General features: G+C 50.0%; 4 protein-coding genes across 7 annotated transcripts; all 4 read right to left on the bottom strand.

The window, feature by feature from the left end:
* Positions 1–1,568: 1,568 nt before the first annotated feature.
* On the bottom strand, positions 1,569–14,034 carry CCDC42 (coiled-coil domain containing 42). Of its 2 annotated transcripts, XM_061176239.1 has the most exons (7): positions 13,952–14,034; positions 13,541–13,646; positions 13,128–13,232; positions 10,527–10,724; positions 6,103–6,324; positions 5,831–5,989; positions 1,569–1,744 (listed from the first exon to the last, which is right to left on the bottom strand). In XM_061176239.1, exons 1-7 carry the CDS (start codon positions 14,032–14,034, stop codon positions 1,667–1,669), a joined length of 951 nt encoding a protein of 316 aa, XP_061032222.1. In that variant the 3' UTR covers positions 1,569–1,666. The 2 variants fall into 2 exon arrangements, with proteins under 2 accessions (XP_061032222.1, XP_061032223.1); XM_061176240.1 differs by lacking the exon at positions 6,103–6,324.
* A 24,831-nt stretch (positions 14,035–38,865) lies between these two features.
* On the bottom strand, positions 38,866–41,006 carry MFSD6L (major facilitator superfamily domain containing 6 like). Its single transcript, XM_061175974.1, has one exon. The coding sequence runs from the start codon at positions 40,856–40,858 to the stop codon at positions 39,086–39,088; it is 1,773 nt and encodes a 590-aa protein (XP_061031957.1). The 5' UTR covers positions 40,859–41,006; the 3' UTR covers positions 38,866–39,085.
* A 2,272-nt stretch (positions 41,007–43,278) lies between these two features.
* PIK3R6 (phosphoinositide-3-kinase regulatory subunit 6) lies at positions 43,279–89,629 on the bottom strand. Of its 2 annotated transcripts, none has more exons than XM_061175447.1 (20): positions 89,524–89,629; positions 77,690–77,791; positions 68,362–68,445; positions 67,669–67,760; positions 66,909–66,977; positions 66,308–66,440; positions 66,094–66,163; positions 64,914–65,097; positions 60,157–60,322; positions 57,933–58,019; positions 56,377–56,800; positions 55,989–56,067; positions 55,215–55,337; positions 52,442–52,552; positions 51,094–51,184; positions 50,719–50,789; positions 50,136–50,226; positions 48,819–48,934; positions 44,526–44,638; positions 43,279–43,952 (listed from the first exon to the last, which is right to left on the bottom strand). In XM_061175447.1, exons 2-20 carry the CDS (start codon positions 77,700–77,702, stop codon positions 43,799–43,801), a joined length of 2,271 nt encoding a protein of 756 aa, XP_061031430.1. In that variant the 5' UTR covers positions 77,703–77,791; positions 89,524–89,629; the 3' UTR covers positions 43,279–43,798. The 2 variants fall into 2 exon arrangements, with proteins under 2 accessions (XP_061031430.1, XP_061031431.1); XM_061175448.1 differs by having other exon boundaries at positions 48,819–48,928.
* A 13,214-nt stretch (positions 89,630–102,843) lies between these two features.
* On the bottom strand, positions 102,844–127,986 carry PIK3R5 (phosphoinositide-3-kinase regulatory subunit 5). 2 transcript variants are annotated; one of them, XM_061175752.1, is made up of 18 exons: positions 127,884–127,986; positions 126,043–126,143; positions 123,542–123,610; positions 122,599–122,737; positions 113,573–113,642; positions 110,798–110,972; positions 110,055–110,208; positions 109,323–109,406; positions 108,316–109,045; positions 108,025–108,187; positions 107,574–107,699; positions 106,925–107,053; positions 106,674–106,767; positions 106,346–106,422; positions 103,896–103,989; positions 103,684–103,766; positions 103,095–103,207; positions 102,844–102,991 (listed from the first exon to the last, which is right to left on the bottom strand). In XM_061175752.1, the coding sequence occupies exons 1-18, from the start codon at positions 127,984–127,986 to the stop codon at positions 102,844–102,846; spliced, it is 2,652 nt and encodes an 883-aa protein (XP_061031735.1). The 2 variants fall into 2 exon arrangements, with proteins under 2 accessions (XP_061031735.1, XP_061031736.1); XM_061175753.1 differs by having other exon boundaries at positions 106,925–107,050.
* Between the last annotated feature and the right edge of the window lie 13,467 nt (positions 127,987–141,453).

Genomic DNA, 141,453 nt, shown 5'->3' with positions numbered 1-141,453 from the left:
TGACCGCGGTGCAGAGCAGGATCCGGGCAGGGGTGCTGCAGCAGACTCCCCTGGAAGTGACGGTCTCCCCGCAGGGCCTCTGGGATCACAGGGCCAAGGAGGAAACAAGGAGCCCTGTTCAGGCCACCCCCTCGGCCTGCCCCTGGAGGGGAAAGCAGCCTGGTGGAGGGAGCAGAGGCTGGGGGCAGGCAGACCCAATGCGACTCCCGACCCTGTCGCTGGAGCCAGTGTCCTTGGGCAAGTGTCCTGTTTGGTAATTCAGGTGTTAATGGTGCCACACGGTTCTCAGTGGGATGATGTATGTGAAACATATGCTCAATAAACGCTGCTCTTGGGCTTCCCTGGTGGCACAGTGGTTGAGAATCTGCCTGCCAATGCAGGGGACACGGGTTCGAGCCCTGGTCTGGGAGGATCCCACGTGCCGCAGAGCAACGAGGCCCGTGAGCCACAGCTGCTGAGCCTGCGCGTCTGGAGCCTGTGCCCCGCAACAAGAGGGGCCGCGACAGTGAGAGGCCCGCGCACCGCGATGAAGAGTGGCCCCCGCTCGCCGCAACTGGAGAAAGCCCTCGCACAGAAACGAAGACCCAACACAGCCAAAAAAATTAAATAAATAAATAAATAAATAAGTCAGGAGCTCTTAAAAAAAATGTAAAATAAAAATACAGATATTAAAAAAAAAATACAGATAAATATGAGAAGATCTTGGCAACTTCTCCGACACAATCACCTGTCCCAAACACAATCGCTGGAACAAGTACCATTCAGAAACCTGCAGGCCCTTTGGGTGTTCATTTAAATAAGATGAAAACTTAATTATCAGTACAAATTCAATCACTGCTGTGTGGGATTGCGTATATGATTGGTCAGCAAAAAAAAATAAATAAGTAAATGCTGCTCTCTCAGTCCAGTCCCTGACCTGCCTTTTGCCGTTGACGACTGATAACAGTGCCGTTGAGCTTTTGACTGTTAAGTGCGAGACTTCACATTTACCTCCACTCAGTTTAGTTTTGCCGGTTTGAGGCCATCATTCCAGCCTGCTAAGATGCTGTCGCCTGGCAGCCTGCCTGCTATTCCTACATCAGCGTTGCTGATACCATATCGCATGTCTTAGGGTCCAGCGGGGGCAGGACAGCAGGGCTTCCTCCCGAGGTCAGGGAAGAAAGAGTTCCTAACTTACCACTTCCGGTGCTCTGACCCAGGAAGCTGCCTTCATGGTTTCTAGTGAGTCTTTGCACCCCAGCTGGAAACACCAACTTAAAAAAAAAAAAATGGAAGTGGTAGAGGAAAGAAGGGTCCTATGTACTCACCCCGCTGTGTGTTGCCACGTGGATACTTCCTGTGTAAACTGCAAAGCCTAAGAGATACCAGACCTGGGCAGCCTAAGTGACCAGCTTCAAGAGGGGGTGCTTTGGGGGATTCTCCCCTCAGTGGACCCTCTTCCCCGTGAATAAACCACCAAAAACAGAGAGAGAACTTAGGAACAAACTTCTAATAGAATTTAATGTTTCCAGGGATGGGACGGGCTGCGGCCTGAGGGGAAAAACAGGGATTTCCGAAAGGCACAGCGGTCCCAGAGGGCTGGACTGGGCTGACTGGACGGCAAGGTCACCGGGAACTTTCTCTCTCCCTTCTCTGTCTCAGAACATTCTGGAACCATGGCTGCTCCTTAAACCCGGACTTGCTGCTGCTCCTTCTTCTTCACCTCTGCCCAGATGTCTGACAGGTCCTGGATAAACTGCTGGATCTAGCAAGGCCAGGGGACCGCAGTTAATCCCAGCAGGCGACAAGCCACCCATCCAAAAATGTCCTGGTATAACCTGCTTGCAAGGAGTCACCATTTCCTGTGACCGACTTTCCCTCATTTGACAATTATTCTAGTTGACATGGAGAATGAGGCTTAGCAGACTAGAAGCAATGAACATGGATGGAGTTGGGAACCCCTAGAGGAAGACGCAGTGAAAGGATGAAGTACAGGCTGACAGTCTAACAAAGGGAGACAAAGCGAGGATCCTGAGAGGACTCAGAGGCTACGCGCACTTAGCAGGAAGCGGTCAGCCAGGGTCAGGGCAGACAGCTCTCCACTATTTAAAAGCCTTCAAGGAGGTCATTTGCTTGAAACCCAGAACTGATGCTCGTTGTGATAATCTTGAGTCATCAAGGGAAGTTTAAATTCTGTTCACTAACTTTTGTTGTAAAGAACATGCAATCAGTATGACACAGTGGAAAAAGCACAGCCTCACAAGTCAGAAGACCTGGGGTCCTGCAACCTAAGCACCCATCAGCAGATGAATGGATAAAGAAGACGTGGTATACACACACACACACACACACACACACACACAATGGAATATTACTTGCCATAAAAAAGAATGAAATAATGCCATTTGCAGAAACATGGATGGACCTAGAGATTATCATACTAAGTGAAGTAAGTCAGACAGACAAATATTATATGGTATCACTTATATGTGGAATCTAAAAAATAGTACAAATGAACTTATTTACAACACAGAAACAGACTCACAGACAGAAAACAAACTTATGGTTAACGAAGGGGAAAGTGGGGGGAGGGATAAATTGGGCATATGGGATTAACAGATGCACACTATCATATATAAAACAGTGAAACAATAAGGATTTACTGTAGAGCACAGGAAACCACATTCAATATCTTATAAAAAACTATAATGGAAAAGAATTGGAAAAAAGAATATGGATATATACATATATACGTATAAATGAATCACTTTGCTGTACATCTGAAACTACCACAATATTGTAAATCAACTATACTTCACTTTAAAAAAGGATGACGACCTGGGGTCCTGATGCAGCTCTGGGGAAATCACTTCATCTTTCTGGGACTCAGTTTCTTTATCTTTAAAAAGGGAAGAGGGAGAAAAGGCTGGCCTAGATGGCCTTTAAGATCTCAGTCCTAAAATTTCTCCTTTTCAAGAATGTTCCTAAAGATGGGGCTACACAGACTGTCCAACACTCTCAAAAACCCAGTTAGTTGCTAATACTGTTACTATTACCAACATAATTCCTATTTTGCAAGAGAGGAAAGAAACAAACAGTGACTGATTTAGAGCAACTTTCCCAAGGTTACAGAGATGACAAGTCCAGTATCTCCCAAACTATGTTCTTGTAGTAAGTAATCACCTACCCCAAAAAGGGTCTGTGGTCAAGTAAGTTTTAGAAACTTTATCTGCTTGGAGAGTCTCAGGGCAGAACCATAGCAAAGGCACTGTGAAGTCCTGTATTTTAAAACCAGCCAACTTTGTTTAACTTGAGTTTTCTGAATTTTTTAGACCGTAGAGTCCGTTTATTTCCCTGGAGGAAACTTACTACCATCTTGGGATTCTAGGATTTGCCAAGCACGGTTTGGAAAATGCTGCTCCAGACAGTTTGGGCTTTATTCAGAAATAATAATGCTCGACCTTCTGCACACAGTATACTGGACGCAAATCGTCTTGGCCTTTTGCAAAATCACTTTCCCTGAGTGGTACCTTGTTCCTGATTCTAAATAAGTGGCTGCTTTCTGAAGCCCATGCGTGGATCTGTTGGAGGGACGCTGATGAGAACATCATTCACTGAGTGTCTCTGAAGCCTCCTTGAAAATTTTCAGCTAGAGGTTAAGTGCTGGGAAAGTTTTGCTCTTTCTGAAGAAACCATGTGTTTTCTTATTTTGGTACAAGAACTACGTGTTGCTTTTCCTTCTGGTTACCAGGAAGCTCAGAGCCAACTACTGTCCCTGTTGAACTACTGTCCTCTGTAATCCAAGAATCCAGAGTCCATACGTCTCTCTCTTGCCTTGACCTCAGATTTTAACTTATATTTTCCCAGGTCTTTATTTTTCTTTTTTCAGGCTACTTAATCATGTGTGTGTAGGCTCATATCCTACAGGAATGAAGTGGAATATTTAAAAATAACATTTGGGCAATATGAGGAATTCCTATCGAAGCAAATCAAGGTTGAGAACAGGAATTCCCTGGTAGTCCAGTGGTTAGGACTCGGCACTTTCACTGCTCGATGCTGGGGGCCTGGGTTCGATCCTTGGTGGGGGAACTAAGATCCCACAAGCCGTGCAGCCAAAAAAAAAAAGAGGTTGAGAGGGAGTCCGAAAGCTCAGAATTTGGAGTGGATGTACTGTAAGCTATGGTCTGAGCAGGCGATGCTCGGTCAGGGCCCATGGGCTGGAGATCACCTCCTCCTGCCCCATCTTTCTTTACAACAGCTAAAGGAGAGGGATCTGAGGACGGCTGGGCGTCCTGAGACCCTACTGCCGGGGAGAGGGGTCTGCAAGGCCAAAACTCTTTTTATAATAATACTAAGATGTTACTTGTCTTTTTGCTCTTATTTTCTCAAGAGTCTACAAGGTCTTTTACCAGAGTGGGATGTTCCCGTGAGTAGGCTATCACGACAGGCTGAATGCAGAAGCAGGTGTGAGAATCCACCTGTCCTCCAGGAAGCCAGGCATTCAAGGGATTTGCAAGTGTCAAATAATGCCACTCATCCCATAAAATACTTTTTGAAAACGTGTTTTTCATTAAAAATGCTATTTGTGTTAATGTGCTTCTTACTGTCATTTTTAAATGAATTATTTTTAATTTTTCTGCTTGAGTTTCTAATAAGGTAAACATCAGTTGATAGAGCCCATATAAACAAAAGCTCTTTGAGGGTCTTCAATAAATTTTATGAGTGTAAAGGTATCCTGCTACCAAAAAACTTTGAAGATCGCTATTTCAGAACAACTTTGCTTACAAATTCCCTTTACAGTCTTTGGACTGTTAATAATTCTGCTCTAATATGCCTTACAATGCAGGCTGATTCTTTGGTTTAAGGAAATCCTACTTCCTGGCTGGTCAGTGGGTGAAATTCTTTACATTTCATGAGTTTCACCATTTTTTTTTTTTTTAAACAGAGGAAGCACCTCTCAGTCAATTGCTTTGATCGGCTTGTGTTTCATATTCATTCACCAAATACTTATTGAGTGCCTGCTATCTGCCTGGCATTGTTCTAGATGCTGGGGATACAGCAGGGAACAAAGCAAACAGAAATCCCAGCCTTTAGCAGCCTACTTTCTACTATTTCATGGCAGAGCTAAAGGCTTTTGCCAAAAAGGATAAATAATTAGTCATGGTTCTCTGCATGTTACAAGAAGCACGGCTAATGCATCTGCTAGTGCAGTTTCCCAAATCGCGGGATGCGGGTACCTTTGGTCAGAAATGAGACAATTTCAGGTGGCACACGGATATGGCATCCAATAGCTTTGAATCATACAGTGAAAAAGTCATTTCCTTTCAATTACTTCAAAGAGAAAACCTCAGAATGGTACTAATATGACTCTGACACTTCCCTGCCCTTGCTGATTTCCCTGCCCTTGCTGATTTCCCTCCCCGCACCACCCGCCATTTTCTCTTTTCCCCAAGCGTGGGGGTCAGTCACAAGCCTTCAGCATCTCACTAGAACTTAATAAGACTGTTTCGTGTAACTAATGAATGCAGTAGTGGGTCCCTGCTACTGCCCGTGTTGATTGGGGCCAACAGAGCCTTAGCGCTAATGCAGTGGTTCTCAAAGTGTGGAACCCAGACCAGCACCATCACCTGGAAACTTGCTGAAAATGGAAATTCATGGCTTTTCATCTCAGACCCACCGAGTCTGAGACGCCGGGGGTGGGATCCAGCAATACGCCCCAGCCCCCAGGTGATTCTGATGCTGTGAAAGTTTGAGAACCACTACTCTGTAGGAATCATGCCTCTGCTCAACCCATGGAGAACCGTCGTGGCTCAGTCGAGCCAGCTGGCCGGGCACTTGGGCCTCCTCTTACCGTGTCCAGCTGTTTGTGTGTGTCCTCCAGGGACACGAGGCTCGCCTCCTTCAGCTGCTTGCTCACGATCTGGAAGAGGTTCAGCGTTGCCATCTTAATGGTGCCAAGCAAGAGGGTCTTCTTGGCGGCGGTGTTCTGGATGTGTGCCCAGCGAGATTCCTGGGGAGGAGAATGAGGGCGGGGCGTGAGCGCTAGGAGAGAGAGAGTGTGTGTGTGTGTGTGTGTGTGTGTGTGTGTGTGTGTCTCTTACCCACCCGCCCCGGGGCGCTCACCCAGATGATGACGTCGCTGCGGGCGCGGTCGAAGCGCATCTGCAGGCGCGCCAGCTCGTTGTTATGCTGCAGGATCTCGTCGTCCTTCTCCTCCTTGTAGCGCGCCAGCCGGGCCTTGGCGCGCTCGACCTTCTCCTGGCCCTCCTGCGCCGACTGCATGAGGTCCTCGTGCATGCTCACCAGCGTCTTGTAGCGCGCGATCACCTCGTGGATCTCTTCGAACTGCGGCGGGGATGGGCGGGGGGGAGGCGTGGGGGGGCGTGGGGGGGAAGGGACGGACTCGGACCCGTGCACCGCCGCCCCGGGGGCCCGACCCCACTCTGCGCCCTCCACTCCCAGCCTTGATGCCTCTGCCCGGCAGGGAGGCCCTGGGCCACGGGGCAGAGGCTGTGAGGCCCTTGGAGTCCCCCTGCGCTCCTCCTGAGTTGGTATGGGCCGTGGGCCACGTGTTGGGAGCACGTGCATCTAGACCCAGGGCACTCAGTCTTGCCTGCAGGTTATTAGAATCACCTGGGAGCGTTAACAAAGACACGTGCCAGGCTCCACCCTCAGAGACCCGGATTAATAAACCGCTCTGAAGGTTCCCCAGCTGAACAGGAGATAAGAAAGCCAGACCCTGCTTTTAGGAAGCCTTACAACTTGGGGTGGCGGGGTAGGACAGACAGACAAGTAAATAGTCAGTTACAACACAGAGTGATGAGCCCTCTCGGTGACTGGGGGATGGGCTGCAGGCGACTGCTGGGTAGCATCTTCAGCCTGGTGCTCATTTGTTCAACAGGGGCTGAGGCCTCCCTCCGGCGGGGGCTGGAGAGGGTGGGTGCCAGTGGGGCAGGTGGCTGGCCAGGCTCAGCTGCCCCGTCAGCCACAGTGCAGAGCCACGCTGCTCTGGCCCTAACTCAGCAGAACAGAAGCCCTGTAACCCTCCCTCTCTAGAAGGCGCTGTGAGCACCAGCTCCAGCATGCCAACTCACGTCCCGGGGGCGTTATCAACACGTGACTTCCAGCCACCCAGGGGACACTCCCTGAGTTGTCTCTCCATCTCATGACATTTCCAGTGATGGATTGGTGTTCCGGGAACTGGCCTTTCCCCAAATACATCCTCTGTGGGCAAGGCCCACTTAACCCAGCATTAGAGGAGATGGGGACAGCCAGAAAAGGCTTCCTCAGGAAAAGGATGGTTAAAATGAGACCAGAGGTATGAAGAGAAGATGGGCAGGCCAAGGCAGGTGGGGGAAAGTGAGGAAGTAGTACAGGTAGACGGAACAGCCTGGGTAAAGATGATGGGGTATGTGTGGCATATCCAGGATGAGCAAGAGAGTTTAATATGAATGGCCTGAGTTCAAGATGGGGAGGGAGAGATCACCCTGGAGAAGTTAAAAAAGTGCCCAGTAAACCCTGAGGAGTGTGAACTTCATCCACTGAAGGAGAGAGCAGAGAGAGAACTTCCTGTCTGCATTTCTGAGAGATGCAATGGTATACAACAGCTAAAACGAATGGGATACATCAGAGCAACCAGGAGCACCTCTCCAAAACTGAACGCTGATGTCAGAAGGTCTCAGGTGCCAACTTGAAGAGGCTCCCACTGTCCAAAGATGGGACCCTTTGAACATCAGTAAGAATAAGTGCAAAGGATTGAACCATATCAAATGTGTTGTTCGCAGTGATACTAACAACATTACAGGGCACTTTTCAGAGGATGCTGGAGAACCAACTCATTATTCTGAAGACTGTAAATAAAGAGTCAAGCATTTAACAAGATTTTTCTTTAAGGCCCACCTAGTCATCAAATAGTTGATGACGGGAAGATTCTCTTTATGAAGTCCTTTTCCTGATGGTAGTATTCCAGCTAATATGTGAAGAGGGGGACTTAGAACATTTCCAGCACCCTAGAAGGATCTTTGGCCCCCTTTCAGTCAGCACCTGCCCCGAGGAAACCAGAATTGTGACTTCTATCCCCAACGATTCATTTTACCTGTTTTTAAACATATCAGTGGAATCATACAGTATGTCCTCTTTCATGTCTGGCTTCTTTTGATCAGCATAGTAATAATGTCTGGGACACTGGAGAAACACATCAACCAAATGCAGTTTGGGGACCTTATTTGGACCCCGACTGGAACAAACCAGCTGTACAAAAAGCATTTGTGCAATAACTGGGGAAATTTTGACGTCGGCTGGATATAGGTATTGTGGCTATGTTAAAAAGAGCTCTTTTAGAGCCATATAATGAAATACTTACGGATGAAAAAAATATCATTTGCATCAAAATGGCAGAGATGGGGATCTGACAATGAGCTTATGATTGCTGGAATTAGGTGATGAGTAATGGGCATTCAATAGACTATTTTCTCTGCTTTTGTCTATGTCTGAAATTTCCCATGATACAAAGTTTTTGTTTTTTTTTAAATCATTGATTGGAAAAAAGAAGCCATAAAAGGACATGTACATACGATTCATAGTTTATGGATAATGTAAACTGTGGCCCAAAATAACAACAAGCCTGAGAATGAGAAGCTTAAAAATCTGGATTACTGGTTACCTCTGCGGAGAGGAGAAGAATGGTGTTTGGAAGGGGGGCACACTGGGGGTTTCAATTACCAGTTGTGTTTTATTTTAGAAAAAAAAGGGGCAAATTGGGGGAAATACTAAGATTCGACGAAGCTGTGGTGAGTACTTGGGTGCTGTTATATATTTATGTATACTTTTCAGTACACTTAAAATATTTTGAAAGAAATAAAGGACGAGGAAAGAGAAAGAGATTGGGATCCCACTGGCTGTAGAATGCTGGACAGACTGGTGGCGAGGAATAACGCAGAGCTGAACTCCTGATGAGGTCCATTGGTGGTCTGGATGAGGAAGGGGCAGGGGCTGGATTCCAGAAATACTTAGGAGGCAGAATAGACCAGATCTGCTGATTGATGGCTGCGGGGAGGGAGGGAGAAGGAGGAGGAGTCCAGGAAGAAGCCGGAGTTCTGGCGAGGCTGTGGGTGGGTGGTCTTGCCATTCACCAGCACCGGACCCACCAGCAGCGGCGCTGGCCTGGGGATGGCAGGAAGCAGTTGTGGACTCAATAAATTAGATGTAGGGGCCTGAAGCTTAGGAGGGAGCTCCAGGCCAGAGAGATCCAGGCCAATCTCCTCCATTCTAAGACACATTTTACTAGCTCTAAATTTGAGTCGTGTCCTATAATCTATCTGCTGCTTTAATATACTAGTCTTCTCTCACTCCCCCACCTCCCCCAAAACCCAATTATTAAATGAACAATTTATCATACAGTAGGTAGTACCTTAGAATGCAGGAAGTAACACAGACTTGGGACTCACGCATAAATAAATTAGGTTAGTGGTTCTGTATGGAAATTGCCAGGACTTTTTAAAAAGTTGTGCATCCTTTGTCTCCTTGTGCCCCCCACAGGACATGGATTCACACCCCAGAGGGCACACCTCATACCTCTCTCCACCCTGGTGAAGGGCGGGCCCTGCTGCTGTCACATGGGAGGATGGGGGACATAGGTGGATGGCCGTTGACATGGGTGACATCCATCAGAGGGAGAAAAGTGCAGGGTGTGGGACAAAGACCCGAGGAACTTAAGGAGGAGGAGCCCCAGAGGAGCCTGAGGAGGAAGGGCCAGAGGTAGCCTGAAAGTAGAAGGAGGGAGGAGTCCCAGAGGAAAGGGCACACGTATGTTTCAAGCAGGAGCATGGACAGTGTCAAATGCTCCAGAAAGCATGGGTGGGCAGAGGGCAGACAAGTTCCCTTAGCTCTGGCAACAAGGCAACTTTCTGAAGAGCAGTTGTCAGTGGCTTTGTGGGGCCCACCGAAGGGTGGTTAGAAGCAAGGGCTCTGCCACTTATAAGCTGTGCATCCCTGAGCAGGTTACCTAACCTCTCTGAGCCTCCGCTTCTTCCGCGTAACAGGGTGAAATGATGGCTTTCCCCTGGGGGCTAGCGAGTGGACTGAGCAAGGCTACGCTTGCAGCACCCACCCAGCCCAGGGCCCAGCACATGCTAAGTGCCCAGCTCTGCACAAGGCTGGCGCTTTCTCTGCCCATTTACTCTCAAGTAAACTAAAGAACACCAGGGAGGAGGGGAAGCAGGGAGAGTGTGGGTCACATCCGACGCAGGCCAAGCTGATCGTTGGTGCTCCAAAACAAAACCTCACTCCTAGACACAGACACGGGACCCATGTAGAGACAGGTCCACAGATGTCACGCACACAGACAAAGATACACCACCAGGTCCCCACCCTTGAGAAATGAGTCCAGCCTCGCCAGGGGCCTCTGCCAGCTGCCCTCCTTGGCTGGAGGCCTCTCCCCAGAGCAGGTGACCATCGGTGCCGAGGGGCCCCAATCCCCCCAGAGCCCAGGCCCCTGGGGAAGAGTAGGTGGGCCTGGAACCTCCCACCCCCCTCAGCCCTCCACGCACCTCGGAGTTCTCCACCACCTTCTCCAGGTACTTGTTGAAGATGGAGTATTCCTGCAGCTTGGCGCTCAGCCGCTGGTGCTCCAGCCGCAGGGCCGCCATCTCCTGCTTGGCCTTGGCCAGCTCGCGTGTGCACTGCCTCTTGAGTTCTCGCTCCTTGTTGGCCTTCTTCAGGGCCCGGATCCGTTTCTGGTCGTTCTCCTGGGGCCAGGGAGGTGAGGCCCATCGGGTGTGGGTCCTACCCTCCCTGGGGCCCAGGCTGGTGGGGCTCCCACAAGGCCTCTGTCCACCCTGAGGGTGGACGGGGGTGGCCAGGCTGCCCATGTGGCGGATGAGGTGTAAGGAAGAGCATCTCCAGGGTTATTTGAAGCTGGTTGAGGGGCTTTCTATGGACTGAGGAGGCTGAGAGGACAGAGATTTAATCCAACATCAGAAGGTGGCCTTACGCGGACGAGACAGGAAGTGATCCTGACTCTGCGGGATTTGAGCTCTGGAAGCCCCACGCCCCACTGGGCTCAGTGTCTGGAGAGAACTCAAACCCGGGGAAGGCTGGGAAAATCTTCTGATAAAGTTTCCGTCTCTATTCTTTTTTTTTTTTTTTTGGCCGTGCCGCTCCTCTCGCGGGATCCTAGTTCCCCGATCAGGGATCGAACCGGAGCCCCCTGCAGTGGAAGCGCGGAGTCCTAACCGCTGGACCACCAGGGAAGGTCCCTCATCTCTATCCTTAGTGGTGGCCATTTGTCACAGGGCAGAGTCCTGGGCCCAGACTTGGGGAGCCCAAATTTTCTCCTGATTTGGTGCCTCAGCTTCTCCAATTGTAGAAATGAGAGGCAGGAGCCCCTCTCTTCCTTTCAAAAGCTGGGGCAACCCTGCTGGAGCTCTAGGGAGACGAGCTAGGAGGTGGGCCTAGTCCGGAGGGCCTGGTGGGACAAGGCCATTCCGGAGAAGATGTTCCTGTAGCTCAAGCCTGGCATCAGGTGGGGACAGGAGGAGATGATGCAGGCAGTTCAATGCCCAGAAAGAAAAACATGAGGCTCAGCTGCTGCAATTGGGCTGATCCCGTCCTCCTTCCTTCCTTGGGAGGACAAGCTCTCCTCCCAAGATGAGGGGCAGACCTCTCACACTGCGTGTGTGTGGCTCCTTTCCCCCTTCAGGGGCTGCGGTGATTCCACACAGATGGGTGCCCGTGGTGGTGGCATTTGGAAGACGTGGAAGAAGGCACCCGGAGGATTTGCATTCTGCCCTGTGGGTCCAGGAGAGGACAGAGGGGCCCCAAACCAGTGGTTTCCAAGTCCAGCTGGGCATCACAATCCCCTGGGGATACTTTTAACAATACAGTCGACTGGGCCTGACCTCAGGCCTGCTGAAAGCAAGGAGAGGGGAGGGGCCCAGGGTCCGTATCTGTAACAAGCTCTCCAGGATTCTGACGATTTGCGGAACCCCTCACCCCCAAATCTCCTGCCACCCTAAGCACTCCATGAGCTTTTCTCTGGCCAGTAAGAAAGACTGGACCTCTGGAGAATAATGCCTGGTCTATCAGCTTCCTTTCCCACCTGGTTTAGGCACAGAGAGAGACAGAGATGCTTGAGAACAGGACTGCCCTGTAGCAGAGGCCAGAGGTTACCCCCTGGGGCTGGGCCAGCCCTTCAAGGCTCGGCAGGTGCCCGGTTGGAGCCAGTCTGGAGAAATCTGGATTTTAAAATGGTTAAATCCCTCCTCTCAGGACACACTGAGAGGGGTTGCCTCGGAGGGGACTCCAGTACCTGGTTCTTCAGTGCCCCCTGCCTGGGCCTTCAGTGCGAGGATGGAGGGGTAGGGTGAGCTGGGGGAACTAAAACCCTGTCTGGGGGCTTCCCTGGTGGCGCAGTGGTTGAGAATCCGCCTGCCGATGCAGGGGACACGGGTTCGAGCCCTGGTCCAGGAAGACCCCACATGCCGCAGAGCAACTAAGCCCATGCGCCACAACTACGGAGCCTGTGCTCTAGAGCCCTTGAGCCACAACTACTGAGCCCATGTGCCGCAACTACTGAAGCCCACGCGCCTAGAGTCCGTGCTCCGCAATGAGAAGCCACCGCCATGAGAAGCCCGCGCACCGCAATGAAGAGTAGCCCCCGCTCGCCGCAACTAGAGAAAGCCCGCGCACAGCAGCGAAGACCCAACACAGCCAAAAATAAATAAATAAAATAAATAAATAAAAATAAAAAATAAAACCCTGTCTGATTCATCTTTGTATCCCCAAGTGCCTGGCCCTAACCGTGGCACATTCATTCATTTATTCATCATCCATCATTCATTCATTCACTGGATAAACTGTGTGTGCCAACCACAGGCAAGGAAATAGGAAACAGCAATCTAGAGGGGGCAGAGACTGACAGGGCAGCAGGAAACTGTCAATACAAACAGAGCAATAGGAGGGGGAGATACAGGGGAAAGCCCCAGGCACTGGTGAGCACCAAGGAGACCTCTAACCCAGGGTGAGGAGTCAGGGAAATCGAGGATGAGGAGGGAGGGGGAAGAGGTGGAGAAGGTGGGGAGTGGGAGGAGGGGCAACTTGACCAGCTGCAGTGTGACACCCCTGTGGCAGCAGGCCACACCCCTCCGTACCTGGATGAACTGCTCAAACTTCTGTATGTGGGCTTTCAGCTGGGCCTCCTTGACTCCCAGCTCCTCCCAGCGCAGGTTCAGGGTTTCCATTCTGCGCTGAAATGTCTAGGGGTGAGGGGGAGCAGAGAGGTCAGGAGGACCCCCGAATGGGAACCGAGGAAGGCCCCAGCATCCCCTGCCCTAGAGCCCCTATCCCCAGGGGCCCACTTTCCACCCCACGTCTGGTTCAGAGCAGAGCATCGCAGGACACTGGTACCCCAAGACTCGGATCCCTGCTGCGCTGTGCAGAGGAAACACAGGACCACCACCCACGACGCCTGGCTCTAGCCACCACCGCCCACAAAGCAGAGGGCCGTCCTCAGGCTCTCCCTGAGCCCTGAGCCCTCCCCGCACCCAACCCTTGAGTCTCCCACCTCCTTCTTCTGCTGCATGGCATGGTGCATGATCTTGGCCTCTTTCTTCTTCTCCAGTAGCCGGATGGATGGGGAGTCTGAGTGGTCCTCAATGCTGGGGAACTTCCTGCCCAAGACACAGGCAAGAGGGACTGTGGACTCAGCACCTGGGGCAGCCCGGGACCGGGAGGAACCCGTGGAGACAGGCACCCATGGGGAGGGAAGGCGCCCTACCCCATCTGAGCGAAAAGAACGGTGTGCTGATAGGGGGAGAAGGCCGAGCTGGGGAGCGAGCTGGGGGGCAACCTGGGGCCGGGGATGGGCGGGATTGGTGCCGGGGTGATTTGGGGTGCTGGGTTATAGGAGCGGGGGGACAGGTGGGAAGGTGGGGCACCGGGTGGGCACGGTGGTCCCAGGCCCTCCGACACTCACTGCAGCAGCTGCAGCAGCCGTTCCCCATACTGCAACCGGAAGTACTCGGCCAGATCCTCCTCCTCCATGATGCCCAGACTCATGGCGGCGGTGACCTAACGGCCCAGCGGCCGAATCTTCACAGTGAAACGGGGGTGGCGGAGCTCAGGGGTGGTGGCAGGGCTTGCTTCTCCCCTCCTCCTGCTTTTCAGGGTCCCACAGAGGGTGGGTGTCTGAGAGATTCAGGGAAGACGGCTGCAGGCTGCCTATCGGAAGCTCAGGATGTGTCGGGAAGGTGCTGGGAGATCTGGTTACCTAGCAACAGGTCTCTGGGTTCTGTGAACCACAAGCGGAACCCAGACTTTGCCCTTTGACCCCTGTCCACACTGACCCCACTCTGGCTGGGGTCTGGCTCTCTGCTCCTGCATTTATCCCTCAGGAACTCTGGGAAGAAGTTCGGCCTGATTTGATGCTGGTGCCGGGGCCCCGGGAGGCAGGGGCTGGGCGTCCATGGCTGAGAAAGGGGGGTTTTGGTAGAGGCATGTTTTTGCAGGGCAGCCCTGCCCGGCGGGGGGGGGGGGTCCCTCCTGGGCTCAGGTGTGTGTGTGAGGGCGAGGCAGGGGGCTGGGGCTGGGACAGATGGTCGAGGAGGAAAGAACTGAAGGAAGCTGTTTAGCTGAGGCAGGGGTAGGGGTGGACAGAGGCGCATGGGGCCTGTGGGAGGAAGTTGAGAGACAAGTAGTGGGCGAAGGATGTGTAGGGGTGTATGTGTTGGGAGCGGGCTGGGGCGGGGTGCAGATAGGCGATAAGCCTGGGGACCAAAGAGGCCGTCCCCCGGAGAGATGGAGGAGGCCCAGGACGAGGCCCCTCGTAGGGTAAGAGTCTCAGGGCCAGTGCCATGTTTTGGGGTTGGCGGAGTATTAAAATAGGAAGAAAGGCCGAAATGTGTTAACATAAATGTCAGATATTTTACATGTCTGCTTTCTGACGCCTGCCTTCCTTGATCCCATCAGGGCATTGTGCATCAGCTCATCTGGCGCGAGGTCCAGCGTCTAAATCTGAGACCCTGTGTGCGAGGCGGACACCCCGGGGCCCCCGCCCGGAGGTAACAGCCGTGACCTCGAGCCCGCCGCTGCCGGGCACAGGCTTCCGGGCTCCGCTGGGTTCTCTCTGCTTCCCCCGAGCACGCCGGCCGCGCGGCCGGGGTCCCCTCCGGGTCTGGGATGCGGAGCCGGGGTGGGGCGGGGGTCTCGGGCGGGACAGCGTCCCAAGCCCGGCAAGTCCTCCGCGAGGCAGTGCCTGTCCTCTGGCGCCCCCTGCTGGCCGCCCGAGCCCGCCCTCAATCCCGGCCGGGGGGGAGGAGGAGGAGACGTGGCGGGGCGCGGCCCACCCCGCCCTTTCCCATTCCCTCCCCCAAGTCGCCTCCAGAGCCAGCCCGGCGGGATCTGCAGAGGCAGCATGACGGCCCCCACCGCACTCAGCTACCCCCTCACCATCCCACTCCACTCTCAGCGCCTCCACCCGAGAGGGTTCTCCATCGGGAGCACCCGCAAGAAACAGACTCTCTCCTTTTTAATCCCTAGAGTTTGGCACAGCGGGGGTTTCCCTCCCTTTTCCCCCAAGAGGGTGTGTGTGTAATGCCCGTCCTTGAGGAGGAGGCTCTGTTTCTCGAATCACCTGCTTGCCCTGGTATTTTGACACGTCCTTGGTTGCATCTACGAATCAGGTGGTCCAGGGCCAGGTTGGTGCCTACAGGCAGCTGCTAAGGCATCTTCTTCTCCTGCCGGTGTACATGCCCGTGTAGCGTTTCTGTTGCTTCTGTACCTTGTGGGAAAGTCATGAGAATCTTCATCCCCATCACCCACCATCCCTCCCTGGGGTCTCACTGCCTTTTCCAGAGCTGTGGGTCAAGATGCAGGGCTGTCTGGGATTCACAGAAGTCTGTGCTCTCCCCCACTCCTCTCCTCTTCCCTCCTTGGGTGAGCCCAGCTTTCTTACCACCCTTCAACCCTTACCTCCACTTTTCCATCTTGATATTTGCCTCTGAGGCATCTAGGAAAATCTGATGGATTTAGGTTGTCGGGAACCAATAGGCATAATATTTTCTGTTTTCTATCCTGTCCCATCCTCCCTCTGAGACAATTATCTGTTTGAAAAGGGAGAGGGGGAAAAATATAAGGAGGAAAAAAGATCTAGGTTAATGTCTCAAAAAATATTTCCTGCCATATAGACCAGCACAGTGCTAGGTACACACAGAGTTCTGGGTGTGAGGAAATCACTTTTTGTCTATGTTATTTTCCATGTCTTAGATTCCATGTAAGTGGAATCACACAGATAAACTATATTAAATACATTTCAAAATGCACGTTATGGAAATTCCTTGTATTGGTCAACTACGTTGATGTTAGTTGCTGTAACAAACAACCTCAAGTCTCAATAGCTTACCAAGGTCCAATGTGGATTTTCTCAGTGGGGCAGCTCTCCTGGGAGATTCTCTTCCAAGCAGTGAAAAGTGTAAGCCCCTTCCATCTCTCAGCTCCATGACCTCCAAGGTCGCTACGGAAGGGAAAGAAAGAAAGCAAAGGCCCTTCTGCTCTTAACAAACCCATTGCCATGTCCATTCACTGACCTCTGGTTAGAACCGGTCACATGACTAGTTATGTTGCAAGGGGCTAGCGATGTGGTTTAGCTGTGTTCCCAGGAGCATCAAACCAGTTCGTGCTGTACTTCTTTTGAGAATTAAAAGAATGTTTGGAAGTAAGCTGAAAGCAGAGCTTTATAGGAAAACTAATTATAGACAAAGAAAGAAAAAAACAGGCCAGTCACAATCTCAAGTATGAAAATCCTTGTAAATCAACTATACTTCAATTTAAAAGAAAAGAAAATCTTAATGAAAACATTATCAAATTTAATTTAGTGTAATGTTAAAAGAATAATTCACCAGGACCATGAATACAAAAATGGTTTAATATTAGGAAGTCTATTAATAAAATTAATTCTATCAACGTGTCTCAGGAGAAAAGACTTATGATCATTGGGATATATGCCAACGATGCATTGAAAAATTCAACATCCATCCTGATTTTAAAAATTCCAAATTAGTAGTACACAAAGACACTTTATCAACATGATAAAAAATATCTGAACCCACCAGATAACATTAAAATTTACATTAAAGACATTTTTGTTAAAGTTAGAGACATGACAGGTTTTCTTCTGTCACTACAATCATTTGACATTGTTTTGGATGCTCTGGCTATTGCAAAAAGACAAAAAAAGTTTTTTTTTTTTCCTTTTTCTTTTTTTCATAACAGATGCTGTGATCATGTACTGTGAAAATCCAAGAGAATGGTTAATTAGTGAAAAACAATTAGAATTTAATGTAATTCTATGCTATTTATAAGAAGATTGAGGTTGATTTATATGCATGGACATGGAGAGGTTTCTGTGATAAATTGCTATGTGACAAAAGCAAGATGCAGAACAGAATGTGTAGTCTGTGTGTGTGTGTGTGTGTGTGTGTGTGTGTGTGTGTGTGTGTGTGCGTGCATGCATGCATGTGTGCCTGCGGGGTGTGTATAGTTAAGCACAGCCCTAGAAGGATAGCACCATATTTCTGGGGACAGAATGACATGGGGGTGGGGTGATGGTTCTTTATATTCCTATATTGTTTAATCTCTTTTTGTACAATGACCACATGTTATTTTTGTAATCTTGAAAAAAATGAGAAAAAGATATCCATCCGTATTGGCAGCAACAAAAGAAATTCTTAGAAATAAATAAATTTAGCGAGAAATATGCAGGATTTTCAAAAAGAAAATTTTAAATTTTTACTCAGTGATATGAAAGAACTGAGTAGAGACTTACATTTCTGAATAATGACTCAATATTGTAAAGAGGTAAATTCTGTCCAAATGGATTTAGGAACTTGATGTACTTGCAATCAAAATCCCAGAGAGATTTTTTTTCCCCAGAAGCTGACAAAATAATGTCTAAATTATTTGGAGAATTAGAGCACTTAAATATTGAAGAAGAAGAACAACAAGAGAGAATGTCCACTGCTCCATACTAAAATATGTTATAACGATAAAATATTAATGTTGCTAGTGTCACTCCAGACAGAAAAAACTCAATAACCTAAGAGCTTGGGCGAGTAACTTGGTCTAAGACAGAACTGACTCTCTAGACCCCCTAAAGCAGGGGTCCCCAACCCCTGGGACACGGACTAGTACCTCCGCGGCCTGTTAGGAACCGGGCTGCGCTGCAGGAGGTGAGCAGCGGGTGGGCGAGTGAGCGAAACTTCATCTGCCCCTCCCCATCGCTCGCATTGCCGTATGTGGAAGAACTGTCTTCCACGAAACCGGTCCCTGGTGCCAAAAAGGTTAGGGACCACTGCCCTAAAGGTATTAAAATTCACAGGCTTAAAAAACACCTCTGGCCAAAACCAAAACAAGTTGGAACACACATCTGGAGGTCTTTTGAGCCCACAGTGCCACAGTTTGTGATCCTTGCTACCCTGAATCAGAATAGAAAGCCCAGAAATAGACCCAAGTTTATATAAGTATGCATTATATGCTAATGTGGCATTCAACCAGTGGAGAAAGTGTGGATTATTAAACAAATGGTATTGGGGTAACTAGCTAATTATTTGGAAAAAAGAAAAATATATACAAATTTATTTTATTTTTCAAGTAAGAATCGTATATACTTAAGGAGTACAACATGATAATTTGATATACATCTACATAGTGAAAATGATAACCACAGTCAAGCTAATTAACATAGCTACCTCACATAGTTACCATTTTTTGTGTGTCTGGTGAGAGCACCTGAAATCTACTCTCTTAGCAAATTTCCAGCATTCAGTACAGTATTATTAACTATAGTCGTCATGCTGTGCGCTAGATCTCTAGACTTATCCATCCCACACAACTGCAACTTTGTACCTTTAGACCAACATCTCCCTATTCCCCTCAGATCCCCACTGCTCGAACCTATTCCCCTCAGATCCCCATTCTACTCTCTGCTCCTTTGTATTCAACTTTTTTAGGTTCCATATATCAGTTAGATCATGCTGTTTTTATCTTTCGGTGTCTGGCTTGCTTCATGTGGCATAGTGTCCTCGAGGTTCACCCATGTTGTTACAAATGGCAGGATCTCCTTCCTTTTTGAAGGCTGAATAATATTCCATTGTTCATATATACACCACATTTTCTATATCCATTCATTGGCTGACAGACACTTAGGTTGTTTCCATATCTTGACTACTGTGTTTATGCTGCAATTAACATAAGAGTACGGATATCTCTTTGAGGTACTAATTTCATTTCCTTTGGGTATATACCCAGAAGAGGGATTGCTGGAATGATTGATATGGTAGTTCTATTTTCAGTTTTGAGGAACCATCATACTGTTTTCCATATCGGCTGTACCATGTAGCATCCCCACCAACAAAGCACAAGAGTTACAATTTCTCCTTGCCTTACAAATTGTCCTTACAATTACATCCTTACCAATACCTGTTATTTCTGGGTTTTTTTGAAAGAAGCTATCCTGTTGGGTATGAAGTGATATCTCATTGTGAAAATATGTTATTTTTGAATTAGAAGGGTAATGAGTGAATATATTCTCATTGTCCATCATTCAAACAAAATTGATACAGCTGGAGCCCTATTGATCCCTATTGATCCACCATCCAATCCCATTTCCCAGAAATGAGCATGCATTCAACAAATACTTATGTTGAGTACCTGTGATGTGCCTGACACTATTCTAGGCTGGGGATACAGCAGTGAACAAAACAAGGTTCCCAATCTTACGGTGATTGGGGGAGAAAATAGGAAATAAACTCTGGTGACTACATCTGAGAATGTTGTCTTCAGGACGCTGCGCCTACTACCACCACAAGGTGACCATGAGTGGGGAGGAGTAGGGAGTTGGGACAAAGGAGCCAATCAGGGCCCACAGACCCAGGCACCTCCCATAAAATCTCCCCAACTGGGTTGTCTATCCTCCAGGCCCTGTGGGCCCAGGGCCCAGGGTCTATGAGCTTTTCAAGAGCTTGCAACAATGTTTGAAGCCTGGAAATGATTGTTGGCTCTAGAACACAGAAAGAAAACCACAAAATAAAGAATAAATGTTTAATTAAATGCATACAAACATAGTATTCCAACTTCATGAAGTGTTAATTTTAGCATTCATACAGTGTTTCACACATTTGAAAGTAATCTGTGGATTTGATTTCCTCATTTCTCAAAAATTCCCAATTATGCACAGATTTTTGGAGAAAAATCAAAGCAAATTGCGAATTAAACGAGTTATTTATAGACAAAAATTTCAGAAGTGTGTTTACAAAAATCCTCTCACTTTTTTTTTCCCCCAAATTATATTTAGTGTAGATGCAAATTATACTTAGTGTCGATGGGAGTGCATTTTTAATCTGTTTGCTGCAGCAGGGTTTAGGGCTGCGTGAGGTACCCAGCAGGGTTGGGTTGTCTACAGATGGCCCAGTTGGGTTGTCACTAGGAGGATTGTGCAAAGCCAGCGGCCTCCCTGACCCCAGCCATCTTTTCACAGAATGGTTCTTATTCCCTTTTGGCAGTCTGCTGAGACTGAGGATGACAGGCCCCTTCAGAGGCAGTTTCAAGGGCCTCTTACAGGGAAAGGATGAGGCAGAACCTTGGTTGTATTCATCTCAATGACTAGTCATGGGCCAACTCTGACCTTGGCGCCTGGCCCCAAACCTCAGCCTGCTCCTGGGCTTGTCGCTGAAATGGTAAATGATTCCCTGCTGTGTTCTGATGCCTGATTTCCCAATGCTGGTGTTTCTGAGAAGTGAACTCCCACTGGTCCAAATGAACGGCTCTGCTAGACAGCAGCTGAAACCATCCCTTTCCTTCTGATCTTGATGTTCTAAGAGTATGGCTCTCTCCATCAGGAAGAGGGCCAACGCTGTCAGTCCAGCTACGGGAGCTTCTGCCAGTCACTGCGTCATCACCTTGGGCAGACCTAATGAGCAGAAAGAAGTTTCTCATGCTCTGATCCAAGTTATTCCATCTATTTTATTATTCCCCTCTCCTGGGACTCCTTCAGCACTGACTTTTTTTTTTTTTAACCTCAGACAAGTATTTCAGTACATAGTCATCATACTTCTGTCTTCAAACATGAAAACTGATTTTTCAAAGACAAAATATTGCCTTGCATACATGTATGAAGTAAAAGTATAAAGAACTACTGAGAATGATAAACACTGAATTAGGATAATGGCTGCTACGTCTTGGTGATGGTGGAGAGAAGGTTGCTATATGTTGGTCATGAGTAATATTTTAGATTGGGCACTGGGCACACAAGTGTTCATTATGTTATTCGGTGCACTATTGGTAAGTCAGAAATATTTCCTAATAAATTAGAAAGAAAAGATGGCATCTGCTCCCATGGTGGGTTAATCGCATTTGTCATTCTCAACACTTGCTGATTCTCCTCCAAACCTTTTTCCAATCAGTGGTTTTCCCTTTCTCTTGTGACATCTTTCTCTTTCTCTGTCAATATCCTCCCCTTCTCATTCCTTGAAACTTGATTGACATTCCACCCTCTAACTTGACATTCATTTTCGTTAATAACTCTCTCTCGTTGGGTGTCCCCCCCCCCATTATGTCTCTATATCACCTTGGAAACTGTGTGGTCTTAAAATATCTCAGTGTCTCTTACCTGCCGCCTCTGCATGTGCTGCATGGAATCACGGAATTTTAGAGCTAGGACAACTTGAGATCATCTATTCCAAACTTCTCATTACAGAGAAGAAAAGAATGGAGGCTTGGAGATTAAAATTCATCTTCAGCCACAACACATGAGGCTGACTTCAGGTTTCCCACAAGATTGCAAACCAGGAGAGGTTCTTTGCTCCTGTCTTGAGATGCTGCAGAGATGGGAGGGAGGTTGAGGGATACCAGAACCAAACATAAAAACTAAGAAGAAAACCCTAGGGAAACAGAAAGTGGTTGGATTTCTTTCTCTTTCTCTCTCTCTCTCTAATGGTAGTCTAGAGCAGAAGAGGGCCAGATACCAAAAAAAAAAAAAAAAAAAGTTGGGGGGGCTCGGACCATGCCATTTCTCTCCTTTACATTGCTAGGAAGACCACTGCACACCCTATTTCCACTGTTTGGTAAGAAAATAGCATTAGCCCAGTGCCAATGTGATACCAGCCCGGAGCAGTGAGGTGAGGGGGAGGCAGCCTTGGAGCAGATACAGGGGCACCCAGGCTGGACACACCTAAATGTTCCCTCTTTCAAGGGACAGAGAGTTGCCAGAGGGAGGTAGCCCCTGGAAAAGAGCAATGTCTGGGGAGGAGGTCCTGGAAGATTTACTGAGAAAGAATATTGCCTGGTTGGGAGAGGGAAGGGGGAGTGGTTTCTTTCAGACAGCAACACAGAGGCTCTCTGACTGCCCAAGTACACACCACCAAGCCAAGGTCATTGGTGGTTCCAAGGACACATGAGTTCAGAGGGGAAAATAATGGGATGTCTGAGGAGGGTAACTGTTATAAAAGAAAGGGAACAGACAGAAGAACCTGCACCAAGGGAAACAGAACGAATGGATTAAAGGAATAAACATTTAAAATAAACATAACAAATATCCTCAGAGAGAGGAGGGACGATATCAGAAACATGAAGCTAGAAGCAAGCATAAAAAATGAACGAATTCAAAGGACATACTGGATATGAAAACTGAGTGAAGTACTTAATGGATGCATTGAAGAGCAGATGCATATAGACAAAGAACAATTAGTAGGTGGAAGACCATTTTTAGCAACTCTCCCAGAAGGCATCAGAAAGCGATCGAGAATAAGCTAAGATACAGAGGATTGAAGTAAAAAATAGAAAATCTAAAGTAATAATGGAAATTTCATAAGAAGAAAAAAATGGAGAGGGATGAAATATTTGAAGAGAAAAATGACCAAGAATTTCCAGAAGAGACCTCAAATTGAAAAAAGTTCATATCTAAGAAGGAGAAAACAAAAAACAAACAAAGCCCAAAAAACAAACAAAAAAAACCCCCACAAAACCAACCACACCTAGACATAGTACAACAAAACTAATTCTTTTCATCAAATTTGGGAAGATTTTAGTCATTATGTTTAAAAATATTCTTTTTTTTTTCTTTATTTTCCTCTTCTCCTTCTGGGACTCCTATTATGTGTATGTTAGTATGCCTAATGATATCCTATAGGTCTCTGAGGCTCTGTTCATTTTTATTCCTTAGATGGGTTAATTTCTATTAACCTACCTTCAACTTGCTGATTCTTTCTTCTTACAGCCCAGATTTGCTATTGAGACCCTTTAGCAAATTTTTCATTTCAGTAACTATGCTTTTTAACTCCAGAATTTCTATTTGATTCTTTTTTGTCATTTCTGTTTTTGTTGTTGTTGTTGATATTCTCCATTTGGTGAGACATTGTTGTCATACTTTAATTCTGTAGGCATGGTATTCTTTAGGTCTTTAAACATATTTGTATTAGTTGGTTTAAAGTCTTTGTCTACTAAATTAAACATTTGTGCCCCCTCAGGGATATTTTCTGCTGGCTGTTTACTTTACTATTATGTGGCATATTTTTCTGTTTCTTTGCATGTCTTGTAAATTTTTGTCAAAAATTAGAGATTTAAAATAATACATTGTAACAACTTGAAATCAAATTCTTTCTCCCGAGATTTGTTGTTGTTGCTGTTTTTTTGTTATTGTTTTTCTAGTTGCTGCTTATTTGTTAGTGACTTTCCTCAATTAATTCTATAGATTCTGTATTCCCTGAAGTGTATAGCACTTGAGTTCTCTGTTACGCCCTCCCCCCCTTTTTTTAACTTCATATTTTAAAGTCTGGTTTCCTAGGGTTCACTCCTGGTTCAGTATAATTTAGTGGTAAGCCAATGATCGGTCTAAAGATTTCACTAAATGCCTTGCTTATATGTCTTCTACCCTTTGACAAGGAGATCTGTGTCTGAAGACACACATTCAAACTTCAGGCAGTTAACAGAACAGACTTAGCTTTCACTTCCTGAGTACACAGGGCCTAAAGGTCAGTCAGAGGTGAGTGCCTGCAGCCTTTTTCCAAAGGCCTTTCCTAACCATGTGCATATGCACAGCCTTCTAGATCCCTAGGAATATGGCAGAGCTTTTCAAAGTTCCCTGTGGTTTTCTAGTTCTCCAGGGCTTACTTTAAAACTTTTGTTGTTGTTGGTCAGGCTTCTGTTTGCTCCAACCAAAATCACAACCTTAGGCAGCTGAGATATTATTAGAAGATTGCTATTGTTTTTGGTAATGCCCTAGGGATACCATCTGCCCTCCCCCCGCCACCCCCAGCTGTGAGTCAAATCAAATAGCCATAACACCTTGGGAATGGAGATTTTTCAGGTAGCTTCTAACTTGGAAAAAATATTGACTATGCTCTAGGAATGGGCTTTTAACAGAACTCCAAGAGAAATCAGACTTCTCCATCAGCTTTGAGACTGCTAACTTTTCATGGCTACTGGCCCACCAAGCTGGGGAGGGACTGTGGGCTGGACACCACTGTCTTGTTGAAGTTCAGTAGTTTCTCTTGGATAGATAATTTTCAGTTCAGTCAGTGGCTTTGGTACATTTCTAGAGTTCTAAAATGGTTGACTTTAGTTGTATTGCCAGTGTCTTTGTTGTTTTTATGGGAGAGTGGTTCACCAAGATCCTCACTTCACTGTTCTAGAAGTTGATCTCCCTTGAAAGCATTTTTTAAAAAAGTACCTCAGGAAGATGGGAAATGAATCCAGGATAAAGCAATGAGATATGCAAAGTAAAGAGGAGAACATACCTTAGGAAAGGGTAACATTACTTAAATTAACAATGCTTCTCCCCTGGTGGGAATATATATATATTGTAAAAATGAATTATTATATATATTAAATAAATAAATATAAAAACCAGATAATTCAGAAATAAAGCTGTATACTAGAAACGTGGCTGGGGAAGGGGCTTGGGGAACTGATGGAGGGAGGAAAAAGTGGAGGGTGCTGAAATTATGCTAGGGAACTTGTCCTATTTAAGGAAACATACAGATTTGTTAAGCTTAACAAGCTGACAGGGGCTTCCCTGGTGGCGCAGTGGTTGAGAGTCTGCCTGCCAATGCAGGGGACACGGGTTCGAGCCCTGGTCTGGGAAGATCCCACATGCCGCGGAACAACTGGGCCCGTGAGCCACAATTACTGAGCCTGCGTCTGGAGCCTGTGCTCCGCAACAAGAGAGGCCGCGATAGTGAGAGGCCTGTGCACCGCGATGAAGAGTGGCCTCCGCTTGCCGCAACTAGAGAAAGCCCTCGCACAGAAACGAAGACACAACACGGCCATAAATAAATAAATAAATAAATAAATAAATAAAAAGAAGCTGACAGGGGAAAGAATAAACATAAGTAAGGGTCATAATAAGCTAAGGTTAACCATGAGAAGAGTATAAATGGAATGTATTATTTTCTACAGAATAATTTGATCTTGCCAATGGAAAGTAGAAAATCCAAACTTTTCAACTGAAGGAAGGACATTTTGAACCATTCCAAAGATGGAAAGGAGTAGAAAGAAAGTATAGTAAATAGAAAACACAAAATGAGATAGCAGAAAGAAGTCCTAACATAACATTAATAAATATAAACGAGGATGAATTAAACTCACAAATCAAAATAGAGAGACTCTCTGATTCACTCTAAAAACAAGATGCAATAATATATATATATATATATATATTTTTTTAAATTAATTTATTTTATTTTTGGCTGTGTTGGGTCTTCATTTCTGTGCGAGGGCTTTCTCTAGTTGCGGCAAGCGGGGGCCACTCTTCATCGCGGTGCGCGGGCCTCTCACTATCGCGGCCTCTCTTGTTGCGGAGCACAGGCTCCAGACGTGCAGGCTCAGCAGTTGTGGCTCACGGGCCTAGTTGCTCCGCGGCATGTGGGATCTTCCCGGACCAGGGCTCGAACCCGTGTGCCCTGCATTGGCAGGCAGATTCTCAACCACTGCGCCACCAGGGAAGCCCAATAATATATATTTTTAGTAAGAGATCATTTAAGCAAAATTGGAAAATAAATGGTTAAAAAATCCTGGCACATTAAAAAAAGAAAGAACTCCATGGTAGCAATTTTAACATCAAAGAAAAAAAAATGAATTTAAGGTGATAAATAATTAGAGATGTTATATGCTACTAAGGAATAATAAATGAAGAAGAAATACCAGGGAGTTCCCTGGTGGCCTAGTGGTTAGGATTCTGGGCTTTCACTGCCATGACCCAGGTTCAATCCCTGGTCGGGGAACTGAGATCCCGCAAGCCGTGCAGCGTGGCCAAAAAAAAAAAAAAAAAAAAGAAGAAATAACAATCATAAACATATACATGCCCAGCAATGTATCCTCAAAATATATAAAACAACAAACAGCTAAAATGAGGAAAGGGGGAGGGGCAATATGGGAGTAGGGAATTAAGAGGTACAAACTATTATGTATAAAATAAACTACAAGGATATATTGTACAACATGGGGAATATAGCCATATTTTATAATAACTATAAATGGAGTATAACCTTTAAAAATTGTGAATCACTATATTGTATATCTGTAACATATAATATTGTATGTACATCAACTATACTTCAATAAATAAATAAAACAAAACATGAAAAAAATGAGGGAAATGAATATATCAACAATTATATTGGGAGATTATATCACAACTCGTTCAGAATATGATACATCAAGCAGATCAAAAATAAGCAAGATAGGGCTTCCCTGGTGGTGCAGTGGTTGAGAATCTGCCTGCCAATGCAGGGGACACGGGTTCGAGCCCTGGTCTGGGAAGATCCCACATGCCGCGGAGCAACTGGGCCCGTGAGCCACAATCACTGAGCCTGTGCGTCTGGAGCCTGTGCTCCACAACAAGAGAGGCAGCGATAATGAGAGGCCCGCGCACTGTGATGAAGAGTGGCCCCCACTTGCCGCAACTGGAGAGAGCCCTCGCACAGAAACGAAGACCGAACACAGCCATAAATTAATTAATTAATTAATTAATTTAAAAAAAAAGGCAAGATAGAATATTTGACTAACACAGCTAATAATCTTGAGCTAAAATATGTGTGCACATATAACTCTTTATACCTAGCCAACAAAGAAAATCTCCACAAATTACAAAGAACGACATTGGTTACATTTTCCAACCATACTGAAATAAAGTTAGAATTTAATAAAAGGAGAACTCTTAAAAATCCCATATTCCTAGGAAAAAAATTTGAATCACCTTTGGGCTAAAGAGGAAATGACGAGGGAAATTATGAAATACTTAGAACTGAATTACAATGCCAAGGTTTGTGCTGAATTACAATGTCCAAATTTGTACTAAAGCAGTACATAAGGGAAATTAAAACATGGAGTACATTTATTGGAAAACAAGAAATACTGAGGACAAAAGATGTTACTGTGTAACTCAAGAAGTTAGAAATAAAAAAGAGCAACATAGTGAGCCCACAGAAACAAGAAGGAAGGAAATAACAAAAATAATGGCAGAAATGAAAAGAGAGAGCAAAAACAGTGGATAAAATTAACAAGACCAAACACAGGTCCTTTAGAAACACTACATGCAAACTTCAGAAAAGAGTAACTAAGCAAAAAGGACTGTGTTCAGCTGAGTGTGGGATTTTCTTGCTCATGCTTGTTGCCTTATGGCTGCAAGATGGCTGTTTCTCCTCTAAGGAAAGGGGAAGAGGAGGGGATGAAGCTTATGTAGGAGGTGGAAACTGTGTCTGGGAAAGTTTTTGCTTTCCCCACCTGCAAGGGTATCTGGGAAGCTAAGCATTTTACTTGAACACAATTGCTGCCAGGAACACGATTTGGGTGAAGAAGAGAGAAGAATGGATATTGGGTAGGCAAGCAGAAGTTTCTGCCTCAATAATTATACACCAATGCATCTGAAAACTTGGGTAAAAAGGATAAATTTCTAGAAAAATGTAAAATTTCATATGACCAAATAGAAAACTAAGTGTATAAACACTTGTATGTACAAAAAAAACCCTGTTCTACTGACCTTCAAGCACAACCAGTTTTTACCATTTATTGAGGTTTGTCTTATACAAGTTGTTCCATACAATAGAAAACATAAGAGAGAGGGAAAGCTGCTTTACTTATTTTAGAGGCTAGTATAACCATAATGACAAAACAGATTAAGGAAAGTGAAAGGAAAGAAAACAAAGTGAACATTAATGCAAAATTAATTAATTAATTAACTAATCAATTAAATATTGGCCAGTCAAATCCAATGGTGTGTTTTTAAAAACATAATTTATCAGGATCAAATAGGGGTTATCTAAGATTTCATGGTTAGTTAAAAATCCAAAGTATTGATATACTGATGTAAAATTCATCACACAAATGGAGTAGAGAAGAAAAATCACCTCATCTTCTCCATACATGCAGGAAATTCTTGACAAAGTTTATGATGAAATGTTATGAAAACTAGGAAAAAAGGGGAATTTCTTTAACTTAATAAAACCTTCAGCAAACATCATACTTAAACCTTTAGATACATTCTTTTCAAGGTCTGGAACAAAACAAATATGGTTATTTAACCATAACTATTCAATATGGCATTAGAAGTCCTCACTAACCAAGACAAAGAACCTCATCACCACCATCACCACTGACAACAAAATGTTCAAGTGTCAACAGGGTAAAGACAAAACTGATATTAGTTGCAGATGATATGCTCTTTTACATAGCAAACCCAACTGAGTTAAGAGACAGAGAACTAAAAAGAGGGTTCAGCAAGATAACTGGAGATGGTGCCCAGCATACAATAACCAATAGGGTTTGTTTTGACAGCAGTAGTCAATACCAATTGAAAATATAAGAGAAAGTAAAATTTCCTTTCACAATAGCATCAGAAACTATCAAGTATTTACGATCTTATATAATGAAAACTACATAAGATCTTTTTGAAGTAAAATTTAAAACTTTATTAAAGGATATAAAAAAGACCTGAACAAATGGAGAGATATACCATATTCATGGATAATGTGACTTAGCAATTGTAAAGATGCCAAATTCCTCCAAATTAATGTACAAATTCAATGTAATTCCAATAAAAATTCCAGACATTGGGCGGAGATGGTGCAAACTAACTCCAAATTTATAAGGGGAAATAAAACTTGAAAAAGAAGAACAAAGAGGAAGGACACACTGAATACTGAGACGTATTACAAAGCCAAGTGCTAAAAACAGTGTGACATTGTGCAGGAATAAATAGATTAAAGAAACTAAACAGAGAACTCAAAGGCAGGTCTAGGTATACAGAGGCAGTACCATAAATCAGTGGAGGAAAAGGTGGGCTGTTTAATATATGGTATTTTAACAATTGGCTAGATGGAGAAATATAAAGGTGGGTCCCTATCTTAAGCATATGTGAAGGAAACCCCAAGTGGATTAAAGACCTTAATGTGAGAGACTAAAACTGTGGATCTAATATTGAAAAATGTAAGACATATCTTTGTAACCTGGTAGTCAGGGGTAGTAGATTCTTAAATACGATCCTCAAAACAAATTGTAAGGGGAAAAAATTTTAAGTTTGATTACATCACAAATCAAGGCTTCCTGTTCAAAAAAGGATACCAAAGTTAACAGATGGTGACAGACTGAACAGAGATATTTTCTGCATGAAAATCAACAAAGGATGAATATCTAGAATGTAGAAGACATTCCTACAGAACAAGAAGAAAAAAGACAGGATTATTAGGGAAATGCAAATCAAAACTACAATGAGGTATCACTTCACACTGGTCAGGATGGCTATCGTCAAAAAGTCTACAAACAATAAATGCTGGAGAGGGTGTGGAGAAAAGGGGACTCTCCTACACTGTTGGTGGGAATGTAAATTGATACAGCCACTACGGAGAACAGTATGGAGGTTCCTTAAAAAACTAAAAATAGAGCTACTATATGATCTAGCAATCCCACTCCTCTGGATATATCTGCAGAAAACCATAATTCAAAAAGATACATGCACCCCAATGTTCATTGTAGCACTATTTACAATAGCCAAGACATGAAAGCAACCTAAATGTCCATCAACAGAGGAACAGATAAAGAAGTTGTGGTACATATATACAACGGAGTATTACTCAGCCGTGAAAAGGAATGAAATCATGTCATTTGCAGCAACATGGATGGAGCTAGAGATTATCATACTAAGTGAAGCCAGTCAGACAGAGAAAGACAAATATCATACGATATCACTTATATGTGGAATCTTAAAAAAAAAAGGACACAAATGAACTTATTTACATATCAGAAACAAACTCACAGACTCAGAAAACAAACTTATGGTTACCAAAGAGGAGAGGTGGCCGGGGAGGGATAAATTAAGAGGTTGGGATTAACATATACACATTATTATGAAATAGATAAGCAACAAGGACCTGCTGTATAGCACAGGGAACTCTACTCAATACCCTGTAATAACCTATATGGGAAAAGGATCTGAAAAAGAATAGATATATGTGTACATGTAACTGAATCACTTTGCTGAACATCTGAAACTAACACAACATTGTAAATCAACTATAGTCCAATATAAAATAAAAATTTTTTAAAAAAAGAAAACAGGACACCAGACAGAACACTTTACAAAGTATATTGTGGAAATATGAGCTGTGAGCTTCAAACGCTTTGATTTAACCTTGGCTAAAATTATAGTTGGAACCAAAGGTCACAGACGACAAATTGAATATCTTGGAAGGAAAATACTTTTGAAAATGCAAGGCATGATCCTGGCTCACAGCCCTGGAGATAAGTGTAGCTGGGCTGTGAGTCCCCTGAAATCCTTTCATTTCCCAAACAGTTCAAAGTGCTCGCAGCGTGGAGAAGAATGGCCCTCCTGGCCCTACAATTGCTTGGGCCTTGCTAAGTCTTTTGGTAGCTGGAGAACAAAGTAGCAGCTTCTTTGCTGAAGGAAGGAGGCAATATCCACCCCCACCCCCAGTGGAACCTCAAGCTCTCTTCGCGCTAAAGGTGCAGAGCTGGGACCCCTACTCCCTACCCTTGAACCCTCAGCTCCAAGAGCTAAACTCAGGAAGAGACAGAGCCTTCCTCCATTAGACCTACCTCTTTTTTTTTTTTTTTTTAATTTTTATTTATTTTATTTATTTATTTTTGGCTGCGTTGGGTCTTCGTTGCTGCGCGCAGGCTTTCTCTAGTTGCCGCGAGCAGCGGCTACTCTTCATTGCTGTGCGCGGGCTTCTCATTGTGGTGGCTTCTCCTGCTGCAGAGCACGGGCTCTAGGCGCAAGGCCTTCAGTAGTTGTGGCTTGCGGGCTCTAGAGCGCAGACTCAGTGGTTGTGGCGCACGGGCTTAGTTGCTCCGCGGCATGTGGGATCTTCCCGGACTAGGGCTCGAACCCGTGTCCCCTGCATTGACAGGGGAATTCTTAACCACTGCGCCACCAGGGAAGCCCCGACCTGCCTCTTTTTAAAAAAAAATTTTTTTTAATTGTGGTAAAACATAAAATTGACCATCTCAAACATTTGTAAGTATACAGTTCAGTAGCGTTAAATCCATTCACATGGTTGTGCAACCAACCTCCAGACTCTTTCATCTTGGAAAATTAAAACCCTATACCCATAAACACCACCTCCCATTTCCCCCTGCCCCCAGCCCTGGTAACAACCGTTCTACTTTCTGTCTGTATGAGTTTGACCACTGTAGGTACCTCATGTTGTCACCAAGCCAGGTTTGTTTGCCCGACGTGCAGCGAGCCAAACGCTGAGACGCTGAGGTTTGCACCAGAGAAAGGGTTTATTCACGAGGCCGGGAGACAGGAGAACTGATCTCAGCTCCACCTCCTTGAAGGCAAGGGCCTCGAGGTATTTATGGGATAAAGAAGCAGGGTGGTCTGAGGTGTGGGGAGCGTGGGGAAAGGGGATTGGAAATAAGAAAAAGGTGAGGCAGTCGTCCTTCTGCGCTGGTGCAGGTGCAGCTAAGTTACAGGCTTCCTCATGAGACGTATGTTTAGAAAAAGGCAGGATTTTTCGTTTCCTCTAACAGTGTACAAGGGTTCCAATTTCTCCATATCTTTGTCAACACCTGTTATTTTCTGGTTCTTTTGTTTCTGGTCTTTTGTTTTTTTGTTTTTGATTTTTGATAGCAACCATCCACAATGGGTATCTCATCATGGTTTCGGTTTGCATTCCCCTAATGATTATAGACGTGGAGCATCTTTTCATGTGTTTGTTGGCCATTTGTATATACTCTTAGGAGAAATGTCTATTCAAGTCCTTTGCCTATATTTATAATTGGGTTGTTTGTTTTTTGTTGTTAAGTTGTAGGAGTTCGTTCTTTATACTGGATATTAACCTCTTGTCTGATGTAGGATTTGCAAATATTCTCTCCCATTCCATAGGTTGCCTTTTGCTCTGTTGATTGTATGCTTTGATGCTACACGTGCCTGTTTGCAAACTTTGTCCTCCACCTGTAAACCCCATCATGTTTCCATTGGTGGACGTCATGATGCTGGTGGTGGGCCCCAGTTTGGATGTAGTAGTGGTACCCGGTATCTCTTCTCTCCTCTCCCAGGTCACCTTGCTTAGATTCCTTTGATTGTAGTAAGGCAAAGATTTCTGGGCACCAAGTAACACAGAAGAGTTCATTTTAAAAAATGGTTTTGTTTTCTAAATGCTTCTTTAGTCTCTATCCAAGAAAATGCCAAGCATATTCAGATATTACCCCCTCTGTGGAAGACAGTATTTCTTTAAATGTCCTGAGCCCCCGAGTTGGTCTGGCTCACCAGCCCCTGGGACAGACACAGCCAAGTATGTTTGCTGCCCACAACTGGCATGGTGGCAGCTGTTGTGAGGGGGGAAGGCATTCAGATCCCTCTCACAACTTTCCTTAGAAATGGTGGCCCCCCGTGGCCATTATTTATGGCAGGTTCAGTAGTGACACCACCCAACCATAGCTCTCTCACCTAATTCACCCCACTGAGGGCAAGCATCTCACTATTCTCCAATGGAAACCTTGAAAGCCTCTACAACCTCCAAGCAAAAGATTCTCTCCTGGGACTTCCCTGGTGGCGCAGTGGTTAAGAATCCGCCTGCCAATGCAGGGGATATGGGTTCAAGCCCTGCTCTGGGAAGATCCCACATGCCACGGAGCAACTAAGCCCGCATGCCACAACTACTGAGCCTGCGCTCTAGAGCCCGTGAGCCACAACTACTGAAGCCTGCAAGCCTAGAGCCCGTGCTCCGCAACGAGAAGCCACGGCAATGAGAAGCCCACGCACCGCAACAAAGAGTAGCCCCCGCTCGCCCCAACTAGAGAAAGCCCGTGCACAGCAATGAAGACTCAACACAGCCAAAAATAAATAAGTAAATTAATTAATTAAAAAAAAAAGATTCTCTCCTTACTGGAAGTCTAGTCTCTTTTCTGGGAAAAGGGCACACAGATTTTAATATATCTTGCCAAGAACAATAGAAAGAGGCAGTTTGTCGAAGCCACCTGCTTCCAGAGAGAAAGGAAGAGGTCGTATCTTGGTGGTATCAGAGGGTCTCAGGTTTTTCCCAAAGGTGACAAATCCTCCCATCTTTTTCCATCGGTAGGGGGTGAAGGCTGGTGAAAACAGAGTAATTGGTAAATGCTGGTGAGGCCCTCACTGCAGGCATCCAGATATAAACAGGTGAGACTCGAGGGGCAGCCAGGGTTGGAGGGATGGGGGCTGAGGACCAGGAGGTGAGGACCTGTGAAGCTGATATTATTCCTATCAAGGCTGTGATCCCATATGGCCCCCATCAGCCCTGGGATCTTCAAGTGGTACATGCAGTCTTTTGTCCTGTTTCTTTCACACTTACAGGGACTCCCACCCAACCTGACCAAGACCAAAGCAGCATAAGGGTAGCTTGTCTCCTCAGGAAGAAATACCAGCGGCTGTTCTGAGCTGGCAGGGCCGCTGGTACTTGTGTCTCTTACCTGCCAAGTCCACTGCAAACCCTGCAGCCATCACCTCTCCGAAGTCCTTCTCCGGGAGGTGTCCTATCTCTCACTCAAAGCCAGCTCAACAGTGGCACCTGATCCTTGTTGTTTTTTTTTTTTCCTGTAGTTCCCAGCTTCAAGATCTAAAGGGTCCTCAGGGAGCTGGCCTCACCCTGAACTGGAGCTTTGGGAAGGGCCTGGGCCCATGTTTGCCAAAGGAAGCCAGGCGGGTGTTTCCCCATGTGTTTGGTGCCCCCTGGTGGAACACTTCTGAATTGCGGGCCGACTCCCTTCCTTCCTGTCCTGGTTTGTCCTCCGCGGTCCCAGCTCATGGCCCTCAGCTTATGGCCCTCGCACTCCATGTGGAGGTAGAAAATGGCCTCTCTGGCCCGAGAGGATGCCCTCATCCCTGGCACAGGGTACAGGGGATGCAGGAGTCCAAGGTTGCAGCCTATGATGGTTGATATGTGCAGAGCTGGAATTCGGATGCTGCTAGGAGGGAGTTCCCTGCGCTGAAGGTGCCTGCCTGGGCCTCCCCCTTCCACCGCAGACCCCCACCCAATGGAAGGCTCGCAATTCCAGCCCCCAGGGACTGCCCCTCGGGTTCATCCCATCACTCCTCTGGAGCCCTGGTTTTGAAGGCAGAGGGTCAGTCTAGGGCAGGGACTTGGGGCTCCACATGGCCACGCTGCACAGCAGACCAGGGGCTCAGTGCCAGGTTCAGGGAAGGAAATAAACATTCATTCAGTGCATCCCTCGGGTTCCAGGACGCCATGCCGTTCTGCTGGATGAGAAGGGCCGAGGCTCAAAGGAAGAGATCATGTCCAGTCAAACGGCACAATTTGGAAGATCATGGAGGCCAAGGCCCTTGTTTATCAGACTTGGAAGGTGAGACCTTGGAAGGGTAAGTGTTTGCCCGAGGGGTCACATCTTAAGCTTCACTTCTGTAACAGAAGACACCTCACCACATCACCCTCCCATCACAGATCACAGGCTCCCAGGGTCCAGAGGAACTGCAGTCCAGTCCAAACTCATGTCTCCAAGCTATTTCCCAACCAGACTTGAAAAGAGAGTCAGGTTTCCTGAACATTGCTCTGGAAAAGCCCTCTGATTTTGGAAATGTCTTCTGCTTGCCTCACATCACAAGTATCACCAAACAGCCATATCCCTGGTCTTGGTGACAGTCATCCATTGTGGAAGGGACCTAGCAGGCTTAGGAGTAATGTTTTTTCTGTATTGTCTTTCATTTTTATGACATAGGCACTGGTTTTCTGTCATTCTGGACTCTGCCCTTTCTACAGACTTTTTCCCTCATCACATGGGTTCAAAATTGCAAAATCATCCGTGATCCTTGATACCTCCTTCTTCCCTAACCTCCACATCATTAGTCGATCAATAACCAAGGGCCATATTGTTGATTCCATCTCTGAAACTCCTTTGCATACTGCATTAGTCTTCTCCGGCTGCCATAATAAAATACCATGGGCTGGGTGGTTTAAACCACAGACATTTCTTTTCTCACAGTTCTGGAGGCTAGAAGTCCATGGTCAAATTGCTGGCGAATTCAATTTCTGGTGAGGCCTCTCTTCCTGGCTTGTAGACAGTGGCCTTCTCCATGTGTCCTCACATGGCCTTTCTTCTTGCACTGGTGGAGAGACAGGGAGAGAGAGAGAGAAAGAAAGAGGGAGGGAGGGATAGAGGGAGGGAGGGAGAGGGAGAGAGAGCTCTCAGGTGTCTCCTTTTCCTCTTATAAAGACACCAATCCCATCAGATTAGGGCCCCACCCTATGACCTCATTTAACCCTAATCACCTCCCAAAGGCCCTATCTCCAAATACCATCACATTGGCAGTTAGGGCTTCAACATATGAGTTTGGAGGGGACACAATTCAATCCGTGGCACATACATTGTCACATCATTAAATCATCACATGCTTCTGAGATGCAGCCCCCTTCCTGCCCAGACAATTGCAATGGTCTGTCCAAAACAGACGTCGCAGCCCTGATGGAGCTCCCGCAACCCAGACCCATTGTTCACAGTGCAACCCGCAAGAGACAGTCTAAACTTTCGGTGCCTCTCAACTGGCTGGTAAAATCTTCACTTCCGGGAAGCAGCGTGAATATTCAGAGGAAGGACCATGAGATTGGCAGTGGTCAGATCTGGGTTCAAGCTATGTTCCACCATCCAATAGTCATGACCCTGAGCAGCTAAGTCGGTTAACCTCTCTGAGCCTCAGTTTCCCCTGCTGTAAAATGAGCATTTGTGTGGTGAGAATTACGAGCGTGACATGTGCAGGTGTCAGGAACAGAGGGGGCGGGCATGGTTCAACCTGTGTGAATTCCCTTTCCCTTAGGGTGATATTGAGGGTTCCACAATCTGACTCCAACCCATGTCTCCAGCCTATTTTCCACAACTCCTCATACAAAATCCACAAGCAAGTTTAGTGTCTTGTCCCCGCCATACCCCTGCCTGGTTATCACCCGCTACCCTTGTAGAATAGCCTCTCCACTTATCTGAGCCAGTTTCAACATACAGCTTGAGCAGGTGGGCTCAAACAGATCTGGTTTTGAATTTTAACCTTCTGAGCCTTAGTTGCTTCACCTGTAAAATGAGTGGATGCTCTGACTTAATGAGATAGCTTTGTAGCACGGATACCCTCGATTCTTGTCAGTCTGGGTGTGGGAGCCCAGATTTGTCCCTGAGTCGAAAAGGTCACACAGAAAACTACCAACATTGGTGTTTTCCAAGTCTCTTCTAGGGAACACTAATTCTGCAAGATAGTGATTTGTGTACCTGGAAGAAGGTTGTGATACATGTTATGTCAGGGGAATTACAGGGCCAACAAAGTTAAACAAATTTGTCGGCTATAGGGCTTTCCAGAGTCTTTCATTGCTAATATGTATTGTAAGTTTCTAAGAGGTGACATCATTTACATAATTTCTTAAATTGTTTGAAACAGAATTCTTTTTTAATGCCCCCACCCCCCTCCCTGCTAGAATCAAGTGTTCTGCAAACTCACCTGGGAAATGAAGGTTTAAGTAAGGCCGAGCAGAAAGGTTAATGGCTCATCCAATATTTACTTTCCTCTTAGCCGGAACTAAGATGTGTTAGAACTCAGTATCTCTGATAGCCACGAGGCTGCGAGCTAAGGATTTCATTTGCTTTTAACTTTATGATGTTGAACTGATCTAGTGGCTGGTTACTAGCGTAAAAGTCACACCTCTGAGGTCTAAGTCTTTGTGACCCGATCCTTCCTTCAATATGCAGGCCTATTTCATCATCTCCATGAGGTTTTCTCCCAGCATTCAACCATCACGCCTGCCCCACACTTCCTGAAACACTGTTTGAACTTCTCACTTGACATTCAGCTTGTCTTGTCTTGTTCTGTGTGTGTATATGTTTTCTGTTGGGCCTGCTGGCTGCCCCTTGTCCCTGGTTCCTGGAAGGCAGCCTCTAAATCCTTGGAATTTCCTGAGTTATAAGAGTGTCTTTGTTATTTTTGGTGGGTCTCTCTGGACCACACCTGTGTTTATGCTGATGCGTGACTACAGGAGGGCCCCTGGTTTATGTTAATGAAGTAACTAGTGAGGGACCCTAATGCTAATGAGATACTGGGAAGGGGACTGCTGTGCCAGAAAGACCAACCACGTGATTAAATAGAAGTTTGGGGCTTTGAGCCATGTGACAACAGCCTGACTTCTGGGAAGGGGACAGGGGCTGAAGATTGAGTCACAGACCAATGACTCAATGAACCATGCTGATGTAATGGAAACCACGGATGCCAGAGTCTCCCGGGATGGCGATGCTCCATGTATTTGCACACATCCATGGCTCAGAGGTGGTGGATTCTGACTCCGTGGAGAGAGGACGTGGCCGCTTCACGTTTGGGACCCTCCAGACCTCACTCCATGTGTCTCTTCTTTTGGCTGGTTCTGGTTTGTCTCTTTTGGCTATAATAAAACTGTAATCATTCGTGTGGTACTTTCATAGGTTCTGTGAGTCATTCTAGTGAATTATTGAACCTGAGGGGGAAAGTGGGAACCCCAAATTTGTAGCCAGTTGGTCAGAAGTGAGGGTGGCCCTGGGGACCCCCGAATTTGTGGCTGGTGTCTGAATCCAGCCTTGGGAACTACTGGCATAGCGGAAAATGCACCAGATTTGCGGGAAGGAGATCAGGGCTCTGGAGGTGTTTCTGCCAGTGACCCAATGTGTGACTTTTCTGAGACTCTGTTTTCTTGCTTGTAAAATGCAGTGAACAACTTTGATTTATTCATAGGTTTGTTGTGGGAGGTCCAATGGCACAGGTACTAGCATCCTAGCCCTAAGGAGGCTGCCGCACCCTCACGAAGCAGATGCAAAAAATCTCCATGTGCTCTTGAGAGGTGGAGCCTGCAAAATGGGAGTCCAAAGGACGTGAAATGGCTCTTGCTCTCATCTAAGTATGGAAGACGACTCTAAGGATCCTATTTTGGTGACGCACACATCTGAGAGTAAGAATGAAAACCTATTCACCTCCACCCCCTATCCCCCCCCAACACACATTACACTTTCCATCATTTTCTCTTCTTGGAGACTTAAGTACCTGGGTGTGAGTGTGGGCACCTGTGTATCAGTGGAGAGAGAGAGAGAGACAGAGAGAAGAGTTTCGGTTCTCATTACCATCCTTACCTGCCCACGGCATGGCTTTTACAGGCTCGGGCTCAAGCCTTAGGATCCACAGGAATGTACATGACTCATCGAAGCCTGCTGCCCCCTCCGCCGACTGAGTCCTGCAGTTCCATCGCCTTCCCAGCCCCGTCAGTTTCACCTGAGCAGTTCAGCCGTGACTGAAATCAACAGCACCACGCAAAGCTCTTGCAAACCGCATACGCCAAAAAAGAGCGACCACAAAGGGAAATTTTTTGTTTTTTAGCAAATGTATTCTTGCTCCATTATTTTAAAAAGACTGAACAGCCAAAAGTTAAATCTCCTTTTACTACAAAAGTAAAGAAAATCATGCAATGAGATGATCCCGTGGGGCTTTGGCACAGACATGCTTCTCTCTCCCCAGGCTCCCTGCCGTCCTGGCAGGACTCGTGGGGTTTGCCCTCAGCAGGCTAAGTGCTGTCCATCCCTTTGGCTCCTTCCCAGATCAGCACATCCTGACTGTCTCTCAGCCCCTCCAGTCTGAGTGTTCGTTCCTCATGGCCTTCACAAGCCAGTCCCGTTCGGTCCCCTGCTCAGAGTCACTCGTGTCACTGGCCTCCACGGCCAGCAGCTTAGAGTAGTTGATTTTCCGCTCTTGGGGCAGTCTGGGCTGGATGGACAGGAACAAGGCCAGCCAGAGCAACAGGACCACGCAGCAGGACCGGTAGAGCACAGCTAAGCTGAAGCGCATCACCACGAAGCCCCCCACGAAGCTGCCCAGGCTGGCCCCGCCCCCGTAAAAGTGGCTTCGGAACATGGCACTCAGAGGTCTCTCTGTTCCTGGAGTGGCCAGATGCTCTATGGAGGCCCCGACTGCCCACCACAGAGCCCCGTGGCTGATGGCGCTCAAGATCTGAGCGGGGAGGACGGACCACCAGCTCCAGAGGAAAGAGAAATACAGCAGCTGCCCCGCCAGGCAGCCCAGCCCTAGCCCCACCGTGCCCACCCTGGAAAGCTTCCTAAGCAACGGAGTTTTGAGAGGATGAAGTAGAATTTCCCCCAGCAAGCCCAGGGCCACTGAGAAGCCCATGACCAGCTCGCTGCTCTCGTGGTCTTTCATGTGCCAGAACAGGAAGTTCTGCACGGTGCTGGTGGCGGTTCCTATCAAGAAGACAGTGAGGGCGAGGGTGATGAGGCGGGGGTCACCGCCTACGAGAGACAGGGCTTTGACCATTTTGTAGCTGGGCTCCCACCGCCTGCAGACGGGGACGGGAAAGGCAATGCTCACCAGTAAAGCCAGGGTGCTGACCAGTGAGTAGCCGTAGAAGTGCACTACACCCCGGGGGCCATTTGTCGTCAGGAAGCAGTCCAGCTGCCCCACCAAGGCTGAGATGCCACACACGCCTGCCGACATGCCCAGCAGCCTCCAGATCCACAGGCTTCTGTAGCGGTCAGTGGCGTCCACAAAATCCAGGTATTCATAAAGGCTGTCATCTGCCACCTGCTCCAGAGGGGATGTCAGCAGCTCCCAGAACACCATGGAGCCCAGGGAGAGGATGAAAGTCCACTGCAACCCTTCCAAGGAGAGGTCGAGGGCCCCCGCCATCCCCTTGGCTGCCGACTGGTTGGCCGGACTTGCCAATGCCGTGACCCCAGCAAGCAAAGGGAGGGCAGGACTGACCACCCTAAAACCACCGTCCTGGGGAGTATCTTTCACTCTTGAAGTAATAGGATGGAGGAGAACTCGGGATGTGGTCCTCGTTCCTTGGATGGAGCCCACAAAGGAGCTGGGCAGATGACTGAAAGGTTCTTGGCCACTTTCCCCAGGCCCTCCTCTGAAGCCATCGGCTGGGGCGACCCCAGTACTCCTCTCGGCTGGGAGGCTGGGCGCTGGCTCTGGGGCGGAGGTGACGTTCACAGTGAGTGCGACCCCCGGTGGTGGGACCGTGGCGGTCACACTGTGGCTTCCATTACACGAGCGGTACCCTGGGTCTCTGTCCAAGGGCGGCACCAGGACCATCAACAGGCTGGCTCCCACCGAGCCGAGCAGCGAGCCTATCAGAAGCACCCTCCGCTTCTGGTAGCTTTTGGCCAGGAAGGCACAGAAGGGAGCCCAGAAGGCTGCGATCAGGTGCTTGGTTCCCATTAGGATGCCCACCCAGGGCGCGGCCAAGCCCAGCTGCCGCAGGTAGAGGGTCAGGAACGGGGTCACGCAGGCATCCCGGACCCCGCACACCAGATGGAAGAACCTGGCCACCCCCAGCGCCCTGCTGATGTCCCACTGGGGGTTGGCGCTCATGGCTGCCCGGCTCCGTCAGACCCGGGCGGGCGGAGGGCGCGGCGGGGCGCGGGGTGGGCGCGGCATCACGTCCCCTGAAGGGAGGCGGGCAGCGAGCCGCACGGCACCTCCAGCCTCCGGCGGCGCCGCGGTCACCGGGTCAACGGCCGCCCACCCCCCCCACCACGTCCGGCCACCGGCCCGGAAGTGGCCCCGCCCGGAGGGCGCCGCCCCTAAGGGGCGGGGCCGGCGCACCTGCGGGCCGCACCTGCCACGCCCCACGGCCTTCGCCGCCGCACCTGCCAGAAGTGCGCAGGTGCGGGAGGGTCGCGGGCTGAGGCCTGCAGGGTGCGCTCGAGGCCACCCCCAGGGCCCCCACGTAGCCCACGGTGCTGAGTTAGATCCCTGAACTGCTTCAGGCAAGTAGAACTTGGCTGGGGAGCAGCGAGAGTGGAATTCATGATATGCCCCCCTGCCGCGAGTTCTTTAGGTCTTTACTCATGGGCCCCCTAATCAAGGACGACCCTGTTTCTCTCAGGGACCGTCCCTGTCTACTCTCGCTGACAAACCACCCCCCCCACTCCCCAGACTCGCACTCTCCCCTTCCCTGCTTATTTTCCCCCGTGGTACGCATCGCTGTCAGACACACTACCGGTTTCTCTTTCACGGCTCTATCTTGTTGATTGTCTGTCTCCATTGGAATCAAAGTGCTATTTTTGTCCCCAGGGCCTAGAACTGTTGGATTGGATGTGAGCTGCCTCTGGAAGAGGCACGACCTTAGGTGACACAGTTTTCTTCAGTGGAGACAATCCCCAGAGAGGGACTGAGAGCTGAGGGTGGTCTCGAGGTGGCAGCTCCTCCAGGCAGCCCCGTCCAGCACCCACCCTCAAGCCCACCGCCGGCCAACGTTACGCATGTATTGGATCGTTTTACTCTACACCTGAGAGTGCCTAGTTGTCCATTTGGGGAATACACACGCCAGAGGTGGTTAGCTAACATTTCATCCAAAAGTCATGCTCCAGAGGCAGTGAATATAAGCACGTTAATGATCTCAGATCAACGGAAGTGGATTCATTAATTATCCCGAGAGATATTGGCAAAATTTCATTGGTGAAATTCGTGGTGTCCAAGTCACATGGATTGTTTATAATTTTTGGAGGCATTTCCTCCCTTGGTGAACAGGATTAAGAATCCGGAGATTCCAGCAGTCCAGACCCTTTGGAAGGGAAGACTTTACTTTGAGATGGCCCAGTGTCCAGCCACCCAGTGTCCTTGCGTGAATGTTTCAAGCAAGGTTTGTTCGGAGCACCTAATTTGACTGGGGGTGGGGATGAGGAGGGCTACTTGCCAATGCATATCTGAGTGTGCAGCAGAATTTGGTCTATACTTTCTTTGTAAGCTGGTGGAGAGATTGTTGGGGGAGAAGGCCCAGAGCCCTCACCTAACTCTAACAGCTGGTAAACCCTGCAGCTGTTTATTTCATGAACCTAGTACTTGTTGCCCAACTTGATATGAATCAATTTACATAACCCCAATGACAGAAAAAGAAAATCTAGCCATGTTCAGATAAACTCACTCAAATTCAGTGGTATCAGTCATTTCCCGTTTAAAACCACCTCAGTTACATTCAGGGCTGTCCCTAGTCCCTCTCCTCCCTGGGCTCCGCAGGGGCAGCTTCGGTGGAGGACCGCACATCCATCAACTTCTCGGTCTTTACCTGTCCAGGGTGGATCGCCACTGAGGGGCAGGGATTTCGCCACGTAGTGTCCATCAAGGTGCCTGCGGTCCACATCCAGGCTTCAGGTCCTGTGGTCCCTGTAGCCACTCACGGCTACACCTCTTACCTTGGGCTTGTTTGCTTTCAACTACCTGGGGAAAACCGTACCTGCTTCCTGTGCCCACAGAGGTGCGGGGACTCTCTTTAAGCTTGCTCTTGGGCCCATCTGCCTAGGCCCCCAGGCAGCCCCTCTTACACCATGCCCCTGGGCTCTGAGAATGTGCTCTGAGACTTGCCCCCACTCCCAGGGCAATAAGGCCAAAAGTGAAGTGCCTACCTCTCCACTCTTAGGTCCCAAACTTGGAAGGGACTCTTCCATCCCACTGCCACCATCCCCTGGGATTGCCCAGGTGATAGGTATGGACTTAACATCTGGATAACATCTGGACTTAACATCTGAACTCAAAAGCCAAGAATTTTGATGTCTTTAATCTCTGGCTCCTCTGAAATGAGCCTGCACTCCCACCTCCGTTCTGGGGACATCTCTGGTCAAGAGGCCCTCAGTGAACGCGAACGAGGAGGGGGCCGGGCAGGTGGACAGAACACACCAGTGAATGTTTCACCAAGCTCTTACCTGGGCCTAAGCAGAGTCATTAGGTTAGACTACGTAGTGTCTCTGCTCTCTACTAAAACACAAGTATTGCTCGATATAGATGAGAGCAGAAAGACTTGAGTGTGCATTTATTGAATCTGACATTTCCTCTCAACCGGGAGAGACGCCTGCCTGGGAGTGGGCGAGGTGGGCAGTGGCCCGCTAGAGGGAAGGGAACAGACTGGGCGGGAGGGGCTGCCGCTGCCCACGTCCTGTTTGCCCCAGGCCACGGGGCCCCAGACCATGAGACAGCAGCTCTCACCTTGGTTTTAAGGGCCGGGTGGGGAGCTTGAGTGGGAGAGGCAGCGATTGGAAATCCACGAAGGAGTGGACACAGGCGCAAGGAGCTGGGCTTTGCGCGCACGGCTTGGCCAGGGCCTCCTCGGCCCTTCGTGTGGGCCCTGCTCCGTCGCACACGCCACGGCCAGCCCCCTGTGCTCCTGGGACTTGCTGGCTTTTAGATGTGGCTGGAAGCCGCCCCAGGGAGCCTTGTTCTAGTCGTTGGTGTGAGTGTTTGGGGCGGGTGGGGTAGTGTATCCTTCCTCTCGGGCCCGCCGCTCTCAGACTCAGCGATTCTGCAGCCCCTTTGGGCTCACTGGACGATGCCAGAGAACGTGTTGATGGGCATTAGAAGGGGCTTGGCCTTGGCTTTGGTCCTTTCCATCTCCTCCTGGTGTGACCTGAGCCCCAGCGCCTTGGATTTCTGGGCCCCAGAACACGGCTCTGGGCAGGGAGCAACCTCGAACCTGTGGGCGGAGAGAGGCCAGCTCAGGAGACCCATCTCAGGGGTCAGATCTGCCTGGGCATTTTAAACATAGCCCCTTTATTGTCGGGTCTAGACAAGGGGGCTCCGCAGAGGGAAGAGGAAGAGTCAGAATGAGAAAGAGCACCTGAGCCTGGGGTGAACGCACGGAGAGGAGGATACGCCGGAATGGGTCACCCTGTGTGCCTGCCTGACCCAAATACACCTCCCCGGGGGACACCAGTAAGTGTCGTGTTAACTGGGTCGTAGCTGCCACAGAAGGGCAGCCTGTGTTGGGGGGCCAGTGCCAGCACAGGGGGTTGGATCAGGAGGGCTGCAGGCTGAGCATTTGTAGAAGAATCTCGGGAAAACTTAATCTCAGCTACTGCCCAAGGTCAGCCGTCATTTGCTCTTCTTCCTGGATTTAAGTCATCACCTGAGTCCACATCCATCAGGGATACCTGCCTGGCCCATGATCCACCCCGACAAGGCGTTCAGGGCTCGAGGCAAGAGCGGGAGCGGGGGCGGGGCCGGCAGCCGGGAAGCTTTGCCCCAGAGGCACGGAGCCCAGCCTCACCTGGCCACATCCCTGTACATGCGGCAACTGTCCTTGTCCAGCAACAGTGTCAGCAGCCTCTGGTCCCGGCTTTGGATCTGGATGTTAGCCGTCCGGAAGGTGTTTGTCACCGTCTGCAACAGAGACAGCTTGGGGAGCATCACCTTGGTAACAGATGGCCCAGCCAACACCTCCTAGCCTGGAGTCGTGTGTGTTTCAGTTCAGTACACAGGGTCCCGCCTCTCTTCTTGCAAGTGACCCTGAGTAGTGACAAGCCTGCATAAGATGCTTCTAGGCTGCCCTGGTCCTTGGCTCTCGCATCATTTCCGCAGTTCTTTTTCCCACCTGTTGTCCTTAATTTCAAACACAACCTGGGATGCTACAGCTAGAGCTTGCCAGGTGCTGAAGTGACCTGAGCACCTCCTATTTGACAGGCATGTTATGTGTGGAATTTGGGGATACTTCAGGGTTGTTATAAGCCCTGACCCCTGTACTCAGTGTTGGATTGCGTACAAAATTATTTCCCTGGGGCAGAGACAGAGGGTCTGGAAAACAGCCACCTATCCCCATGACTCAGACTAAGCCTGTACCAGTTTGTACCATGGGGCTAGTTACATCCTCTGCACGGGGAACCCGGGTCAAGGTGTTCCCACCTTTCACACCCACAGCCCTGCGCAGCTTCTCCAGAAAGTACCCAGGAGCAGAGGAAAGCAGCCCCGAGGCAGCCCTCCAACCCGTGACCTGAGGGGGCTGCTCCCGAGAGACCCCTCCCCTGGACAGAGAATGTAGAGCATCCTGGGCTCCAGGTGGGGCACTGAGGGCCTTCCGGTCACTGGCCCATAGCACATGCGGACAGCAGCTTTGCATGACTCACCACCACAGAGCACTTGAGTTTCTAGAGCCTTAAACTCCATCTCATTCAAGTATTCTCAACCCTGGAGTCACCTTTCCAAAACATAAAATTAGAAATTCTGATCTAAGTGGTCTGGAGTCCAGCCCCGGCTTGGGCATTTTTCGTAAGCTCCCTATTGTAGGCAGGGCTGATCCACTTTCCTGCTGTCAAACAGCAGAGGGACAAACAGAGCCTCAACCTGGGGGGTCAAGCATGTCCAGGCATTTCTGCTGGATTTTTGTGGGGTGGAAGGTGGGGTTGGCTGCCAGGAGTCTATGGGCAGAGTGTGTAAGAATCTCCCGGGAGACTCTACACCCAGACCACCGGGGTTCTCATCCTGGCTCTGCCACTTATTAGCCGTGTGACCTCGGACATGATTCTTAATCACTCTGTGCTTTTGCTTCTCACCTACTGAGAAAAAAATATGGTAATACTAGCAACTACCTTGTAGGTAGCAAGACAGTACAGAGGTAAAAGGGAACTTGCTAGGGTGGTAAGTTTAGATTTTCAAAAAGCTCACAACCAGGTTATTTAAAGAGGTCATTAAAAATAGAAACTGTGGTAAGGAACTGACTTTGAAAGAGGAAATACATAAAGGTAAATGGGTCCACCCTGGAACCTGAAGCTCAAATACACAGCTGTCCTGTTGCAAGATTTCAGCTCAATACAAAGCTCTCAGCCCGTCAGAGCACTCCTCCAGTGCATAGGTTGTCCCAGGAAAAATGAACTCTGGTTACAGGTGAGATCCTGCATAGGTGGAGGCTGGGTCAGCTGATCAGGGAACATCTAGCCAGCTCCTGCTGTGGGCCATTCCCACGGTGAGTGCTGGAAAGACGGAGATAGGGCCTGAGCCACGAGATCACGTCATTGACAGTTTTGCAAATGCTTCAGTGGCTGTGTCCCCAGGGCTCTGGGGGAGCACAGAGGTGGGGTCCCTAGCTCTCCGGGGAGTGGGGAACAGGGAGTGGGGTGGAGGAGGTGGAGGGAAGGGCTTCCTGGGGGAGATAACACCTGAGTTTCATCTTGAAAGAGAAATAGGGGTTATGAAAGGAAGATGGGGAAGAGAAAGGGAGGAAGGGGGTTTCAGGCCAAGCAAAGCGCATGAACAAAGGCACAGAGGAAGGTCTGCCAGTACACTTCCAACTGTAACCGAGCAGGACACTACGGGACCTTCCCCGGACAGACCCCCTCCCCCATATCCTCTGCTGTAGCTCCTCTCTGAAGTACCTAGATAACAGTATCTGATGCACATTTCCTGAGTTGTTTTACAGATGCTAAAACCACCACCAAATGGAAGAAATTAACTACTTGATGGTCATGAGCAGGTAGCCCCCAGACCTACTGGTGCCTAAGGATTGATAATGTTAACCCCTGTGACACCACCCTGTTACCTCGCCATCAACCAATCAGAGAACTGTGCACCAGCTGATCACATACACTGGGATGCCCTTCCCTCACCTGGCCTTTAAAAGTGCTTTGCTGAAACCCATCGGGGACTTTGGTGGTTTTGAGCACCAGCTGCCCTGGACTCCTTGCTTGGCACCCTGCAATAAACACTGCACTTTCCTTCGCCACGACCCGGTGTCAGTGTATTGGCTTTGCTGAGTGCAGGCGAGAGGACCCAGGTTTGGTTCAGTATCACAGATACCCCCGTGTAAAGTGCATGCAGGGGTGGCCAGAGTTGCAGATGGAGAGAAAGAGGAACCAAGCTATGCAACACTGAAGTTTCTCCGCCCTTCTGCCCTGGAGAGTAGGAAATGGTTGAGGGATTTTAAGCACAGAGTCATGTGTCCGAGTTCTGTTTTAGAAAGATCACGCAGGCAGAGGTATGGAGGGTGGCTTGGAGAAGCACTGGAATGACATCGGGGAGACCAGCTGGGAGGCTGTAGAGTTCGTCCAGGAGAAGGGGGTGGATGAAGGTCTGGCCCAAGGGTGACCAATTCGTCCCAGGAAACCCCTTAGTCCCTGGCAAGTTGGGACAGATGGTCAACCTCACTGGACCACAAGAAGGAGGATGGAGAGGAAGGGAAAGGTGTGAGAGTGTTTGAGAGAGAAAACCAGTGGACACGGGAGGTGAGAAAGAGGAGGCATCTGAGCTGACTCCAAGGTTTCTGGGACAGGTGACTGGTTAATGATGGTCCCGCTGAATGAGAGACAGGACACAGGGGAGGAGGGGATGAAATAAAAACAGCCGCTAATATATATATAGCTCTGACTTGGCCAAGCACTCTTCTAGAAGCTTGACACATCACCATCATTTAATCCTCACAACAACCGGATAGGTAGGTACCATTATTGTCCCCGTTTTCCAGATAACGAGACTGAGGCACAGAGAGCTGGAGTGACTTGCCTAAAGTCACGTAGCTGGTAAATGATAGAGCCCAGATCTGAGCCCAGGCAGTCTGGCTCTAGAGAGCTCCTAACTACTAGAAAGCACTGGCTCTGGTTTTGAATATCTTGAGTTTGGGGTGTCGTGGGACACCCAGTCATGCTAACTTAGTTGAATGCAGGAGTCAGACACTCAGGGATGAATGTCAGAGCAGGAGATAAAGGTTCGGGCACCCTTAACAACTTGGACTAAAGCCATGGACGTGGTTTTGAAAGTCCAGGGAATAAGAAAAGAAGTGGGCCATGGAGTGAAGTGGAGAACAGTAGCTATTTAAGGAATTGGCTGAGGAAAAAGAGTCCAGAGAAAAGGGTTGAGTGATGCCAAGGATCGGGATGAGGTGGAAGGTCACGAGGGTGCAGCGGCCCTGCCCTGCATGGATGCAGGATATCGCGGAAGCACTCAGACACCTGAGCATCAGACCGAGTAGGCGGCTTGACCTAAAGGTAGTGTCTGCCTGGCAGGCGATGTGGGGAAGTTGAGGCTGTCTTGAGAATGTGGTTCAGGTATGATCACGGGCTCCAAGCCCAGCTGAGTAGGGCAGTGAAGTCCAGAGAGGCCATGAGATAGGGAGAAAATGGGCGGGTCCTATGTCTGTATCAATAAGGGACCCTCTGTGAGTATCAGTAAGGGTTAAGGCAAAGGGCAAGGGGTGGTGGTAGGGTGATGAGGTTGAAAGAGCTGGTTTGATATGGTCAAAGGCTGGGCCATTGCTGTTTGGGAGTCTGGCTGCTGTGTGCAGGGGACGCCAGAACTTGGGTGCATTTTGTACTATCTGGGTACGTCTTAGGTCCTCAGACGGTCCAGGTGGAGGTGGAGGGCGGGGCCTTAACTCTTCCAGCACCTTACTTATGCCAGTTGGTGCTCAGTATTTCAAACAGACTGACTGGAAAGCAGATTCTTTCCAACAGGAAGACCCACTTCAACAGCAAAGGCTCAGAAGAGTCCATTCCCCCTTCGCTGAAACCCTCCCCCTGGGCTCCCCGCCACCTACCCTGCTTGAATCTCCCCAGGTCTCACTCTACCCAGTACTTACAGAGAAGGACCTTCCTGCCAAGTTGGAGGTCTTGACAACCTCTGTCACGCTAATATTCAGGCATGTGTGGTCTATATCGGGAGCAGCAGTTGGGGGGCAGTGGGTGGGCCCTGAAACTGGGAAGAATGAGATGGTGGGTGAGGGGCTGTGAATGGGCCTCTAGGGAAGTAGGGGAGCTTGAGATTCCACCTCCTAAGAAGGACATGAACCCACCTTGACTACCGCCCCGCCCCCTTTTAACCCCTCCCCACACCCTGCTCAGCCCCTACTTCCTGACTCCACCTTGGTCCTCGCCAAGCCTCAGTTCCCTCCAGATCATCCGTCTCCCTCCCCTGGAGAATCCACATTTCTATATCCTGAGGCATAGCAGCCATCACCAACCTAAATCCTTTCTTTCACCTCCTCCTGTACCCGTTTCCAATGGGAAGAAGTTCTTCTGAAGCTACTGGGCATGCTCAGAATGGCAGGAACACCTAGCCCAGGATGGTGTGTAAGACAGAGGGCTGTAGAAGGGCATCTGTCCCAACATGTTGAGAGCATTTCCTTGACTTTCCTCACAATGTATAATGTGTCAAAAATCATTACTGTGTGACTGCTGCCCAGCTTTACCCCTCCCTGCTGACGAAGGAGGGTTCTTAGAGATCCAAGAACAGTTCGGATAGGACTGTGTGATGGAAAATTTGGAGGAGATTCAGGAGTTAGAGCGGGGGTGGGTGGGGTGGGAGTTTTGTAAAGGAAACAGAAGAAAGCAAAGTTTAACAATAAGGGCTGACGCTACAGTTTACTACATGCACATACGTTAGTATCTTGTCTCTATTTTAGAAATGAACAAACAGGTAGAGAGGTCACAAGTAACCCGAGGTCACACAGATGGAAACGTGGCAAAGCTGGGCTTCGAAGCCTGCCCATCTGGTTCTAGAATCTGTGCTCCTGACCCACTGCTCTGTGACCGCCTCTTGTTTTAGAGCTATTGCCAAAGTCACACGTCTCCTTCATGTACACGAGGCCAGGTACGCCCCTCCGCGTGGTCCCTCCACCTTCCAGCTCAGGCTCTTCCGGCGGCAGAAGCTTCACCCAGTGCTGCTCGATGGTGACCAACCTGAAGGCCAGGCGGGTCCTCACCCGGGCAGCCTGGCGCCCAGCTCCGGGCCCAGCACGGGTAGGAGTTCGACCACGTTCCGTGATCCCAGGGACGGGGAGGGAGGCCTCCTTCCCCTGGCTCACCCCGTCTCCTCTCTCTCCGCCCTGTCTCCTCGCCGCCCCAGCTTTCCCGTGCGTGTCCTTCCCTCCCTCTGCTCTGCGTACCCAGCTCCCCACCTTCAGTGTCACTGGCTGGAAGGGCCTTCAGGACCAGCCCAGCGGCCCGCAGGGAGACGGTGACCTCTCGGGTGCGGTGGCTGAGCAGGGCCTGGGTAGGGGGATGCAGGGACAGAAGGGGGTCCTCAGGACGAGGTACACAACACCTCGTCACCAGCCCCGCTTCTGTCCCCTCCCCCCCATCCTCCGCTTCCCGCCCCTGCCCTGAGTGTTGGCCGTGTCACTAATGTCCAGTGAGGAGCCAGAGGACGCAGGCTCAGGACACTCAGCCCAGGGAGCACTTCAGCCTTCCAGACCAAGGACTACGCCCCCATACGTTGGGTCAGCTAGCAAGGAGGCTATTTTTGAGCAAGGGGACGGCGCCTTGTTCCTTAGGTCAGATCGCCTCCTTGGCTGTGTGGAAGGCCAACTGTAACCCGCCCGTCCCTGCAAAACTCCCTGGAGGCTGGGAAACTCTGGGGGCAGCCACGAGAAAAGGGCAGAAGTTTCCTCTGGCTCTATCTGCTCCCCCTGACGCCCCTGACATCTGCTTCCCTCCAGCTGTGCCTCCGGGCCACCTGCTGACCACGCCACACACACTGACCTTCTGGTAGCAGATGGAGAGCTCAGCCCCTGGACCCTCGGCCACGCCCCTCCTCCTGGGTGAAAGACTATCTGCAGGGAGCGAGAAGAGGCTGAACGAAGGCGGGAGGTCCCCGTCCCTCCCGCCCTGGCTCCCCACCTCACTGAGGTGGAGCTGAAGCTGCATCTGTCCCGGGATGGAAAGGCAGCACCTCGGGGGGGCCAGGCTGCCCTTCAGTCTGGGCAGGCTTGGAGGGGGGAAAGCACCCCGGTATTCAGCAGAGGTGGGACGGGGGTTGAGGGGAACCATTAGGTGAGAGGTGGGAGGACTTTCTGGAAGCGGGGCTTGAGGAGCTGAGTCAGGGTAAGCTTTGGGAAAGGGGAGACAGATGCTCACCTCTGGGGAACTTGGAGTCTTGGATCTTGACTTTGAGTTCGGTGAGGAAGATGTCCTCTGCAGGGTCTTGGCTCAGGTCACTGAAGAAGATCTGGAGGGAGGCGGGGAGGAGGGAGGTTGAAGGAGGCCGTCCCCAGCAGAGGCAGCTCCCCGCTAACCCCCACAGCCTGGGATGCGGGGTTTTAATCCAAGTGCCCTCAAATCTTCCCTGTGCCGACTTCCTTGCCCTTATCTTCCCCTATCTTTTAATTTATTTTTCTACTCATTTGAATTCTCACAGAAACCCTGGGGTGAAGATTACTATTCCTATTTTAAATGGTTGCCCCACCTCCTACATTGCACCTGCCTTCCAGAAAGGAGAAAGGCTTGTGCCAATTGAGACGGCCCCACCTTTTCTTTTCTTTTTTTCTTTAATATTTCTTTCTGTCTTTATTTAGGCTGCGCTGGGTCTTAGTTGTGGCACGCGGGATCTTTAGTTGCAGCCTGTGACTCTTAGTTGCGGCCTGCGACTCTTAGTTGTGGCCTGGGAACTCTTAGTTGCGGCATGCGTGTGGGATCTAGTCCCCTGATCAGGGATCGAACCTGGGCCCCCTGCATTGGGAGCGCAGAGTCTTAACCACTGGACCACCAGGGAAGTCCCTATTCCCATTTTAAAGATGGGGAAAATGAATGTTAGCGAGGTAGAGGTACCCGCGATCACACAGTGAGCAGGTGGAGGGACCAGGAGGCAAAGCCATGAACTTATTACCACCTCACCATCGGCTCTAACTTTACACCCACTGCACCCAGCCAGTCCCACACTGACCCGCTCTTTGGTTTACAAACACACACACACACACACACACACACACTTTATGGTGTTAATAGCAGGAGATTCAAAGATACACAAAGGACAGTCTCTTATCTCAGGGGACTCAGAGTCTTGGTGGGGAGGGACAGGCATCTGCAGGTATATGACAAAGTGGCAGTGAGGTGTCAGAGGGATGCCCAGGGCATCACAGGGGCACCCAGGAGAAGCACCCAATCAGGCTGAGAGGAGCAGAGGTGAGGGCAGTTTTGCTGTAGGACGTGAGGGTTGGCAAGGATGAAGGGGAGGATGTGAGGTAAGGGAGAGAACCTTCCACATGAAGAAGACCTGCTTCTGCTTGAACGTGAGGCCTTAGGAGTTAGTAATTATCTGACTCATCCAGAGAGTAAGAAGAGAAAGTTAACAACCAAGAATGTCTGGATGAGTTTATGACTTGCATCCTGGCCCCCTGTTTCCCTGGAGCCAGGGTATTTAGGTTGTGGGGTCCTGGGGTCCAGCAGGCTGCCATGGTCTCCTTGGAGCCCCAGGTGGGAAGCTTACCTTGACTGCGTAGATCTGGAAATAGATGGGTTGGGTGCCCATGCGAACATAGTAGGTGACGGCATCCAGGATGAAGGGGTCTACGGTCTGGGATGTGTCCAGGGAGAGAGGCTGTGAGTGAGGGAGAGGTACTGTCTTCAGCCAGCTTCCTCCATCCTACTGTGGGAGCTGCCACTTTTCTTTCTTTTTTTTTTTTTTTGGCCATGCTGCATGGCTTGCAGGATCTTAGTTCCCCGACCAGGGATTGAACCCGAGCTCTGGCACTGAAAGTGCCGAGTCCTAACCACTGGACTACCAGGGAATTCCCACCACTTTCTTAACAGAGAAACTCCAAAGCCCCCATGTGCCCTCTGTGATACACTAACCCAGCTGGTCCTTCAACAGTCCAAGCCTTTCCCACCACCCAATTTCTGCTTCTAATCAAAAGATGCCTGTCTAAATCCTCATCTCAGGGACTCTGATTCATTTCAATCACACACAGACATATTGGGCAGCTCTGTGTATAAGGCACTGTGCTGGGTGCTTGGGGTAGACAAGATGCTTGAGAATGTAAGTAATGATGAGAGAGACTGGAGTGGGTTCTAGTTTGCATTAGCTACTCACTAGCCAGGTAACCTTGGGCATGAGAGCTGGAACCAGACGATCTGATGTCTCTTTGAGTTCTTGTGGCATCTGAATATATTAATACATGAGCTAATGTTTACATGCTATTGGGAAATGACTAGTGCCATGTCCTACAGGCCTTCCCCAACCCCATATGATTATAAAGCATAATGGGTTTTTCAGGTAAACAGAACGTCCATATAATGTCTGATAGTATCAGAGTTGGAAAGAAGCTCAGTATTTCACCCATATCCAATCTTATAATATCTCTTCTAACTTTCACATCTGGTCTATTGAAATCTTGTTCCTTTCAAAAAGCTCACACTGAGGAACTATGAACTTATTCTAATAGTGCTGCCATTGTTCACACTATTTCCATTTTCTTCTTGTGGAACTGCTTTTGGAGTAAGTGTAAGGGCCACATAAATTGTTAATTATAAGGGGAAAGAGAGCAAGGGAAAATAAAAATCCTACATGTTTCTTGGCAGGGAAAAAAGCTACCAACAAAGGAGTATAAATGAGACCCTGTATCAGATATTTCTCCTGTTAGTATCCTCCAGGTTTCGAGGAAAAGGTATTTTAATACCCAGCTAAACAGCCTTTCATATATAGGCAAAGACATTTTCAGATAAGTAATAATTCAGAAAAGATGCCTATCTCCAATATCTTTATCAGAATATAAGATATAAGAAGATGCCCTAATCAATCAGGCAATGAAGCAAAATGTGGCCAGTTAGAAATTATGTAAAAATCAATAACTTCCTTTTATACTAGCAGTAACTACTACCCAAATATAATGGGAGAAAAATCCACAACTATAAGAAAAAACTATCAAACATAAGGAATAAATTTAGCAGGAAATGGGTAAAATCTATATGATGAAAACTGTACCACTCACTTGAAGGAGATACAAGAAGATTTTAATAAGTGAAGAGTTATACCTCACCCCCAGAGAGTGTAACATAATGTGCTAAAGATGTTAATTCTCCAAATTTCAATCGAGATCCCAAGGGAATTAAAAATAAAACTTGACAAAGGGATTCTAAAATTTATCTGGAAAGATAAAGAAACAAGACTTTCCAAGTCTGGAAAGTTTTGAACGAGTAATGGGGTAGATGTACCGTGCCAGATATTAACATTAAAAAGTGCTGATTTATACAAAAATGAATAGATGAATCAGAAAGAATAGGTATCCAGAAATCAACTCAAGCATGTGTGACAATTTAGTAAATGATAAAAGTGGCATTTCAAATTGATGGGGCAAGACGGTTTACGCAATAAATAGCTTTAGGACAACTGGCTAAACACTTGGAAAAAATAAAATTACATGCTAAAATTAACAGCAGAGAGGTTACTGAAATGTAAAAATTGAGACCATAAGATCGTTAGAGAAATTATCAGTAAATATTTACTTAATCTTGGAGTGGAGAAGGCCTTTCAAAGCATGGCTCCAAAGGCAAAAACCATAAAGGGTAAAAATATTGAAATTCTGTTAAGTCAAAGAAAACACTCTGACAAAATTGATAGGCGAGTAAAAAAGTGGGGGGAAATGTCTGCAGCACATATGACAGCAGAAAGGGAAGGCCTTTCAAATCAGTAAAAGATGAGCTCTCCTTGCCCCCCACCGCTGCCTGGGGTAGGGGATTGGCACTATGGCTTGTGGTTAACAGAACATGCTCTGGAATCAAGCTGCCTGATTCCAAGTGGGACTCCTTCTGTTACTTTGGGCAAGTGACCTAATCTCTTTGTGCCTCAGCTGCTTGGTCTGTAAAATGGGGATGCAGTGGCAACAGCGCCTGTGGACAGACAAGAGGACCTGGTTGGTAGGGCTGCTGCGTATAAGTGCTTAGAACAGTGCCTGGCGTGTGGCAGTGCTCAGGAAGCATGAACTGTTGCAGTTGGAGAGAAAAGAGCACAAGAAACTCACAAAAGAAGGCATATAATCGGCCTACACACTTAAGAATGTTTTACTTTATCTTCTCCATAGCGTTCCCGTAGGTGCCTGGTACGCGCTCCAAGTGAATTCCAGCCACTAGCTGGTTAGGGCTCCTCTTCTGTATCCCTTCCTGCCTCACCCCTCATGGGGCTCCCTGGGCTGACTCCTGAGGTCAAGGGTCAAGAAAACACCCCCTCCCCCCTCCCTCCCGCCCTCCTACCCTCGCTGCCCTACCATCTCTGCCAGCTTGTGGATGGCGGGGCACAGGGTGTTGACGACACTCTCGTACCACGGGTCTGCGCGGCCCAGGAACGCAGCCAACTCTCCGAGCTCCGAATGCCTGGATGCTGTGGGCTTCTGGGGACAAAGGGACAAGGGGACAGGGCAGACCTGTCAGGCCCTCTCTGGCACTCTCTTCCTACCCGGAGGGTCCCCAGGTACCAGTCCCAGGCAAACTAGCTTTGGGAATGTGGCCAAATCACTCAACCTCTTGGGGCATCGATTTCTACACCATGTGAAGACTTGTTTTACACCTGAGATGAAGCTGGCATCCCCTTCCCTGAGGATGCCTGCCAGGGACACTGAAAAATGATCATCAGCCTTAAAAGGGGAGAGACAAGTATTGCCTTGAATTTAATGCTCTCCAATCAGAAGCAGAGTGGGCAACAGAAATGAAAAACTGCCAGTGCGGCTTCATTCCCGGCCCCCCAGGAAGGGTGGTGTGTATGTGGGTGAGTGTGTGTGTGTGTGTGTGTGTGTGTGTGTGTGTGAGAGAGCCCCGTTTGAGAAGCTTGCCATTAATTCCATTAGAAAAGCAAAACGATGCTCCCAGTGAGAGAGCATCTCTCTCTGGCCACATGCAGCCCCCAGGGCCCACATCTGTGGCTTCTGGGACAGAAGGCCTCCAGGTCTCTCCCAGCTCCATATCCTAAGGAAGAATGACCCCAGTTCCTGCTCCTGACACCTTCCATCTCTTCCCCCATGTCCCCCGCCCCCCCATCCAGCCACCTCAGGTGCCAGCACAGGGATGTAGTAGAGCTGCAGGCTGAGTCTGGGGGTGAGGCAGAACTTCTGGGTCTCTCGTTTCCTGGCAAGGGGGAGCAGAGCACAGGCATGAGGGCAGGTGTTTTGGCTTCAGACAGACTTGGTTCCACATCCTGGCTCTGCTATTTATTATTTCTTGGCTCTGGGCAATTGACCTACTCTCTCTGAACCTCTGTTTTCTCATCTGTAGAATGGGTGCAGTAAAGCAGGAAGCTGGGTGCGGGGGCAGGGGGAGCACTGTGCACCATCCTCTGCCATCCCACCCTGGCCTCGGCCTCCTGAGCACCCCCCCCCCACCCTTCCATCCTTCACCAGCACAGGCTGGGCCCACCTGGGCCCCTCGGGGCCCTACCTGAGGCTGTGGTAGGCCCGGGCCAGGCGCCCCAGCATCCGGTCGTCCCCCAGCACCAGCACGCGGGCTGTGTGCACCCGGGAGACCCCAGGCAGCAGCTCCCTATCCCCGCTGGGCCTGCCAATCCTCTGGTGCAGCCCCGGGGGCCCATCCCAGCTGCCGGGCATCAGGATGTCCGGGGGCCACACCCGCTTCTTGATGCCCCCTTTGCGCTGCAGCCCGGCTCGCTCCACCTCGGGGCTGCCGGGTGTGGGCGGCTCATCGGCCCCCCAAGGAAGGTCCCGCTCGATGCCGCTGTCGGTGGACAGCACGGACGCCCGGGCCAACTCCCGGTCTGGCAGGAAGCCCTGCAGATCCAAGGCTTCCAAGTCTGCACTGAGGCGGAGCTGGGATCGCGGGCGCAGGAAGAGCACCAGTTCCTCCCCTGGGATGCGGAGACAAAGGGGACCGTCAGGGCGGAGAGGGGACGCGAGGCTGGCAGGGCCCCACCCTGGCAAGACCGGTGGTTCTGTGTTTCCCACACACCGTTAGCTGAACAGAAGCCCCATGAGATGCTCCGTGAAGGAACAGAGGTTCTGTGGCCAACAGAGACTGAGAACCCCACACACTCCTGCCACAAGTAAACATCTTAAAGGCTCTGAGAAGTCCTGTAGCAAAGAAATCAGCTTAATGCAGTGCCTCCTGACTCTAGAGCCCTCTTCTCCATATTTGCTCATTAGCATCCTCCATTCTCCAGCTCCCCCATAGTTTCCCCCGGGACACAGATAACAGAGCATCAGCTCCTGGCTTTTCTAATTGACCTTCATTTTATTGTTCATGAGGAAACTGAGGCCCCCAGGGAACTGAGTCCGTCTAGGGTGACCCAGCACGTGAAAGGACGTGTGGGCCTTGAACCCGGTTCACCAGTCTGGCACTTCCCACCACAACCTGCTGCTCTATCTTCCCCCCTCCCTTGAGAAGAGCCAGGGGGACTGGGGGACAGACATCAGGGTGGAGGGGGAGTGTGGGCAAGTGGGCCTCTCTAGAAGGCCCCCTCCTGCTCCGGAAACCATAACTTTTTTGTGCCTGCCTCCTTCTTGGGGACATGTATTGTCTGTTGGCATCATCATGGCATGTGACACTTTCTAGACACATGTGGCCAGTGGCTAATGCACGGAGTGTTCTGACATAGAGAAAATGTATCCTCTTTTCAGATACTGCAAACAACTCAGGGAACAAGGAGAACACACAGATACACAGGCAGACACAAAGACACAACACAGACACACAGACGCACAAAGATAGACACAGGCACACACAGAGACAAAGACGTAGACATACACACAGATACACAATAAATAAACATAGAGATAGACACACACAGTGCACACACAGACGCAAACATAAAGACACATACACAGACACACAAAGACACCTGCACACACACCGAGAGACATACACACAAACACACACAGATGCACAGAGAAACACACACACACACACACACACACACACACACGCATACACCACTATTTCCAGCCCCCTCCCCCCGGAGGGGTCAAAGGCACTGCACTTACAGAGCTGCTCCTCATTGGTCCATAGGTGGAAGGTGATATGGGGGCTGGGCAGAGGGATGCTTGGCAGCCGGTCCTGGGGGCGGTCACCTGAAGGAAGAAGCAGGCTGTGGTGACCACAGAGCAGAGGACTGTGGGATTCTTCTCTGCCCTCTCCCCACCCCCAGCTCCTGTGTGGGGCCTATGGGGGTGGGTGGCAGAGACCCTCGCCCTCCCGTATCTGGCCCTGTCAAGTTCCTCTGCCTCTCTGCCACCATCAGCTCATCCAGGGCCTAACACCTGCCCAAGAATGCCTAGCGGCTCCCAGTTTCCTGCAAACTTCCTAGCTGGGCCTTTAGGACCCTTCACAAGCCAGCTCACTGCATCATTCCCAACCTTTTTTCCCTCCCCCAGCCCCGCTGCAGCCATGCTGCCTTTCCCACTGTTCAGAGACATCCTGGCCACATGTAGACCAGAGGAAAGGCCTCCGTATTTCTCAGGGCCTCCTCCAGGAGCCTGCACACAGTAGATGCTCAATTAACGTTTGCTCCTGGTGCTGAAAATAGTCACGGCCAAGTACGAAGGGCAGCAGGAAGCCTGCATCCAGGGGAGAGACCAGGGCCAGCCAACCCCCCTCTCCTCCTTCCAGAAGCCTTCCTGACACTCCAGCCCGGGAGTCATCCCCTCTCCAGACCTTATTGGCTGCACACTGGGCACACCTAACATGTAGCCTTAGGATTTAACTTCCACATAGCACAGCTCCCTCCTGAACAAGGCTGCAAGCTTCCTTAGGGGAGAGCAACCCACGGTCACAGAACACTTACTACTGTTCTCACCATACCCACAGTGCTATCATCTCACCAGGTCCTACCAGCAACCCTGGGGCACAGGTAATATTATCTTCACTATAGAGGAGGAGTCAGGGGCACAGAGAGGTTAAGTAACAGGCCTGAGGTCACACAGTAAGTGGCAGAGTCAGAATCTGAGCCCAGGCAGCCCGGCTACAGAGTCCATGCTTTTACCCATGACACGGTGCCCATAACCACTGTCCCATGCTGCCTCCCAGCAGCAGGGGCTCAACGCGGGTGCTGGCTGGCCATTAAGATGCGCAGGGCAAGTCTGGGCGGGAGGCAGGTGACTGGATGTGTCTGGGATGGGGGGGGGGCAGCCCAGACTGGTCTTGTCCTGCCCACGCAGATTTACTGCTGAGTTAGCAAGTGGTACCCAAGGAGAGCAAAGCCAGATTTGCCCCAGGGTTTGGCCCAGCTTTGGGAGGGGAGAGGCTTCATGAATAGACATTTCCACGTGGCAATCAGAGGCAGTGTAGAATATTAAAGCAAAATAAGAGGAGGCTGAGAAGAAGGAGGAAGTTTTAAGTAGGTGCCCAACCTGCCTGCCTCACCCTGACTTCTGCAGTCTCCACCCCACCTGGGGCTGCCGAGGTCAAGCCCAGGGAGGGCTGGCACACTGGCCTCTGCCCATGGTTTCCAGTCCTCAGGCAAGTGCTGTGTACCTATGGGTGCACCGTGTGTTCGGGGCATGCAGGCTGACGAACTCCATGGGTGCTCTGAGCGGCCATGAAACAGGACACAAATCAGAACCGTCCTCCAATAGCCAGAAAGTATATGTTCCAGACAATTCTCTGGGCTCTCTGGAGTTTCTGCAACACACACGGGCTTGCTTCCCATCCGTGTATGGCATTGTCTTATAAAAATGCAAGCAGAAAGGAAGCGTTGGAATAAAAATCTGTGAGACCAGATGGAAGTGACGTGGACTCAGATGTTATTTTGGATGCTGTTTAGAGGATCCGTGGACCATTGGATCCCTTGGTTACTATAGTATAGTGGTTAAGAACTAGACAGCCTGGGTTTGAATCTCAGCTCTGCTACTTACTAACTGGGTGATCTTGGGCAAGATTTATAGCCTCTTTCTAACTCTGCTTTCTCACCTGCAAAATGGGGTTAATGCTTTCTACCTCGTAAGTAGTCTACTGTGAGGATTAATTGATTTAATATATGTAAACTGCTGAGAACAGCAACTGGGGTATAGTAGGTGCTCAGTAGGTGTCAGCTGTTATCATGACCAAATTACCCACCTTCTAATTAGCCAGGGACCTTCAAGCTCTTGGGAGCCGCTGTGTGTCCCACCCCGCTTCAGCCACGCGCGCGGACTCGGAGCAGGTACAGCGCTGGTCTCTGGCGCCCCCTGCAGGGTACCCGGACCGCAGCTCACCGTGCCTGCCGCTTACCGCCGCAGCGCCCCCTGGCGGCCGCCGCCGGCCCCAGCAGCGAGCAGTAAATCTCCTCCAGCCTCTCCAGGTGGCCCTCCCGGCTCGGGCTGGGCTCGCTGGCCATCTGCTCCACGGCTGCCACCACGGCGTGGAAATAGCGCTCCAGGGCGCGGCGGGAGCTGGTCTGCCAGGGAGGAGCATCAGAGCTTGAGTGCCGGCTCTGCACCACCCACCCCTGCTCCAACGCCAAGCCTGCAGGTGCACAGACAGCCCAGTGGCACCTGCCCTCTGCCCGGGACTCTGGCAGGAGCTTCCCCATGAAGGCCTTCCCACGTCCAGGGCTCCGCTCCTGCCCTGCCATAGCTTTTGCCCGATGCCGCCTGCAGCTGGGGGTCCCCTTGGCCCCTCACACCGTGGTGTGGGGGGACAGCTGGTGCCCGGCAATGTCGGGAACCCAGGGGGCCAGGGATGGCCTCTGGCGCCCACCCTCCTTGGAATGTCACTAAGTATCTGGATCACTGTTCTGCCATCACTCGGATGTAAACTCCAGGAAAGGCAGCAGTTTTGTCTGTTTCATTTACAGCTGCATCCCCAACACCTAGAACATCTGCTGGCACATAGTAAGTGCTCGATAAATATTTGTTGAATATTTCCTAAACATCTGTCACTCCTATACTGCCTTGACATACCACCTATAAATCATTATTTTTCTTTAAATCATTGCACTTTTTTGGTTCAAAATTATTTCAAAAGCAAATTTTATATTGCTGCTCTAAGTAAAACGGCTAGTGTCACTTGTCATAAACAGAAAATAACTAAGATGAATATAATGATCACAAAACTCTATTATTAAATTCTAGTCAGGTACTATGGCCTGCCAAGGCTTTAGAGCTGGAAGCTTGCTTTTTCTTTTAAAAAAGGCAGATTAGCAAGCGTTCAAGAGGTTAAGGGTAAAGCACCACGCTGAGCCTTTCTCCTTAACGCAAACAGGTTTTGAAGAGCTTCTCACTCTTTGAGTTTCACCATGCTCTCCAGCACCGAAGGCTCCTGTCTCCATGGGTACCTCTCTGACACCTTGAGAACTCCCCTGGATCACTGTTCTCTGGCTGTGTCCCCTCACCCCCACTCACCACCAGCTAATCCCAGCTCATGACTGAGGATGTGGGGCCCAAACGAGTGACACGGGCAGGCACAGCAGGGCTTGCTCTGATCTCTTTTTTGTGCTAGGGGTCCGCTGAGCAGGGTCTTAACTTCCTGGGCTAAGGGAGAGTGGGTCATTCTGACTAGCTAGGGCTCCAATAAATATTTGCTGAATGACCAGCTGAATGAACACGGGCAATTAGAGGGACAAGGAATCAGAGTTGGAAGGGGCCATAGGGACCATCTCCTCTTGTTGCTTCATTTTATAAATTGACTATAAGTGAATTAATTAAATAGTTATCAAGTACCCACTAGGTGCCAGGCACTGTTCTAAGTGCTGGGGTAAAGCAGTAAACAAAACAGACAAAAATTCCTGTCTGCATGCAGCTTATATTATAGTGTATCTCCTTGTGTGTGTGTGTGTGTGAAATAATAAACAAGATAAGTGAAATTTATAGTATGATAAATAACAGTAAAGTGATGAAAAGAAAATAAAGCAGGGAAGGAGGATGTGCAATTTGGGGGAGGGGCTGAAGTTTTAGATAGTGTGACCAGAGGAGCCTCACTGAAAGGTGACTTTTGACTAAAAGCCTAAAGGGAGTGAAGGGTTGAGCCATGTGGATACCTGCCACGGGGCAGCCCCACCTGGACACCATCTCTAGCATCCAGAACACAGAGCAGAGTGTCCGAGAGCCGGGTTGTCCCAGGCTGACCTCCCAGTCTCGAGACCTTGTCAGATCCTGTGGACACGTGGGGAGACCAATCTACGCCCCCCGCCTCCTACCTGGGCCTCGGACCAGGCCCTCAGCAGACAGGATGTGGGCTGGTGGCCAGATAAGGCCTACCCACCAGACCGTGGTTGGCTGGGCCACCTCTCCCAGGCCCCACCGGTCCTCGAGCCAGCAGGTATGACTGGGAACAGCATCCGTAAAGTAGAATTCCAGATAAGGAGGCTGGGGTCTCAGGAGGCGGGGAGCCCCAGGCCGGGCTGAGGTCTAGGAGCCCCAGCACCCAAAAGGGGAGGGGGGGTGCCGGGGGACCACTGAGGACCCCTTAACTCCAAGCTTCCGAGGGTCTCTAACTTCAGATCAGTGACGCATTCCCTGGGTCTCTCCTGGCTCTTCTTTGGTCCCTCCCCCCCAATTCTCTTTTCACAAAAATGGAGACTCAGAGCCGTGAGCTCCGGATAAAGTGAGGTGGCGAAGGTGGCATAAGATTTTGACTATGCTTAAAAAAATACAGCTTTCACTTTCAGCATTTCTTTTTTCTATAGCGAAATAGTGCACGCATCAGACCCATTAATTTCAGCCCTGAACCCCACCCCATTCTTGACCCAGCACCTCCCAATCCTACCCCATTCCTGATGCCCTCAAACCCAGCCCAGCCTCACTCCCAAGCCAACCCCTGAACTCCAGCCACATCCAACTCGGGGATGGAGTGAGGCTGGGGATCCTCTAATGCCTGCATCACTGAGAAACAAACATCAATGCGCTTAAAATGTTAGGGAACTGTTGACCAAAACCACCCACTTTGGCCAGGCACGATGATCACCGCTTGCCTGAGCTGTCTCACAACAGGAGGTCCCGAGAATTCAGGAGGGGCCAAAAGAGGGAGGAGACGACCAACCTCCCAGAATCCTTCCCACCGGAATCCACCTTGGCTGAGAGATACGCCACCAGGAAGGACCCTGAGTCAGACTATGGACCAAGCAAGATGATTGGCCAGAGACAACCCGGAAACTAACCCCATCACCACAAAACCCGAGACTGCAAGCCACGTGGCAGAGCAGTTCTCCTGGGTTCCCTTACCCTGCTGCTCTCCGCCCGGGCGCCCGTTTGCAATAAAGTCTCTTGCTTTGTCAGCACGTGTGTCTCCTCGGACAATTCATTTCCGAGTGTTAGACAAGAGCCCACTCTCGGGCCCTGGAAGCGGTCCCCCTTCCTGCAACACTTACATGTTTGACATTGTTGTGTCAAAATGGCGCCTTGACCATGGGCTGTTTGGTGAGCCAGAAACAATCTCCAGAGCCGCAGGTGGCCACACAGGGGCTGCCGGGCCAGCTGATAAACTCTGGTCAGGAAGGCAACTACCCTCCCCCCTTCCCGAGAGCCACGGCCAAGTGCAGGGAGAGGGGACAGTAGCCCACGTTAGGACAGACACACGAGACACATTAGGGGCCATAGGTGCCTGTGCTAAAAGCAGCCTGGGGCTTAGGTATGAGTCCGGGGTGGGGGGGGCATTCCTCCATCATGCCTCTGTGTGCTGTGAGCCCCCAAAGGGGCTGTTATGGAAGGAGGGATGTCCCGGATGGTGGCATGGGGGAAGGGAGTCAAGAACCCTCAGTGGCTCCAAGCAGGTGGGCAACCACAAAGGAATGGTGTGGATGGTCCTTTTAGAGAAAACAAATGACAGAAAACGACCAACATGGTTTAAGGAGGAACCCAGCGCACATAAAAGACACCCGTCAAAGGAAGGATCCAAGAGCTAGGGCTAAGGGTGTGGAGAGTTCCAGATGGAGACAAGAGCAGGAAGGGCAACGGCCCCAGTGCATTTTGACGGGCAAAGCGGGGTCTGAGACTTGGGCTGGAGGAAGGACAGACACCCAGTTCCTGGGGCAGGACGGGCAGGGGATCGTGGACCCCTCGAGGGCATGCCCCGTTCTGGAGCCGGCCCCTCCTACGGCACCACAGCCCTGAACGATCCTCCAACCCCCCTTCCCGCAGGGCAGGCGCCTCTCCTCCTACTGTGCAGACTCCGACTGGCCACACTGGCATCCTCCCCCACCCAAGAAATCCAGCACCTGGGGCCACCGCGGCCAGAGAATCTGCAACCTGCTGCAGTCTTGGCTGTGGACAGGGGTGAGGCTGGGTCAGAGAGAAGAGCGAGGAAATAAGCGGGCAAGTGTTGGAAACAAACTAAATGCCCGCAACAGGAGCAGGGGGTAGTTAAAGAAATAACAGCACATTCACGAGAGAGAATTCTCTGCACCAGCAGAAGCACATGTTTTCCAAGGAAAATATTTCCATATGGCCTATTTCCAGTGGCAAGGAAAAATAGATATTATATATATGCACATAGAGAGGCATTATATAAACTGTATACAGAGTCTGATAGCTCAATTGTTAAAAAGGAGTGGGGCTGCGGATGGGGCTGGAAGGCGACTGAACATAGGCTTGAAGTCAGATAGACCTGGGTTCAAATCCAGACACAGCCACTTCCTATCTGTGTCACCACAGGTAGGTTATCGGCTTCTCTGTGCCTTTGTTTTGATAAGTACATCCATTTCACAATGTTGTGGTGAGAATTTTTTAAGGTGATACCTGTAAAGTGTTTAACACGGTGCCTGGAACACAGCAGACGTTCAATAAACAGTGGCTCTTATGATCACTGTTGTTATTATTCAGGAAACATACCAAACGTTAATTGCTAATGTGTGTGGGTAGAGGGGTGTGAGTGATTTTTATTTTCTTTCTTGGCTCTTCTGCATTGTTTTTCAAATTTTCCTTAGTGAATGTGTCTTTATTTTTGGTTTGGGGAAAAAGGTGATATGGAAACCAGAGAAGGGGGAAGCCGAGGGGAGTGAGCACGGGTACGGGGTGGGGGGGAGCGGGGGGGGGGCAGGGCAATGACCTCACCTGCAGCTTCCTTTGCAGCATGCCTGCCTCGCAGGCCTCCCCCAGCGCCGCCTGCAGGGCGTGGGAGACCACGTGGCGCATGCAGGCCTCTGGTGTCTGCTGCCCCTGGGCCGCCTCGATCTCCAGCAGCAGGGCACTGCACACGGAGGGAGACACCAGCTCAGGATCCACGAAGAGGAACACTCTGAGGGCAAAGGTGGGGGGACCGGGAGCTGATGAGGAGGACCACGGGGAGAAGGGCCACCCTCAGAGCCTTGCAGCACCCGCCACCCCCCCCCCCAAGTTATTCACTTCCTCCAAAAACGGGAGCCTCAAATTCAAAATTGTATTGGGGGACAACACTAGGGAGTGGTGGGGACTGCAGCAAAGAAGAGCAGGCACGGCCCTTCCAGTGGGGCAGCTGGTCCCTCTGGGTCCCTCTCGTGTCTAGGTAAGTTCCAGCTGAAATGCCGCTCCCTCCCTCAGCGTCGTGGCCCGTTGACCCCATAGCCCTCTAGGAGGGACCCTAAATCCTTCCTGCTGAAACGAGCTCTGAACCCTAAGTGAGCCCCTTCTTCTCTCATCACCCTCATCGCACCAGAAAACCAATCTCACCCACCCTCTCTTTCGTACTCAACTGTCATTTCAACCTCTCCAATGCCAAGTCCCCTGGATCCCTTCCCCTCCCTGCACCCTCCACGAACAAAGAGCCCCAAGCTACACCTTTCAGTACCAGGTGAGCAGAGGTACCTGCAGGGGAGGAGGCTACGCAGCCCCTGCTCCACCCCCGACTGCATCAGCCTCTCTCCCCAGCACGAGCAGTGGACGTGTCCTCAGTCTTACACACACACAGATGAAAGACCCCGGATCTCATGGTGTGACTGTGGCCTGAATTATTGATATTCTAGAGGTGCCTCTGGCTGCTTGATGCAACGCCATGGCCAAGGGCACAATGGAGGTGGAACCATGGACCTGCAGAATGGCCCAGTGCTCGTGTCCACGTTCTGCATGTGAGCGGGCGAGCTCTGAATCCAGCCCAAGAAGAAAGTCCTAACTGCTTTCAGGGATCTCCAGGGAAGGACACGCCCCATCCACCCTGAGGACGTCCCGCTGCTGGACCAATGCCATGGGTGGGAGGGGCTGCTCCCCATCCAGCCTCCTCACTTGTCTTGCGGGCAGCGCCCTGGCTGGGGCCACTCACCTCTCCCGGTAGGGGTACAGCTCACTTGTCAGGCTCTGCTCGGCAAGGACCAGCCTCTGGTACAGCGTCCCTGCAGGGCAGACCACTTCAGCCAACCAGCGTCTGAGTCTCTGACCCCCATTCCCTACTTTCCCAGAAGGTGCTGGGGCTTTTGAGCTCCCTGGAATCCTGGAGAGGAAGGCAAGACCTTGGGCGGAGCTGGAGTGGCTCTTACCTGGGACGGCCGTCTCCGTTTTCAGCCTTATGGCGCAGTCCAGGGCGATGGTGCAGTAGGGGGCGGGCAGGGTCAGCAACCTCGTGCAAAAGGCATAGGTTCTCCGGTGGAGCTCCTCTGTGATGCCCGTGGCCTGGGTGAGAGGGAGGAGTCAGGGTGCCCAGAGCCCTAGGTCTCGAAGGGTCCTGGGTGGGGTGGGGTGATGGGGGGCGGGGGAGAGCAGCCAGACCTGGGCTCACACTTCCCTCCCAAATCTACACCTTCAGCCTCTTCTCCCAGCATCTCTAAGACATCTCCCCTCCCACACCACATTCAGGCTTATCAAGATGGAAGCTCATCCCCATCCTGTTCTGCCAGCAAATCAACTCCCCTTCCAGCCCTTCTGCTCTGTCGGGGTTGCAGATTTACCGCCACTACCTCCCCAATGTCATCTCTTCGTGTATCAGGGCGAGGGCAGGGCTATGGGGAGAAGCCAGTTAGGGGCAGGTGCTCCTAGAGCTCCTCTAGGCTCGCTCGCCAGGCAGAGCCGCTTGTCTCCTGAGTGTCCAGCCCCGTCACCCGTGGGTCACCCCGACCCCCTTCACCCTCGGTCCCCGCTCACCTTAGTGAGCACGTACATTAGCGTGTGCAGCAAGGGAACGATGACATGCCGGGCGTCCTCACTTTCTGCCTGCAAAACAGGAGATCACAGGACATGGACGGGGCTGGGGGTCGCAGGGGTCTCGCCACATCCTAGCAGGAGATGGGGTGGAAGGCAGTGTCCCAGCAGGCCGAGGGGAGTGGAAAAGGGCCGCAGCCTGCCCTGGTAGAAGAGCGGGGGCGGTGGCGGGGGGGGGGGGGGGGAGGGGGCGCCGCACAGGTGCAGGAGCCCAGGTGTGAGGGCGTGGGGGAGGGGTGCAGGGAACTCCCTGGGGGAGGGGCGGCACTGACTCAGGGCAGGAGCCGGCAGCAAAGCGACAAGTGAGGCGCCAGCTTGGAGGCTCCCTTGAGTGCAGCGTTTCCCAAACCTAGAGCACGGGGTGGTGTGGAGGGTAATTATGAGAATAATTGTGAAACTTTTTAGTAGTTAGGCATTTACGTTTACAGGTACTTTCCATTTCTGTCCAGTGATACGGGTCTTCCATTTACGGTCGTGCTGTAGAGACCCTTTTTGAAAGACGTTAACTCAGGTCAAACAGCGGGAGTCAACGTAAAGATAAAATTGCTTACAGCAAAGTACCGGAGAGGGAGAAATACGGTAGAAATCAAACGACCAGAGTGTGTGGGACACGGGGCGGATGGGCCCGAGTGCCCAGCGGGAATGGCCCCTCTTCCTCTCGTCGCCGTCTGCCCCGCCCCCCGCCCGAAGCCCGAGGACTCACCTTCTCCAGTTCTCTGAGCAGGATGCGGACCAGTGCCGGACTCTTGCCGGGATCCCGCTCGACCTTCTTGTGCAGGGACCATCTCCACATGCCTGGCTCAGGAGAAAGGGGTGCCCAGCCCAGCCAGGCGGGACGGGGGGCGCCTCTGAGAGGAGACCCCTCTGAGCAGGACCCTGAGCCCGGGAGTCCCAGGTCTGACCCCCGCCCCCACTGCCAGGTGCTGGGCTCCGCGCCCATGGGGGGGCTTCTCTGATCTGCAGCCCCCGTGGGCGGTGAATTCCCAGGGCAGAAGGGAGGGAGGCGGGACGCTAGCGGGGACAGGTGTGTGCACGTGGCTTCTGGAGCAGCGACGTTTACAGCTCAGCACCCCAAGCCACGTTCCTGGGAGTCATGCGGGCCTCGAGTGCCAGGGGACTTTTATTTGCAAGGCAAGTTGGAGAAGGCGGTTAAGAAAGAGGGCGGCAGACCCCCGATGGGCTGTGCCACAGTCCCTGGAGGGTGAGCCAGGGGGCAGAGAAGGCCTTCTGGGTCCTTCAGGCTCCAAGGATTTCCAGGAGGACGGGGGCTTGGCTGGAAGCCCCTCATTCTGTGAGCTCCAGGCTGGGGCGCTTTCTTCCCGAGAACACGTGGGCAGAGTTGGCTGGGCTGGGGTGGGGGAAGCAGAGAGAGCGGACGATGCCTGCCGGCTCTTACCTTGGTTGCTCGGCAGGGCAGGGGCCTGGGCGCTGAGCTCTCGGAGAACAGCGTGCACGCTCCGCTGGAGGTCCAGATCCACATCTGGGCAGCAGGTTGGGGAAGCTTTGAGGCCAGGAGCCCCTGGCCTTACCCTCGCTCCCACCTCCACTCTCCCTGAGAATGTCTTTAGCCTCTTCTCCGAGCCTCAAGAGGTGCCCGGAAGTAATCAGCTTAGAGCTGGCAGCCTGCATCCCGGCCAGGACTGCAATACAGCCTTTCAATCAGCATTTCTGTGTTCTTTGTAAAATCCACATTCCCCAGAGTATGGTACGTATATTGCCAGTGACATGCGAGACAATTTTAGATGGTACACAAATGATTCTAAAATTTGAGTAATTATGCACTTATTTTAATGTATAGAAAAAATATATAACAGTTCCTCAACTAGTATGAAGCTAAAATTTAAAGTCAAGTTAAAGAAACATATCAGATAAATACCAGGAGGTGACAAGAACTCTCTCCCTGATCAAACTTCACTCAGGATCCTCGAAGCACTGTTCTCCACTAGGCCCTCGGCGTAGCCCCTGTCCTGTCTTTGGTCTCCAAGCCCAGTTTTAGCAAGAATCCTGCTGTCAGTCGATAGAAGTCCCTCTCCCTGATATCTGATCAAGTTCTCTATTCCCCACCTTTGATGTGTAAGTCCTTGACCTGTGTCCAGCAAGAATTCTGTGAGGTCAGTTTAGTAAGAATCTCCCACCCCTGAGGTCCCCTCTTAGGAATTTTCCATCCACTGACCCCTCCCTCTGTTTGTTAGCTGTAAATCCCCAGCTGTCTTTGCCTTATTCAGAGCAGAGGCCCATCTCTCTCCTCTACTGCAATAATCTTGAATAAAGTCTTCTTTAGGGTTTAACAAGTGTCAAAATAATTTTTTTCTTTAACAGCAGAGCATTGACATTGCCAAGCTGTGGAGGTGGGTACACGAATCAGTAACTGACATTTGGAAAGCACCTCACTGATCTCCCGCTACAACGAGTTTAAGGAACCAAGGAGCTTTGTGCTGTTGGGCTGCGAAATCCATTACCTCCTGCTGAGGCCACACTTCCCAGCCAATAGGGACAGCAGCAGGAATTCTAAAGCCAGCTCGTCCTGGGGAACCTTTGTTCGTGGCTGACTCTCTGGCTCAGGGATGCCCCAACCCAAGACCCGTCAGTCTAGCACATTTCCACCCAACCCTTCCTCCCTTCCTCCTTCCTTCAGAGTCAGATTTTCATCACAGTCTGGGGGCTCGCTCTCCCAGCCCTCACCAGCTCCCTCTCCATTTTCTGTCCCACAGGTGTTTCCCCACATGAAGCCTTGCATGTCTCATCTTGTCTTGCTGTCTGCTTCTTAGAGGATCTGGACCAACACAGGAAGTACGGGAGACACTCCCTGCACCATCAATTCCCCTTTATGATCAGCTCCAACCAAGAGGCTGTTTTTACAGGCGAGGGTGCAGTCTCTTGTTGTCAGACAGTACAAACCACACGCCTCAGAGGTTCCCCTTTTGCCTTGGCGGTCAGGAAACTTACAGCCAAAGGGGGGCCCCGTCTCAAAAATCAGCTTATCTCAAGTGACAGAGACCTCTCTCCTTTGCTCCTTTTCGGGTGTGCTTGCTTCACGGTCTACTAAACATATATCTTAATTGCCTCAGATTCCTTTGGAAATAGGTAGGGTAGAGAGGACAAATTAAAAAAACCAGCAGGTTGCAGGCCAGGAGTTAGAATTTGTTTAGGTCAAGGCACCCCATGCCCTGGTGCTCAGGGACTGGCCCTTCCATGGCTCTGGCGTGGGCCCTTGCATGTCTGCTGGGGCCACCCAGCATCTCTGAAACCCTCACTTCCCTCCTGCCTCTCACTTGTCCCCCTGCCCAGACCAGGTCCAGGTCTGATCCTGAGTCTCCTTCAGGCTCAGAGCGGGCAGGAAGTGGGCAGGTGTTACAGCGCACGCTTGCCCACCCGGCCACTCTGTTGGGCAGTGCAGCATCTCCCAAAACTGGCAAAGAAATTATTTAGCCTGGCAAGAAGTCCTGTCACAAGCCATCCTTCCATCTACCCAGCTCCACCTGGCATGAAAATAAATGAGTTAACGCAGGGTGAGTTATTAAAAAATAATGCTATGTCCTATTTCTTCTTTCCTTCTTTCTTCCTTCTCCCCTCCCTTCTTCTGCCCACCTCCTCGCCATGGACTACACAAAAGACTTAAAACTGTGATAACTGTGATTTCCTCCCTGCCCCCTCATTAGAAGGGCAGCCAAACCTTTGTCTTCTGAGTCCTAGGTTCTCCTGCTTTGCAGAGGGAGTTAAGTTTTTATGTTTCAGAGAAAAATGGAGAAGTTAAACTCTGCCGGTAGCCCCGGGAGACAACCCCAAATAAACTTTGTTTTCAAAAGTCTGGGCAGCTGGAACAAACTCTCAGGCTTTGGTCCACATCTGGCTTGCAGACGTGTCTTGTTTGGGCTTGTAGAGTGTCTTGGAAAAAAAAAAAAATTGAACTAGCTGCCAACATTCACAAATCAGGAGATTTTGCATAAAAGTTCGGATTTCTGGCATCTCCTGAAAGTCTGTCGACACTGGGCGTGCATTCTTTTTACATGTGACAGTGACAGGGGCTGGGGAACAGCTGCCCCTTGAGACAGGGCACAGCTCCCCTAGGGCTTCAGAGTGGTCACTCTCCTTGTTTCCCTCACTTACATCCTCTCCCCGGCCCCTTGACTTTGAGACCCCTGGCTGTCTGATTGACACAATCAAGCTGGATTGTCTCCAAGGGATGGGGGTGAAGGCTGCTGCTTATTTAAAGAGGGGAGTGGCAAATCAAGGGTGGAAGGTTGGATTCCCAAGACTGTAAGGGCACGAGGGTTATGGGGACCCAGGAAGGAGGGAGACCAGGGTTGGCTGGGACATAGCTGACCGGTGGTGGCAAAGATCTCAGATGAGGGCAGCTAAGCACTAAACTCTGTGTGCTTGAGTGCCACTGCTGTGGTCTCCTGGGTCACCTTTGCCAGAGTACAAGAATGTCCCCAAAGGAGCCCCCTGTCTCCTTATGGACCATGCAAGCTGTTCTGGGGGCTGCAGCCATAGTGCACTGAAGACCACTGACACTTCCCATCATCCAGACTTTGTAACCCCTGGGCTTCTCACAGGATCCCAAGGAGAGGAGGGGGGTACCGCAAGTGAATGACACTGGAATTTGTACTGACCTTGGAAAACAAGAGCTTGAAGCTGGATTTGATTTGATTAAGCCAAAGAAATAATATTTCTTGTGCCTCAAGTATCTCAGGGTCGTTTATACATGATATGCAATGTCTAACAGCATTCTTGATCCAGAACAACCACTAAATAAATAACATTCTATATCCACCCCTCCATCCAGAAATAGGATATAACTATCAGGTATCCAGATTACTATTAACACCTAACATTTAAATAGCACTTGAGGGCTTCCCTGGTGACGCAGTGGTTAAGAATCCTCCTGCCAATGCAGGGGACACAGGTTCGAGCCCTGGTCCGGGAAGATCCCACATGCCGCAAAGCAGCTAAGCCGGTGCGCCACAACTACTGAGCCTGTGCTCTGGAGCCCACGAGCCACAACTACTGAGCCCACGCGCCACAACTACTGAGCCCACGCCCCACAACTACTGAAGCCGGCGCACCTAGAGCCTGTGCTGCGCAACAAGAGAAGCCACCGCAATGAGAAGCCCGCACACCGAAACGAAGAGTAGTAGCCCCTGCTCGCCACAACTAGAGAAAGCCCACGCGCAGCAACAAAGACCCAACGCAGCCAAAAATAAATAAATACATTAAAAAAAATAATAAAATAAATAGCACTTGAATGGTATACACATAGAGAGTCTTATGTAGGCGTAGCAAGACAATGGTACGTGTTCATCAAACCAAGTTCATTTTTGTCGCAGGCAGATGAGAAGACTACATTTCCCAGACTCCCTTGCGGTTTGACAGGAGCCATGTGACTGAGTTCTGGCCAATGGCACGTGGTGGAGGTGGTATGTGCCACCTTGAGACATGGCCATAAAACCCTCCGCCCTATCCTCCCTGAGCTTGGAATATATATGTGGAAGATGATGGTGCCCCGAAGAGAAAGAAGCCTATGTCCCTGAAAGACTGTAGCCCAGATGGGGTGGTGACATGAGTAAGAAATAAGCATTTGTTGCGTTGATCTGCTGACACTGGGGTCATCTGTTATGGCAGCCACTGTTCTCTGACTCAGGGACACACAAAGTGTGTCCCCGGTGTGTTGTCTCATTGGATTCTGAGCAGAGCCCTGTGAGTTTGGCAGAACAAATACTGTTCTCCCTGTTTTGTGGAATCTAGATTAGAAGTCGCCCCATATTGCCTCTCCAACCACAGAAGGTCAGACTCAGAGGGACCTCGGAGGCTGGCTCTCTTCCCATTTCCCAGAGGGGGAAATGAGGCTCAGAGGGGAGAGGCGATTTTCGCAAGGTCACAGAGCTGTTTGTTGGAGCAGAGCTTTCTGTTTTCCAAAATGCACTTCCTCTAAAGCTGTCATCTTACTTGTGACCATTCACCTCTTTACTGGGGAAAGGGAAGAGGGGATACCCAGCTGAGACTGTGAGCATGTGTCTACCTATGTGTGCCTGGGGCTTGAATGCAGGAAAAAACGCCCCTGATAAAGTTGCCTGAAAAAGGGTTCCCAGCTCTCCAACCAGCGTAGATGTTATTACAGCTAAAGAGACAATAGGGAGGAAGGAAGGGAGAAGAAAGGCTGACAGGGTCCTGCTGTGGCAGGACACCCATAGTTCAGGGTTTGCGCTTCCACTTCCGGCCACTCAAAGCTGACCCAGGACTTGGCAATGTCAGCTCTCCATTGTCCTGTGATCCTAGACAGTCAAATCTCTCCCCAAGCCCCTCTTAGATGTTTGCTTTTCCCCTACTTCCCAACCTTGGCTCACATTAGAATCACCTGGAAAGCTTTAAAAAAATACTGATGCAGAGCCCACCCCAAACCAAATAAATCAGAAATCTGAGGGTGGGGCCCAATAATCAATTTTTAAAAATATCTCCCCAGGAGAATCTAATGTACAGGATTGCAGAACTAATCTAATTCAGTGAGAATTACTGTCTTAGGCGATAAGTTTGGACATATGAATAACTGATCTGTTAGAGAAGCCGTGAAGTGACAAGATGTTCAGAGTTCACAGAGGACAATCATCCCTGAATTAAGAATGAAGGTCACAGGGTCAGGATGGCCCCTCCCTGGCAATACTCCTGGCTCTCACCGTGGTGGGAGGAGATTTAAAAGAATACAATTGGGGGCTTGCCTGGTGGCACAGTGGCTGAGAATCCACCTGCCAATGCAGGGGACACAGGTTCAAGCCCTAGTCCGGGAAGATCCCACATGCCGCGGAGCAACTAAGCCCCTGTGCCACAACTACTGAGCCTGCGCTCTAGAGCCCGTGTGCCACAACTACTGAAGCCCGCGCACCTGGAGCCCGTGCTCCGCAAGAAGAGAAGCCACCGCAATGAGAAGCCCACGCACTGCAACGAAGAGTAGCCCTCGCTCGCCACAACTAGAGAAAGCCTGCTCGCTGCAACTAGAGAAAGCCCAAGCGCTGCAACGAAGACCCAACGCAGCCAAAAATAAATAAATAAAATAAATAAATTTATTTAAAAGAATACAATTGGAGAAAGTTTATTATTATTACTATTATTTTTGTTGTTGTCTGTTAGCTTGTTTGCAAAAGGTATAACCTTTGTTTAGAAATGTAAGCCTTGGGCTTCCCTGGTGGCGCAGTGGTTGAGAATCTGCCTGCCAATGCAGGGGACACGGGTTCGAGCCCTGGTCTGGGAAGATCCCACATGCCGCGGAGCAACTGGGCCCGTGAGCCATAACTACTGAGCCTGCGCGTCTGGAGCCTGTGCCCCGCAACAAGAGAGGCCGCGACAGTGAAAGGCCCGCGCACCGCAATGAAGAGTGGCCCCCGCTCGCCGCAACTAGAGAAAGCCCTCGCACAGCCAAACGAAGACCCAACACAGCCAAAAATAAATAAATAAATAAATAAATAATAAAAATAAAGGAATTCCTTAAAAAAAAAAAAAAAAAGAAATGTAAGACTTACAGACACCAGTGCTCTGACTCTCTTTGCGTCCAGCCATGACAGGAATAAGATCTCCTAAGATTTTTTTCAAGCAGACCAGTCTTTGTCTTCTTGAAGTTGTCCCATACCTTCTTGTGATGGTTAATTTTACGTGTCAACTTGACTGGGCAACAGGGCACCCAGATATTTGGTCAGATGTTATTTTGATTGTGTCTGTGATGGTGTTTTAGATGAGTTTAATATTTAAATCGATAGATCAAGTAAAGCAGATTGCCCTTCCTAATGTGGGTGGGCCCCATCCAATCAGTGGTGACCTGAATAGAACAAAAGGCTGACCCTCCCCCAAGGAAGAGGGAATTCCTCCTGCTTGACTGCCTTCCAGCTAGAACATTCGTTTTCCCCTGCCTTTGGACTTGAACTGAAACACTGGCTCTTCCTGAGTCTCGAGCCTGCTGGCTTCTGGAATGGAATTTACACCATTGGCTGTCCTGACTGCAGGTCTTGGTACTTGTCAGCCTCCATAATCACGTAAGCCAATTCCTTACAATAAATCTCATTCTGTATATGTATATACATCATACTGGTTCTGTTCCTCTGGAGAACCCCGACAAACATGCCCAGAGAGGACCATGGCATCAGTATGGGGAAAGCTGGTGGAATAATCAAACTTAAAATTCCCTCAGCCTGCTCCAGCTGGTGCACATAACCACCCAGATGAGAGGGTTACAGGGAACACAAAATTACTACCAGAGAGATTGAATTCATAATTCCCAAGGGATGTTTCCCTCAAACTAGGATGTTGTGGAGAATTGTCCTTTTCCACTCTCTGGGTATCAGCCGTCAGAATCAGAACCCCCTCCCTGGACTGGAAATGGAAACACACCAATGAACTCTTTCTGGTCCCTTCCCTTTAAAATCACAATAAAATCACTAACCCGGGGGTCCCACTACCTCATGCCGGGTGAGCCATAATACAGTTGAGAAGAATATGGCTTGTTTGTGTGTGTTCCAATTCAGACTCAGAATACCCGAGGCAGCTTAGCTCTGTACAGGTGAATGTCATTTAGTACATGTTGTGTTTACTAGTTTCCATTTTGGAGGATGACCTTTTCCTGACCTTGACCTTTCAGCTGGGCTCCATTTTCCTGGAGCCCATGGGGCCCCTACACGCTGACCACCTGGACCTTACCGACTGCCCTTCCTACCAGGGGCGAAGACTTGTCTGAGAATCCCCTGGTGAACAGACAGCTCTGTCTCAGCATCTCAGCTGCTCACTGAAATCATATGCTCAGCACCCAGATGGATCATTGGCTGGAGTAACACGGCTCATACTCCTCTTTCTTCCATCCCGTGCCTGATTCCCACCTTCCCCCCATGTGGTATAAAGGCTCGGATGGTTCTAAAAAGGTTTGCAATCTTGCCCCTGTTTGCAGGAGTGGCAAAATAACAATACCTTTGGTGCCCTTGAAACATTGCTCTTTTGCAGCCCTCAAAACAAACATCTTACTTTTCAGGTGCCCCTCTTCTTGACTCTAGGATGAGAGGACTCTAAGGGCTGTAGGAAGGTGGGAAAAGTTAAAAACAACTATAATTTGGGACGCCAGCCAGGACAACTGCAGTCCCTGGTCCTGATGGAAAAAGTCCCTTTCGGAGTCTCCAGGGCAAGCATCCTAATTTGGGGATGCTTCTCTCACCCACTGGATTTTGGGTCGGGGGGGTCATCTGTCACATCTTTGGGGGGTGGATGTTGGTGGTCTTTCTTGCCCTGTAGCCTTCCCCGCTCACTATAATCCTGGTGACACTGTGACCCAGCTGCCCTGCTTTGCCCTGGCCTTGGAGTGGCACGGGACCAAGCTGGCCAACGGACTCTCTCCCTCTGGGTGACCTTTGTGTGGGTGACAGCCCGGAGTGGAGAGAGCCTCCCTCTTCCTGTCCTGGTGGCAGATCCACCTTGTTCCCTGCCCTTTCTGGTGCCTGGTGCTTCAGCTGTTCCTTCAAAGCGCAGCCACTTTTTATTTTTGAATATTAAATGAACCCTATGGGTTTCTATTGCTTGTATCCAAAGAACCTTTATCGGTATACCTCCCTTCCTAAAACACGATACCGATGTGTCTTAATTGTTGTAATTCAAGTGAGTGCAAAGTAAGTTGGTTTTGAAATGTTCAGTAGGAGATTTTCACAGTGCTGCCTCCACCCTTATCCTCCCAGCCCAAACCCCCGCTGGTTAAAGACGACCAGGAACCTTGTGACACCAAGATTCACTGGTTGAAGCTTCTTCTGATTGGGTGACGCTCTCTGAGGGTGAGTGGGGTGTGGAAAGGATGCTGTCTTGGGAATGATAACAAGCTGGTGGCTGTGCCTGCCTCGGGGTGTCCCCTACCCTTCCCTGGGGCAGGGATCTTCAACGGCATTGGAGTCTATGCCTGGTGGCCGGAGGAGTGGTTTCTGACTTGCCAGGTGGACATTAGTTGATATACATCTTGGGGGAAGGGTCATCTCCACTTGTTGTCTCAGGATGGTGTAGGGAGAAGAGTCTAGGTTTTGGAATCAGCCAGACGTGGGTTCCAATCCTGGATCTGCCACTTACTAGCTGTGTAGCTTTGAGCAAATTACCTAACCTCTCTGAGCCTGTTTCCCTTTTAGTAAAATGAGGACAATTGTACTGACATCCCTACCTCGCAGAATCCTTCTGATGTTTTCCATGAGGCAACCCGTAGAGAAGTCATTCACAGCACAGGTGCTGGAGCTAGACTGCTGGGTTCAAATCCTGATTTGACCATATAATATCTATGTGACCTTGGGACAATACCTGTCTTCTCTCACTTTCCCATATTCTGTAAAAAATGAAAGTAATAATAATATCTATCTTATGGGGTCTTTATGAAGACTAAACGAATTAATATTTGTCAGGCGCTTTTCCCACTACTTGATATATTGTAAGTGCCATAGAGATTTTTGTTAAATAAATGCAAGTGTTTGGCAATATATATATTGCTATTATTGTCATTACTCCCAATGTCCAGCTCGGTGATCTGCCGGCAGCTGGGGCTCGTACAAGCGTGTAGATGTCCATCTCTCAAGATGTTCTCGCATCTGGGGAGCTGAGTGGGGGTCTCTCAGCCCCGCTGGGTAGAGGTGGTCCTGCTAGCCCTGGGGGCATCCTCACCTGCCAGATGGGCCTTCCCCACTCTGCAACGAGGTACACCAGACCCCCCTCTCCCGGACCATACTGACCTGAGCTCTCCATGGGGGCCTGGGGTGAGTGCAAGGAGGATGTGATTATCTCAGGCAGCGGAATGGAAAGTCAGGTGGTTGTTTTCCTGCAAAGAGGTGGTTCTGCAAAAGAAGAGACAGTTAGTGTAAGTGGCGGGAAGTGTACAAAGTATATTTGTGGAACGGAGAGGCTCCCAGGGGACCGAGGCTTCGCTCAAACTGGAGGGGAGGGAGTCTAGATTTATTTAAGAAGTGCTTCTGTGGTGCTTGCTATGTGCCAGGCACTCTTCTAAACACTTAAAAACCATCAACTCTTTAATATTAACCTTATGAGGTAGGCACTATTTTCTCCCCATTCCACAGATGGGGACATTGAAGCACAGAAACAAGTAACAATTCAAGGTCAAATAGCTAGTAAGTAAAGGAATGAGCGCTTGAACTCAGACCATCTGGCTGTAGAGCTCACGCCCTCAATCACGACCACAGGCTGCCCCACTGTGACCCCAGACGGACGGACGCCCGAAGTCTGCTTCCCGGAGCAACACACTTCACAACTGAAAAGCAGAGGAACTCCGAAAGGATCCAAGAGCTTGTTCTTTGAAGAAAAGAAAAATACACACATACACACACACTTGGGAAAGCTAATCGAGAAAGAGAAAACAAAGAGACAATATTAGGAATGATAAACATCCCATATGACATTTATCTGTATAAAGAAAGTCTGAACCCTCTGTATCATACACAGTTTTCTAGGAAAATAAAAATGACTCAAAAGGCTCTAGAAGAGTTAGAAAAACTGCTTATATTAGTAACCAGTGAGGAAACAGAGAGAGCCATCAAATAACTAGCTCTTAAAAAGTGGTATCTGGCTCCGATGGTTCCTTTGATAAGTTCTCTCAAACCTACAGAGTGAAGCAAGTTTTTATGTTACTCAGCATAGAGTTTACTGTTCCAAAGAATAGAGAAAGAAGAAAAGATTCTCTGAAAAAGCCAGCCTACCCTTGGTACCAAAAATCGAATGAGGATAGTTTAAAAAAATAGAGCAAGCACTTCACATCCACTGTGATAGCTACTAAAAAAAGAAATACAACAGAAGGGACTTCCCTGGTGGCGAAGTAGTTAAGAATCCGCCTGCTAGGGACTTCCCTGGTGGCGCAGTGGTTAAGAATCTGCCTGCCAATGCAGGGCACACGGGTTTGAGCCCTGGTCCGCGAAGACCCCACATGCTGCGGAGCAACTAAGCCCGTGCGCCACAACTACTGAGCCTGAACTCTAGAGCCCGCGAGTCACAACTACTGAGCCCACGTGCCACAACTACTGAAGCTCATACACCTAGAGCCCGAGCTCTGCAACAAGAGAAGCCACTGCAATAAGAAGCCCGCACACCGCAACGAAGAGTATCCCCTGCTCGCCGCAACTAGAGAACGCCCACGAGCAGCAATGAAGACCCAACAATGAAGACCCAATGCAGCCAAAAATTAATTAATTAATTAAAAAAAAAAAAGAAAAAAGAATCCGCCTGCCAATGCAGGGGACACAGGTTTGAGCCCTGGTCCGGGAAGATCCCACATGCCGCGGAGCAACTAAGCCCATGAGCCACAACTACTGAAGCCCGCGCGCCTAGAGCCTGTGCTCCACAACAAGAGAAGCCACCGCAATGAGAAGCCCACGCACCACAATGAAGAGCAGCCCCCACTCGCCGCAACTAGAGAAAGCCCGTGCGCAGCAACGAAGACCCAACGCAGCCAAAAATAAATAAATAAATAAATTTATTACAAAAAAGAAAGAAAATAGGTCAGTGGTTGTTAAGGGTTTGGGATAGGGAGAGGGGGTGACTACAGAGGGGAAAGAGGGAACTTTTGGGGTGATGGATCTGCTCTGTATCCTGACTGTGGTAAAATCGATATATGTGTTAAAACTCATAGAACTGCATAGCAGTAATAGTCAATTTTACTGTATGTAAATATAAAAAATTAAAAAGTATTAAAAAAAGAGAGAAACCCACATCTTAATTTGTAACTGGCATCACGTGCTTGTGTGCTTAGTTGGTTTTTACCAAATTCTAGAATTTACCAAGAAAAAGGCATGTTTGTTCAATGGTGCTCTCACATCTTTAAAAAACCAGATCATTTACACACAAGGCACAGTTACTTCTTGAAAAACATCTGAGGAACTGGAGTGGAAAAGTAATTGACATTTTAGTGTATACCCTTTTTTTACCATTTTAATTTTTTTAAGCTTGTGCATGTTTTATATACTCGAAATGCAAATAAGCCTCTATATCTAATTACCAATTTATAGGAAATACAGATATTACCAGGATGCAAAATCCAGCATTTGAGAAACTCTACAGGACAAACATTCTGTTTTCTTTAACAAATAAATTGCAGGGAAGATGGGGTGAAGGTGAGGAGGGGAGACGTAAAGCCAAAGGAAGTGGGGGCTACAGATTAACAGGATTTAAGAGATATTATCAACCAAGTGAATCTTATTTCGATCCTAATTCAAACTATTACAAAAAACTATGACATTCGAAGCAACTGGAAATTTGAACACCACAGAAATTTGGGTGGAGGGAGATAATAGTTTTGTAGTTCTGTTTGAAAAAAAAATAACAGCTGTTGTCTTTTTTTAAATTAAACGTTCAATGTTGAAGTAACTGTAGATTCACACGCAGTTGTAAGAAATAACACAGAGAGATCTCACGTGTGCTTTACCCAGTTTCCCACTGTGGTAACACCTTGTGAAACTGCAGTGCAAATATCATTACCAGGATATTGACATTGATACCTTCTTATTCAGATTTCCCTGGTGTGTATGTGTGTGAGTCCTTTATCTTTTAATGATACACACTAAACTATAAAAAAATAAGTGGTATCACTTACCCATAGGCACTGGTTTTCATTTTTAATACATTTCTACATCTGATGTCTTAATATGAAATAGGTTTGACTTTATTTTTATTATGTGGCAGAGGGCACACAAAAGAGAGAGCTGACATGTATGTAAGTTGGGAAGCATAATAATAAAATAGACACCTGTGAGCTCATCACTCAAGGACACGGCCATTGAATTACACTGTGCGTGTAACTTATAATCGCGGGGAAAAAACAATAAAACTATTAAAATAATTGCTCTTCTCTTCCTCCCTGGGTCTCTGGGACTGCTGTGCTGTAAGGCTGACCATGCTGAGATGTGGGCGTGACTTCTGGGGTCTGAGGAATCCAGCTCAAGTCCCAGCACCCCCATCTCCATGGGGCCCACTGGGGGCCTCTCTGAGCTGCAGTCTCCTCCTCTCTTTGTGAGATGGACACCCAGAAGAACCAGCTAGAATGTCAGACTATTTCATGATGACATTTTAATCAAGGGCTGGGCATGCAGGTCGGGGAACTAAAATTCCACTCAAGAGAGGAAGGTGTCAGGCATTCATGATGTTTGTTCTCTCCAAAAATGCGCAGTGGCATGTTTTGGTGGGCAAGACTAGACACTGAAATCTAAATGAACTATGAAACTTCAAACATGAAAGTTCAACTGTGAGTGGAAGACCCTGGGGTGTTCCCAGTCTACACGGAGGAGCTGGAAAATGGCAACAGTCAGAGCCACCGCCCAAGGCGGACAGGCAGTGGGAACAGGGCAGATCCCCAAACCCAGGGGTGGAGGGAGACAAAGAGAAGCTTCCCAAGTGGGACCCCAGAAGTTGTGTTCTCAAGTCGCCCTCTATCGGCTATGTGGTTGTGAAGAAGGATGGTGATAACCTCTGCTCCAACCCCACCGCCCCACCAGGTCCAAGCCACCATCATTTCTTGTTCAAATTATGGCAGTGCCCCCAGTGGGTCTCCCAGCTCCCACTCTTCCCCCTACAACCCAGCCCCTGATTGAAGCCCTCCAATGACTTCCCTTAGACCTTATCATAAAGTCCACACTCCTCATCCCGCCTAAATCTTGCCTGATCTGGCCTCAGTGCTCCTCTCCAGCTGCATCTCAGCCCGCTCTCCCTCTGGCTCACCAGGATCTCACCTCATGGCTCTTTGTGCTCCTCTAAATTGCCAAGCTCAGTCCTACCTCAGGGACTTTGCACACCTCTGCCTGCAACACCTTTCTCCCAAGCTTTCCTCACAGCCGGCTCCTTCTCAACACTCAGGTCTCATTTGAAATGTCACCTCCGTAGAGAGGCCTTTCCTTGACCAGTCTTTCTGAAATAGCTTTCCCAGTCATGCTCTAGCACACTCTTTTATTTTATTCATAGCTTTCATCAGGATCAGAAATTTTCCCATGTAATGAGTAGTTTTCTGGGCTCTTCATTAGAATGTGAGCTCCACAAACACTGGGTTCCAGTGTGTCTTATTCACTGCAGCATGCCCAGTGCCTAAGGCAGTATCGGCACCCAGGAGACAGTGAATAAATATTTTGGAGAAATATTTGAAGTCACATGTCCAATGAATGATGAACCAGGGCTAGAACTCAGATCTCAGCCTGGGGTGCCCAGTCATGGCCCCCTCCCTTCCCTCCGTACCCATTCTTCCCCTGCTCCAAACCTCACAGAGCACCCTCTGCCCGAGGAAAATAAAGTAGACACACGGTCAAACTTTTTCGGGGAGGAATCAGCTAATAATGACCACTGAGCAGCCTAAAAGGAAAAGAAACCACAAAGATACAGATTAAAAGAGAAGTGTAGGTCGGGTCGGGGGAGGGATAAATTAGGAGGCTGGGATTAACATACACACACTATTATGTATAAAATAGATAACCAACAAGGACCTACTGCATAGCACAGGGAACTATACTCAATATTATATAATAACCTATAAGGGAAAAGAATCTGAAAAAGAATATATATAGCTGAATTGCTGTGCTGTACACCTGAAACTTACACGATATTGTAAATCAGCTACACTTCAATTAAAAAAAAGAGAAGTAGGGACTTCCCTGGTGGTCCAGTGGTTAAGACTCTGCACTCCCAATGCAGGGGCCCCGGGTTCGATTCCTGGTCAGGCAACTAGAGCCCACATACTGCAAATAAAAGAGCCCAAATACCGCAAGTAAAAGAGCCTGCATGCCACATTCCCATGTGCCGCAACTAAGACCCAGCTCAGCCAAATAAATAAATAAATATATTTTAAAAAAAGAGGAGTGTATTCTCAGGACTTAACTATGTAAAGCTGGGGGTGGTCTGGGATGATGTTTAATGGAAAGCAAAATTCTAAGAAGCTTGAACAATCGCTGTCAGAAAGCCTCCTTCATTCTTCTATTCATTCATTTGCTCACTTATTCACTCATCAACCATGTATTCGGTGCCCGTATGTATTTGTGCAGGTCCTGGGGATACGCTGTGCCACCGCCTTGTTCCTCTGCAGGGGCCCTCTGTAATCTATTTCCTGTCCTTTGGGGCTGCTGACCACACCAGTATGGGGCAGAGCCCTCAGGGGTCAAGCCTGCACCAGACAGGAAATGGAAACAAGCAGAACCCAGGTCATTCTGGCAAAACGCAGCAACATCTCAGTTGTTTCACTTCAGGATGATGTGAATTTCTCAGGAAATAAACCTTGCCCTTTTAAGCACCCAAACTTGCCTCTGAGGTTTTCTCGATGAATCTCATGGGAGTTGACTGCACGTACCTCGCCGTAACACAGTGAGGATTTCAGGGGCTGTCGGTAGGTGAAGGAAGCCTCCATCCTATGCTGAAAGGCTCCTACTTTCTCAGGTATGAATCCTGTTTCAGCAGTGGGGACTGCACCTCGCACAAAGTGGGTGGATGGGGCTGCCGTCTGGCCCACCGCCTCACTGGCCCTCCCAGCCAGGAAGGGCGAGGTTCTGTAATCCATCCAAGAGGGCACTTGCTGTAATCTGTGTGTTCAGAGGGGATGCCTCTCTTAAATTGGAACAAAGGCTCCTCTGTGTTGGTGGCTGCCCTGCTGCTGTCTCTGCTCTTTCACCAGACTGCCAATTTGCTGAAGGCTGGGAAGCCAGATAAACACATGGCATTGTCTTGTATGTAAAATATGGAGACAAAGCCCGAGAAACTGATCTATGAAAAGAGCGTGGAACTCCCATGCTCTTGGAACATCTATTCGGGCTGCTCCGAGGCCCTCTGGCTCTCTTCCTAGCTCCTGGCAGTGTTTCGAGGGACTGAGATTGCTGAGTAGATCCAACAGCATCTATGGAACACTGTTCACGTGGCAGAAATTGTGCCAGGCCTGAGCGTTTAGAGGTAAATAAGTGAGACACAGTCCTTGCCCTTAGGAGCTGGGGGTCTACCAGCCCGTGACTTCTCACTGACTGCAGTGTGGCCCTACTCGCCACGTTCTCCGCCCACGATTGGCACACTGGTCCCCATGCCCACAGCAAGCTTGATGACACACATATTTCACAGAAACCGAGGGTAGTTATCAGTTAGCCATTAATAAATAATAAACTGCCTTTGCTGATCAGGCTTGCTTTAATTATTTTTACAAAAACTTGCGTGTCCTCCAAGTGTCATGAAGCCTGAACAATAAGACATTTGCCCAAGTTGTTTTTTAGGAACTCAAAGCTGTGTCCAGTTTGAGTTTGAGCCCATTAAGACTGGTTGAGACCACGGACCCTCCATCTGGGCAGGCGCAAGTGTCCACTTGGTGACCATTTGGCGTCAGGGGCCCAATACCTCCACCCTCAGAACATGCTAATGGCACCATTTTCTGAGCATGCGTCCCGTGAAGAAGCCTGTAGCTTAGTTGCACCTGCGCAGAACGATGATTACCTCACCTTTTCTTATCCGCATCACCTTTCCCCATGCTCCCCACGCCTCATCTTTATCTCATAAGTACCCCTCGCCCCCTCGCCTTCAGGAAGGCGGATCTGAGATTTGTTCTCCCGTCTCCTCGATTGGCTGCCTCATGAATAAACCTTTCTCTGCGGCCAACCTCAGCATCTCAGCATCTGGCTCACTGCGACTTGGGCAGACCAAACGGGTTTGGTAACATCCGCACGGGGAACCAGAGACTTGCTCTGCCTGGTATATTGTTAGAATTCACTGCCCACGCTAAAAACTCTGCCCATGGCAAGTGTCTGAAAGGTACACATGCTATACAGTGAAAAAGCAAGCATCCTCCTTCCCTAGAAGCAGCCACGGTTCTAGAAAATTTGACTCTGTAGCCCACATTTAAAAGTCAAATTTCACATAAAAATCAAGATTCTCGGCTTTTACTTAGAAGGAATAACTGGAAGATCTGGAAACAATGGGCCCATAATTCCACGTGGCAACAATCAGTGGGCTTGGACTGCACCCGCCCCGCCTACTGTGTCCACCACTGTCAGCTGGTCTGTGGCATCGTTCATGCTTCCTGCTGGGCTCTTTGAGGCAGACAAGCTGGCAACCCACAAGCTATATAGATCTTTCTTGATTTATGATGGGGTTACATCCCAATAAACCCATTGTATGTTGAAAATACTGTAAGTCGAAAATGCATTGAACACACCTACCCTTACAGAATATCACAGCTTGGCCCTGCCTACCTTAAACCTGCTCAGAACTCTTCCATTAGCCTACAGTTGGGCAAAATCTTCTAACGCAAAGCCTACTTGATGATAAAGTGTTGACTACCTCACGTAATGGATTGAATACTGTACTGAAAGTGAAAAACAGAATGGTCGTCTGGGTGCAGAATGGCTGGAAGTGTATCAGTTGTTGATCCTTGTGACCGTGTGGCTGGCTAGGAGCTGCCCTGCCCAGCATATCGTACCCCATATTGCTAGCCTGGGAAAAGATCAAAATTTGAAGTACGGTTTCTACTGAACGCACGCTGCTTTCCCACCATCGTAAAGTCGAAAAGTCTTACGTCAAACCATTGTAAGCTGGGGACTGTCCGCTGTGGCCCAGGTCCCAGTTCTCGGAGACAAGAGATAATTACAGACACACCTGATGTAAGCTGGGCGTTGCGGTTGCCCCGAGGTGCCATGTGAGTCATTCGACAAGCATTTACGGTACACTTCTCTACTTCTCCGTAGCCCCTGATGCATTGCATCGTGAATGTCAAGCACTTGTACGAAGACAAGACAGGGTCCCTGTACCCAAGCCGCTCCCAGGCTGGGGAACGGAATCAAGTCTGTTCAGCATGGTTGCTATGGCAAGTGGCACAGGAAACAGAGGTGATGCTGATGTTCAGAATACTGGTGAAGAGGCAGCGGTCCCATGGGAAGGGGGTCCCAGACACAGTGGTAAGGACACTGCTCTGCCACTTGTGCGGGGCATTGGTCTCCGGCTCCATCTCGGATGACCGACTGTGGCTTTTGTGCTGCTAACCAGGCAAATGGCACGTCCAAGCTCAGCTCACAAGCCCCTGCCCTCTCCCAGTTCCCCCAGTCATAGCAAGAATGCGACATCACAGGATAGAAACACACCAGCCTCTGCCACCAGTTGGGAAGATTCCCAGCAGCACGGAAAGCGGCCAAGGGGCGAATCCCAGCCACCTGGGAGCAGCCCCGCGGCCACGGCACTGCGGCCTCTCATACATCCCCCACCCCCATCCCCGGCCAGTGCTATTTGTTCCTTGTCTCATTTGCTCAATAGTGATTGAGCCTTATCTGTCCTACAGACTCAAGGTAGGAGAACCAGGTCTTCAGCTGAAGATCATATAAGTGGATGGATTCATTCATTCACGCAACGAATATGTTTTGAGCCCCTTCTAAGTGTGAGACACTGTTCCAGTTCCTGGGGATGTGGCAATAAGTTAAAGTAGACAAAGACACCTGCTCTCATAAAGGTTGCACTCCTGAGGGTATGTAGTGAGGGTGGGAGTGGGGGAAGACAATAAATGCCATAATTAAGTTGTATATGAGATGCTGAGAAGTGCTAATAGGAATACGGCTGAGAAGGGGATCGTGAGGTTCCAGCGTTGGGGGTGCCATTTTAAAAGGTCTCCCTAAGGAGGTGACATCTGAGTAGAAGCCTGCGGGAGGAAAGGAGCAAGCCAGGCAATGTCTGCAGGAAACATGTTCCATACGAAGGGAACAGCCACCCAAGCGCTGAGGAGGGAGGTGCCCGAGGTTTTTCAAGGGACAGTGCAGCTGGGGTGCAGTCAGCGAGGGGACAGTAGGAGGATGCTGGCAGACAGTCCTCCACGGGTTTGTGCCTGTCTGGTGAGCTTTTGTTCCAGATCATTTCTTCAAGAAGGTTTGTATCATGAACAGCCTTGGAACAGACAGCAAGTATCTCCTCCAGGGCCAAGGGTGGATTTCTTTGCCGTCCAGTATGATAGAGACAATGTCTCCTTCCAGGGCAAAGATGGCAGGTTTGCTCGCAGCCCATCGCGAACACTGGGGGTTTCCTTAGCTCAGGGCTCCTCAGCCGTGACGCACAGCATCAACTTGGGGCCACCTCCCCGCTCTCCCAGGGGACTTGGGGGCAGGACACTCACACTGCCTGTTGCACCGTGAGTGATAAACACCTGGGTCTCTGACTCTAGAATCTCGTGTTTTCTGCCAGCATCCCTAAAACTGTGGCACGCTAACCTGTTAGTCACAAGGAGGGTAAAATCTTAGACCCTTTCCAGCAGAGGGGCAAGACCAGAAACAAAGAATGAACGAGTGAATGAATGAATTGGGATTCAGAGGACATTCCTCCTTAAACACAGAACATTAGCAACGTACAGTCCTCAGGGCGGGTGCAAACACATGGCTGTTCACTGCCTTGGGGTGAAATAGGCCACAGGACCAGCCACAGAGCCACAGAGGCGGTTCTGTGACACGCGGCAGGAAGCAGCAGATGGGACCCTGTTCGCAGCTGCTGCTGCCCATTCTCTCTGTGCAAGAGATCGTGGGAAAGACTTCCCGGCTGGAGGAAGAGCTGCAGAGAGCAGGACTGAGGAGGCCTGGCTCCGGGTCAGTGTTTGGCCGTGAAGATCCCAGCTTCGGAAGATCCCCTGCCTGCCCCATTGCTGGCTCCCGGGCCAGACTCTTCAGACAGAAGAAGCCACCCCTTGGGAAGAAAGACACGGAGTTTCCCAGGACCACACCCCTGCCTCCCTCCTGTCCTGCGCCCACCGCCCCGGCACAGAGAGAAGGGACCCCCCACCGCTGAACTACTCCCCTCTCCTCCCACCTGCGTTGCCAGCCGGCCGCCCCCAGGATGTTGGGGCAGATGCCATTTCCAGGACTCTGAGTTTTTCTCTCCGTAGAGACAGACTTGCCGGACGACACACCCAGTTCTTTGGTTTAGAGCGTGTGATTAGTGGGGGTGGAAATGCAGAGCTTGGGGTTCTGAGAGGGCCCCTGTCAACCCTCATCCCACGAGGCCCGCTGGGCTTTCCAGATTCCCGAGGGCCCTGCTCCCCAGCTGTCCCCTGAGGACCGGGTAGGCCCACTTCCTCCGCCGAGTCTGCCTCTGGCTGGGAAGGAAACACCTGGATGCGAGAGGGCTGGTCGAGGGGGGAGGAGGAGAGCATTGTTTCTGGGGTGGGGGGAGCTGGGGGAGCCTGGGAGGAATGTGACAGGGCCTGGATGCAGACCAGGAAGCCGCGAGCCAGCCTGGCATTCACGTCCACCATGAGAGCCGAGGAGGTAACAGAGGAAAGTGGCAGAGTGGTCGGGCAGGTAGCATTTGGTGCTGGACTGCCCGGGTTCCAAGCCTCTCTGTTGCTATGGCAACATGTTGCTTAGAGCCCTTGTGCCTCAGTTTCCCTATCTTTAAAGGAGACCTAATATTAGCACCTACCTCATAAGATTACTGTGAGGACTCAATGAGATGATATTCAAAAGCCACTTACTTAGAGCTAAATAAAGAAACAGGACAGGCCCATGCTGCTATGTCCTCCACAAACCCCATGCGTTAGCAGCCAAACTGTTCTTTCTCGCTGTTCACACCCACTCTCCTACTCTGGGTTTGCGCACTTTGTCCCCCTCACTGGCACGCCCGCCGCTGCATCTCTGCACACAAGCCCTCTGTCTCCCTCAAGACCCAGGTGCCACTTTGCGTGGAGCCCTCCCTGATCCCACACCTGCGGGGCTCTCTCCACCTGCGCGCACACCTCGCCTCGCCAGCGGCCCCGGCACCTGTTAACTGTCTGTGTTAGTCACTCACAGCCGTGTCTCAACCCCACACCAGCCGGGCAGCTTCTCAAGGACAGAGACACGGCTCTGGTTGGACTCTGGCACCGGCTGCACACGTAGAAGATGCTCGATCCATGTGTGTGTGTGTGTAGAGAATGGCCAAGACCCGGGACGGAGATGGACAGATGATGTCCCAGGAGGGGCACAGATGGGGGACCCAGAAGATTCTCTCTGAGCCCTGTGCCTTGCTTACCCACTCTGCAGTCTTTGGCAAGTAAGTTGTCTCAGTCTCCTGACCTATACACGGGCATTATAAACATACCCAGCCTTCCTCCAATTGCCCGTGAGAATCCAATGGGCTAATGAATGTATTCTATAGCACCAGGCGTGAATAATTAGTCCTGTTATTACTGGCATTTACAGGATTCGGAGAAGAAACGAGAGGTCTTCTCACAGGGTCCTGAGTCCTTTCTTCTTGTGAAAATGGATTGAATAATCTTTTTTAATTTTTTTTTGGCCGCACCTCGAGGCATGTGGGATCTTAGTTCCCTCACCAGGGAGCGAACCCGTGCCCCTTGCATTGGAAGCGCGGAGTCCTAACCACTGGACCTCCCGGGTTGGATAATCTTAACTTGGCAGAATGGTCATAGCAGCCACCACATCTGGGCAACCCGTCTCAGAAAGGCTGGGCGTGTGTTCATAGGCGCCAGGGGTGTCTTGCCCCTCACGGGCTCCCCTTCCAGCATCCCTCCTCCCGGACCCTCCACCTGCTCTGCTCAGATCTGCCTCTCCCGGCTCCCTCCCTGGAGACCCTACCCCCAGCCAGCGCCTACCTTGGCTCAGCTGCAGCTCAGCTGTCCACAGTCCTGCCCGGGGAGGCCTCCAGCCCCGGACCACCTGATGTCTTAGACGAGCCCTGACCGGTGTCTGCAGCCTCCAGACCTGCAGAGAAAAGCCCAGTGTCGCACAGGCCTGGCTCTGTCCCCTCCTCTTCCTTCCCCTTCCCCATGGCCCTCAAAGCTCCACCCAGAGCACATCCTGCTGCGAGGCTGCTTTCTAGAGAAGTGTCTGTGGTCAGCCACTGGCCACTGGAGGTTCTTTATTCTGATTGGGTGGGAGAGTGGCACCTCCATGGGCCCCCCGCTGGTGCTGCCTGGGCAGCGATGCAGGGAGCCCTGACTTCTTTCTCAAGCTCCAGACACACCAAGAACCCCCCACCGGACACCGTCAGCCAGATGGCCCCAAGCTCCTCCGACTCAACAGGTGCAAAGCCAGTTCCTCGTTTCACCCTCTAAACTCACTTCTCTGCTGCTCATCTCAGAATCAGAAACCTGGGTGTCGTTCTTCACACCTCCCACTCCCTCACCTGTTATACCTAAACAGCACCAAGTCTTGTCACTGTCTCATGAATTGTCCCTTTTTTTTTCCATCCCCCATGGCTGTCATGAGGTTACCATTGTTTTTCTCATGAATTGTCCCTTTTTTTTTCCATCCCCCATGGCTGTCATGAGGTTACCATTGTTTTTCTCCTAAATTATTACAACTGCCTGATGTCTCCTTGCCTCCGCCTCATAGCCAAAGGTCTCTTTCTGATAGTGAAACACAAATCTGATCACGTTACACCTTGTTACAACCTTCAATAGCTCCCTATTACCTTCAAGAGAATGGCCAAATTCCTTCGCATGACTTGCAAGGCCCTTCTTTTTTTTTTTTTTTTAATTTCTGAGATATACATTTTAAAGTAATAACTAGAATTATGACTTATAACATTATACCAGAACATATAAGATTTTTAGAAATTTCACGTAATGCAAGGCCCTTCTTGATCTGGTCCTCCCTTGATCCCCAACCTCAGGCTTTATCCCCTTGCTCTGACGCCTTCCAGAACGACTGCAGTTCCTTAATGATCCAGGCCGTCTCCCACCTCCAGGCCTTCACATGTGCAGTGGGATTCTCTTCCCAACACTTCTCCTGGCTCACTCCTAATCATCCTTCCTTCAGTACAGAAGAGGGAAAAACAGGTCAGGAGGAAAAGTGGAGTACCATGAAAGCTGGGGGTGGGGACAGTGTCAAGGGCTTAATGGTCAACGGTGTCCAAGACTGCAGAGAGGACGTGGATGAAGAGCACGAAAAAGCATCGGCTGACCTTGATGATCAGGAGACAGCAGTGCTGGGGAGCAGATCACCTCCAAGGTGACATGTTTGCTAGTTTGTCATATTCTTTCTTTTCTCATATTTTGAAGCCAAGCAATATTTTGGGGACTCTCCAACACATTTCTAGACCTTTGAAAAACTCACACACTCTATGCTGTCATCCGATTTGGCCTAATGCCTAAATGGCTCTGGAGAGAGGCAGATTGCAGACAGCATGAATGCCTGGATTCAGCTGTGCCTGAAACCCTGATGCCTAGATCTTCTCTTAATTGTTCCACTATGTGATCCAATAAATGCCCCCTCCTTTTCGATTAAGACTGTTTGCATTGGGTTTCTGTCACTTGGGTTTCTCCTTTGCAACCAAAGGAGAAGCCGCTGACCTTTCTCTGCAAGGGCTGAATGGGCTCTGTTCCATCCCTTCCTTTTGTAGAAGAGGCCATTTGAAAAAAAGAAAAAAGTCCAGAAATTTGAATCATTTGCTCTAGAGCTCAGCTTCCCTCTCATAGCTACTTCTTTTCGGTCCCACTCACGTGACTGAACTCACATTTTACCTTGCATCTTTGTATTCTTAGGTCACATGTCTGCCGCATCCCTCCCCCTATAAGTTCTGAGAAAGCAGAGGCTAGGTCTTATTCATTATTCTATCCATCACAGGATAAGAGAATGTCAAGAGACAGTTTCGCTCAGTAAATAAAACAAAGGGATGAATGGATGAACGGATGAATGAGGGAATGAATGAGTGAAGTGAATAAGTCCAGGACAGGATAAAGGACCAAGAACTCAGCCCTTGCAGGTTCAGGACTCAGCAGCAGCCAGCAGTGTGGCCGTCATGGGCAGCCCCTTCTCCTTATCAGCTTTGGCCTGAGTCGGAAATCACAAGTTGATGTCAGCCTCTTGTGGCTGCTCTGCTCCTCTTATCATCGGCTGATGTCTCTGCAACTACCATGGGTGTGGTAGCCACGGAAGCGGCTGCTTGGTGACCGTGGACAGCCTGGGAGCTGTCCCCTGCAAGGAGGAGCTGAGGCGCCCTCATTTTGAGGGCACGCAGCTGATAGCCAGCCAGGAGACAAAGAGAGAGTGACGGAGGTGGACGGGGAAGGACCAAGACCCCACACCTGCCCCCAGCGCACCACGCCTACCATCACCAAGGGGGTGGCATTGCCCCTCTGATTGTTCCCAGTGACACCATGTCCCTCCAGATGCTCTTCTTAGGGTTTGTTTAATCTGGGCTTTTCAGGCCATCTGTTGCCAAGTTTCCCATCTGCACCGATCTCTGAGGAACAGCCCTTTCCCCCAACAAGACCACGTGATCCATAAGCATCAGACTCGAGAGGGTTAGGGTTGCCTGCACGTACTGCTCTGGTTCTCAGATCACCTGGTTAGCTAATGGTTGCAAAGCCACTCTGGGGTGATCAACGCCCAAGATACAGAAGCAGAGGCTCAACATCTACGGCCCCTTTGGGCACAGCTGTGGTAGCTTCCCAGGTTCCTCTATCCCAGCCTGGGCGTTTGCAAGTCTGTTCACTAATCCACCTTGGAGCTGCCAAGTTACTTCTCTTCCCTGCAGACAATCCACTGCTTCTGTTCCGTCCTCATTCCTCTTTCCAGCCCCCTTTATTCAGAAAGATGTGTCTTACTTATTTCCCTGTCTATTACTAAGCAGCTAAGAGGTTTAAACAAATGAAACTTTAAATTTTTAAACAAATTAAAACACATTAAATCCTCTTGTAACTGTGGTGGTAGGGAGATGAGTGCTGGGATCAGGGCACTCTAGAGGGCCAGGGTATTGGAGTCAGGGAAGAATTATTTGTTTTGGATACAGGAAATCCAGGGCCACCTGTGCGTTGCTCCAGCCCCATCTTCTGCAGGGGTCCCCTCTGGGAGCATTCAGCAGCCGATGCAGAACCCATCATCTCTTTGAGTTTTCTAAGGAGTTCACTCTCAGAAAATCCTAATAAGCAATGTAGATTTTACTGACGATTACATTAGGAGGATGGAAAAGAAGTGGATATTACTCATCTCTTAACAAGCTATTTAAAAATCTTCCGTGGATATTTCTGTTGTCCGGACGCCCTCCTCCAGGCCATGCCGTTGGACTGGTAGAGTTCTTTTTTTTTTTTCCTTTCTCTTTTCTCCCCATGACCCCAACTCACTAACTCCTGGCTCCTCCCACCCAGATTTTTTCACAAACGTATCAAAGTCCTCTTGAAGTGCATTCAGAGAACCTCAACTCCATTCTAATCCTTGCCTCCCAGTTTTTATACCCCAAACTCATTAACAACAACCAAAAAACAAATGGTTCTCTGGTTGGTAGGACCCATCCTTAGAAAGCAGTGAGAGGTAATAAACCAGGAAATAGCTGTTACGGAAACACATTTTACTTTATCTATACAATCACTTCAAGAGTTAGGACAATTATGGAGATGGGTAAACTTGAGTTTAAAGGCTCGTATAACTGGCAGGTGATGGGACTTGAACCAGGAAACACTGAGTCCAGCGAGTTCATTGTAGGACCACAGGGAGGACCTTCAGGCTGAGCCAGCCTGAAGCCTGGCCCGTGTTCCTTGGCTCTCAACTCTACTGCAGGAAGACCAAGGCAGTGGCAAGGCTGGCACTCACCTGGTGGGCACCTCTGCTTCTAGTGAATTCCCTCCAGGGCAGCAGAACAATATCATGCCCTAAACCAGCGTTTTGCAAAGCATGGCTCCTGGGCCAGCAGCATCGGTATCACCTGGGACCTCGTTAGCAACTAGTACTCTCTGGCGAGGAACAGTACACGTATTGGGAATTTTGCACCCTTTACTTCCAGCAGTGTGGTTTTGTTGGTTGTGTGAGCACGCAGAGTTAGGGCTAACGGGGTGACCTTTGTAGGAAGCTGATTTATGTTTGTTTGTTTGTTTGTTTTTTAATTTTATTTATTTATTTATGGCTGTGTTGGGTCTTCGTTTCTGTGCTAGGGCTCTCTCCAGTTGTGGCAAGTGGGGGCCACTCTTCATCGCTGTGCGCGGGCCTCTCACTATCGCGGCCTCTCTCGTTGCGGAGCACAGGCTCCAGACGCGCAGGCTCAGTAATTGTGGCTCACGGGCCCAGCCGCTCCGCGGCATGTGGGATCTTCCCAGACCAGGGCTCGAACCCGTGTCCCCTGCATTGGCAGGCGGATTCTTAACCACTGCGCCACCAGGGAAACCCCCTGATTTATGTTTTTATCCATTCCCTCACCTTTCAGCTGCTCTTATTTTGGGGGGAGAAGGAATTTCGATTTTAAACACTATCAACATTTTTTTAAATTTTAGCGTTTAAAAAATTGCTCAGGCAATTCAAAAATATATTTTCATGGTAATAACAAACATTATACAGCAGTCTATAGCATAAAAAAGCAAGCCTCCTCCTCCCCCTTCCCAGTTTCTTTTCCCTCCCCTCACAGTGATCACCATTGCCCACAGCTTGGGGTGATTTATACAGATTGTTTGTCAGCTTGCTTTGTTTCTTGGAAATCATTATCAGTACCTAAGGACCAACCACATTCTTTTCTTAAATTTAAATGTCTGTATTTTCTGGACTAGTAACACATTTACATGGATCAAGATGGGAAAGATACAGAGAAACCCAGACCATTCCTTCTTGCACAAGCCATCCTTCAAGTTGGTGAGGAAAACTTCTCTGCCCAGGCCTCCCTCTGCACCTGTGCCCCCTCCAAACTCCTCAGGCCCCTCAGGCCCCTCTGAAACGGGGTCAAGGGCAGAGAGAACCTGGGGTTGCCCTGGAGGGCAGGGCCTGGGATCCTCTTACTCCCCCTGTTCTCAGGTCAGCCTGCAGACCATCCTTCCCTGCCCCAGCACCCTCGCACTGCTCCCCCCTTTACCTTCCTAATAAGGCAGGTTCCTCCAGGGCAGGTCTGCAAGCTTCGCAGAGTGTGGAGGAGGAGCTGGAGGCGCTTGTCTGTATAAAATTCGCCCCTAGAAGGCTGAGGATGGAGCAGGACATCAGTGAGAAAACCCGAAGAGCCCAATCCTTTATTACCTGCGCAAATTGCCTGGCCTGTGCACACGCAACTCGAGGAGACAGAGCGTCCTGGCCGGGCTCTGGTCCCAGCTGCCTCTGCTCCGTCCCCTCCTCTCTGGGTCTCAGTTTGCTCATCTGTAACCCGAGGGATTGGAGAGTGTGTTTGCAAAGCCTTCCTAGCTTTCTCCGGCTTCTTTCCCAGGCAGTCCTGCTTCTGTAGACCTGCGGCTACAGTTTTGCTCAGAGAGGGCCCTTTCCTTGGTGGGGGAGGGGTTGGGCGTGGGGAAGGCTGCTCTGCTCCCTTCCCTCCCCACACTTTCCTCTCTCCCGAGGTCTCAGGGGACCCTTTTGGGGCCAGGGCCAGCTTTGGGGGCTGAAGTGACATTCATTCACCAAGGGCTTCCTTCCTGACTCCCCCGCCCCGTCCCCCAGCAGTGGCCACACGGGCTTGCCTGGAGCCCCGCCAACCCTTTCCTCTCCTCCTTCACCCCCCGACTTCCACTTCTCCACACCCTACCCGCCACCATCCCCAGGGAGTGTGAAGAGGGTAGCTGTGAAACCAGCAGGGCTCCTCTGGAAGTCCATTAGGATGAAGCCATCCCCCTCAGATCTGTGTGAACTTTACTTTTCTGGGCCTCAGTTTCCCCACAGCTCACATGAGGGGGTTGAGGGAGCAGCAGAGCTTAAGAGCAGGGTTAAGAGCAGGGAGTCTGGTGCCTGGCTGAGTCCTGGCTTCCCCTTTTCACTGTCTCTGTGACCTTGGGCAAGTTCCTTAGCTTCTCTGTCTCAGTTTCCCCAACTGTAAAATGGGGCACAATAGTACCTACCTCATGATGAGACAGGCTGGGACCTGGGACCCTCTACTGCAGTGCTTGCACCTGGACAAATGTCTCCTCCAGCAACAGAATACAAAGAAACTATAAGGGGCTAAAAATACCTGCACGCATGCGCAGTTTACACAAATCATGAACAAGAAGATACAAAAAGGTCAAAACCCAACTGCCACTTCTGAGGTGCCAGGAGCAAAAGCAGGGTCCTGTGCATGATCCCTGCACACGCCATCACCAAGGGGGTGGGCAGACCACCTGAGCCACCGCTCCGGCCCAACCCCGCCTCACCCCATTTAAGGGACCAGCTCGCCCCACCTCAGGGAGTGAGCAAGGACACCTGTTGCTTGTTTTCGCTCCCTTCTGCTGCAGCACGAGTCCCAGTAAAGACTCGCCTGAATTCCTCCTCTGGCCTCTCATCAATTTCTATTGATTAAAGAGTCCAGGAACCCTGGTCGGTAACAGTGGTGGCGTTGGGAAGCATCCGTGAGATGACGTAAGCACGTAAAGTGCGTGGACAGCGTTGGGAAGCGTAAGCGAGATGACGTAAGCACGTAAAGCACGTGGACAGTGCTGGGCCCGTGCACGGTAAGTGTTTGCTAGTATCTCGCTTTGTGCTACCTTGATGTTCAGGGGAGAGTCTCTGGTCAGGCTGCAGTGACTCCGAGGCTTGGCCTCCAGCTCTAAATTTCTGAGATTCCCCGAATGGGTCCTGTTTCTTCCCACTCGCCCTGTGCAGAAAGGGGCACACGGGTGTGGCTGCCATGACCACAGCCGCCTCTCCAGGGACCACATGCTCAGAATTGCCAGGTATTATGGACTAAATGTCTGTGTCCTCCCCAGATTCGTATGTTGAACCCCCAATGTGATGGTGTTAGGAGGTGGGACCTCTGGGAGGTAATTAGGTTTAGATGAGGTCCTGAGGGTGGGGACCCCATGATGGGATTAGCGTCTTTATAAGAAGAGGTAGAGACACCAGAGCTTCCTCTCTCCACTTTGTGAAGACGCAGTGAGAGACGGCCGTCTGCAACCCAGGAAGAGAGCTCTCACTAGACACTAAACCTGGCAGCACCTTGACCCTGGACTTCCCAGCTTCCAGAATTATGAGAAGTAAATGTCTGTTTAAACCACCCACTCTATGGTATTTTGTTATAGCAGCCCAAGCAGACTGAGATCCTGGGGGCTGTGGACTGGCCCAGGACACAGGTGTGCCTGGTGCCCGGGACAGAGAGAAATAAAGGGCACAGATGGGGATAGCCTGCCAGCTGCCTGTCTTTGCCCCAGGGGGATGGGGTGGGCACTCTTTCCCAGGGGAGCCGGCTCCCTTTACCCTGCTTGTGCTGGTTAGGGTTAGGGGAGTGAAAAGAGGGATTCAGAGACTTGGGTAAAGGAGGGAGTAGCTTCTTCCCCAAGAAAACCAAGAAGCCCTCTTCCCAGGGCAGCGGCTAACCTCCCAGTGCTCGAGGGTGGGGTGGGCGTGACAGTGGGGGAAGGGAAGTCTGAAGCCCCAGGGCAGGTGCCAAGCAGTCCAGGTCCACACACGTCTCCCATGTGGGTGAAGCTGCAGGGGCTGGAAAACTCTCTGATGCCTCTGCTTTGAGCAGACTGAGGGGGCTCTAAGCGTTCCTTGACACAGGGGTTGTGGGAGAGCCATCCCTCTGGAGGAGGCGTGACGTGGATGTCAGGGACCATAGAAAGAGGCCTGAGGATGGTACCAGACCACTGTGGCCTGGGCCCCAGGGGAAGCTGCCAAATTGACACATCGGACTTCGTTAAAATTAAGACCACCTGCTCTGCAAAAGGCACTGTTAAGAGAATGAAAACACAAGCCATGGATTGGCAGAAAATATTCGCAAAATGCATATCCGGGGCTTCCCTGGTGGCGCAGTGGTTGAGAATCTGTCTGCCAATGCAGGGGACACGGGTTCGAGCCCTGGTCTGGGAAGATCCCACGTGCCGCGGAGCAGCTGGGCCCGTGAGCCACAACTGCTGAGCCTGCGCATCTGGAGCCTGTGCTCCAAAATAAGAGAGGCCGCGATAGTGAGAGGCCCGTGCACCGCGATGAAGAGTGGCCCCCGCTTGCCACAACTAGAGAAAGCCCTCGCACAGAAACGAAGACCCAACACAGCCATAAATAAATAAATAAATACTTAAAAAAAAAAAAGATACTAAAGTAAAAAGATGTTCCTTCCTTCCACCATCTCTCTCTCTCTCTCAACCTGTTGTGATATTGTTAGAAAACAAAAAACCAAAAAAAAAACGCATATCCGATAAAGGACTGGTATCTAAAACATACAAAAAACTCTTAAAATTCAACAATAAGAAAACAACTCAATTAAAACATAGGCAAAACCACACCATTGTAAAGCAATTATACTCCGATAAAGATGTTAAAAAAAAAAGGGCAAAAGATCTGAACAGACACCTCACCAAAGAAAATATACATACGGCAAAAAAACACATGAAAAGACGCTCAACATCATAGTCTTTAGGGGACTGCAAGCTAAAACAACAATGAGATATCACTACACACCCATTAGAATGGATAAAACCCATAGCACTGACAATACCTAATGCTACTAAGGATGTGGAGCTACAGGAACGCTCATTCATTGCTGGTAAGAATGAAAAAAGGGCCCAGCCACACTGGAAGACAATTTGGCATTTAAAAAACAAAACAGAAAAACCTAAATAGATTTGTACCATACGGTCAAGCAATTGTGCTCCTTGGTATTTACCCAAATGAGTTGAAAACGTATGTACGTCCGAACAAAAACCAGCACACAAATGTTTATGGCGGTTTTATTCAGAACTGCCAAAAAATGGTATCAACCAAGATGTCCTTCAGTAGGTGAACGAATAAACAAACTGTGGTACATCAATAAAATGAAACATTCAGCAAACAAAAAGAAATGAGCTATGAAACCACGAAGACATGGAGGAATCTTCAATGCATACTGCTAAGTGAAAGAAGCCAATCTGAAAAAGCTACATACTGTATGGCTCCAACTATATGATATTCTGGAAAATTTGTAACTATGGAGACAGTAAAAAGATGATTGGTTGCCAGTCTACTTAAGAAAATAATGGTTTCAATTTCTTTAATTATATTAGCCTATTTGGGATATCCATTTCTTCTGTCAGATGGGCAAACTATTTTTGAGAAATTTCTCTGTTTTATCCAAATTACCAAATGTATTGGTAAATCTATAATATCCCTTTATTACCTTTTTAGTGTGTATAGGATCTGTAGAGATGTCTTCTTTTTCATTCATGATATTGATAATTTGTTCTCTCTCTCATCAGTCTTGCTAGGGGGTTTTCAATTAGTATGTTGGTTTTCTAATTCATAGATTTCTGCTATTACACTTATTTCCTTCCTTCTACTTTCTTTAGGATTGATCTACTATTCTTTTTCTAGCTTTCTGAGATGTAAATGTAAATAACTGATTTTTAGCTTTTGCTCTTATAAGATATGCTTTTTTATGGCAATAAATTTTCTCCTAAGTATTGCTTAAGCATCCTGAGAGTTTCAATAACATATACTCATTATTAACCACTTCAATATATTTTCTAGTTTCCACTTTTATTTCTTTCTTGACCCCTGGATTATTTAGAGATGTAGTGCCTGATTTACAAGCAGTTGGGATTTTCTAGTAAAATTTACCTTATTGATAGTTTAATTTCATTGTAGTCAGGGAATATACTCAGTTTGATTTCAATCATTTGAAATTTGATATTCTACTCGTACTTGAAAACAATGTGAATTCTATTGTTGTTGAGCAGTGTTCTATTTCAATGAGATCAAATTGGTTAATTGTGTTGTCCAGATCTTCTATAACTCTGATTTTTTTTTTTTTTTTGGTCTATTTGTTCTATCAGCTCCTGAGAGAAATGTGTTATAAAGTCCTTCACTATGGCTGTGGAGATGTTAATTCTGTCAATTTTTGTTTTATAGTTTAAATTTATAAAATGTCCCTCTTTATCTTCTGTAATGCTTCTGACATTAAAATATTTGTCTGATACTGGTGTAACACCACCATCTTTTTGGGACATGTTTGCATGGTGTTATCCTTTCCATCCTTTTGCTTTCAGCCTTTCTGTGTTCTTACATTTAAAGCATTTCTCTTGTGAGCAGTGTATAATTTTTTAAAAATCATTGAACAATTGTAGGTATAGAATTCTAAGTTGACAGGTTTTGTTTTTTTCTTTTCAGCACTTTAAGTACGTCATTTCATTGTATTCTGGCTTCCACTGTTTCCGTAGAGAAGGGAGCTCTCAGTTTAGTTGTTGCTCCTTTGAAGATTAAGTGTATTTTTTTCCTCTGGCTGTCTTTAAGATTTTTCTCATTACCTTTTTTCCCTCAGAAGTTTGACAAGGAGGTACCTCTGTGTGTGTGTGTGTGTGTGTGTGTGTGTGTGTGTTTAAACTAAACTCCAGACTTTATTGGGATTTCAGCAGTTTTTCCATTAAGATTCTCTTTCTGTTTCAGGATCCCACATTGCACTTAGTTTTCAGGTTTCCTCGGTCTCCTTCAGTCTGTGAATTTTTCAGTCCTTCCTTGTGTTTCATGACACTGTAGTGAGTACTGGTCAGATTATCCTGTAGAATGTCCCACAATCTGGGTTTGTCTGGCATTTTCCTCATTATTAGTCTTGGGTCATAGGGTTTTGGAAAGAATATCAGAGGTGAAGTGCTCTTCTCATGTAGTTTTATTTTTCTCTTGTGTGAGGTTTGCTGAGTTTATTGACTCTGTGGGCTGATGTCTTTCATCGATTTTGGCCAACTGAATGTTGGCAGAAGAGATACTGTGCCAGTTCCAGGCTCAGGCCCTAGGAGGCATCACATGTCTCTGCTTACCCCTCCTATGCTAACATGCTGACCCAAGGTACCGGAGGGACCCATAGAGCAGACCTGAACCCAACCTGCAGCTTGGAGCCAAGCCACTCTGAGCCCCACCTTGATCCCTAGATGTCCTGTAGATGTACGAGCAAGAATAAATGATCACACTTGTAGTCCATCGAGCATTAGGTGTGCTTTCCTGTTTGCAACAGCTAGCTGATACAGAGCTAAAGCCTCTCACGGTTCCTTCTTCCTCTGTCTCACGTGGTTGTGCTGGAAGCCTGGTGCTTACCTACTTCTCCCAGGTCACAGGTGTCCTCCACCATCCCTTCACCTCCTTTTCTCTCCCTCCCTATGAGCCAAGTCTAATAACAGCCCCAGGTCCAGAGGGTCAGCAAGGATCTCACTTCCCTTCCTCTCGGCAGCGCGATGAGGATTACACAGAAAATTTCGGCACAAGCGTATTTTTGATAGAGAGGAAAACTACAAAAAGATAAACAAAACAACCCCCCAAGAATCTTATTTCCACTCTATGTGAAGTGATTTACATGAACTAGCCAACTGGCAGGAAAATAACTGTAAGTCATTAAATCCAGGAGGAATCAAGTTTTATTTGACAATAATATTAAATTCCACTCGTTTATTCTTGAACATCTGTCAATAGTAGGACAACCAGCTCACACAATAAAAAATATTGAAGGTATATTGCCAACCACTGTCTGGGGCCTGCAGCAAGGACAGATGGCCTTGACAGCGGAAGGGTGACGATATGCGGTCAGAGACATTCTGTCCACTTCTCTCAAGTCCTGAGTTCTCTGGGCTGGGGTTTCATGGGCTCCTATAAGCCCAGAACCTTTGGACCAGATGAAGCTGGAGCAGGAGGGGAAGGAGGGGTTCTGTGCAGAACACAGTTGTCTTGCTTCCGTGGTTACTTTCTCCACCTCTACCAGTCCAAATCCTGGGCCCAGGCCCGCCCTCCGCCTTCCATCCTAGCCCACATCAGCTTCCAGCTTCTCAAACCACTGCAACCTGGCAGTTAAAAATTTTGGCTCTCATGTTGTATCAGCCGTTTTCCCCCAATCAGGCCCTAAGCTCCTCAAGCTCAGCTGTCCATCCTCTACTCCTCTGGGAACCTGCCCAGGCGCAATGGTGCCAGTGAACTTTGGGGCTGGAAGATTTCACACACAATGGAGTGAGATGGGAAGTGGGGCACAGGGGCCAACCTGGGAGAGGAGGAGGTGAAGGCAGGTGTGCAACCCTCCTCTCACCCTGGCGAAGGCAATTCCTCCTTCAGAGGGTAGAACTGAGGGCTCCCTACCCCCTCGGTCTGGGTCCTGCCTCATCAGTGAATTGGAAAGGAGGGAATGAAGAGCATCGCCTCCCCACCCCCCGCCAGACAGGTGAGTCAGGGCTTAAGGGGCGAGGCCGCTGACCTTTACTGAGCACCTGCTATGAGCCTGCGGCTGAGCCAGGCGCTTTGCAGACAATTTTGTCTCAGCCTTTTAAGGAGGTCTTATATCCCCCCATCTTAGTGCTCAGGAAAGGGAGGCTCGAAGAAGCTAATTCACTTCCTTCTGGTCATTTAGCTAGAAGGTAAGAGCCGCCACTGAATCTAAGCTCGTCCTGTCTCCCAAGGATCTCTATCCAGAAAGAGGCTCCAGAGAGAGTTCATTCTGAGTCCTGACAGTAGACAGGTTAAGTGTTAGTGCTGTTTTTTAGAAGGTCCAGGGAACCTGAGAGAGAAAGGGTATGTGCGTGTGTGTGTGTGTGTGTGCGTGCGTGCCATGTGTGTGTGTGTGTGAGACAGAGAGGGGTGTGGGATGGGGGCGACGGCACTGAGGTCAGAAAAGTCACATCTACCTTTCTACCACCTGAACCCCTGAGTAGGGGGACTGAAATTCCAGACTCCAAGGACTCCCCAAGTCCCTGACAAAGTAAGGGGTGGGCCCGGCCAAGGGTTGGGGGAGGAGGCCTAAACCACACCCCAGAGCACCAGAGCCTCAGATCTTTCTTCTAGAAAGGATCCTAGACCCCACCAGAGGGCAGGGCCTTCAGAGGCCAGCCCACCCATCTTTCTCCTTTCTACCTGAGGAATCTGAGGGGCTGTAGGGCCAGGCCCCTCTCCCTAATGCCTGTTTCTTTCCCAAACAGAGCCCTGAGGCACCATCAACCCCCTAACCCCTGCCCCCTGCCTGCTGCAGGGCCCACAGCGGGACCCTGACCCAGCACAGGGTCGTCCAGTTCTCCACGGGGAGCGAGGCCCTCCAAGAGGGAGGGGGCTCCGAGGAGGCTGCCCCCGGGCTTGCTGTCCAGGCTGGTGCCGGGCCGCTAGGGCAGAGCGCCACTGAAAGTCATGATGGGCAGACAGAGCAGGGAGCAGAGGTCGGGTGCGGCCTGCGCCTGCAGGTAGGAGGGCCTCTGGGGTGGGGGGCAGAGGCTGCTCTTCTCCGGCTTGTAGCAGGGTGAGACCTCACACCTGTGGGGCAGGGCAGGTGTCAGGGCAGGCCTCCCATCCCTCCATCTCCTTCCAGGCCTCTGGGTGGGTGCTGAAGCAGAGCTGGGGGCCCCCGCTTTCCTACCTGACCACACTCTGCAGGATCTTCCTCTCGTCCTGGTCCAGGCACACGGCAAAGGGGCAGCTGTTAGAGCCGATAATCTGCACCTTGTCCACTTTGATCTGCGACATGCTAATCTAGAAGGAAGGCCCGGGTCACCCGGGAGCCCTGGCCCCAGAGCCGCCAGCCCTCGGCAGCTTCTTCCCTTGGAACCGCCCGACTGGGTCCAGGGGGTGGGGCAGGAGCTCCGCTGCAGCTCTCCAGGCGCAATGGGCGTGCAGGAGACTGGTCCCCCCATCGGGCCCTGCTTCCTCCCCAGCCTCTGCCTTTTCTTGAGTCTGGAAGGAGCAAGTGTCCTGGGAGGAGAAACCCCACTGTCCTCACCGTGACAGCCCGGGTTCCCGGACACAGAGGCCACTCCGCCTTGGACTCGGGGCTCCCCCAGCGGCCACCACGGAGCCCCACAGGTGTGCACACCCTTCACCTGCCTCTCCTCCCACCCACAGGCCCCAGTGCAGCCCTCGGACACCCCCCCATACACACGCAAACACGGGCACACACACGCCCAGTAAGTCTCCCGAGGGGATGACAGGGAGGAGAGGAAAGCTCTTACCTGGTTGAAGCCCTTCTTGGATTTAGGGTTCTGCCTTTTCACCACTTCTGTCAGGTTTAGCGTCAGGGCCTCCGTGCTGGAGTCTGAAGGGCAAGGGTGGCTCAGGCCAGGCTCAGGAACCCACACCCCCTGCCCCGCCCCTCCCCCTCCCCTCCCCCCTCCCCCGCCCCGCCCCCGCCCCCGCCCCTCCCCCCTCCCCCCTGCCCCCTCACCTAGGTCCTCCTGCTGCCGGCAGGCCTTGCTGAGGTTGACGGAGGTGCAGACCTTCTCCATGTTACTCCAGCGACTGCGTCCACTGATGGCCCCCTGGGAAGGCAGCAAAGCCAGACCCTCTCAGCGGCATGCCCCCCGGGGCCTGCTGCCTTCTCTTTGAAGAAGCGGCTCCAGACCGGCCAGCGACAGGGTGCCGCCTGCAGCCAGCACACCCAGGAAGCTCGCTCTCATTCACCTGAGCCTGCCAGCTTCTTCACCAAGAGCCCCTTGAACCCTATATAGACCTTACTGGCTCCAGGGAGGAGCATCAGGTCACTGGCTTGGACCACAGGTCAGCCTGGCGACTGGGTCGTAGGGTGCGAGTGCTGAGAACATCTCAAGGGGTGGTCTGAGGATCTTCTGAACCCCGAGTGAGGAAGAGACAGGCTCACGGGCAGGGGGTCCCAGGCAGAGCTAGGCCGGAGCCCCCTCTTTGGGTCTTTGTCTGAACGTCTCTTTCATCAGGGACCTCCGCGTTGCCAAACCCACAAGCACTCTCAGTCCTCGGCCTGCCTGACCTTACAGGAGAATGCCATCCTGTTCACTCCTCCCCTCTCCTGGGCGTCCGTGGCGGCACGCTCCCGGCTTCCCCACCGCCAGCCTGGCTGGGGCCTCTGCTTTGCGCGATCGCCCCCCTCTGCCCCCATCACAGGACGCAGGTCTCAGGAGCTTCTCCTGGGGCCTCCGCTCTCTTATTCCTACTTTCTCCTTGAGGGAGCCTCACCCATGGCCCATTCTCCATGGCCACCTATACACCCATCTCCACATTTCACCTCTGAGCTCAGGCCCACCCTCCCACTGCCTGTTCTGCTCTCTCCTTCCCTCCTGGCTTCCTTCCCTCTCGAACCCACTATGCCCCACACCCACTCCCCCGCTGGAGCTGGGCTTCTTCTGAGAAAATGGTCCTGCCAGTCGCAGAAGGCTGAAATCCAGGAGTTGGAGCCTCTCGTTTTCTAATCCATCCCTAAGCCCTGCTGCTCATGTGATTCACATGTAACCCCCATTTCTTTCCTCCCTAGTGCAGGCTGCCCATGTTTCTCTCCTGGACAACCACGGGAGCCTCTGACTTGGCTTTCCCACACCCCCTGGGGTCCCCTCCGATATTCCCCACAGAGCCACCACAGGGGGCTTCCAAACCTCAAATCTGATCCTGCCACACCCCAAACTGAAAGCCCTTCACAGGATACCCATTGCTCTTAGGACAAGGACAAAACTCCTCTCATTGAACCAAGGCCCTTGGCATTCCAGCCCTGCCAATTTCTTTAGCTTCACCTCATCATCCTTTCCCCCCTCACTGTCTCTGCTCCAGCCCCTCTGGTCCTCCTTCAGTGCCCTTTGATGTTCATGTTCTCTCTCACCACAGGGCCTTTGCACATGCTATTATCTCTACCTGGAGGGCACGTCTCTCTTCTTTTCTTACTTAACTAACTCCTGGTTTTCTTTCCAACATTGACTCAATGGTCCTTCTCAAGGAACCTTGTCTAACTTTCCTCACTGGGTTGAACAATCCCCTTAAGGGTTCTCACAGAACCCTTTACCTCTCCTTCATCGGTTCGTCACAGTTGTAATTATACATGTTGTGGGATCGTCTAACCCCTCCAGACTGTAAGAGCTTTGCTCACTCTTGTGAACGCTCCTGTGCCATGAACAACATCCGGGACACAGTGGGTGTTTAACGAACACCCGGAACACAGCACCCAGTGAGTGTCAGTGCCCCTGCCCACCTCCTCGGCTACTACATGGAAAGAATCCTATTGTCTCTATCCCACCAGCCCTTTTGTTGCCTTGTCATCACTTGCCACTCTTTAATATTACCTCGGGCACTTTTTGTTTCCTTGTTTATTGTCTGTCTCCCTCCTCTAGAGAAGTTAAGAGGGAGGGCCTGGCCCAGCGCAGAACCTGACATGAGTAGGTGCTCAATAAATATCTTTCAAATTGCTGAGGGAGGGAGAGAGGGAGGGAGGGAGGCAGGGAAGAAGGCAGGAGGCTGCCCGTCCGGGAGGTGGGCCTGTCGTGGCCCAGAGGCGGGGTGTGCCCATGGGCTCCCCCCCCAGCTCCCCTCACACCAAACCTACTCCCACACACCCACCAGGCACAGCAGTCCCTGGCCTGTCCCTCACTCTGCCCCATTCTCACCCCCAGCCCTGAGGCCAGGCCCCAGCACTTCACGGAAGGGCTGACTGAGCACGTTCAGCAGTGGGGAGAGCCTGGGGCGGGGGCAGCTTTGGAGGCAGAGGGGGAGAGGAAGGTCCACCACCTCTCCTTCCCCCTTCTCTCAGCATCCAGGAGAGCCTGGGGAGCCTGCCGCGGCCTTCCAGCTTAAAGACCGCCCGGGGAACACAGGAGCCTGGCTCTGGGGAGGCGGCATGGGGAGCAGATCCCGGAGGGGAGAGGCCAGCATCAGTCTCACCTTGCTGTAAATAATCTGTAGTGTTAGAGGGATGGCCTCCCGGTCACCATCGATGCCCAGTCGCTTGCTGCCAGGACCTGTGCCACACACAAGACAGAGCCTCTGCTTCTCCTCCCAGTGCCCTTCACAGACCCTGGGCTCTGCCTCCCTGCCCCACCGCCCTGGGACCCCTCCTCCCCAGGGCCCCAGATCCCGGCCCACCTCCCTCTAGCTCTACCTCCAGGGGCCCCACCTCCTGGCGCCCTCTCGCCCCGCCACCCCAGGGTCCCCCTCTCTGGTGTGACACCCCCCCCAGCCCCACCTCCACTGGGGCTCAGGCAGCACCCACCCGAAGCCTTGATGGCGCGTGTGGCGGCAGAGTGACCCAGCTCCAGGGAGTGGATGAAGATCTCTGTCGTCTTCTCCCCGGTGATGAAGGTCAGCTGGAGAGGGCAGGAGCGTGGGCATCAGCCTGGACCTCCAGGAGGGGCCCCCAGCACAGGCTTCTCCAGCACAGGGCTGCTGGCTGCCCAGGTGTGGGAGCAGCCCTGCAGCTAGTCTGGGGGAAGAGGTGGGGCAAGGGGGCAGGGCAGGCCTTACCTCAGTCTGATAGACCTGCAGCAGCACCGGCCGGGCAGCGAAGCGGCAGTAGTAGAGCAGCATGTCTGCCAGGATGGGCAGCTGGGCAGGAGAGCCCTCCAGGGGCCGGGACTCAGCCTTCAGAGACTGCTGTGGGTTGCGGGGGGTCGAGCCCGAGCCCGAGGGACAGGGGGACAGAGAGGGAGAGAGAAAGGGAGGATGAGAGGAAGAGAGACAGAGGTGCAGACACACAGAAGAGAGATCCCGAGGCAGACAGGGCCAGGGAGGGGGACGGTGAGACGGGAGCAGGAAACAGAATGGTCAAGGGAGGACCCACAGCCTGGCCTCCGCCCCTCCCTCGCTGGCCCATGGGCCTCCAGGGAGGCCCCGGCCGAACTAGACAAAGCTGGGAGTTGAGGAAGGGAGATGAAGCCTAAGGCAGCTGGACCCTCTGGGGCCCCTCCCTCTCGGTGTGGTGACCCCTCCCTGGGCCCCCGAGCCCCGGGTTCAGCTCAGCCCTGCTTCCACCCACCCTCCTTGTTCGATCCCAAGTGAGCCCTGGTCCTCCAGTAGGGCCGCAAGCTGGATCCCCCAAACTAGGGCCTTCAAAGGGAGGCTGGGTGACCACAGCCAGGGCCCTTCACCTGCACCCAGGAAAGGGGCCGCTTACCTGGCACAGGACTTCAGGGGGCAGGTGCATGAGGCCCAGCACGTTGCGCTCATACCAGGGGTCAAGCATGCCGAGGTAGTGGGAGATGTCATTGGTGCTTTCCTCCCAGGGGGCTGCACCCAGCTCCTGGGGCGGGGGCGAGAGTCATTCCCAGCCACCCGGACGCCTGCCACCCTAGCTTCGGGGCCCTGGGTGGCACCTGCAGCCCCACCCTGAGCTTCTCTGCGCCCTTGGAGAGGTCTGACAACTCTCAGTCTGTGTCACACAGCAAAACGTGCCCCCGCCCAAGTGCAGGGCAGGGACCACGCCCGGGAGGGAGGCCCAGGCAGGAGGCGGCGGCCCCTAAACACAGGGCTGCTGGCGACTTCCGACCAGCCCCCCTTCTGGTGACCGGGACCTGCTTACATCTCCTCGCTTTGCCGCCCTGCTGGGTCCAGGGCTGGGGACCTACCGCAGGGCTGGGGTGCCTCAGGGGGTCTGTGGGGAGCGGCGGCGTCTGGCTCCGAGGGGCTGGGCTGGCGCTGGCGCTGGTCCCGCGGCTCCGCTTCATGGGCACGTAGAAGAACTGAAGCTTGAAGAACCGTGTGAGCAGCGGACGGTTGCTCTCCAGCCGCCTGCTGAGAAGAAGATGGTGAGAAGGGAGGCCCTTGGCCCCTCTGGGACCCCAGTCCTCGAGCCCAGACGCCGCCAGCACCACGCCCCTGCTGCCCGGGGCAGACTGATGCCCCGTTTCGGCTCTCACCGCAGTTTGCTGTACGCCCGGGCCACCTTCCCCGAGATCCGATCGGAGCCGAAGACCACGACTCGCAGCGTGGAGGCCTTGGGGTCCTCGTCCCCGCTCAGGAAGGGGCAGCGGCGCCGGTGACGGGAGGCGGGGGCCAGGAGCCAGCCGGGCAGCTGGGGGTCGAGCTTGTGCTGGGGCAGGGAGCGGGAGCGCTGGGCCCGGGAGGGGGGCAGCGCCGGGCCATCCAGGGGGCTGCAGGGGCTGCAGAGGCTGCCGGCCCGCCGCAGGGGCGGGGCGCTGTCCGGGCTGCCCTCCAGGGTCCGGGAGTCCCTCCGCAGCACCAGCTGGCTGGTGCTCTTGAAGAGCTTATAGATCCTGTTGAACTTCTGCCCGGGCCTGCGGTGGCCCCGGCGCTCCTGGCTGCCAGGCCTCTTGGGCCACTCGAAGGAGCTCTCCTCGCCGTCCTCCACGTAGCCACTATCCATGCCGTCAGAGAGGCCCGCGACAAAGGAGGTCAGCAACTGGCGGGAGAGGGTGGGTCCCGAGGCCTGGGATGAGGCAAGCGACAGCGTGGAGTCGTGGAAGGCTGCCGAGCCGCCGGAGAGCAGCGAGTCCCTCTCGGCACAAGGCCCCTCGGTTTCCAAGTCCTCCTCCTCCTCCTCGTCCTCCCCGTCCTCCTCCTCATCGTCCCCCAGGATTCCTGGTTGGAGCAGCTCCTGTTCCTTGAGCAGGATTTCCTGCAGGATGTCTGCAGGGAAGCAAGGGGAGACACCGTCTGGGTGTCCGAGCCCTTGGAACCCCTCTTGCACACCCTTGGGCGGGGTGACAGACTGAGACAGAATGAACTTGGGGAGCAGAGGGCAGAAGGAGGGCAGAGGGCAGCCCAGGTCCCCGCCCCCTGCTCTGCTCAGAGCCTGCTCAGGGGGGAGGGCTGGCAGGGGGGTGGGGTGAGGGGCAACTGCAGAGGAAGAGAGCCCGGGCAGTTTGGGGGGTGGGCACCACGAGGGCCCCAGCGGGCTGCTTACCAAAGCTGTCCTGGTTCCAGCTGTAGGTGTAGCACCTGGCGACAGGGATGGGGATGGTACGGAGCTTGCCAGGTTTTGCAGTGTCTGCAGGAACGGGGGAGGGAGGGGCAGGAGGTGAGGGCTGGGTAGAGGCCTTGAGATTGGCCAGCCCAGACCCCTCGTCTTAGAGGAGAGGCCAGAGTTGGGAGAGGACCGGTACAGGACACGCAGCCGAGTGGGCCGAGGCTGAGTTGGAAGCTGGGATGCCTGGCCCGCAGCCAGAAGGCTTCTCTCAAGCCCACCAGGTAAATGCCATGCCCTTTTGTGAGCTGCATGAATGTGGCCAAGTCTCAGCCTCTGCGCCTCTGGTTCGAACAGGAGAACTATGGCACCATCTCATCAGGCATCCCTTCTTCTATAATAGACGTTTCCCGGACCCACTGGGGCAAGGTGGGCCATGTGACTAAGGTGGCTCAAAGGGGTACATTGTCTTCATTGTGAAAACGAAGCCCCTTGCCCTTAATCAGCACTCTTTTCCTCCTCTCCCAGGCTGCCCCAGTGGCGATCTTGGAAGCCCAACCCTAACCCTGCAGACGGGAACTGCACCCTCGGGGATGGTGGAGCCAGGAGGTGTCAGAGAACCTGGGTCCCTGAATGATTGTGTGGAGTAGAACCGCCAGGCCGACCGGGGCTGCTCACCTGGGGAGCTGCTGGGACCACAGGGGGAAATGGGCCTCACCCCCAGAGCCTCACCTAAGGCACCAAGGAAGCCGGCTTTCTCCCCCACCGCCTGCAGCTTGGTCCTGAGCCACTGCCGGGCCTCAGCTGCATCCCCGATGCCAGATGCCAGTTCCTGTGCTTCTGCCGTCTCCGTGAAGATGTCCTCGAGCTCTGCCAGGGTCTTGGACTGAAACCCAGGGGAAGGCAGGCTTGCTCCCGAACCACGGCTCGGCCGCCCGACTTCTCGAGCTCCCGGTGGCCAGTCTGTCCCCAGCCTCATCGCCTGCCACCACCCACGGCTGAGCAGGGAGCCAGGCTTCCCACTCAGCCCCTATGCTCCAGAAGTGGTCAGAAAGAAAGGCCCAGAGCCAGAGCCCTGCAGAGTTGGGAGGGACTTCAGAGCTCACCGCTGTGGCCCAGAGAGGGGAGGGCGCTGCCCAGGGCCACACAGCTGACCTGTCACAGAGCTCGGACTAGACCCCAGGGCTTCCACCTTCAGTCTAAAGCTCAGTCCTGTACCACCCAGCCCACGCTGGATTCGGAGGCTCTGTGTCCAGTCCCACTGTCTAGGGTGCCACCCACCTGGGTTAGGACTCAGCACAATAGAAACCTCTCAACGAGGCCAGCCCTCCAGTGACTTCCCCGCCATGTCACTCGGGGCGAGGGAGGCCAATGTACCCGGGCCTCGGGGAGGGACCAGAGAGGGGACCCTGCCTTTGCAGAGAGGTGCTCTGCTGGGAGGGGGCGGTGCTGAGCCCAGGGCCCCAGACACATACCTGCAGCTGGCAGTGCAGACCTGGGAGGTCGCAGTGGGCCCCAAAGGTGGCCTGGAAGGCGTGCAGGAGCAGTGTGGTGTAGGCGCTGTGCGGGGAGTGCCCAGGCGTGCTCAGCTTGTCGGCCACGGTGAGGAACTCGGCCTGCACCTCCACCGGGTTCAGCAACAGTACGGTGCTGGGGACACAGAGGACCGGCCATGGGTACTGGGCGCGGGGGCGGGGAAGGGCAGCCACAGAGCCCCCGTGCCGGCCGGAGGCCAGGAGAGAGGCTGGGGGCTCAGGGGTCCCAGTTCCAAGGGGAAAGCTTATGATCTACTTTTGAGTAGTTTTCAGCTGGGGTCTTCAAAGACCTTTTAAAAACTGAACTCGGGACTTCCCTGGCGGTCCAGTGGTTAAGACTTCTCCTCCCAGTGCAGGGGATGAGGGTTCGATCCCTGGTCAGGGAGCTAAGATCCCACATGCCTTGGGGCCAAAACCCGTCCCCCACAAAAAACACAAAAGCAATACTGTAACAAATTCAATCAAGACTTTAAAAATGGTCCACATCAAAAAAATCTTAAAAAACTGAACCCAATTTTCACAAATAAATTCTACCTTAATTTTTATATAAAACATTTTTCCTACAGGATATTTGAACAGATGCAAGATGGCGCAGAAAAGGATTGTATTTTAGGTGAGGTGACTGGAAGCCAGGCGGTCATTTTGGGAGGGGACAGCAGGACAGCCACATGCTGTCGTGTGGCGTGGCCTGAAATTTCAGCCCGTGCCCTGCTCCTCAAGCCAAGGGTCAGGGTGTGGGATGGCATCTGCCAGGAGGAAGGGGAGCCAAGTCAGGGCTGCATCTGATTCCTCTGCTTACAGGGGATGCCCTTTCTAACTTGCCAAAGCCATCATGCAGGCCAGCACCGGGCTGGGGGAGGGAGTGTGCATCCAGCCACGCCCCACCCCTGCCTCCTCTTCCCCTGGACCCTGGGCTCCCTCTTTTTTTTTTTTTTTTTTTTTTTTGAGTGAAAGCAGGTTTATTGAGAGAGATACACATTCCACAGGCAGAATGCGTTCCGTCTCAGAAGGCGAGATTGGCCCCTGGGCTCCCTCTTGATCCCAGTGTTTAAATGTCTTCATCATAGAAAATTTCAAACATACCCAAATGTTATGAGAATCGTGAACCCCGAGGATCCATCACTCAGTTAACAGTTAACATATGTCTGTTCGCACTTCACCCCTGCCAACTCCCGATCACTGCATTTTCTCGAAGGTATTCCAGCCATCGCGGTATTATACCGGTAAAGGCTTTTAGTATGAACTGCTCTCCTGCTCTCGTTCTCTCACAAATCTGTGCTGTGTTTAAACCCAGTGCCAAGAAGCACCAGGCAGGTGGCCTTCCTGCCAGTGTCTGTGGACAGAGGTCCCAGAGCTGGCCCTGTGGCCAGGGCTCAGGAATGGGACCAGGCTCTGTCAGAGTTCCCAGGGTTTAGGGAGGAACTCATTTTGATTTCTCTATTTGTAAGAAAAAGGGATCGGGCTCAAGTAAACGGTCCCTCACTGAGCCCTCCTCCTTCACCGACTGCTGGATCATCCCCTCATGGACATGCATTGAGCTCCACTGTATACAGGACCAGGCCAGCCACACCTGGGCCCTCACCACTTGCACCTCCTCTGCACGCCTGTTCCCAACCTACAGAAAACCAAAGTGAGACCAACTCTCTGCTCGAAGCTCTTTCTACGAACCTGTCCGTGCCTCAGTTTCCTGATCTAAAAATACCTTTCTCAAAGGGTTAACAAAAGGCCTGGATGATGCAGTGATGCCTGCAACAGTGCCTGGGGCTCAGGAAGTACCTTGAAGGGCGCTGGCGATAATCCACCGTTCACCTGCCTCAGCCCTCTGGCAGGGTCCTTCTTACTTACTAAGCCAACATTTACAAGGCATTTTTTATGCCCTTTCTGTCTCTCTCAAAATCTACCACTAGCTTTTCTGTTTGTTTTTACCGAGAAGGAACTCAACCAGTGTTTGCTCAGTGAATGTGCTGTGAACCCCTCAGGCTGAGGATGAGGAGGGGCTGGGGTGACTACAACTTCTGAGCTGGTGGAGGCTGGGGTCTCCAGGCACCCACGTGCTTGGAGGCTTGCCGGAGGGTCCTTGGAATGGAGGCTTCCTCTCTAATGCTTTTCCAACAGGCGGGGACCCAAGAGTGGGTAATGAAATCACTTCAGGGATTCACAACCAGAACAGCCTTTTAAGTGAAATGGTCTAGAAGAGATCAGAGCTCATCCTTGGGAGAGGGTGACTTTCATTTCCTAAAACTTGTCTCAGCTCTGTGTGTGTGTGTGTGTGTGTGTGTGTGTGTGTGTGTGTATGTACACCAGGTTTTCATATAAAATGCATTTTTTATTGTAGGTCCCAGTCAAAAAAGTTTGGAAAAACGCTGTTTTACTAACAGGCAGAAAAACGTTATAGAAAGAGCCTCAGCTTTTGAGGAAGTCTAAGGCTCAAATCCTGACCCAGACACTTACTAGCTGAGTGTCCTTGGGGAAGTTACTTGGCCTCTCTGACCTTCAGTTTCCTCATCTGAAAAATGGGGGTAAAGTAAGGTAATGTATGTTCACGCAGCACCTGGCACAATCAAGGCAGGTGGTTTTAACCTTTTCCTTTTTTTTTTTTTTTTAAGTCTCAGACCCATTTAGGAATCTGATGAAGGACCCTTAGCCCTGAAAAAAGAGGCTGTGCACAAAACACGACCCCACCCCCCAAACTCCTCCCTCCCCAAGAGCACTCACACAGTGGAGCTGCGATGACTCCTAGTGGACAGGCCCTGCTCGGCCCTTACCAGTCGCTGGTAGGAGATTCCTGTGGCCAAAAGAACAGAAACAAAAACACAGTTCACGGACTTACCTGTTCCTTCAGGAGCCTGGCACTGGAGAATCTGGCTGGGAGTTCCCGGATGAGGGTCAGGACAAGGGGCAGATCAGGCCCATTGCCACCAGGGTCTTTAACAGTCTGATTCCCAGGCCCCACCCACCCTGCAAAGCTTCACTCTTCAGAGACTGCGGGGCAGGGCACCCTGGGAGGAGACCGAGGCCCCTGAAGCGGCCGGGTCTCCTGCTCTCCAGCTGGTCCTGGCTCTGTCCCTGCAGACCTCCGCCGGTCCCGGGTGACCTCCTGCAGTGGGTGTGCCAAGCACCCCTCAGCTCAGCCTCAGCTCCGGCCAGCCCCCAGCCTCCCCCTCGGCCTCCCGGCCCTGCTTCCCACATGCTCTCGCGGGGCCCTCAGGGGCCCGTGGGCCTGCCTGGCGCTGTCCCTCTCTAGGGCTGCGCCTCTGCACCAAAGACCCCCTCCCCGCCTTCCTCTCTGGCCTCATCCACCTCTCTGTCACCTCTGATTCAAATGTGCGGAGAAGAAACTAGCCAAAGTTTTCCCTTTTTCCCTGCAACTTGACTCAATTCCGTAGCTGGAAAAGTACGTATTCAGTTCTGCGTCAACTACGGTGAGGCTGTCACACAATAGCTCGCGCTGCTCACTGATGAGGCTGGGATTCGGGGGGCAGGCAGCCTCCTTGTTAGAGCTTGGACATCGTCACAGGGGCCCTGCCGGGTGTGGGCTGGGTGTGAGCTGGGAGCAGAAAGGCAGCCCCTCGGAGGAGTCAAAGCCAAGGCTGGGGTTAGAGACGGCTGTAAACAGAAGGGCCGTGACTTTTGTTTAGTAAATGGCCGAACATTTCCAATTTATGGTATTCCGATTTAGGGCCTAATTGCTCTGCTTTGGGGGCCTTTCATTTGGTGTGTCTTCCATGTAATTGTCACATGTTTAGATGTTAATGTTATGTCTATTTTGACAGGAAAGTCCCTGAAACAGGGATTACTATCAGGACTCAGGACGCCATCTGCTGGCCACTCACAGACATGACAGAGAAAAGTCCCCTCGTTGCCCCTTCAACCCCCAAAAAGGGCTGCAGGAGTGTCCCCCGCACCCCGGGTCTCCCTTCCCCCCAATCTCCCCGACCCCCAAAACACACAGAGAGCAAAGTCTTCTCTTGACCCGTCCACACTTTTCTTTTACCATCTGATGTTTTTAACGGGTAACCCACGCCCTGCTGACCCGCTGCCGGCCCCGCCCCATTTCTGACGCCGTAAACGCAGGCCAGGCCGGGGCCACACTCCCGGGGGTTCTGTTGACCACTTTCTCCTTGAAGCCTGCTCTTCCCTTTAGTCTCCATGACGAGGAACATTCTCTAACCTCCTCTATCTCTCCACCTGCGCATCTTAGGATGCTTTAAAGGTCTCATTTGGGGATGATGGCATCATTAGCGCTGGGAGCTGCTGTTTGCCTGATTTTGTTGTATTAGTGGGGGACCCAGAGGGCGCTGTTTCCAGAGCTGGTTGGCCGGTGCTGAACAGCCCGGATTCCAGCAGCATCCGCTGAAACTCTCTACCCCTCTCCCAAAGACACCCATCAAATCCCCCCCTCCCCACTCCTTGGCTTCTCTTGATAATGGACCTCCACTTATTGGGGAGCCTCAGGGCATTGGGCGCCTCTCTCCCTTTGACCTTCACCCCTCCTACCCTGGGCATCTCGGCAGACGGGAACACTTTTCTGGGACTGGCTTTCTTAGACCAAGGCTGGCCCAAGGGCTGAACAAAAAACCCACCTAGGTGGTTCCGTGTCAGGTCCTAATACGTAGGAAATGGAAAGGGCCCCCTCATACGGGCGAGGGATGGGTCCTGGCAGTTGGGAGCCAATGGTGGGCAGCCACGGTGAAGTTCAAACGCCTTGCCCAGGCACGTAAGCCCCTTTGTAACTGAGCTTTGTTTACCCACCTGAGCTTCCCCTCTTTTTAATTTTTAAAATTATTTTATTTATTTTATTTTTGATGGAAGTATAGTTGATTTACAATGTTGTGTTAGTTTCAGGTGTACAGCAAAGTGATTCAATTATACATATATATATCTACCTATTCTTTTTCAGATTCTTTTCCATTATAGGTTACTACAAGATATTGACTACGGTTCCCTGTGCTATACAGTAGGTCCTTGTTGTTTATCCATTTTTTTAAAAATTTTTAAAATTTATTTATGTATATATGTATGTATGTATGTACGTATTGGCTGCGTTGGGTCTTCCTTGCTGCGCGCGGGCTTTCTCTAGTTGCGGTCAGTAGTTGTGGCGTGCGGGCTCAGTAGTTGTGGCTCGCGGGCTCTAGAGCACAGGCTCAGTAGCTGTGGTGCACAGGCTCAGCTGCTCCGCGGCACGTGGGATCTTCCCTGACCAGGGCTCGAACCCATGTCCCCTGCATTGGCAGGCGGATTCTCAACCACTGCGCCATCAGGGAAGCCCTGTTTATCCATTTTATACATAGTAGTGTGCATCTGTTAATCCCAAACTCCTAATTTATCCCTCCCCCCCTTTCCCTTTTTTAAAGTGGTGACTAGAAATGGCCATTCTGCACAGGACAGCCGACTAGGAAGACAGGGGATGTGTGACAATCACCCTGGTGCCACCGAGCAGGAACTGGTACCACACTAACGACATTCTTACAGAACGTCCACGCTGAGGGCATGACACGGTGCCTGGGCATCCGTGCAGCGGGCAACAAGAACGTTGTCCGGGTCTGCTGGCTGTCTTCCCCTGAGAAGGTGAGTGCAACGATTCCACGGAGTCCTCAGGGCTAGCACGAGACAGGAGAGGCCCCGCCTTAGCTGCATTTCAGTCCCAGCAGGAGACCATGCTGTGTTCCTCTCCTGACCCGCACCGGACCCCGACACAAACCCTCCCAACAGCTGGCTTCCTCTTATGCTTTCCTCCCTTCTGGGGTCCCCTGGGCAGCAGTTTCCTGACCTTCATCTCTGCAACGGGCCTGGGTTCTAGAGAGTCTGCAGGAATCGGGGACTCAGGCCATGAGGCCTCAGCAGGCCCTGGGCAAGAAGGTGAGGCATGGCCTCAGGTGTGAATAAATTCAGGGCGGGGAGGATGTGGAGGGTGGGAAGGGATGTGGCCGGAGCCAGGTCAGGAAGGCAGAGGAAAACACAGGGGAAGGAAACCACTGGGCAGAACTACACGCACGCAGAGGGGATTTGGTTCTTGGCATAAATAGGCCAACGTAAAAAAAAAAAAAAGACATATGCTGCAGTGACCCCCCAGAACGGCCCGTGGGATGGACGAGGCCTCAGCCTGGCACAGTCTCCAGGCCTGGGGGTGGGTGAGGCGAGGCCTGCTGCCCCAGCCCTCTCAGCACCCTGCTGACAGTCACCCAACAGGACCAGTCCAGGCCTTCCAGCCCCTCTTACTAGTAAGTCACACGTGGTGTGACTTACTTTTCCTGAGCTCTGTGAGCCATTCTAGCAAATAAAAGAACCTGAGGAGGAGGTCATGGGAACCCCCGATTTATAGCTGGACAGTCAGAAGTAAGGGACTTGGCATCTGAAATGGGGGTGGTCTGTGGCACTGAGCCCTTAGCCTGTACGGTCTGCCAAACTCCAGGTAGTTTGGGTCAGAACTGAACTGAATCGCTGGATGCCCAGCTGGGGCCTGGAGAGCTGGAGAACTGTTTGGTGGGTGTGTGGGGGAACCCCACGCATCTGGCGTCAGAGTGTTCGTTCTGTAACGACGGCACAGAGGCCCACCTACAGCCAATGACGTGTGATGTTCTTTCAAGGGGTGTAAACCTTTCATTCCATAATCACAGATAAAAAGTATAAAATGCAAATTCTTTGATCAGTCATGTCCCAGAGAAACATATTGCCACTGAAGAACATTCAGAATTCACCTGCCACCAGCTGAGAGACAAAACTGACTAATCCAGGTTTGTTCCTGCTTTGAAAGGAGGTCAAAGGGTGGGCACGTGCTCAGTGAAAGGAAAAAGGGCAGGAGAAGTTGCCCAAGGGGGGAGAGTGCTCACCAGCTGGGACCGCCCAGGCCCTTTCATCACACACAATCCCCTGCCTATGCCTCTTGGTAGAAACACAGCTTCATGTGAACATGAGAATGTGGTGTTTGGAGTCAAAGAATATGGTTTCTGGAATCAAATGGACATGAGTTCAAGTGGTAGAACTCTTGTTAGCTATGTGACCATGGGCCAGCTAAATTGTCTGGCCTTCAGTTTCATCGCCTGAAAGATGGGAATAATAGTAGCTCCCCAGGGGGATGTTCTGAGGATAGATGACACTGACCCTTAGCAGTGCTGAATGCACTGTCAACCCTCAGTGAAGGCAACCAACGCCATCACTGCCATCAACATCCTCCTCCTCCTCATCATCCTCATCCTCATCATCAACATCATCCTCATCACATCATCCTCCTCATCATCAACATCACCAACAATTGCAGTCCTATTTTTTTTAACTTGAAATATAGTTGGTTTACAATGTGGTGTTAGTTTCAGGTGTACAGCAAAGTGATTTGGATTCTTTTCCATTATAGGTTATTACAAGATACTGAATATAGTTCCATGTGCTACACAGTAGATCCTTGTTGTTTATTTTATATATAGTAGTTTGCTAACTCCAAACTCCTAATTTATCCCTCCCCACCCCCTTCCCCTTTGGTAACCATAAGTTTGTTTTCTATGTCTGTGGGTCCGTTTCTGTTTTGTAAATAAGTTCATTTGTATCATTTTTTTAGATTCCACATATAAGTGATATCATGTGATATTGGTCTTTGTCTGACTTCACTTAGTATGATAATCTCTAGGTCCACTCATGTTGCTGCAAATGGCATTATTTCATTCTTTTTTATAGCTGAGTAATATTCCAGTGTGTGTGTGTGTGTGTGTGTGTGTGTGTGTGTGTGTATCACATCTTCTTTAGCCATTCATCTGTTGATGGACACTTGGGTTGCTTCCGTGTCTTGGCTACTGTAAATAGAGCTGCTATGAACGCAGTCCTACTTTTGACAAGGGGGCTCAGAGAGCTTATGTAACCTGTCCAAGGTCATCAGCTAATAAGTGACAAAGCACAGGTCTTTGTTATCTGAAAGCCCATGTTCCTTCTCTCACATTTGACTCCATAGCTAAAGCAAGAAGCATCAAACTTTTCTGAGTCTTGGTTGTCTCACGCACAAAATGGGAGTAATGTTGCTTTCCCCTCTTACTCCACAGGGCTGTGGTCTGGGTGAGATGCAATCGTGGAGTTTTGGGTGCTTTGAAAACTGCAGAGTGACTCACACATATGATGCTCACTGTCACCCCTCAGGATGACAGACCAATTCTCTGCAGACAAGTATTATGGTCTGCACAGCTGTGTGGGCATAGAGTAAATACTCAACAAACATGTGGGCTGAACCCAAGAGGGGTGTGGTGGGCAGGACCCAGAAGCACTGACGTGAGGTTTCCTGCCACCCCCAGATGGAGGCAGTAGGCGACCCTACTGGGGGTGGAGTCAGGAAGAAGGGGGAGGCCCTCAGGCTTGATAACCTGCCCGCTTCCTCTGCCACCCAGCCACATCAAAGTGGGATAAACTGTTTCCCTCATCTCCATGGCAACTGACTCCCCAAGGCTCCATGGGTGGAGGGCCCAGCCCCCAGGTCCCTTGTCATCTTCTCCCTGTGACCTTGCCAAGATCCATCTATTAAGCTAATACCACCCCAAACCCTACTGTCCCCAGCAATGGGAAATCAATATAGGCCAGCATTCATCCTCACAAACTGCTGAGAGGGAGACATTCTTATACTCCCATTTTTACAGATGAGGAAACTGAGGTTCCTATGACGTTAAATGTCTTGCCAAAGGCCCCACAGCCCCAGGATTTGAAACGGCGATGGGCTAGTACAAAGTACTGGTAACCACCAAGTGATTCAGCCTCAGCCTCTCCCCAAGAGCTCATCGCAGGGCTTCCATTCCCGCCCCTCTCCCTTCCTCCTATTGCCTCTCTCAGCTGGGGTTACTGGGGATGGAGCTACTCAGCAACAAGGGAAAACTATTACCACGTGCCTTTACAAAAATCACACCAAAGCACTTCCTAACTAGCCCACTTAAGGGTTATGTAAAAGGAGCTAATTTGGTATAATTTACTACTTGCTATTACTGAGGGCTCAGGTTCTGTGAAGTTAGAGGTTCACTTGTGGATGTGAGATGAGTAATTTTTGCTCGCTATAAAAGGTAACTTCAAAGGGTTTTTTTCCCCTGTATGATGTTTTATTCTCCCATATGATGTTAACTAATTTTGTATCTAATTCTGCCATCTTTTTGTGGCTTAGATGAGAAATATATTTCAGTTTCTCATACCCTCCTTTAAACCAGCCCTCCCACCTTGCTGGTCCCCTCAGTAACGAACTGAATGCGTTGTGACACAGGCTCGCTATACATTTGTATGAGTGCTAGGTTTTTTTTAACTGTTTGAAAATGACTCTATGACACAAGAAAGAGCTAATGGTTTCCTATTTCGGTTCTGCTTTCCCTGGAAGAGGAGGCGTTCCTGGCATGAGCAGCCTGGCCTGAGCGTCCCCCTCCAGGCATTTGCTTCGGTCCCCAGCATACCTGAGCTCTCACAGGGTCCCAGGGGCAAGGCCCAGGGGAAGACCCTCAGCAGTGAGCGATTAGGGTGCCAGGAGTCCTCCCTGCTCTGAGTCCAAGGACCCTCACTCCATTTCCATCTCCAGTTGCTGCTCTGCCTGGCTCTTGTCCCCCAAGCCTAGAACCCCACGTCCCCGAGTCCGGGCCTCCCCACAGCCCGCATCCGCCCCTTGGCTCCACATCTGCTCGCTGGGGGCTGCTCGGAGCTGAGTTCCTGCTCAGCTGCCCACAAAAACATCTCAAGGCATAGCGTGCATCCAGCTGAGGCGAGACAGCTGGTTCCACTTGAAACTGGGAAGCGGTCCCCCTGCACGCAGGTGACAGACAGCCCTCCCCCAGGACAACCTCTCCTTTACCCATTTCAAAGTAAAGTCATTTAGATCTTTGGTAGAGACTGAAGGTCCTGCCAAGGCATTTGCATTTTAAATCCTTTCTGTCTCATTATAGAAAGGAAGAAAAGCTTTGCGTTCTTGTTAAAGGAATTCTGGTCACCAGCAAGAAGCCCAGAAGTGATCTAGATCTGTTTGTTTGGGGGATGGGTAGCGGGGAGCAAGGGAACGAAAGAGTTTAAATTGGCTTGTTCATTTAGGGTGCCTTGGAAAGCTAGGTTGCCTGACTTGTCTATTCACCATGTGCCTCAGCACCTTTCCTAGTCCAACCCCTTCTCCTGAAGGCCTTCCTGATTTCTTAATTCTTCCAGCGAAGTCTCTACCAGGAGGTAAAGTCCATGTAATGGGTAGACTTTGGCTACCCTAGCCTGTGCCTGTTCAGCTCTTAGTGCCTGTAACAACGGACAGCTGACTGGTTGGGGGAAGACAGATCAGCTGATTGGTTAGGCAAACAGATCAGTTGATTGGTTGGGAGACGACAGATCAGCTGATTGGTTGGGCAGACAAATCAGATGATCAGTTGGGGAAGGAAGTCATAAACCTCTCCAAAGGAATTTTCATATAAAGCTTCAGTCCTGTGCTTTCTAGGGTCCCTGAATTATTAGGGAATAAGATTTGGTACTTCTGTCCTGTGTGTATTTAATGTGCATGATGAGACCTAGACACTCCCAATACTAAACAGGGTCTGGTGCATATACAGATTTAAAAGAAAAAAAAAAATGGGATTACAACATACTTAGTATTGCGGGAGCCTGCTTTTTTACTCAACACGTTACTCAACATCTTTTCATCTCAGTAACCTTATTTCTATGATCTCATTTTTAATAAGTGAGGAGGATTCCACCAAATGACTTTGCTACGATATATTCAACTATGTACAATATTTAAGTTTTTTGGAATTGGTTGATTATTAAAAAGAATGCAGCAATGAACATCCTTGTAGCTAGGCTCATGTAACCTATTTTTCCTCCATTATTTTTATGGTCTTTTTTTTTTTTTTTTAATTTTATGGTCTTGATTTCCACACTTAAACATTTAATCCATCTGAAAGTTATTTTTATGTTTGCAATAGAACTCAATTTTTTTTTGAGATAGAATGGATGTTGAATTTTTTTTCATTTCTTTTTTTTTTTTTTTACCTTAAATATTTTTATTTGGAATGGATGGAAGTTGAATTTTATCAAACATTTCAGAGGCATCTACTGGGATGTCTGTGTGACTTTATTCCTTTGAGCTACTGATGTGATGAATTACTCTAATATGGGACCACCTCTCAGTAAATCATACTGGATTGTGTTTTTCTGGCTCTACAATAGTTTTGTTAGACCTCATTTTCATGTCTGCTATAGCACCTGCAATTTCTCAGGAACTCCTTTTCAGAATCCACATATGAAAACTTGGACAGTACCAGGCCCTTGCCCACACTTGTCGTGGTGCCCATCTACCTGTTCATTCCTGCTATCAGCCACCTTCCCCGGCCAGAACTGAGTCCATCCACACATGCATTCCCCTACGTGTTCCGGGGTAAAGAGAACAAACACGGGCCTCTTGTCAACATTGTGTGGACTTCTCTGTCTGACCTGGGCGGCCTCAGAGACCCCCTGGCTAACCAGAGCAGAGGCACAGGCCAGGAGGTGGGGTCTCCTTGCCCTGAACCCCTGCTCAGCTACCCCTAAGAGTTCCTCCTTGAGTTACTGCCGGTGTTTGCTGCCTTCAGCCATCTGATGCTGATGCAGACATGGAGTACTAGAACCATGACAAGGGACTCCAGGCTTGTGAAGCAGGCCACGGGCAGAGACAAGCTGAAGGATATGAAGTGAGGGGGGTCATAGCCAAAGCCCAGTTTCAGAAAAGCTGGAAACCTCCTGACCGCATGGTCCCTGCCCCACGTGCGTGCCACCTCAACACTTACCTGGGGCCTTCAGTTCAGCATCGATGAAGGTGAGCAGTTCCTGGCAGATGCTACAGTAAGGAACGGGCCAGGTCAGGAATCGGTGGTAGGTTTTGGCTGCTTTCAGAAGGAGATCTGAGTCTGGTGGGAAGTGTGGAGTCTGGGATGGAGAGGAAGCGGCAAGCAGAGAGGTCCGGGTGAGAGAAAGCTCACTGATATTCCAGAGCAGACCCTGCTCCTTTCTGGAATGTTCCACAAAGGGCACACATTTCCTGGCAGCAGTGTGTCCCGGGACGAGGGCAGGCAGAATTGAAAGTTACCCACAGGAAGTGAGTTACAGATGGGCAAGATGGTGCCCAAGGATGTCTCTACTACAGGGGCCTTGTTTTCACCAAACATAACAATTTACCAAATACACAAGAGGGCCTCTCTGAAAAGCTGTCACCTTGGAGGTCATCCTAAGTGGCGCCACTGCTGCCACTCCTTTCGAGGAATGGTCTTCAGCGCCTAAACCGCCTTTATTTAAACATCCTCACGAGAGGCCAATATTGATTCTTTGAAGTGGACTGACTCAAGGTACTTGGAGTCATTTGATGCCACCGGTCTGGTGAACGGGGGGTGACGGTACTGGGGGAAACTGACCACTGCGGTACAAAAGGAGGTGGACATCACATGTCTTTAACAGAATCTCTCCTGTGGTTTGTGAAAGGGCTGTGACCGCATCCCCTCCATGGGTGCCCAGATACTCCAGGCATGATGGCGTCCACGTGGAGTTACTGGAGGCCTCTCAAATGGATAATCTGAAGCCATCAGAGGGGTGACACCCACCTGAAGTGTCACTGGTGGACAGTTTCTCTCTCTGTGTGTTTTATCCTCTGAGCTGTGAGGGCTCTGCCCCCTCCATGGAGGCTGCTCTTCCCTCCCCTCCCCAGCCTCCCCCAGGCTGGCCCAGCCGGGAACTTACACAGAGGACAGTGGAGGAGAAGAGCAGGGCCAGGGGGGCGAGGAGGTCATAGGTGCCCTTCTCTTGGACCTGTGCGGGGGACAGGAGGGGGGAGGCTCGTCACAGGTGCACAACCGAGCACTGCTCTCTTCTCTATTCCTTTCTTTTCTTTTTCTTTTTTTTTTTAAGTGAAAAGTAATGTAATCACAAGACATTTAGAAAATAGAAGTAAAAAAAAAAACACCCCACGACATCCCCCTTCCAAACTCAGCCACAACTAATATTTCAATGTACTTCTCCTTACACCATTTTTCTCTGTGTATTTTCCTCTGCAAAGTTGTCATCATTGGGTGCATATTTTTACGCTTCATGTCTTTTACATACAATATTATAAATGGATTTCTGTTTTGCTACATCATCTCTAAGATCATATTTTTCCCCCTCCTAGTTATATATTTATCTATTATTTGTGTTGTAAATATGTGTTCCACTTTGTTGCTGGTCTTTGAATTTTACGGATTTTTTTTATGTACATAAATTACAAGTGTTAACTTTTTCCTTTATGGATTTTCACTTTTGCATGCAAGGTTCATGTAAATATTCATATATGTTTTTTGTTCTTTTCTTGGAAGCTTCATTTTCTTAAACTTAAACCTTTAATCCACCTAGAGTTCTGTATAATATGAATTTGGAATCTCACTCCATATTTTTGGAAACGTTTAATCAATTTTCCCTAAACCATTTAATAAATTTTACCGATGCAATTTTTTTTTTTTTTTTTTTTTTTGGCGGCTCTGCAGGCTTGCAGGATCTTAGTTCCACAACCAGGGACAGAACCCGGGCCCCAGCAGTGAAAGTGCCGAGTCCTAACCACTAGACCACCAGGGAATTCCCCGCAATTTTTTAATATATTAAATTTTGTTTCTACCCTTGGATACTATCCATCATTTTTATTACCTATATAATACTCCTTCTGGTAGATCTCCATAATTTATTAGCTTTAGACACTTGAGATTATTTTCTTGCTATTTTAAGTACCTGTGCAGTGAAAATCTTTGTGCACACTCCTTTTTCTATAATTTGGATTATTTATCTTGGATAGAGCTCAAGAAGTGGAATGAGTGGATACAAGACTATAAACATATTTACGATCTTCGAAATGTATCGCCAAATTGCTTTCCAAAAGAATTTTGCCATTTATAATACCGTGTATGTATGAAAGTGCCATTTCACTACACCCTTCCCTGCATTGGTTATTATAATGTTTTTGTGAATTTGCTAGGCAAAAGCTGTGTCATTATGGTTTTCATTTACATTTATTTTACTATAACTGAAACAACATTTTCCATATTGTTTAAAAGTTCTGTTTATTCTTTTGTGAATCATCTCTTTGATAGAGCTCACCCACCACACCACAAACAAGCATGTATAGACACAATTTAGAATTCTTCGGTCAAAATACTAGTGGTCTCCCAACCCATTCTGGAATTCATGGGTGTTGAAGAAGCAGAGAAAGCCCCACCACCTCTGCCGTGCCTGGTGACGGCAGCAGGATCAAATAGAATTCTCCTTCATGGTCCTGAATAGACCATGTGTCCAGTACACTTGCTGCTTGGCCCCTTCTATAAAACCCTCCCCTGTTGCTATACAGTACTTGTTCCTTTATATTTGGGTTTATAAGATAAGCACTTCAGAGGTGGTTTAGCTCTTCTGAGTTGGTTTCCTTGTGATCAGGGTATAAAAGCACCAGGTAAATGGTGGTGCCAGAATTGAAACCTTGGGTGTCTTGATAAACTGAGACTTTTTTCTTAGAGGTAAAGGGACAGCTGAGAAAGACATGTGTTTTCCAACTCAGTCATGTATTTAAAAATAAAAATAAAACATAAAAGAGCCATTCTCTTTAGGGACCCGTGCCTGTTCTGGAACCCCAGCCCAAATCAGGTTTGTTTTCTTGTTTTTTTTAAAAATTTTTTTTGGCCACGCGGCATGTGGGATCTTAGTTCCCCGACCAGGGAGCGAACCCATGCCCCCGGCAGTGGAAGCGTAGAGTCCTGAGCACTGGACCGCCAGGGAAGTCCCCCAGATCAGCTTTAAACACACCCTTCTTCTGAGTCATAAAAGCCTGTTTACTGAACTGTTAGAGGAGGTCTCGGTTTACCTCTCCAATCAGTTTTCTCTTTTGCATCTTTGTTCTTCTGTGTCTTTTGCGGGAAAGGAATTCGGTAGCGTGTCTCCCTCCCTTGTAATCGACACCTTGACTTACAAGCAATGTCTGTCTTAAGAAGCAGATTAAACTCAGGACCCTGGCTCACCCAGCACATGCTCATAGCAAAAGGACCACGCCCCTGCCTGAGGCCTTCAATCCACAAACACCACCGAAGCAGAGAACTCAGGCTGCCCGTGCCTCCACCAAGCCCCCTGGTGGTCCAGGCATCCCAGAACTGACATTCTGTGGGGACCTATTTCTTGACTCTGTGAGGCTGATCCCAGCGCTGCCCTTCAAACCCAGGCCGAGCCCTCACCTCGCGGGTTTTCTGCAGGATCTGCTCCAGGAGGATAAGGAAGTGGCCTGGATCCCTGCTGACCAGCTCCTGCAGGCTCCAGCAGTTGAGACACAGCCCAGCTGCAAAGGGAGGGAGAAGCCAGGGGTCAGTTGTGGGTTGGAGGGAAGTGGCAATTCTTGGGGCTGCACTGGGGCATTCCCTTCTGAAGTAAGAGTCTCAGGAAATTCTGGATCAACACACTCGACCCTATTATGCCCCATCAAGATAATGATAAGTTTCTTCTTCCTGCATGGACAGGAGGCTCAAGAGACACAGAGAGGGGCTGGGATCTCCCTTAGAAGCCAAGGACTGGCCACAACTCTGCTCCCTGTGCCTCTGGAGAGCACCAGCTTTCCCACATCCTCCGAGATGCAGGGAAGGGGCACAGAAGCAGAGATCGCCACCCCAGGACACAAGGCTGAGTCTGCAACAGCCATGGGACCTCCCGGAACTGCTGGGCAGTGGAGCCCGGGAAAGGGAAGCGCCATTCATTTCTATCTTGAAAGCTATGAGGAGCACTTTGTCACTCTGTAACTTCCCCAGACTTTCTCATTTTGTCCATCTCTGCTTCCCTGCGGTCAGCATGGGTGAACTCCCCCCAAATTAAAGGGGCAGTCACAGAGGTCTGTGTGTGTGTGTGTGCGTGTGTGATGGGGAATGAGAACAGTGGGGGTGGAAGTGGCCCCCTCATGTGCACGAGCTCCTTCCGAAGTCCTGCAGGCCCCAAGCAGTGTGTTCATATGGTCACAGGTTTTAGTAAAATTTGCTATAGTCAGATATTTTTGTACTCTTTGACTTGATGGCCCCTGAATTCTAGAAGCTTAGTCTCATTAAAACCTGGGTAGGAGGCCAGAAGGAAGAAAACTGCCATTTAGTGACCACCTACTATGTGCCTCTAAGGTGCCAGGCCTTTCACACATCACCTCCATTGAATCTCCCATCCCCCCCCTCGGGAAGGTGGTTCCTGCTGTTATTATTCTCATTTTACAGGCAAGGCAGGTGAGTCCTGAGAGGCTAAGGGACTAGCACAAGTTCCTACAGCCAGTGAGGGACAGTTTTAAGTCAGATCTGCTTAATTCCAGAGGCCAAAGAAAGCTTCTGAGAGGAGGTGACATTTGAGTTGAGACCCGAATGAGAAGGAGCCAGCTCTGCATAGTTCTGAGGGAAGAATTCCAGGCAGCAAGTGCAAAGGTCCTGAGGTAGGAAGGAACCAGTTATGTTCAAGGAGCATTGGTATCTATCTCGTGGGGTAGTTAGGGAGGCAAGTGAGATGTGGAAAATCTTTATGAGCATAAGGAGTTATTCAATTAATCTCCAGCCTTGGAGACAACTGCCCCAGCCTGCAGATACCCCTGTTTCTCAGTCCTGGGGATCATGGAACATGGAGGCCTCCTATTCCCTGAAGTTCTGCTGAGATTCTCCATTGTTCTATGGGGAAGAGGAGGATGGGGCTGTGGAGAAAACTAGACACCAGGAAAACAGGAGAATTCTGGGGAGAACTGTCTATAAATACCCAGCTGCTCTTTTGAAATCAGCAGTGTGGCATTTTTAAGCTGGTCCAATACCTTCTTCAGGGAGCTATGCTTCTAGCACATGAGGAGGATGAGGAAGACAGCATGGGGGAAAGGAGAAACTGCCACCCACCGAGGGCGACTCTCCATCAGGTGCTGTGCTGAGCACCTGCCCAAGTGAGGTCCGGGGAGTCACACACACAGGGCTGGAACCAGAACCTGCCAGTTCTGTGCCTGAACCAGTGCTCACCACAGCCCCTGAAGCTCCCTTGGGCCTCAGATGTGCCTCCCCGGCTCCCTGGGACCTACCTGACCAGGAGGTGGAACGGCGGCTGAGGCTGAGCCCGTGCAAGCAGCGCTCCAGGGCGTGCTGGATGCGGTCCTCCGTGCACGTCGTGGCCCCTGGCTGCATCCTGAGTCATCGCCTGCATGGGGGACAGACGCTGGTCAGCCTGGAGAACCCCGGACTCGAGAAGCACATGGCCTAGCAGGGCAGCTGGCAGAGACAGAGGGCACTCACAGCCGGTGCCATCAGCCAGCTGCCTCCAGGGCTGGACCGGCTCCTGGGCTCCTGGCGGTGCCGCTCAGAACAGCAGGACGGGGCACGCCTGTGGCCCAACAGCACAGGCTACGGGAAGTGAGGGGTGGCGGGGGGAGTGGAGAGGTGCGGCCCTCCCTCCCCTCCCGCCCCCCCCCCCCCCCGGCAGGGGTGAGTGGCTGCAACAGCCCAGGGAGTGCCCGCGGCATGACCAGACCCCACTGCTGGGCAGGAGGACCTCAAAGGAAAAATCAGGATCACGTGGGGGACTTTCTCTGAATTTCCAGGCCTGCGTGCCCCACCCCTCAGGGATGGCCAGGGAGCCTGCTCCTGCTGACAAGGTCACCGAGCTCCCCGCCAGTGTGCCGGGGGCTCTGATGCTGGGGCCCAGCAGGGGCTGCCTTCACACGTGTCACACCTCCACCCCGCCACACCCTCTGCTTGGGTGCCCAGGCCACAGGCCCCTGGTCCTTTTCTGCCCTCACCTCCACTTTGGCCATTTTTCTTTGCTGTCTCTGAGGCTTAGCAATGTTACCAGTTATTCAAAGACCTTGCTTGGCTCAGTCTTTCAAAGAACCCCCTTCTGGAAATTCCTCTGGGAACTCCCTGGCGGTCCAGTGGTTAGAGGACTCCACACTCACACTGCCAAGGGCCCGGGTTCAATCCCTGACTGGGGAACTGAAATCCCACAAGCCGCGCGGCACAGCCGGAAAAAAAAAAAGAACCCCCTTCCTTCCCCCGTCCTACTGAGGAGAGAGCCAGGGTGTTTAGCTCAGGCTGGAGGGCTGCTGAGGACGAGATCTAAGAAGGGGTTTTAGCACCAGGTGGGGAACCATGCCAAGGGCTACATTCTGAGAGCCTCCAGCAGGGCCAGCCCAGCTTCACAGTGATGTGTCGGGGCTCCTGGGTCCCTCAGGAAGCTGTGACAGGTAGTGCAGTGCAGCAAATAAGCCTGGCCTCTGGCATCAACAGACTTGGATTCAGATCTCAACTCTGGTATTTGCTAGCCATGCAAATGGGCAATTTCTTTAAACTTTTCTGAACCTCAGTTTACTGATCTGTAAAATGGGTGTGACGATGGTACTAACCCCCCAGGGCTGTTGGGAAGATTAAATGCCACAGTGGATGCGCTGAGCGAGCTTTCAAGACACGAAAGCTGGGACTTCTCTGGTGGCACAGTAGTTAAGAATCTGCCTGCCAATGCAGGGGACACGGGTTCGGGCCCTGGTCCAGGAAGATCCCACATGCCGCGGAGCAGCTAAGCCCATGCGCCACAACTACTGAGCCTGCACTCTAGAGCCTGTGAGCCACAACCACTGAAGCCCGTGCGCTTAGAGCCTGTGCTCCGAAACAAGAGAAGCCTCCGCAATGAGAAGCCCGCGCACCGCAACGAAAAGTAGCCCCCGCTCACCGCAACTAGAGAAAGCCCGTGCGCAGCAACGAAGACCCAACACAGCCAAAAATAAATAAATTAAATAAATTTAAAAAAAGAAAGCTAGAAACGAAAGCTCTCCTGTTACAGTCTTTGCCACAAGCCCACTTTCCCTTGGGAATTTCACTGCATTCACCCCATCCAGGCAGAACCCCACGGCTGGCCGGTCAGGCCAGGTCATAGAAGGAAGTCGAGGAAGCAGTGGTCCAGCTCTGTGGAACAGGGGATGGACCAGGAAACCACAAGCAGAAGCACAGAGCTCAGAGCTGAGCCATGCAAACGACATGCAAAGAGCTAGGAAATCCTACCCTGGACCCAGCAGGCAAAACCTCTTACTTCCCCAGCCAGGGAGGAACCAGGCACCCAGAGAAACAGAAGCCCTTTGTGAGCTGCCCAGCATCACTTCACTTCGGTGATATCCCTGGGATGGCACAGGGGTGGGCACACGGAAAGCACACGCATGCGTTCATTCTTCCATGGATTTACTAACCCCTTACTACGTGCCAGGCACTAAGGACACAGCAGTGAATGAAGCAAGCGTGCCCCGTGGTAGCAGACATAGACAGGGAACAATCTAACAGACAAAGAAAGAGGTCACGGCAGAGGGGGATATACGCTGAGAAAAAAGTGATGGTGCTGGGAGGGGGCCGAGTGGGGGGCCCCCTCCAGGTCGTTGGGAAGTCAGGAGAGCCTCTCAGAAGGGACATCTTAGCTGGATGAGGAGGCCAGGAGAGAAGTGAGGGGGAAGAATGTTCCAGAAAGAGGAGGTAGCAGGTGCAAAGTTCTGGGTGCAGGAATGGACCTGCCAAGGGCTGAGACCTGGAGCACAGGGCCCAGGACAGACCAGGCCCCCAGGTCACCCACCTTCCTGCGGCTGAGGTGGCGGACTGAAATCAGAAACACTTTCACTGGTGAGTCAGGACCACGGACCTTGGGTGTTTCCATTAGTGGCACCTGGATGTCCAAAGACGTCCTTGGGCCCTTCTAGGGCAACTTTCATGGTCACCTTAGGGCCTTTTGTGTGCCAACTCTTTGTGTGCAGTCCAGACAGGGGGTCTGTGGACCCTGAGCCACACCAGGCAGACGTCAGGCCCCTCCTCCCTGGGGGTGCCGGTGCCCAGCATGGATGTGTGTCCCTGGGCATGAACACTCAGGATGCGGCCTCGCCCTTCTGCCTGCAGTGGCCACCCAAGTGCAAGACGCTCTTGAGCTCGGTCCTGTGCAGGCTCAGGGCTGACGGCACCCATTGGAGGAGCTAGAAGACCAGGCACCTTCAAAAGGATGAGTTTGGAGCGTGAATGGCTGGCCCAGACGTCATCAGCAGGCCTTGGTCCCCACAGGTTGATTCCTCCCCGATCAGCCCCCAGGGAGGTGCTCAGAGGAGGAGCTGAGACCCAGAGAGCCTAAGGGGCAGCCCCGGGTCGGGGTGGGGCTGGGAGAATCAACGCCAGAAAAAATCGACTAGGACATAAAGCAGGACTTCTGAAATCCCAAATGGCAGGTGAGGCCCAACTCATAAGCACAGAAGGCGCTCAACGACCCACCTGCTAAAGAGCTAAGAGTCACCGTGAGCTGTCAGGGACGGGGGCCGGCAACCACGCTGGGGGGCTTGCCGGGAGGTACGGGTCCAGAACTGGTACAGCTGCCCACTCCCCAACCCCCATCAATACAAGAGGACTGGGAAGAGAGGAGGGCCTGTCGACCATTCCAGAGGGTCCTCCTTTCTCTCCCCAAGGCCAAGGGCAGAGGGGCTTAAAGAGAATCCCTTATTCAGACGGCACACCTGCCAGGAGGGGATGCTGCCATTTTGTTCTCAGCTCACTCTCTATCCAGCTAGCAAACGTACTTCTGGGCTACTTGGGAGCCATGGGAGGCCTAAGAGGAGCGGAAGGGGCGGCTGGCAGGCTCCCTGCTGGGTAAGGCAAAGATGTGAGCTCCTTGCGGAAGGGTGGGGGTGGCGGTAGATACTTGGATGAAAAGCTAGACTCCAGCTGTTTTGTTGATTCTTCACCTGGAGGGCCCCCAGCCGGGTGAGGGAAACGTAGCAGTAAGAGGTCGAAGGTTGGACCACCTTTGGGGGAAGCTGGAGGGAGCGTGGGCACTCTGTGGCACAGAGAGGTTAAACAACTTGCCTAAGGTCACACAGCTAGGAGGTAGCAACGCAGGGAGTCTGGCTCTGCCTGCCGCTCGGCACAGTCAGATGCAGTTACTGGGAGACAAATAAAACTAATTCATGTTTCTACCCCAGCGAGTGCAGGCTCAATTAACTGACATTAATTAGGAGCCCTGCATTCCCAGTTGCTGGGAATCTTGAGCCCGCCATGTCTGTCTATGCCAGCTGTCCACTGCAGCCCTGCCTCCTCCAGAAAGAGGACCAGGGCCCAGAGGAACAACAATCTAGGCTGGACCGGGCGATGACCATGGTGGCTTGAGGGGCCTAGTCATTCTCCAGCTCAGAGCGAGGGCTGAACCCTGTGAACTAGGTTTGAAGATCCCTCTGCCCAGTCTCTGCTGCGACAGACAAGTTGGCTGTGTCACAAAGCAGGAATGAGTCACCCTGCCCTATTGTGTCGCATTGTAACTGATACAAAGGCAAGATGCAAATGAACATCCTCAGCCGACATCACTTCTGCTGCAGCCCTATCCTTAGAGCAGTGTCCTGGGGCTGCTGCGAGCAGCCTGCACAGGCTAAAGGCTGCTCCCCAACACCCGCTCCAATGCCCGTGGCCCACGCATCTTCCCTCCTCTGGGCCCCGAGCGACTTTCCCATCTCCTGGCCTCAGTGTCCTCTGCTGTTCATTGGAGACGATCAAGACCTTATCCTCGGGCACTGGGCAGAGTTCCCGGTGTGCCCCCCCTCCCTGGCATCCTGAGGCCGTCTAGAGCTTGCCCTGGGTCTTCAGAGAGGCTGGACTTGCCCAAGGCGCTGGGCCGTGGGAGCCGAGGGACGGGAGCCTGGCCGGGGCTCCTCAGCTGAGCTGCCCTGGGGGTAAACCCAGCACCCCGCGGCTCGCCACCTGGCCCTCTGGCACGCTCATTTCTGTTTGATGAGTCAGTCATCAGCCGCTTCTGGTGACTTGTCAGCAGAACCCCAGTGGCTTTGGGGCGGAGATGAATGGGGAAGAGGTGGCACCTCTCCCTCCCCAAGGATGATGCCTTTTCTCAAAGCCTTGGTGGGCAAGGCCTGGTTTCCCCTGGCATTCCCCTCCCAACCCCCGTTGCCACCTTACTCAAAGGAGCTCGAGTTGTGAAATTCCAGCTGCTGCCAGGAATGGGAATGCCCCCCGCCACAGTGGGGTAGCATTGAGACATTCAACAATGGGGCCTGCTGCCACCTCCAACTTCCTCTTCTGAGCCAGTAAGGATGAGTCCTTACTGCGGACCCTGAACAGGACAGTGAGTCCTGGAGCTGGAGGGGGAGGGGGTTGGGGAAAGGGGGTGCCCAAGGGCAGAGGGAGACCGCCTCTTCACACGTTGACATGACCTGTGATGCAAGACAGGGGTCATCTCCCCTCCTGGGCAGGACTAGTCAGAGGGGCAGGGCCTGCCTGGGTCCAGCTTCATGATGCAGCCCCCCATGCAGCTGGGAAGAAAGCTTCTTTTCTTGGGGGACTTCGTGCAAAACAGCAGAACTGGAGGGTCCACATCTCTTAGGGAGGGAAGTATGGGCCAGGGTCTGGCGGCACCCCGCACTGCTTCCCTGGTGTTCTGGAATATTCCAGGCCCATGCTTTGAAGACTCAGTCCCACAGGTGGACGTAAGAGAAGCACTAAGGCATGTGGTCCTGCGCTGACCCCACTCGCTTCAGTCCTGGGTCACTCCTCCCTCTCCCCCTTCCTATCGTCCTCTGTGGCTTGACCTCCCTTCTCGGTCACCACTCTCCTCCTCGTAAGGCAGAATCTCTTCTACAAACTAATTTTAAAAATTTTCATTTCTAATACAGGAAGGATACAGCAGAAACCAAAGAGACTGGGGTGAGATGGGGGGAGGATAAGGGAATGAGATGGGGGGTGAGGAGGTGCAGCACTTTTCTGGGGATACCTTCATATACGGCTTTGACTCTTAGACCCATAGCAATATTTTACATACCCCAAATGAAATAAATAAATCGACCAGGATATGGGGAGGCACGGGGGACAAAAATGGGAAACAAACAACAAATTAACTGTACTATAAATGATTAGCATAACCACATTGAAAGGAATGGGGAATACGGGAACTAACTTGAGTAACTTTGGAAAGTAGTATTTTCACTGGATACTGTAAGGCTAAAGACAAAAAGAACCACGTACAAATACTGTGTTCTACTTACTAAATCTGTTTCTTATAGGGATGTGGGTTAAAAATCCTGCAACTTCTTGTGTATGCTAGGACTGAACAAATACGTAAACAGATCACAGATAATGAGAGCCAGTTTCTCACTGCTGGAGAAAGAAGTTACAGATAAGGAAAAGGGAGAAGTCTAGAATGAACCACCTTATGGTGTTGGACTGGAATTGGAGAAATCAGTATCAACTCATGGTTTTTCATGCATATTCAGATAGATACATATAAAAGTGAAAAAAAGATGTGTGTGAGCTTGGATTAATATGCATACATATATTTTCTAGCTCTGTCTGCGGAGAGAGCCTAGAAATAACGACTTCCCAGTAACGATGAGCACGCCTAGTGCCCAGACCCTTGTTTCTAAATATCATTCTCCAATCAAAGGAACCAGGGCTCCTTAGAGAAATGGCTGATTCTAGGACTGGGACAGGAAATATAGAAGTTAAACCTGAAGACCTGGAACATCTTGTAGAGTCAGAAAATAAGTCAGTACTTGAAAAAGGATGGGGAATGTCAAAAGGACATGGGAGCCAGCTTAAAGGAGCTTCCAATGGCCAAAGCCAGGACAATTTAAACAACTAAATAATGAAAGTGTTGGATTATAATTCATAGGATAAAATAAATACCCATGAGTCTACACTAATGTCATAAATAATAAACTAAAAAAAATAAATGGAGGGGAAGGGACAGGTCTTCTTTACAAAAGAATTCCAATGAGTAAATGCGGGAGGAATGAGAGAAATACAAAATGACCATTAGACAAACACCACCGTAAAAATTATTGCAGGCAAGATCCACCAATGGATGCTAAAATCTGTGAGTGAAAATCTGAGAGAAAATGAGAGATTTCATGGTCTCAGAGTATTTCCCCCAAGAAACTGATCAATTACAAAATAAAAGAAAACAATAACTTCACAGTGGAGAAATCCAGCACTGCCTTAACTTCATGACCAAACTTAATAGCACCAATAATAAGACATATCAACATCACATATCCCCTGATATCCTGATATGCTGCACTGAAAGGGACATAACATCACTTCTGTGGGATTCTTGCCAAAAATTCCTAACCACATAATCTAATCATGAGAAATCATTCAAAACTGAATGGAGAGAAATTCTATAAAATAACTCACCAGTAACTCACCAAAGAGTCAAGGTCATAAAAAATAAGGCAAGACTGAGGAACTGTCAGAGACTGGAGGAGACTAAGAAGACTCAAAAACTAAATGCAACGTGGGATCCTGGACTGGATTCTGGAACTGAAAGGGGAGGTTAGGGGGACACTGGCTAAAATCTAAATAAGGATTTGTACCAATGATCATTTCCTGGTTTGGATAACTGTACAATGTCATATAAATTGTAACATTAGGGGAAGCGTGGTGAAGGGTATATACCTGGATCTATATAACCCTTCATATAGTTACATAGCCTTATATACCCTTTCTGTATCTTTCCAGGTGGTTATCCAAAGTTTCACTGCCCTTCATGAACTTGATTTAATTGCTATTTAATGAAGAGTCACAGTTCCTAATTACTGGTGGGTGGACCAGTACAGAGCTGGCTGCCTCAAAATCCCCTAACCCCATGTTCCTAAACTGGGGTTGAGAATCTCTGGGGCTTTTAGAGGGTCTCTGAGGGCTTTCTGGAAGCATGCTTAAACCGTATTTCCATTTCGATGGCAATCTAGGAAAAGTTAGTAGTTAATCTATTCTGGAATATCTTGATAACACTACGACCAAATGTTACCATAAAATGTTGATGTATTTGCCTCTATCACCAATTTGGTGTCCCCTAAAAGGACAGGGCATGCCAGGTGTGTTCCTGGGGTCTGCGAGAGCTGAAGGTTGAGCAGAATGAGTTAATAAGTGGAAAACGTTTAGAATAGTGCCTGGTACATAATAAGCATTCAATAAATGCTATCTATTAGCTATCGGGGTGCTTTCTTAATGTATACATTTCAACTCCAGGTGGCTTTGAGATCAGGCCAAGAAATAAAACACTCCCTGGATGACTCTGATGCATAGTAACGTTTTCTATTTTACAAATACACTCACACCCGTATCCCTACCACACCCATGCTAGACTATACACTAGACTATAAAACTAGGAAAGCACCTTAGAGACCATCTAGTGCAACTCTCCCATTCTACAGATAGGAAAATGGAGGCTCCAAGCAATGAAGGACTTGTTCAGATTAGAAAGTGGCAAATCTCATATGATCCAGCAATCCCTCTCCTGGGCATATATTCAGACAAAACCGTAATTTGAAAAGATACATGCACCCATATGTTCATAGCAGCACTATTTACAATAGCCAAGACATGGAAACAACCTAAATGTCCATCGATGGATGAATGAATAAAGAAGATGTGTATATATACAATGGAATTTACTCAGTCATAAAAAGGAATGAAGTCATGCTATTTGCAGCAACATGGATGGATCTAGAGATTATCACACTAAGTGAAGTAAGTCAGAAAGAGAAAGACAAATATCATACGATATCACTTATATGTGGAATCTAAACAGATTCACAGATATAGAGAATAGATTTGCGGTTGCCAAGGGGGAAGGTAGTGGGGGAGGGATGGATTGGGAGTTTGGAATCAACAGATGCAAACTAATATATATGGAATGGACAAGCAACAAGGTCCTACTATATAGCACAGGGAACTATATTCAATATCCTGTAATAAGCCATAATGGAAAGGAATATGAAAAAGTATATATATGCATAACTGAATCACTTTGCTATACAGCAGAAATTAGCACAACATTGTAAGTCAACTATATTTCAATAAAATAAATTTTTAAAAAAGAAAGTGGCAAATCTATAACTGAGTCTAGAACCCCAGGACAGTCATGGCACCCTCTGGCTTGGGTGAGAATCAGACACCACTGCCCAGCAGTGAGTGACCTCAGCTCCTCTCCTCAAGATTAATTTTAAATACTTTTTCAAATTTCTTCCAGAGTTTTTGGGCTGTGGAGGTATTCAACTTCTTCACATGTCAACTTTGTAAATTTAGGTTTTCTGACAGTATCATTCATTTGAGTCAGATTTTAAAATTTCTTAGCAAGAATCTGTATCTAGAATTCCTATATAATTTTTTTAGATATTTACTTATTTTATTTATCTATTTTGGCTGTGCCAGGTCTTAGTTGTGGCACGCGGGATCTTTAGTTGCGGCATGTGGACTTCTTAGTTGCAGCATGCATGCGGGATATAGTTCCCCGACCAGGGTTCGAACCCAGGCCCCCTGCATTGGGAGTGTGGAGTCTTACCCACTGGACCACCAGGGAAGTCCCTAGAATTCCTATATACTTCTTTAAGTTATTTTTTAATCTGTGATTTTAGCCTCTCTCTTAATCTGAATGTTGTAACGTTAAGTCTTCTTTTAAAATACGATAAAATATTTGTGTTAAATATTTTTACGCTGCATCACAATTCCTGAAATGATTATTTTTGAAATTTACAGTAAACATCATAACTATGATAATAATAGTTTTTTCTGGACAGTGGTTTTAAGTTTCATTTATTTCATTGCTTGCTGTTTTGTACCATGTCATCCCTATTTAAGAGTTCTTTATTTTAATTCATTTCTTGCTCAGCCAGGGTATTTCGAGTAACTCCAAGAACAGTGTGAGGGTGAAGTACTTTCTGAGACTTCATGTGTCGTGTGTTATTCATGGAGGCTCACTATGAATTACAGCTTTGCCAATTATAGATTTGGCATAATTCATCATTTTTCCACCCTCAAAATGTTTATAGAAAGCCAAAATAATCCACTGAAAAATGGCTCTCACAAAGAAGAGAATTAGGTAAGGTGGCTGGATACAAATTAAAATAGAAATTAATATCGTTCAGTCATACAGATGAAAAACAGAAATGGTGTTGGAAAAAAAAGACCCACATACATAACAACAAAAAGAATAAAAGAAGAGAAAATAAACTTTTAAAATCTGCAGGATTTTAACGAAATAAAACTTTTGAGGGACACAAAGGAATGCAAATAAATGGAAATGCACACCCTGTTGGTAGACAGTTAGATTCAATACCATAAAGAATTAATTCAAAATGAATCAGAGACCTAAACATAAAGAGCTTAACCTACAAAACTCAGAAGAAAACGGGAGGAAAGCTTCATCACATTAGATTTGTCAATAATTTCTTGGAAAAGACACCAAAGCACAGGCAACAAAAGAAAAAATAGAGAAACTTGACTACATCAAAATTTAAAACTGCATCGAAGGAAACAATCAAGAGAGTGAAAAGGCAACCTACAGAAAGGGAGAAAATATTTGCAGATCATATGTCTGACAAGGAGGTAATATCCAGAATATATAAAGAACTCCTACAACTCAACAGCAACAAAGAAACCCAATTAAAAAATAGTCAAAGGGCTTCCTTGGTGGCACAGTGGTTGAGAATCTGTCTGCGGGGACATGGGTTCAAGCCCTGGTCTGGGAAGATCCCACATGCTGAGGAGCAACTAAGCCCGTGAGCCACAACTACTGAGCCTGTGCTCTAGAGCCCGCGAGCCACAACCACTGAAGCCCACGCACTTAGAGCCCACGCTCCACAACAAGAGAAGCCACTGCAATGAGAAGCCCACGCACCGCAATGAAGAGTAGCCTCGCTCACCGCAACTAGAGAAAGCCTGCTCGCAGCAACAAAGACCCAACGCAGCCAAAAATAAATAAACAAATAAATTTATTTAAAAAAAAAGGTCAAAGTGGGACTTCCCTGGTGGTCCAGTGGCTAAGACTCCACACCCCCGATGCAGGGGGCCTGGGTTTGATCCCTAGTCAGGGAACTAGATCCCGCACACCGCAACTAAAAGACCCTGCATGCCTCAACTAAAGACCCCTCATGCCGCAACTAATTGGCCAATAAGCACACAAAAAGCACATAAAAAGATGCTCAACATCTCTAATCATTAGGGAAATGCACATCAAAACCACAGTGAGGTACCACTGCACACACATTAGCATGGCTATTATGAAAAACAAAATAAAACAGAAATAAGTGTTAGTGAGGATGTGAAGAAAATGGAACCCTTGTGCACTGCTGGTGGGAATGTAAAATGGGGCAGCCACTGTGGAAAACAGTATGGTGATTCCTCAAAATATTAAAAACAGAATTACCACATGATCCAGCAACTCCAATTCTTGGCATATACACAAAAGAATTGAAAGCAGAGACCTGAACATATTTTTATACACCCATGTTCACTGCAGCATTCACAACAGCCAAAACGTAGAAGCAACCTAAGTGTCCATTGACAGATGAATGGATAAACAAAATGTGGTCTATACATACAATGGGATATTATTCAGCCTTTAAAATGAAGGAAGTCCTGTTACATGCTCCAACATGGATGAATCTTGAGGACACTATGCTAAGTGACATATGCCAGTCACAAAAAGACAAATACTGTATGATTTCACTTCTGTGAGGCACCCAAAGGAGTCAAATTCATAGAGACAGAAAGCTGAACAGTGTTGCCAGGTTTTGGTGGAGAAGGGAACGGGGAGTTGTTTAATGGGTATAGAGTCTTAGTTTTACAAGATGAAAAGAGTTCTGTAGGCTAGTTGCACAACAATGTGAAAAACAACACTACTGAACCGTACACTTAAAAACAGTTAAGGTGGTAAATTTTATGTCATAGGTATTTTATCTCAATTTTTAAAAAGAGTAAAAAAAAAAAGAATTAATCAACATCTTTGTGATATTACATAGGAATGTCAATTCTCTATCAGTTTCAGCCTAGAGAACAGGAGGTAAGGAAAGAGAACAGACTGCCTCATACAGGGTGGTCGGTCCATGTCAGGTCCTGGGCTGGGTACTTCCACTTGATTGTCTAGTTTTGCTTTTTTTTTAATAGATTTATTTTATTTATTTACTTATTTTTTTGGCCGCATTGGGTCTTTGTTGCTGTGTGCGGGCTTTCTCTAGTTGCGGCGAGTGGGGGCTACTCTTCATTGCGGTGTGAGGGGTTTTCATAGCGGTGGCTTCTCTTGTTGCGGAGCACAGGCTCTAGGTGCGCAGGCTCAGTAGTTGTGGCACCCGGGCTTAGCTGCTCCGCGGCATGTGGGATCTTCCCGGACCAGGGATTGAACCCGTGTCCCCTGCATTGGCAGGCAGATTCTCAACCACTGCGCCACCAGGGAAGCCCCTGATTGTCTAGTTTCATGATCATAATGACCCCATGACATACTCACAGTTGTGTACAATTCCTGCAGTTCAGGGAGGGTGTGCCATTTATTTGGCCAAATTCCTGTGGTCATAGTTCTTATGGCCTGAGCTGGACGCACATCCTAAGTTGGCCTGACTCCCAAAGCCCACGTTCTCACCTACACCATGTTCACAGGAAGTTATCTCTACTGTGTTCTAGACACCCAAAAGGCTGAGTATGCGGTTTCACCTCGGTGTTATCATTTGAGGCTTCCCGGGAAGACATCTTGCACAAAAATTGCCTCAATCCTCACTGTCAGTGATTCAATCTCCCTGGGTTAGGGTTGCTCACTTCCTCTGTCCTAGCTTATTTTTCAAGATATAAGATTCCTGGAGGGACATTCAACTAACAAACAGGTCTGTGACGGCAGTGACAGTGGCTAGTGGGCAGTGGAACGACTCCAGGGCCAGGAGAGGTAGGACATGTGAAAAGGTGGGTGGTGATGGCGTGGGATGGTAGGGAGCGGATGAAGCAGACGTGTGGAAAAGGGGAAGGAGAAAGATGTTAACACGTATGCATGTTAGATTGAAAGACAACGGGGAGGCATCATGTTGCCTTTGTATGTAATAATTATAATAACAGCAGCTAATGCTGACTGAGGGCTTACTATGTGCCAGGCACTGTCTAGGTGCTTTCTATGAATTAACTCATTCAACCCATATGAGGTAGACACTCTGTTATCTCCATTTTCCCATTTTACAGATGAGAAGACTGAGGCACAGAGCATTCTCTCAGCTGGTAAGTGAGGCACGTCCTTTCTTGGCAGGACCTAGGCAATTTAGTTTCTCTGTGTACATAAAGGAAACCATAATGGAGCCAGAGATGGGCAAAATGAAATTACTGCCAAGATGGGGAACCAGAGAAAGACTATAAGAATTTACCAAGATATAAACTCCAGGCAGCAACCAAATTCTATGGGTCCCTGGGCCAAACCACGGGCACCTGGCACTGGAGGCTGTTTAATCTCGCCACCTTTCAAATTTAGAGCCTGTCTTGTTTGCCAGCAAATGCTCACGGAGTAATAAAGCAGCAAATGGATGCAAATGTAGAAACTCCAGAAAGGCCAATTACACATATACTGGCAGCTTTCTGATTTTTTTGGATGCGGAAAAAGATTGTGGTTCTGACAAACTGCATTCGTTATAGCTGCTCACTTTCTGCAGAATCATTTCCAGTTTGTGAGACAGACAAGAATATTTCATAGTTTTGGGCAAAGAAGATTTTATGGAGCACTGAGACTTCCAGATAGATGCTTTGCCATTGGAATAAATTTGAGACAGACTGTCTAATTCACGATCTCTGACCTTGACTATCGTTTCCTCCCTCCCAGAGTGAAGACCGTTC

This window comes from Eubalaena glacialis, chromosome 19 (assembly GCF_028564815.1).
Source record: "Eubalaena glacialis isolate mEubGla1 chromosome 19, mEubGla1.1.hap2.+ XY, whole genome shotgun sequence".
In the NCBI taxonomy this organism is placed as follows: domain Eukaryota; kingdom Metazoa; phylum Chordata; class Mammalia; order Artiodactyla; family Balaenidae; genus Eubalaena; species Eubalaena glacialis.
Note: the sequence above shows the minus strand (reverse complement) of the source record. Positions and strands in the feature narration are given on the sequence as shown.

Coding starts and splice junctions, on each gene's coding strand:
- PIK3R5 (XM_061175752.1), bottom strand. CDS start 127,986: ATGCAGCCAGGGGCCACGACGTGCACGGAGGACCGCATCCAGCACGCC. Junction 110,209..110,797: donor GTCTGCACTGCCAGCTGCAG/GTATGTGTCTGG, acceptor CCTGGGTTTCAG/TCCAAGACCCTGGCAGAGCT. Junction 107,700..108,024: donor TGAGGCACCCCAGCCCTGCG/GTAGGTCCCCAG, acceptor CCCCCGCCCCAG/GAGCTGGGTGCAGCCCCCTG.
- PIK3R6 (XM_061175447.1), bottom strand. Junction 50,790..51,093: donor AGACTCCAAGTTCCCCAGAG/GTGAGCATCTGT, acceptor CGCTCCCTGCAG/ATAGTCTTTCACCCAGGAGG. Junction 48,935..50,135: donor TCCAGCCAGTGACACTGAAG/GTGGGGAGCTGG, acceptor CATTCTTCCCAG/TTTCAGGGCCCACCCACTGC.
- MFSD6L (XM_061175974.1), bottom strand. CDS start 40,858: ATGAGCGCCAACCCCCAGTGGGACATCAGCAGGGCGCTGGGGGTGGCC.
- CCDC42 (XM_061176239.1), bottom strand. CDS start 14,034: ATGAGTCTGGGCATCATGGAGGAGGAGGATCTGGCCGAGTACTTCCGG. Junction 13,647..13,951: donor CGGCTGCTGCAGCTGCTGCA/GTGAGTGTCGGA, acceptor TGTCTTGGGCAG/GAAGTTCCCCAGCATTGAGG. Junction 10,725..13,127: donor AGTTTGAGCAGTTCATCCAG/GTACGGAGGGGT, acceptor CCCTGGCCCCAG/GAGAACGACCAGAAACGGAT.